We start from the raw sequence: 104014 nt of genomic DNA on the forward strand, positions 1-104014 counted from the left end.
TGTCGTACCATGTCGAATGTTCGTGAAAAATTTGGTCACGTGACATGTACACTATTTGACAACGTTGAATTTATATCAAATCGCATTGATGATATTATCATCATCATCAGAATATGTCGTGACATGTCAAATGGTTTTAAATATAAAAAGACAAAAAAAAGGAAGATAGGAGAAGACGACAGCGCATTGAGAGAAAGATGATATGTATATGAGATAACGCGCACGACGGCAGCGGCCCGAAACTCATTTTGGGGTGGACGCGGGGGCGGCAGTGGCGGGGTGTGGGGTAGCCGCGATGGCAGTGATCCCCAATGATACATGACGTCACAACATGGCGGCATGTATCATTATATCGGTAAACCGATAGCGCCGGGACTTCCCGTGCCTCCCCTCCCTCCCCCCGCGTCTACGAGTACCCCTCGCACCTTTTCCCCCGCGCCTACGAGTATCCCCCCGCGCCCTGCGCTCAGAGGACCTGAGTTAAAACCGCCACTGTTGTACTACTATATTTTTTAAATACATACGACAAAATTATAATTAAAAAAAAACGCTCTCTTCCTCATTTGGGAATTAATTTTCTTATTTTTCTAAGCGACCATTCAATATCGTACTTCAACCAATGCTTAAAACTGCAATCGTATGGGAACTGCTGCTTCGATTATTCAAGAACACTAAATATTAGTATATGTATAATTATCATATATCTCAATAGAGCTTCAACATCTTTAGGACTGCGTGAAACATCTTTTTGACAAACTTTATCTAGGCTGCGTTTGAAAACATCATTTGGATGTCCCTGTGTTTTATATTATCTTTGTTCCATAATATATTTCTTTCATAAATGAATCTGATGACGCATCTATATTCAACATTTCAGCGTTAATTCTCAATTATAAATTAACATTCAAGTGACACTTACATTCAATACAATTTTAAAAATATCACTCAAAGTTTATTAAACCATTTAAGATTTACACTCATCTATTGAGTGTCATGAGTAAACCGTGATTGAGTGATCAAATTCGGTATATACGAGGTGTGGTTATTAAATAACGAGACAGACGCTGCTACAGAAGAAGTAAGCATGCGCCAAACGCCAGCGACCGACAGCTGTTTAGCGTGAAGTCTTCTTTCGAATGCAGTACCTCTCGCTTCTGTAAACAAATCCGTATAGTCGTAGCCTTCTTTCGCATTAGAATTGTTTTTTTGTTTCGCCGGAAAAATGATAAGTGTAACAATAGAGCAACGAATTGTTGTGAAATTTCACGTGAAACTTGGAAAAACCGCTACTGAAACTTATAATTTATTGAAAGAAGTGCATGGCCATGAATGTTTATCGCGTGCACGTGTTTTTGAGTGGTTTAAACGTTTCCAAGACGGCCGAGAAGACGTTGAAGATGATTTACGCCCGGGTCGCCCTTCCATCAATTGTCAAAAACGAATGACAATATCGAACAATCGGTAATCTGGTTCGATTCGACCATCGGTTAAGTATTCGTGCGATTGGTGAAACTGTAGGAATTGACAAAGAATGTGTAAGGCAAATTTTATAATATATAACAATTTTAACATGAAAAAAGTGTGTGCCAAAATGGTACCTCCATTAAAATTCTCACGTTTGAACAACAAGAAACTCGCAAAAATCTTTGTACGGACACTTTGAATGCCATTGAAAATGACCCAAACTTATTGGAAAGGATAATAACATTAAATTAAAATAAATTAACATAAAATTAAAAGGAACAAGATTTGAGTCCGTGAAAGAGAAAGCGGCACGCGTCCTGAAGGAGCTGACAGAAGAAGACTCAGCACTGTTTCAAACAATGGAAGATTCGCATGGAGCGTTGTAGGGATAGAGGAGGGGTGTATATTGAAGGTGATAATAAGTAAATATGTATGAAATCAAAATAAAATGTTTTACAGCGTCAGTCTCGTTATTTAATAGCCACACCTCATATATCTTTTTTTGAAAATTTTTTACGAAATTGGCAAATTTTCATGGAGTGGACTACAAATTATATACAAATGCAATTTACATCATTCGAAAGAGTGAATCTTTATCTTTAATTTGCTTTTATGAAAAAAGATTCGCTCTTTCGAATGATGTAAATCGCATTTGTGTACAATTTTTAATCCACTCCGTGGAAATCCGTCAATTTCGTAAAAAATTTTGAGATCTAATATATTTTCATTTATGTTTATGTACAATAACTTCAAAAAAATCTCCTGACCGATTTTTAAAGAAGCGATCGAAAAGTAGAGATTTCAAGTTATAAAATGCTTTTTTAAGCATCTCGATACGACAATTTTTGACGAAGTTATTCTATCTTGAAATTTGCCTTTTTACAGAGTTAAAGGTTGCGTTAATTTTGTTGGCCAGTGTACATTAAAATTGTAATTATCTTTTATTTTATATTTTTTTAACGGCTATTATAATTTTTGATTTTATAGTTTTTATAGTTTTTATTATTCGATCCAAGTTTCTTCTTTAACTTTATGTAACATTTGAATGGATAAGGTAACGCAATTATAAATTATATTCTTTATTTAATTTGGTATGGAATTTAACTTCGTGCCAATTGATGATATCAAATCTTTTATACGAATGATACGTATCATTAAAGTTTATATTATTTATTTAATTTTGTATGGAATTTAACTAGACGCCAATTATTGATATTAAATCTTTTATACGAATGATACATATCATTAGATATTAAGTAACAAAAGATAATACAACTTGCATTTTACTTTTAATTTGATAGAATTTAACTTGATGAGTTAAAATTGTAGTATATGGATTTTAATTTTTCATTTGATACATTAATTTTTTTCGAGGAGTAATAATTTTTGATAAAGGATTAAATTTGTTATTACTTGGGTTCGAATAAAAAGACCTTCAATGAGAATATCTTTGAAGAAAAATTAAAATTACTATTGATTGGGTTGGACACTTAGATTTTATTTGAAAACACATTTTCTTAGCGCTTTTTTTACTTTTTTAAAAAAGATAATTTTGTAGTGATTCTACAAAATAGCAAACATTATTAATCAGTTCTACGGCCAATTAAGTAATTTGTGTTGGTGAAACCGGCCCAAATAATTTCTTTACGAAAAGCATGCATTTAGCGCATTTTTTACCTTTTTTTTAAAAAGGTAAGATTGTATAAATGACAAGAGAGAGAGAGAGAGACAGTACCGTTTGTGTTTTATTTTTTAATTTGATAGAATTAAACTTGATTAGTTAAGATTGTAGCATCTGAGTTTTAATTTTTCATTTGATGCATTAATTTTTTTCGAAGAGTAATAATTTTTGACAGAGAATATAAATTTGTACTGATATCACGCATTTTGTAGTGATAGACGTCTTTATAAACAATTTACTTTATAATTGATAACAATTTACTTCAAGAAATAGATTTTCATTGTATGAAATTTGGAGAAGATCAAAATTGATCCTCTTTTTTTGTGAAATAATTTTATAAGTTTTAAAGAAGATTTAAAGATATGATTGAGTGGGTAAAAACGTCAAGACAATGGTCATCTATATTTTCCAATTTTTATTTCTATTCGACTTTTTATTAATTTTTTATCTTTTTTTTTTGAAATGATAAATTTGTATAAATTTAAAAAGTCCCAACGTCACACCCCCATCGTTTTATAATTGTGATATAAAAATATTAAGATATATTAGATATATATCAAAAGAACGGCCATCTATTATATAACTAACTTTTTTTTAGTAGCATACGCTCTTTGTGTGCGCTTTTTTACCTTTTTTTAATTACAAATAATACATAAAATATTGCGGAATTTAACTTGGCATCAGTGTTAACCTTTCTTTAATTTTTTTTTTTAAATTAAAATGGTAAGTTTGTATATAATTTTAAAAAATCCCATATATTAAACTGACGGTCATCTACAAATACACGTATCATTTAGGTTTTATCATTTAGATTTTATGAAAGATACATATCATTAAAGTAAAATGTATAAGGTGTGTGATAATTCTGCTGGTAACGCTCGTGGACAGATATAGAGCAGACTAAACTGAATCAGAAAGTCCTGTATCATTTTGCAATTTCCGTAATAGTTAATAGAATATTTCTAAAAATCGCCAAATATTGGTTTTCAATAATTTTTTACAGATACTATCAACTTTACAGAAAAACAGCAAGTGACAAAAATTGTTTATTTTTTTCTCTTAGGCCCGATGCGCCAATGTTAATTCTTCGCTTAGTTAACGAGAGTTTAAAGTAAGAGTTACTTAAAATTAGTTGTATGGCTGACATAAAAGTTAAAGTTAGTTAATTAAAAGTTTTGATAGTAATTTTTCATGTTTAAGTATTGGCTGCGTTTATAATGCAGTCTTTGAGTCCGTATACACAAAAATGAATAGAATGATAAGTATATTTTTAATCTAATTAAATAGAAACCTGAGAGAAAATAAAAATTATTTACAGTGAATTGTATAAAAATTCGATAAATTATAACTGATTAATATTCTGGCATTACATAACCTCAAATCGCAAGTTTGAGGGCATTATTATCACGTATTAACGAATTGCTGGAAAAAATATAAAAACGTAAGTTAATTTTAATTATGCCTGTGTTTTAATATAAACTATCATTGAAAATCTATATAATTTACATAATGTATATTATAAATTTCTGATATTAGCAATGAATATCAAAACATATATATTATATATAATATAATATATTTCAATTATTTCATCTTTTTTTTTTTTTTTTTTTTGATAACGGAGGGGAAATGACTAACGCATACCCCGAGCCTCGGGGGAGAGCCCGGGGTTATGTGAGGCTTGCACCCACTAAAACCCCTCCGAGTGTCCTTACCTGGCCTTGCATGAGGGACTCCCAGGAACGCGTGCAGCATACTTCTGGGAGTCCCTCAGGCCAGTCGGCTTATTGCCGACTTCTATTCCCGCCCGGGGATTTTTATGGCGTCGTCTGAGAGACGACGTGACCCCGGGCGGTGCTTGGCACCTTCGACTTTATTCGGGCGCTGGGGGGACACCACCCCCTGCGCCCGCCGCCCCGGTTGGTGTTGGGGGGCGGGAGTTGGGGATCACGGCCCCCGCCGCGATCCCCAGCCCCCCGAGGGGCGCCAATCAGAAGTTTGGCGCAGGGCGTTCCTCGCCCCGTGGGGCGGTCCCGGCGGCGGGTACGCGCGAGGGGTGACCCGGGGCGCGAGCGATCCGGTTGGAGCCGGCGCCCGCGTTGACCCCCAACGCCATCACCCCTCGCATCTCCTTCCCCCCCGTCAGCCCCGCCACCCGGAGGCGAACCTCACCCGATCTCAGAAGGAGGAGAAGGCCCTCCAAGCACTCTCCCTGCCGACTATCTCCTTCACGACAGCCGGCAGGGAGAGATCCTCCCCTATCTCACGGACCAGGACACCGCGCTCGCCCGCCCAAGCCGGGCAGGTCTCCAGCGTATGCTGCGCGGTGTCCCGGTCCTCGTCGCAGTGGTGACAACAAGTGGTCGGCTCCTTACCTATGCGACACAGGTACTCCCCGAAACATCCGTGTCCGGTGAGCACCTGCGTCGCGTGGAACGATAGTCCGCCCCATCCCCTGCCTACCCATTCCTCGAGGCAGGGGAGGATGGCCTCCACGGTCCGAGCGCCCGTTGTCGGCGGATCGTTTTCGAGAGTGGAGCGCCACTCTTCGAAGACCCGCCGACGGGCGTTCCTTCTCAGTCGGTCAGTGGTCCTCGGGGTAACGATCCCCCCCGAAGCCGAATGGCCTTCACCCCGGCGAAGGTTTCCGCCAGGGCGTCGGCCACGTACTCGGCAGGGGGGATCCCCGCAAGGACCATGGCGGCGGCGTACGACACCGTCCTGTAGGTCCTACAGATGCGCAAGGCCAGCCGCCGTTGCACGCTGTGCAACTTCTGCTTTATTCGGCGGCTGGCCAGGGCCTTCCCACTCCATACCGGGGCCCCGTAAAGGGCCCCGGACAGGACGGCGTGCATATAAGCCCGCCTGACCGACCCGTTCGGTCAATTATTTCATCTGTATTATGTATAATTTAAAAAAGGTTTGTATATACTACATGGGCTGAAAAGTCCCAGGATTTTTAATGAAAACAAGTGTTTTTTGTGCAAAGTTATATTTATTCCTCAACATAGTTGCCTTCAAGGGCGATACACTTGGTATAGCGATTTTCCAACATTTCGATGCCCTTTCTGTAGTACGAAACGTCCAAGCCTTCGAAAAACGCCTCGGTTTCCGCGATGACTTCCTCATTCGATGTGAATCTCTTTCCCTAGAACCACCGCTTGAGATTTGGAAACAAATAATAGTTGCTGGGGGCCAAGTCTGGAGAATACGGTGGGTGAGCAACCAATTCGAATCGTAATTGGTCCAATTTGATCATCGCTTTCAAGGACGTGTGTGACGGTGCGTTATCGTGGTACAGAACTTTTTTCTTCGCCATATGGGGCCGTTTTTTTCTTTATTTCGTTCAGTTTGTCCAATAACGTTGCATAATACTCTCCCGTAATTGTTCTTCCCTTCTGCAGGTAATCGATGAAGATTATGCAATGCGCATCCCAAAAAACGGATAACCTTCCCGGCCGAGCGTTGGTCTTTTGGCCGCTTTGGTCGGTTTTCGTGGCTTTTCAGCCACTCTGCAGACTGCCTATTGGATTCAGGCGTATGGTAATGGACCCACGTTTCATCCATCGTCACAAAACGTCGAAAAAAGTCCGCTCCATTACGCTGCAACAACGCCAAATCGACCGTTAAATCATCAACGCGCTGCTGTTTTTGATCGATGGTCAGCAAACGCGGCACCCATCGTGCTGATAGGTTTTTCATCTCTAAAACATCGTGCAAAATGTATCCCGCCCGTTCTTTTGAGATGCCCACGGCCTCAGTTAACTCGCGCAACTTCACTTTACGATCACTCAAAACGATTCGATGCACTTGTTTTGCGATTTCCGCATTCGTAGTCTCTTTTGGCCTTCCAGAGCGAGGTGCGTCTTCGGTGCTTGTATGACCCATTTTAAATTCACTAAACCACCGATAAACTGTTGTTCTCGAAGGAGCAGATGTGGGATAACATTTCTGCAACCATTTCAATGATTGTTCAGAAGTTTTTCCCATCAAAAAACAATGTTTGATCAAGATGCGATATTCCTGTTTTTCCATTTTTTTTACGAAGGCGAAAGTAACTCCACTTAAACGACTGTAGCTTGTAAATGAATGAACGAAATGTCATGAAACTTCATACATAAACTAGTAACATAGACAGATGAATCTCTCGAAATGAATCATGTTCATTTTCTAGTGGTACCTATTGAAAAATCTCGGGATTTTTCAGCCCATGTAGTATATATATTATTTACTAACTGTTAGAAGAAATAATAATAATATTATATATCTATAAATACAAAGTCCTAGAATTTTTTTTATTATTGTAAAGATGGCAGAGGAAGTTGAACAAATCAAAAGAAGAGTACGTAGCGTAAATTATACATCAAAAGAGAAAGTTACTTTAATAAATATTGTTATCAAATATAAAAATATAATAGAATCGAAAAAAACAGATAAAGTAACATGGAAAGATAACACTTGGGAAACAGTCACAAATGAATTCAATGCTGTAGCACCAAATGATACTTATCGCACAACAGATTCATTAAAAAAGTTCTATGAAAATATGGAAAAAGAGACAAGAAAAATGGCAGCATAAGAAAAGATGGAACTACTTAAAACTAGTAGTGGTAGATCAGCACACAAAGTACTAGATCCAATGCGTGATTCTATCTTAACATTAATGAACAATAAAACAGTCAAAGATAAATGCTTTAAATTGATTCTTTTATAATATAATTATTTTTACATCAAATAAATGTATTCTTTCTTTATAGAGCTTAATAATACGTTTGATTCTGATTCAACAAACATATTCACGGAAATAATTTGGTTCTTTGGATACCCAAGATCAATCGTTTATGACGTTGAAGCAAAATGTACGGCTTTAGAATAGTATGTCAGCGAGGAAAAGTCATTCGAAAGAACGCACTGCGAAGACCCCCACAGTCGTTGAAAAGACTCAAGCGCTGATTTCGGATGACCCAAGGCAATCGTTGCGAAAATTAGCATCGATTGTTGGTGTAAACGAATCAACAATATGTCGAATTATCGAGAAGGACCTTCGATAAATCGTATACATTAAAGATACGACAGATGTTCTTTGAGGCTGCCAGGACAAGTCGAATTGCTCGCCTCAGCTCCCATTCTGGCCTCCCAACAGCCCAGATTTAAATCCCTTGGACTACTACGTATGGAGCGTAGTTGAAAGGATCACAAACAGTCTCGATATTCTAATGTGACATCATTAAGGACCGCTATTGAAACAGTATTCGTCGGCATGGACAGCGCTATATTACAGCGTGTTTGCGAATGCTTCAAGCCAACAATAGAGGTCATCATTCAAGCTAATGGGAGATATATCGAATAATTGTGTTCCCAAGGAATCCTTCAAGTGCCATGTGAAAGGATTTTTTGTAATATTTAATTTTTCATTAAAAACATTTTGTTTAAAGAAATTGTTCGATTTGTCCGGATTTTGATGATGCACCCTGTACATACACACACACACATATATATATATATACATATATATATATATATATATATACAGTGTGTTTGAAAATTAGTGATAAATCTTTCGCACTTGCATTTGGCGGTGGGCTGAGCGAATTTGGCTATTTTAATAAGTTAATAACCCGTTAACCATTGCGACAATTGTAAAATGGTAGGGGACTTTTCTTCTCAGTTTAATCCATTCTGTCTCTGTGCGAAATACTTATCACTAATTTCCAAACCTACTTTGTATATATATATATATATATATATATATATATATATATTAGGTGTACAACTTTGCTTTCGCCGTTTTCCTATAAATAGCTTTAGCGGTAAGTAGTGGTCGAAATAAATAGATCATAGACATCATACAATAAACTTGGGCATCTGTCAACATAATTCCATAGAAACATTAGTCGATTTGTGTCTGCATCATAAAGTTATTCTCGATTGAAAATGTCAATTTACGAGCCAAATTCTCATCATTTGCGGGAGGTATTAATTTTCTGCTTCAATATGAAGAAATCTGAGGCTAAGGCTCATCGAATGCTCTCAAATACTTATGGTGAGGCCGCTATTAGTGAAAGAACGTGTCGTGAGTGATGAGTGGTTTCAACGCTTCAAGAACGGTGATTTTGACGTCGAAAACCGGCATAGCGGTGGAAGAGAGAAGGTTTTTGAAAATGCAGAATTGGAGGCATTACTTAATCAAGACTGTTAAAATCAAAAAGAATTAGCACAATTATTGGGAGTGACTCAACAAGCCATTTCAAAACGCCTCAAAGTCATGGGAATGATTCAGAAGCAAGGAAATTGGGTGCGAGTTGAAGCCGAGAGATGTTGAACGGCATTTGTTTGCTTGTGAACAGCTGCTTGAAAGGCAAAGACGGAAGGGATTTCTGCATCGCATTGTGACTGGGGACGAAAAATGGGTTCATTACGATAACCCCAAGCGCAGAAAATCATGGAGAGTTCCCGGCCATGCTTTCACGTCGACGGCCAAACCGAATATTCACGGCTTCAAGGTCATGCTCTATATTTGGTGGGACCAGCTCGGCATAGTGTATTATGAGATATTAAAATCGACTGAATCAATCAGGCGATTAGTATCAAACGCAAATGATGCGTTTGAGCCGAGCATTGAAAGACAAACGGCCGCAATACAACGAGAGACACGATAAAGTGATTTTGCATGATCGACCGCATGTTGCGAAAGTGTTCAAGATATATAATACTTGGAAACGTTGAAATGGGAAGTCCTACCCCACCCTCTGTATTCTCCAGACGTTGCTCCCTCTGACTGTCACTTGTTTCGATCAATGGCACACGGTCTGGCTGACTAGCACTTCCGGTCTTATGAAGAAGTAAAAAATTGGATCGATTCGTGGATCGCCTCAAAAGATCAGTTTTTGCGATACGGGATTCGTATGTCCGAAAGATGGGAGAAAGTAGTGGCCAGCGATGGACAATACTTTGAATCATAAATGTATAACCAGTTTTTTACAATAAAGTCTCGAATTTCGGAAAAAAACGGCGTAAGCAAAGTTGTACACCTAATATATACACACACAATATATACAGTGATGGGAAAAAGTTCCGGAACGGTGAAGGTATTTCAGTGAATTGCATTTTTTTGGAAAATGTTAAATACAGAAGTTTTAGGATTTTTCCCTGGCTATCTAATGGTGATACTGAATTCGACCTTGACTACAACTTTGAAGGTCATTTCAAAGTCAAGTTCACTTTTTTAAATGGGAACCACTATTTTTTATTGCGGATTTGGAAAGAGCGGGAAATTTTACGTCAGAATATGACCTTGACCATAACCTTGAAATCAACGTCAAGGTCATTTCAAGGCGAAAGTTCCAAAGTACGGCAAGAATATCTCGGCGAAATTGCGGGAAAATGTTCAATACGAAAGTTTCATGATTTTTTCCCTGGCTATGTACGTTGTTTGTTTAACACACAATTTCAACATCTCTTAGCCATTTTTGAACCTAAAATAAAAAGTATTTTTCATTTTTACCACGTGGAGGTAGATGTTATATGTACAATTTATTTTTTGCTTAGTTTATCTTTTTGTATCAATTGTTGACGCTTACGTTCTACACGGAAAGAAGTTACCATATTGTAGATACAGACCGTGTCCGGCGCATGGCGAGAGATGTGCCGCTCCTTCCTTCGAAATTAAACCACTATCAAGATCAAGACCACTACCAAGCTTAATACCACTATCAAGATCAAGACCACTACCAAGACCAAGACCACTATCAAGACCACTACCAAGACCAAGACCACTACCAAGACCAAGACCAAGACTGGATGGGTGGGTGTGTGTGTGTGTCTGTCTGTCTATGTATGTATACATACATACATACATACATATGCGATATTCGCAGCGCAGTAGCATTCGTTTTCTTATTTTATACTTTTTAAAAAAGAGCAGGTCGAAATCAATTTCGCAGTACACATAGTACGGAATTTTAATGTAAAACCTAATAATAAGATATCTGTGTATGTGGAATCCGTATTAAGTACGTAACTGTCGCGTTATTTATGCAAATAAAACTTCGTTCTGATATTTTTGTGCTGATACCCTCATAAAATTAATTTCGTCCAATTATTCATAGTCGCATTGTTCCAATCGCTTGTATTGAATATGCGTCTGACTGATACGGAGCGAATTCATATTCTCATAATGCAAGGGTGTGGTGATAAAATGAGATCCTATGAAGAAGTTGCCAATCTGTTTAATAACAAATTTCCTACGCGTGATCCTATTTCGAAATCTACTGTCCATCGAACTGTCTTACGATTCGAGAGAACTGGTTTAGTTACCGATGAACAAAGATCCGGTAGACCAAAGACAACTACTAATGATGATGTGTCTATGCAGGTTCTACAAAATATTATTGAAAACCCGCACAATCCTCTTTCGAGAGTAGCTCAGGAATATGATATCGACCGAAAATCAGTTGCAAAAATTTTGAAGACACACGGTTACCACCCGTATAAAATAAGACTCGTCTAAGAACTCTCTGAAGATGACTATGACAGAAGAGTGAAGTTTTGCGAGGAAATGATGAGGAGGTATGACGAAAACAATCAATTTTTCAATTGGATTTGTTTTTCTGACGAGGCTACTTTTGAAATGAGCGGATCTGTCAATCGTCAGAATATGCAATATTGGGCTGATGTTAATCCTCATTGGATGAGAGATTCGCATACACAACACCCAAAAAAACTAAATGTTTGGGCAGGAATTTTAGGACAGAATATTATTGGGCCGTATTTTATCGAGGGAAACATAAATGCGAAGAATTACGTGCATTTATTACAAACGGAAGTCGTGCCACGTATCCAAGAAATTACTGGACTCGCTTTTGAACATGTTTGGTTTCAGCAAGATGGGACCCCAGCTCACTTTGCCGTAGCTACTCGAGATTATCTTAATGAAATATTTCATAATAAATGAATAGGTAGAAGAGGTTCGATTGAATGGCCACTTAGATCACCGGACCTAGCACCATTAGACTACTTTTATTGGGGATATTTGAAGAGTAAAGTGTTTGAGACTAAACCCGCTGATATTAATGAATTAAGAGCAAGAATAATAAATGTGTCTAATTCAATCACACCAGAAATGTTACAAAATGTTCAGGAAAGTATTTACATACGTATGGCACACTGTCAAGCATTGCACGGGCATCAGTTTGAACACTTAATACATTAAATACAACACACACACACACACACACACACACACACACACACACACACGCACACACGCACGCACGCACGCACGCACGCACATGCGTTTACGTAAAAAGTAAAAAGTACAAAAAATTAAAAAAAAAACATAAAAAATGAAAATACAAAAAAAGTAAAAAGGTTCTGGATAGACATCTACCTCCACGTGGTAAAAATGAAAAATACTTTTTATTTTAGGTTGAAAAATGGCTAAGAGATGTTGAAATTGTGTGTTAAACAAACAACGTACATAGCCAGGGAAAAAAATCATGAAACTTTCGTATTGAACATTTTCTCGCAATTTCGCCGAGATATTCTTGCCATACCAGGACTTTTGGAACTTTCACCTTGAAATGATCTTGAGGTTGATTTCAAGGTTATGGTCAAGATCATATTCTGACGTAAAATATCCCGCTCTTTCCAAATCCGCAATAAAAAATAGTGGTTCCCATTTAGAAAAGTGAACTTGACTTTGAAATGACCTTCAAAGTTGTAGTCAAGGTCGAATTCAGTATCACCATTAGATAGCCAGGGAAAAATCCTAAAACTTCTGTATTTAACATTTTCCCAAAAAAATGCAATTCGCTGAAATACTTCACCGTTCCGGAACTTTTTCCCATCATGTAGATGTTTCAGACTACTAGTACCTTCACTTTTATCACTTTTATCTTCGCAAGATAAGGTCCAATCGAAAAAGTGTTCAGACAAAGATTTTAAAGTTTCTAAAGACCTATTTACTGGCGCTACCCAGTAAACATTGTTATATTAATGTTATATAAGTGCAATAAATTAGAATGTTGTACAAGTAGTAAACATAATAGTAAACATAATTGCACCGGTAACATATCAGTTAATTGTAATTTCGCACTCATAAATATAACATGTGATATAACAAAAGTTATATTTTTGTTATATAATAAAATATTAGGTGTACAAATAAGTTTCCGCCGTTTTTAATCAAAAAATTAAGCATTTATTGTGAAAGAACGATACATAATGTTTTATTGAAAATATTGTCCATCGCTAGCTACTACTTTTTGCGTTTGGCACGAATCTTAGTTCAATAATGCTTCCAATTCCGCGTCTTCGTATACTTTCGGCCTTCCGCTACGTTCTTTGTCTTCGACGTCAAATTCACCGTTCTTAAATTTTTGAAACCATTCACGACAACTTCTCTCACTTAAGGCAGCCTTACCATATGCTTCAACAAGCAATCGATGAGCTTCAGCTGCAGATTTCTTCAAATTAAAGAAGTAAATCAAAAGTTCCCGCAAATGACGCTTATTCGGCTCAAAACTCGGCATTTTCGCATAAAAATAAATATATGATGTTGATACAAAATCACTAATATTTCAAGATTATGTTGTTGACAGATGTCCAACCTTACGATATGTTTTATATTAGACAATTTTAACCATAGCTTGCTAGTGGCGCCGTCTTTTGTCAAACGGCGGAAACTTATTTGTACACCTAATAATATTTACATTACATTATCATCAAGTAATTGCGTGTATATATATATATACATATATATATATATATATTATATATATATATATATATATATATATATATATATATGTGTATTATATATAAATGCTTCTACCATTTTTTTAACCCCTTAGAAAAATACGATTTGTCAAATAGGCCTCTATTTCGGCGATGATCTTCTCATTCGACGTGAATTTCTTTCCACCGAGTCATTTTTTCAAGTTTGAAATCAAAAAGAAGTCACAGGGGCTAAATCCGAAGAGTACGGTGGATGCAGCAGCAATTCGTAGCGCAATTCGATCATGCTTTGAAATTAATAACTGCATCCGCTTGTTGACCCATCGGGCCAACAGCTTTTTCATTCCCAAGTTATCATGCAAAATATTGAATGCCGTTCCGTACGAATATGCCACGCTTACGACCTCTGCTACTTCATGCACTTTCGTTCGGCGATCAGCGAGAATCATGTCGTGAACTTTTTCAACGATTTCCTCAGTAACCACATCTACCGGGCGGCCTGGGCGCTCCTCATCAAAAGCAGACGAATGACCAAGTTTGAATTCGTTGAATCAATATCTGACGTTGTCATAGATGATGAAGAGTTCCTATAGACGGCATCCAACTTCATTTTTATTTCTTCGCACGTTTTTCCAAAAATAAGAAACGAATCATGGATAGATATTGCTCTTTTCATTGTAAACGGAAAACATCAAACACGTTCACTATTAATTGCTGTCAAATCAAGACTATTGCATGAATCATTCTGAAATTTTGTATGGTGTCGTTTGAAAGATGGTAGTACACGATGGTAATGCCAACTTGCATCAGTAACGTCATCTGTTTTGAAACACGGGTATTTATTGATTTGTCCTCGTATGTTGTAAAATTCTCACTTCTTCTTGGCGAGACGGTAGAGTGGTAAATTACTCTCCTTATTCTATTGACAATGGTGGACAATTCCAGTGACAACGATTAACAGATAAAAATCTGTGCAGATATAAAAAATGTTACCAATTATTTTTTATAAAAAAAATTAATGCACTCACCCATATAGCCATGAAAGAAGTGAACATCAAAAATCAATCAAAGTCGAATGACAAAAGATTCGCAAATTATTCATATTTAGTGATATAAATTCACTATAACCGTTCCGAATATTGTGACGATCAATATTCAAATGAGTCAAAGATAATACACAGTCAAAAATAATACACAAACTAATAAATAAAACGGACAGTATTGCCAACGTATGTCAGATTGTTACTTAAAAATAATAAAAACAGCGCGCAGTTTAAATCAGTAAATTATTGAGAATCGAGATGTATGAGTAAAAATTTGGTATCAGATTGCAAATTAAAGCTGTTCTTTTGCAACTGAATATGTAGCATTTCCGAGATACGTCACTTGTACAAAAACTCCTGATCAACAATTTCTGTGCCTTTTCAATCAAAATTATGGTTTAGATCCAATCTGTGTTCGGTAATAACAGAATGATTGCTCGTGTTCCTTTAGATGTCATTACAATATTCGGTTTTAAAATTCTCCCTATCTGCCCATAGGAGGCATCGCAATCCTTGCAATATATTGGGTCATCTAAAAAGTATCCGCGGTTTTTTGTCACTAGATGGTGTTGATGGTCATATATCGGGCAACACTAATCCGATTGTGTCAAACGAACGCGCGTCTGAAAGATGACATTTTAGGTTACATTTTTTGTAAACAAAGTTTGGTGATTCATCAATCGTGTCAAAAGTTATATTGATTTGAAAATGAATGAAATATCTGAAGAAATACGCTATGTGATGCTTTTTTACTACAAAAAAGGCAAAAACGCAGCACAAACAAATGTAGACAAATTTGTGAAATTTACGACGCGGATGCTGTAAGTGAACGCAAGACGCAGGAGTGGTTTGTTCGATTTCATTCTGGAAATTTTGATGTCAAAGATCGATCTCGCTCTGGTCGGCCAGTCACTGAAAAAGTCGATGAAATTTTGCAACTGGTCAAGTAAGACCGACATGTGAGCTGTCAGAAGATAGCCAATGCACTAAGAATCAACCATATGACAGTTTGGAATCATTTGAAAAAGGCTGGCTACGTAAAGAAACTCGATGTTTGGGTGCCACATGAATTAACGCAAAGAAATTTGATTGATCGAATTTCCATCAGCGAAACACTACTAAAACGCAACGAAATCGATCCATTTCTGAAGCAAATCATCACAGGCGATGAAAAATGGGTGAAATACAAGAATATTGTTCGTGGAAAAGATCATGGAATAAGCGCGGCGAACCACCACAAACGACTTCAAAGCCTGGATTGATGGCAAATAAGGTGATGCTGTGTGTATGGTGGGATTGGAAGGGAGTCATCCATCATGAGGTGTTACCATATGGCCTAACGATTAATTCAGAGCTCTACTGTTCACAACTGGATAGATTATAGGAAGCGATTAAGGAAAAACGACCAGAATTGATTAACAGAAAAGGTGTTGTCTTCCATCATGACAACGCCAGACCACACACATCTTTGATGACGCGCCAAAAATTGAGGGAGCTTGTTTGGGAAGTTTTGATGCATTCACCGTATAGCCCGGACCTTGCACCGTCTGACTACCATTTGTTTCGATCTCTGCAGAACTCTCTTGATGGAAAAACATTGGCCGACAAAAAAGCTGCCGAAAATCACTTGAAAAAGTTTTTCGCCGATAAACCACAAAAGTTCTACACGGATGGAATTATGAAATTACCCGAAAAATGGCAAAAGGTTATAGATAATAATGGCCAATATATACTTGATTAAAATTGATTTTCATTAAAGAAAAATTTCATTCAAAAATTGACAAATAACCGCGGATATTTTTTAGATGACCTAATATCTTGTAAATTACGTTCTTTTTTGCTTTATTAAGTAAACGATCTTTATGTGTTTTAATAAAAGAATTGATCGTGTTCAGACTAAAAAATAGGTCAACATCAAGATCTTTAATTATGTCCTTGAATTTGTATGAGATCTCCGAAACAAATGGAATTGTAAGCCATGATTTCTTAACAATATCTTCATCGGAAGTATCATTCGTGTTTTGTTATTCAATAATGATTTCAGGCGCTTATTAATTGTGTTAAAAATAATATCAATCGGATAGTTATTATTTAAAAGTGTCTCAATGACAAAGGTCAAGTTCTTTTTACGATTTTTTTATTTTTAGGTTGAGATAGCAAAAAGATCCTATCAACCATTCCTATGATCGTACCTCTCTTTTGCGAAATAGGATGCTAAGAAAAGAAATTCAGATATCTACCGAAGAAAGGTTTGTGATATCAATCATATTCAAGAATATTGTTATTCTTGATAATAGTAATATCTAAATAATTTAATCCCCATCAATTTCAATCGTGTAATCGAAGATGAAACGAATTGAAAACTTGTAATATTTTTGTTTTTTTTTGCTGGAGCTTCCATTGCAATGTCATCTACGTAGTGAATGTAAAAGGGGAAAGTTAAAGTATTCAATGCCTTTTTCTTCAGATCTTGTAATACTAAATCCGCGATTACTGGTGATAGAGATGAGTCCATAAGCATTCCAAATTTTGTCTGTAGATAATATTATCAAAAAAACGAAGAATTAAAAACTTAATTGTAGGGAGATAAAAAATTCGTCTTTTGAAATATTGCATATTTTTGAAATTGCAGGCCATCTGTTAGAGATACTGTCAGAAGAGCCAAATCAATCGATATGTTTGTAAAAAGGGAAACGTCAAGTGAAATTAAAATAGAATCATCTAATGCTTTTTTATTCAAAATTTCAATCAAATGAAAACTATTTTTTTATAACTGAATGAATCAACATTAATTTTATAAATATTTTATATAGAAATATTTTATATTGCTAAAGAGTATAATGGACTATTGATAGCAAAGATCATAATTATTATAGGCAATCCCGGTTTATGGATCTTTGGAAGACCGTAAGCGCCAGGTATGGATCTTTAGAAGCACGTCACTGTTACAATTTATTTTAAATCTGTTGCAAAATGACCTCTTTTTTTCTTCCATCTGGTGAAAAACTCTTTCAGTTTTCTAGAGAAAATGTTAGTAGGATCTTTATCTCATATGTATTTCCATTACTTAGTAATGTAAGCATTTTTTGTCTGTAGTCTTTCTTTCTCATTGCCACTCATTGTCACATTACTCTTATCAGCTAGTAATCATAATATCATGATTGTTCCTCAAAAATGATTTTATTGCTTTTCACATATCTGCAAGTTTATTCTTCAAAGAATCAATCCGACTAAGACTCGATGAAAGATTATTAATAATTGGTATGATTCGATTCCAAACGTCTAATTGTTTGCTTACATGTAATTTATTAAGACTATTTTTGATGTTGTTTTATAAATTCTAAAATAATTTTTTTATAGAAGGAGGCATTGAAAAATTTTCTCCTTATTGTAAGAGACACCGTACGTTGTTCGGAATCAGAGTCGAAGTCAAGTGAATTGTCAACCATTGCCAATAGAATAAGGAGATTGAGTTACTACTCTACCATCTCGACATGAAGAAGTGAGAATTTTACAACATATGTTTTAGACATGCTGATAATGGCCCGGAAGCAAATTATGTGTAACTAATTATACTATAATTTTTTAACAATAAACGATTTTTATTTTCGCACTAACAACCGCGCAAAAAACTCTCATTCGCCTTTTTGTTTTTTAACATTCTTAGAGAGTTTGGTTACTTATTTTATTCGAATAATATAGAGTTAAAATATAAAAGTCTAAAATAAAAATATAAATATACGAATATACTCGTATAAAACATAACTGCATGCAAGATATAATTGCTAGGGAATATAATGTACAATATGTTGTAATATTTATAAAATGTGTGCTATATATAATTGTTATTATACACAATTCTATTGTGTATAATACTCTACAACAAATATATTTTCAAGTAATATTATTACACTGCAGTAGAATATTGTACACAGTAGTATTGTAAAGTTATAATATATAACATATTGAGAGTACAAATTAGTTCGGTCTGTTTTTTGTGTTCAAAAATGCATTTCAAAACAAAATGAATGAACAGATTAAATAAAGTATTGTCCATCGCTGGTTATTACTTTTTCCCATCTCTCAGGCAATTTTCGAATTTCATCTCGAAAAAATGACTCATCTTTGGAGGCGATTCAATTTTGGAGCCAATTTTCGATTTCTGCGAAAGAAGTGGACTTGCCAAATCGTGCTGCATCCTTCGGAACAACCAATAATCAGAAGGAGCAATGTCCGGAGAATACGGCGGGTGCGGTAAAATATTCCATTTGAGCATTTCCAAATATTTTTTTACGACTTTTGTGACATGAGGCCAAGCGTTGTCATGAAAAAAAATAACTTTATCATGTCTTTACTCATATTCCGGCCGTTTTTTTCGCAATGCACGGCTCAAACGAATCAATTATAGCCGATACCGATCGCCCGTAATGGAATCGCCAGGTTTCAGCAGCTCATAGTAAACAACACCCTTTTGGTCCCACCAGATACAGAGCATGATCTTCGAACCATGAATGTTCGGCTTTGGTGTTGATATTGAGGTCGATGGCAACGATGGATCGGGCTTAGCGTAGTATTTTTTCTTCTTGGAGTTGTCGTAGAATATCCACTTCTCATCTCCACAATCCGATGCAAAAAACCTTTTCTTTGTTGTCTTTGAATCAGCTGTTCGCAAGTGAAAAATCGCCTTTCAACGTCTCTCGGTTTCAGTTCACACTCAATTTTCTTGTTTTTGAATTATTCCCATGGCTCTCAATCGTGCAGAAACGGCTTGTTGAGTTACTCCCAATGATTCTGCAAGCTCCTCTTGCGTTTGACTCTGATCTTCTTCGAGTAATGCCTCTAATTCTTTGTCTTCGAATTTTTTTGGCTGTCCAGAGTGAGGCTTGTCTTCAACGCTGAAATCTCCATCTTTGAAACGTCGAAACTATTCCCTACATGATTTATCAGTTGTAGCAGTTTCACCATAAACTTCGACAAGCATTCGATGGGCTTCAGCTGCATTTTTCTTCCAATTAAAGCAGAAAATTAGAACCTCCCGCAAATGCTGCTTGGTTAACACAAAATTCGACATTTCAAACACAGTAAAAATCAAGGTTTTTGTATGAAACTCAAAGCGATATAAACTGAATATTATTAGCAGATGTCTAACCTCTCTGAAAACGCCAAAATCAGCTGTCACTATGAACCATTCACAACAGCCGGAGCCATCTTTTGGAAAACGGACCAAACTAATTTGTACTGTCATAATAAAAATATATAATAAACTACTTCATTTTAATTAAAAATGTATATGTTTTTATTTCTTGAGTATTATCACGTTTTGGACAAATTAGTGCTCAATATTTCATTTTCGTATGCGTGCGAGTGTGTGCGTGTGTGTGTGTGTGTGTGTGTGTGTATGTGTATCTGTGTGGAAGCATGCGTGCATACGTGCGTGTGTGTAAACTAAACATATAATTTAAGCTAAAATATAATTTAATGTAATAATTTAATAATCCAACAGATAATAATTGTTTGAAATTATTTTTAAACTATCGCAATGGAAGTTTCTTTAATAATCATGTTTTGTAACTGAATTATATAATGTGTACAGAAAAAATTTATACAACATTGATATAACAATATTAAATAGCAGTAATATTTCATACTTTAAACATTGTAATATTACATAATTATATGCATATGTATCATAAAAGTAACTTGTGTTATATTATTCGTAATTTCCACGTTATATTACTGCAACAAAGTGTTTATTGAGTATGAGTTTGACCTTGGGTAGCGTTGCCAATGTCAGGTCAAGGTTACATCGATTTTTTTTAAACGTAATACCTCATTTTTATTGCATATTCTTATAGCATACTTTGAGAGCTTTCCAAAACACTATAATTAAGTTCATTAAGTACTTTTTGAATTATAAGGCTTGAAGATTACAGTATCTCCGACATTAGCATTGCCCAAAGTACCCAAACAATGATTAAAATCTCTTTAATGTTGTTCAGGATTACAACTTGATAATATTTGTCAAGTTCAAGGTCATTGGAGATTGTTTCACTTATTTTCATTTTTACGTAGAAATGAAAAATTGGGCATTGAATTTGTCTACCTTTGTCAGATAGAATAATACTTTTATTAGCAATTCGCTTAGCTAAGCGAGAAAAAATATGGCGTGACTGAAGAGTGTGATTCTGGTATCATTTTCGCCATATTCTTCCAGTTTCTCTAAATTGATCTCCACACTCACCTAAAATCAGCATTATGTCCAAAGCTTGTGCGTTTGAATACAACAATCTGATCAATAAGGAAGGAGATTTCCATGCCTTTAAGGTGCGACTCAACCGACATAAAAAAATACATATTCCTATTTTTGTTCATAAAACAACATACTAAAAACTCATTTAAATCGAAAGGGGACCGTTGGATGTGTTCTCTTGTCAGTGTAGTCCTCTCTATCCCTAGAGCAAGAGTTGTATCGTTACTTATCAAACACTGTGTATAGAAATATCTTTATTAATAAATTTCTTCACATATTCTAAAAGATGTTATTTTATTCAAATAATATTCTTATAAATCTTTATTCCCTAAATAATTGTAAAATTAAATTATATTCTCAAGTGTCGTTATGATATAACATGATTTATGTAACAGAAAATTAAAATCTACTAACAAAATAAATAATAAGTTTAATACTTTGAAAGGTTAAAAAACATAATAGATAATAGATTTAATATTTTGAAAGATTAAAAAAAATGAAACGAAAATTTTGACCATAATCAAATGCGACTTAAATTCTTTGTATTTCTACTAATTGTATATTGAATTTGGTAAATATTGACAATAACGGAATAGCTCTGATGACCTTAACCTCGACATATATTGTCAAGATCATGACTCTGAGTAACCTCCAACAAGTTTTAGTCGCTCGTCCTTCTTTAAAAAATTATCAACAAAAAAAGTTTGAAAAATAATGATTTATTCCTGCTTTATAGAATATTAAAAACTATTCTATACCCTTCCTTGTTTACGTAAGGACTTTCTAAGCAAAGCAACTCTCATTCAATCTCTCCCCTCCCTCCTCTATTTTAACAATAACGCTTACAATTTGAAGAACTGCCTAAAACTGCGCGATCAAAACTTGTAAATACAAATGATACCCACCAAAACAAATGACAATGTAATTATGTAGAATAGTACATTAGGAATTTCCTAGACAGGGAAAGAAAATAAGGCGGAAGTCGCTCCGCGTAGAAAGTCGAAATCCACGTGAACTTGTTTGTAAAGCAGTGAATTGATTTATAAATTAATGAATTTGTGTTTTTAAAGCAGAGACTTAGTATTTCTACAAAATCACTGCTTTAAAAACAAAAAAAGAAGTTGTTTTGCGTAGAAGTCGTGCGCTCCAAAGCAGGAGGGAAGGTGGGATGGGAGTCACTTCGCATAGAAAGTCGTGCGCTTCTAAGCAGGGGAGAGGGGGAAGGGGGGTGAATTGAAACATTTCTCAGAAACATTCAGAAATATTCGGAAAGTTTAATGATATATAATATTGTTCGAGATCGGTAATTCAAAAAAAAAGGGTAAGAATTCCTTCGATCGACCGACAGTAATTGTTATTGAACGCACGCATAAGGCGAGCTCGTGATTTCATCTCGAGCCTGACTTTAAGCCTCATCAATTCAGAGATTCATTGTTCTTTAGCCTTTTCAAAACAATTCGGTACACGCAAACAGGCACCGGCAACGGAACATCGAAAGTTCTAGAACAATTCGATTCGCGCACGCGAGCGCCGCGCTCCGACGAATACGTCACGCGCTGTCACCAATCCCGCGTACGGATTTTCTGTCGCGCATGACTGTTACGTTGAACGTCGCTAGAAAAGAATCGAAAGCGCCAATCAATTGTGTACAACCAATGCCACGTGATAATTACGATTGTGGCTAAATTTAATTGGATTTCTCCCAAGAAGACGGCCCGGACCGGAAGTAATAAATGCTTCGATCTCGCCGGTCCTCTGGGCAGATTGAGCAGATTGCGCAGATTGCTAAAATAGTCTACACCGCTTATACCGTCTACACCGCTTAGAATTCTTAGACTTCTCAGAGTTCTTATTTCTAAAAGTTCTTCGAGTTCTTAGAATCCTAGTCTCGCTACTATACCGTTTCGTTAAATCGCCGCGCTAATCGCTTAGTGAAATCGCGATAAAACGACTCTTTCCGAGAAAATCGCCGAGATTTTCCATCACCGCGATTCCAAATACAATTTTGGAAAAGGTGACCGCATTTGATATTTTGTTAATCTAATTTTTAATTAATTATATTCTTTGACTCTGTAACTGATTATATTAAAGAAAATTCTTTTGTTAAATTAAAAGAAACGGAGTTCTCTTTACTGTCGTGCATCATATCAACCTTGTGCCGTTCTCTCACTCGAATCTTTCCGCGCGGTGCGCTCTCGCACAAATATAATATTATATAATATGTAATATAATAACCTAACTTTAACCTAACCACGTACAGTATTAAATACTATTTAATACTTTTATTTACATTTAATATGTAATAATATATATAATAACTTAACCCTGTATAAGAAATGAAACGTTATATTTAAAACTTTTTTGTTAATAACTTTTTAATAAAGGACGAGCAACGGCTAAAACCTGTTAGAGGTTATTCAAGGTCATGATCTTGACAACATATGTCAAGATCAAGATCATTGGACCCGGATCACTGCTTCCGGTATTGTCAATATTTACTTTGAAATTTTTTATAAAAATTAAAAATATCAATTTTATCAAAAATCAATTTTGTGAATTCAATCAATTTTTTCAAGTAGAAACAAAAAGTTTTTTTCACATTTTCTTCCTAGTAAAGAATTTCAAGACAAACAATCTGATGTGGTTATTTTTCGATAATTTAAACAGAAGTTTGTGAAAACTCACCGTTTGTGAAAAAAAAATAAATTGAAAATATTAAAAAATTTATATCTAGGAAACTAATAAAAATAAAAATCTAAAAAAATAACTGAATACGTATTTCATATGAAGAATATATTAAAAAATCGGAAAATGTCGGTGACGAAGACCGTCAATTTAACGTAGAATGGCCCATACACACACACATATGTGTGTGTGTGTGTGTGTGTGTGTGTGTGTGTGTGTACATATATAGATGTGTATAATTTATATTTTAAATAGTTATTCAAGCTTGTGCTAAATAGATACTGTTATAAGATTACAAGAAACAAAAGAACAAAACGTGGGCGCACGTACCCATACGCGCGCGCGCACACACGCATCATGCACGCACGCACGCACCCACACACACGCGCACACACACATACGCACACGCGCGCGCGCGCACACACGCCACACACACATACACACATACACACATACACACACACACACACACACACACACACACGCACATTATATGTGTACGGCGTAAAAAGTTCAAATTCAAATATTGAATATAACATTCATACTTTTAATTAGTAACATGGGATTTTTAATTTACAAATTGATTTATGATACACTCAACATACTTTTTGGAACTGTGATGCATACATTATGATGCAAAAGAGAAATTATTATCTGTACTTATAAAATTTTCGTACACATTTTCTCGTAACGTGATGTGATATGTTTTTATAAAATAATATTGAAACATAAATTTGCAAATAAATTGTCTCTATAAAATTATTATTGTCTAATAAAATTAAATTAAATAATTTTTCACACTATATACAAAGTATCTCGCAATTTTTTGCCAAGCGTTTTTATGTGGACTATTTTGCATTTTTTGCAATGGTTACGAAATATTAATTACCTATAAATACAAATTACCTATAAATTACCTATAAATAAAAATTGCTGAATGTTGGTCTTCAACAATTTTTTACTGAAATACCATCAACAGAAAAACAGCAACAGACAAAAATTGTATATTTTTTCTCTGGAGCTCTTGAAAAAGAATTTTTTATCAGATTTTTTATCAACTTTTTAGTATTGCTTTTTATTATGAGATAACTTCAGTCAATACATCGCAGAAGTCAAAGAAACAGAAGGAGTGGGGATAATTTTCCCGCAACTGTTCTGTTACATGCCTTTATGTTATATCAGTATTGTGTTATGCTTTCAGCTTTTTACTGTTAATATTAATGAAATTATTGTGAGTTCAATCGATAAGTGTCACTATAATAAGTCGCGCCATCATAAATTATAATTTACATAAAATAATTAAAAGATAGTATACAAGAAGGGCAAAGAGCCAATAACGTATACAAAAATTTTAATTTAAATAAGCAAAATTAATACAATTAAATACAAAATTAAAACAATTAAAATAAACAAACGTTTCAACTTCAATCGAGTCATTTTCAATGTAATCTTACAATAATATAAACATCGTTCTAAATTAAAAATCTGTACATGGTCTTACAATATTCTTACAATTCCTTAATATAAAATTTTTCTTTCTGTGTAATACGCTGCGAGTCATTTTTATCAAGAATTAACAAAGTCATAAGAAAATTCTTAGTAAATATGTTAAGAGTCCAATAATACACAACGAGAAAAAAATGTAGACTGTAGTTCATTTCGTGGTACAATATAATAGTCTTTTTATTTTATAAGTTATTATAAGCAAATTTGCAAAAATAACAAGCATCTGACTTGCACAATGTCAAATAATGAAAATCTCATAAAATAATTGTTGTAGGGCGTAAAAGAGACCTATTGGTTATTTCATGGTACATACGTGTAGAGGAACAATAAAGCATATTGTATAGCAAAATACAAGTACTTTGTTTAACTTGTCTTGCATATCTTAATTATTTGGGATATACGGTATTTTTAGCGGTCGTTTTATACTCAATGCATACAAAGTACGCAGATTAAATTCAATACACTAAATGCAATAAACGCATTATATAAAATATGTACTTCATGTCATAACGCTTATAATAAGGTATCTAAGCCGAAAAAGGCACAAAATATGACCCACTTTTTAAATTACTGCTTATAAATGCACTTTATGCCTAAATTATATGCTTAAAAGATGTGTCATAGGGCCGATAAGAAGAAGTCTAGAGAACTAGAATCAGCAACAACTCATTTTTTTAATATGTAAACTTTGTGATGAGGTGGATGTTCGTGACGTTTTTATAAATATCCGCTGTAATAAATTGTAAGTATTCCCAAAAGTTCATTACATATACGATATTTTATAATTTATTATAGCATATTATAATATTATGCAACTTCCTAATCAATAAAAATGAGAATTATATATATCATTTTTTAAGAATAAATACATTGTTTAGAAACGACACATTCATCAAATAAGGCCCATTAAAATAGTTCCTGGGCCTTATTAGATGAACCATAACCATAACAATGGTCATCACTCAGCTAAGCTTCAAAACAAGAGCTCGTTTAATACAAATTTTGTCGAAAAGGTACCAAATTTGATGTAACATCTGTTATACTGAATGATAATTAGCAAATACATAACAAAATCTGCTGATATAATAGGATATATTATCACACAATCTATGCAAAGCTTGTTGATAACCTGATATATTAGGTTATGTAAGACTATATCAATACGCTTTGCTCGATTTTGTCAACAATTTGCTCTCACTTCTCATTGAATGCATTCCGTTTTGCGCTTACAGTGCTTGTAGGCATCATTTTTCCTTGTCTAATATTTGAGAGACAACAAGGATAAACTGATGTTTATACAATGTTAGTTTGAATTGCATCCTTAATGTAGATACAATTAATATCAATTTATTGAATATTTTGTTGATTGTTTTGCGATTTTGCAACTGAATAAGTGACTTTAATATTCACTTTTTTTTTTGTTGAAGATAGTATTATGGCTGAAACTAAAAAGACGCAAATAAAAAAACGTGCTGAAAATTGGAACACCGAGTTCATGGAAGCTGTTCTTAAAGCAGTTGAACGGAGTAAATTCTCACAGAGAGCTATTTGCGAAAGGTATGGAATTCCTCGTAGGACTTTGCGTAATCATATAAAATCTGGTATACCTTTAAAAGTCTAGGAAAGAGTATTCTTACCATAGAGCAAGAGAAAGATTTATCACAGCGGATTTTGCGGATGGCAGATATTGGCCTATAACTTTGAAGATGTTAAAATATCAGGTATATAATCTAATTAAATAAGAGAAATTATTTTTGCTTATTTAGATTTTTTTATAAAAGATATATATATATAGAAGATTTATAAAAATTTTTTATAAAAGATTTTTATATTGTATATATATTGTTAAAGCAGTTTTTACTGCTTAAACGTTAATAAAATTAACAGAAATACTTCATTACTAAGATCTACTTTGACTGAATGTAGAATTTCTCTTATTTAATTAAATTTAATCTTATCGTTTCATACTGTATCTTTACAGATATACAAGTTTTGCATATTACATGAAATTCCTCATACGTTTAACACTATTACGTGCACAGCAGGCAAATCATAGCTTGCAGATTTCTAAAACGCAATCTTGAAATTTCGAAAAGGAAGGCACAATTTATGAACCAAGTTCGTGTTCAAAAATTGAACAAATTTATCGTAAAAAACCAGTTTGAAAAGCTTAATAATCTTTTGACAGAAGATATAAAATTTAAGCCGGAAAGGATTTTTAACATGGACGAAAAAGATTGTAGATTGACAATGCATCATCAACCATCTGTTTTAACTCAAAAAGCTGCCAAACGCGTCTACTTCATCGCAAATGAACATGCTGAAAATGTCATTGTAGTTGATTGTGTGTCAGCTGTAGATAACGTGATCCCACCTATGATTATCTTTAAAGGTAAACGCGAAAAGCCAGAGTTCACTGATAATTTACCACTAGGAAGCATAATAAGTAAGGCACCAAAAGATTTCATGACTACTGAGCTTTTTATACAATTCTTGAATCACTTTGCTTCTTTCAAATTTGCTGGAAATATTTTGCTTGTTTTTGATGCCCCTCACCTTGATTACACAATTGTGCAAACTGCTGACAAACACGATATTGTATTGTTTATCATTCAACATTACCCATGAATTACAACCATTTGATAAATCAGTTTATAGATCTTTTGAGCATCATTGAGATCAGGAATTTCTAAAATATCAAAATAAACATCCAGATAGACAATTCAACAAAACAAGCTTTAATATAGTGTTCTCAGAAGTGTAGTCAAAATGCATGACTCAATCTAATATAACAACTAGATTTAGAGTTGTAGGGTTGTATCCATTTGATCCTGAAGCCATTTCAGATTCTGCTTTTGCTCCATCAGTTCTAACAGAGCGTCCAACAATAGAAAATCAAACTCCAAACATTGCGTAAATTCATTAATAGTCAGTAATGATGAAGACATTCCATTAGCCGAATTATTAAACAAGAATAAAGAAATTCAATCGACTGTTTCAAAAACGTCGTTACATAAACTTATATCAACTCCAATACGCAAAGATTTCTCAGCTGGAAGCTCGCAAAGAAAAAAAGCATTAAATTACAAAGCACAAAAAGTAACTAAAAATCTTTTCAAAAAGCAATGTGACAAAAAGTCAAATCAACTTTCAATCTAAAGCTATCACTCACTCCTACCAAGCAGCTGCTTGGTATTGTACAGCATGTAAAGAAGATCGTATGAAGGATATAAGGCAATGTACTAAATGTAATAAATGATACCATGAGTTATGTATAGGACTTACATTACAAGATACAGATTTTCAATGCTGTTAATATTTTCAAGTTAAAATTTAACAAGTTAAAGTTGTTTAAAGTAAGAAAATGTCAAAGACGATTAACAAAAATTATTTATTATTTTAAAAAACAAAGTTTCTTTTAAAAAAAAATTTATTTTTCGTTTATGTGTGATAGGGCTTTAGTATAAATATATATGCATGTAATAAAGCCCAAAGAGACAGATTAAGAGCCACAGATTAAAAAAAAAAATTTTTTTTTGTTTATTTAAAAATCTTTTCCATAAAAGATGTATATATTTTTTAAGTCATTGGAATAAAGATTTTATTCTTACAAAGTTTATTTCAATATCCCAATAAATAATATAAAAAAAAATAGGTTAGGTGGGCTTTATTCGGCTCAGGTATTTTATATGTAGGAAGGAATATAATTATTATCTGTTATTTTATATATATATTTATCATTCTTATTCCTTAAGATATTGTGTCATTTTATATGCATTATTTGTAAATTTTTCATGAGCCGTAGAACCCCCTCCCTTCCCTCTATTAGTAGCCATATATCCCTATAAGATATACGGCAAAAAAAAATGCAAGGGTTTCAAAAAGTTCATTTTTTAATATGAGTAATAAATATTTTGATTTTTCAATAATCTTTTCATAATAGTAGACAGTACAAAGTTTTTACCGGTACAGTTTGTTTACTTTAAACATAGTAAATAATATTAAATAAATTAAGTTTTTGATAAGTGTATATACGGAGGTTACCCTATATATTGACATTTTTTTTGCCAACATGAGAAAATACGATATTAAAAAATTTCTAAAATAATTCTCAGAACTTTATAAAAAAAAAAAACAATTTTTTCTCTCGCTGTTCTTCTGTAAATTTTTTCTGTGAAGTATTTGAATAAAAAATTATTGAAAACCAATATTCAACGATTCTTAGTAATTAATATCTTATTAATTATTGCAACAATTATAAAATGATAGAGGACTTTTTGACTCAGTTTAGTCCGTTCTATCTACACAAAAGCGCTTGGCAAAAAATTGCGCTTAGCAAAAAGTATCCTACATATACGTACATATACAGATGTAATGTAAGTTTATTTTATTGCTTAGTGATTGCTTCTTTCTTTATATTTTTTTCTTCTTGAGAAGTAAAGATTCAACAAAATAAAAAATCAAATTGACAATATAAAGAAAATGATAATATATTTTATTATTGGCCGATGCCACATGGTAAATTAATAGATAAAAAGCTAATGAAACAAATTCCTTTTTATATCATTTGCCTACAACTTACATGTTCTACGCTTAATATATTCCATTTGATTGTTAATACGCTTTTAAAACTAATAAATACATTATCAAAAAAAAAACCAGAACAATACTTTTTTCAAGTAAGTATAATTACTGTTGCACAACTAGTCATTTCAGTTATTATTTTCCTTTTTTTATGAAATAATACGAATTAATACATGTATATATTTACAACTATGTACAAATAATGAATAATAAAATTCGACAGTTTTCCTAATTTTTATCACAGAAGCAATAACGAATAACATATATATATATATATATCATACCTGTACAATATAACAATTTAAACAAACTTTGAATATTGACTAACAGGCTAACTACCGATAATTCGAAAGTGTTACATTTTATAAACGAACGTAATTAATATATGAATAATTTAAAAATAATTGTGAACGTATAAAATGATATCCTTAAAATTATTGCTTAATATAAAATATACAATAATTTAGGAAACAATAAATCGACATAAAACAGATTTAGAAGTAAATAAATTAGAATAAAGAGCTCGACAAATTCTATTATACTAAATGATTTGTCATCTGCAATGATAATTCAAGGAATTATTAATAAAGTTAATGATAACTGATATCCGACAAGTACAGAAAGAGTTTGTTATGTTATCATAAAGGTGATTTAATATTGCGATATTGTCCATTATTTAACTGAAATAGCTAATGTGTGGATGTGTGTGTTTTTTACTGTCGATAGAATATCATTATCAGAGATGAGCAATAATTTTTTGTATGATTGTTATGCATATTTAATATTAAAGTGATAAAAAGAAATCTTTAAAATAATAACATGTAACAAATAATCAAACAATTAAACGTTTCCATTAGGTATACAAATTTCAAATATAAATTATAAATTTATTATAAATTACAATCAATAATTTTCACTGTTTAACAAGCGCGTTTAATAATTCAAATAAAATAGCTTTTTCTAATTGCTCATTTCTAATAACAATTAAACTTATCTAAGTTTACAATAGCCCAAGATTAATGATATAATAACATCTTTGAGCATCTCATCTTTAATGTACGTACTAAATATTTTTATTTAATTAATTACTGCAACAATAAAATTGGCAAAATTAGTATGGAATTATTTAATTATTCCACATTCGATCATAAATACGTAACTGCAAGAGTCAGTGAAAACATCGTATAATTCGTCGCAATTGCCAATCATTCAATATATGTCGCAATAATCATTTGCGTGTATTATCATACATGTTAAATAAGAAGCTAATATTAATCATTCTCATCCGATAATCAATGCGAAACACAATGCGACGTTAATCGACTAAAGATGGTATTATTTTATCCTATACTGGACTAGATTTTAGATCGGTGTTACAAATATCACGGGGACTTAAATCGATACAAATTTTATGTGATTTTCACTGAAAACAATCGCGATTAGAAAACAAAAAGTATACATAAAAATACGTTTGGACTCAAATAAAGGCTCATCATCATCATTATCATTTTATTATTCTGGAAAATGAGTCTTTTCAATTTTTTTTTTTTATTTATTCAACATTCGCATGCCATTTATACGAAACGAGAGTTGATTGAGAGAACGATTTTTTCAAAGATTTTATTGAAAGAATGCTAGGATAGAAACAGAAAGAAACTAAATTCATTTAATGAAGGTAGCGATGATTTACTAAAAAAAATTCTATTAAAAATTGTTGTAGTTAGTAAATTCTGTTAATACAATATGTTCGAATAGTAAATTTTGTAAACAAAAAAATTAATATATATTTTAATATAAGTATTATAGTAGGGAAGTAACTATTCGAAATAACTAGCAGTAACTATCATCACAACAAGAATGAAAAATAAAATAATAAAAGTAGGAACTAAAAGTCATAACGTTGCGTTCATCTTTCGATATAATGACAACGTAATTGAAACATAATGTCGATATTATTTACATAAAAATTAAATCCGCCTCAAATCACCGAGTGACGTTCATGATACATTATGATATAACTCGTTTCCGTATAATACATGAACATTATATATAATATTGTAATAATACTGTTGTGACTTGTATCAAGCCTTTTCTGTATAACAAAAGTTGCTTGAACATATTCCATTTATAACGAGTACTGAGAAAGTATTTTCAATCATGTATAGAATGTTAATTTTATGACTTCAAAGTGACGACGTCAATGAGATGGAAAATCAATGACGATCAATAGAGAAAATCAAAGGCGCAATTGGCCAAGAATACGTAACAATAACGGTTATAATTATGTTAAAATTTTCTTGATATCTATTAAATTACCAAAAAATTACATACTCTTTCGATAAATATGACTAAATATAAGATTCTTAAATAGAGAATGTATGTTATAATACCCATATATCACAATCCTGCAGTTCTACCATTGATATAATCAATTGAAATTCATAAAGGCAATTTATGAATTAAGATATTTAGAGAAAATATGTAAAATATTTGTAATTTGCAGAATTATATGTAAATCAATGCTCTAATAGAATAGTATCTTATAGTTTATAATCTAGAATCTAGGTATTCAGCATTTTAGTTATAAGAGATGTAAGTGGCTGTAATCTCAGCCAATTAGAACTTAATCGACATTAAAATCGTACATTTATTAGAACGTGACCTAAAATGTACAGATCGAGCATGAATCTTCTTTTCATTGATACTGACTAGTACCTATTGCATCGATTAATTTTTAAAACGGTGCTTCTGGATCACTCCGTATCTGTCTTTTTCATTTTTAGTAACACATAATTTTTACATACTTTATTTTATTTTAGTTATTTTAACACTATAACGAAATGTATTGTTTAATTTCCACGAATAACTTTCTTGAAACAGTAATAAATAACAAGAAATTTAATAACAAAAAACGATACTTTAATCCTCCGTGAACCAAGTGGAAAATGAATCATATGTGGGTATATCTCATACTCCGTGCTATACTTCATTATAAATATACTACAATTTAGTAGATTGCGATAACAACGCATTCTCCAGTTGCACGAAACCGGCAACATGCACGTGGTATTTTTTAAAAAGTTATAGAAATTCATCTTGCTGGGGTATATCATATTCCACCTGGTTCACGGAGGATTAATAATAAGATATATTTAGAATCATTATAAATATATTATCATTTTGAATTAAATTAATAAATAATAAATTGAATTAAATCTGGAGACACAATAGTGTCTCGGCGCTAAGACAAGCGAAGCGTCATGGCGTGAGATATTAAATAAACACGATTACTTTTATATCTATGAGTGAGTATTTGTATAGAATCGATCCCAGCATACACACACACACACACACACACACACACACACATTCTCATTTCAATTATATTATATTTGTATATGCGCATATGTATGTATATGTATACATATGTGCATACATATGTATTTGTATGTCATTTTTTTCGTCATGATACATCAATCAAATCACAAAAATTCGGTAGTAATTTGAAATAATCAAATCAGATTGTTTCTACAAAATAAAACAAAATTATTACAAGAATTATTATAATGTAGAAAAGAAAACCAATTTTATCAGTAAAATCATGAGATTCAGATCAAAAAGAGGCCATCAAAGATGGGAAAGAATTACATCTTAGAACTTTTATAAGAAAATATATTAAGAGATTTATATGGGACCAATAAGACTCCCTCGTGGCTTTTTAAAATTATATTCATTTAGGTATCTTACGAAAATATTCGCAGAAGCCATTTCGTATTAAGCAAAGTTCGTTCAGTCGGAATCTCTTATGTTCTTCCACAGGCACGATTTTATTGATTCTTACGAAACACGACACACTTTTCATTAGCTACAAAAGCTTAAAAATCTAACTTTGGCAATATGATATAATCTATGTATACATGCTTATTTCCAGCTTTATATAAGATATTCAACATATTCGTGTGTATTTATTGTCACCGTGAAAAAAAATCGATGACTCTTTTTATCCTCTTCATTTTCATCTATTTGGCAAAGTGTTGAATAATGTCTCGATATGATTGTGTTTGCGCGCGCGCATTGTGTTGTGTGTATGTTAGTTATATTTAATTGATGAACGCGTCTATTTATATATATGATGAATGTTGTATATAGATGTTATTGGTATTTTTTGCACTCGCTTTTAGAATCTTGGGAACGTAGTTTCGTCTCAAAGACTGCTGCCAAATTCACTTGATCTTCGTCGATCAATGTTCTTTATGTATGTTTCTGAGTATATGCTCTTGGTGCGATCGTCGTATCTAAAACAAAATTAAACAGAGTTATTTCGGAAAAATCGAATACAATTGTTTATATAATTTAATTGTATAACTGTAAATTATTCAAAAAAAATTTATGAAGATAATTTAATCTTTTAGTCAATCTTTTTGCTAGATAAATTAACACAATTTAAATTTGTACATAGGCCATCTTGTATACGACAAATAAAAAATATATTTGCGCATTCTACATCTTTATAAGTTTATATTAACTCTAAGTTTATATTAAAAAAGTAAAAGTCAAATAATTGTTTATTTGATACGAATAATATTGTAGATATTAATAAAATGATAAATTATACATAAGTCTTTTTACCAAGAAAAAATTAATATAAAAGAAATGGATGCGATGGTAATCCTCAAAGCACATAGCTTCTATATTTATGTATATTGTAACGTTAAATGTAAATATATAATAAAAATGAACTTTTCTTTATTTGTCTGCTTGTATATTAAACTATTAATATATCAGATTTATGCAAGTTGATCTGAATAGGTAGATTAAGTTTTCGTTGAAAAATCAAGAAATTATCATGTTTTAATATTACGTAATATTTTTCAAACAAAAACCAGCGCGTTAAAATCATTTGTTGTGTATAACGAAAAGATAAACATTCCGTTTAATATCTCTTTCTCATATAGTTGTCAGTTTAATCGTCACACCATGCGGATGCAGCTCGTGCGAGATACGCAGTATATGTAATTGAACAGAATAATAGAGTAATTGGTGCAGGGAATGAAAATGGAGATACATGACGCCATACATCCACACGTATTAAATTAGATTTAACTTATGAGTTTAATGATCATTTCTTAGAACTGCAAATATAACGCCTTAGTCATCGGAACCAAATGCCTTGCGTATTTTATTCTTTGTTCGTTGCATTATTTCTAATGCAAAACATAACTATTTATTATTAGTGGCAATAAAACATTGTCGCAATAATTATATTGACACACAAAATACAATAATGCGATAATGTCAATAAATAATATTGTTGCACCAATTTCTATGATATTTTATATAATTTTTATGTGACGAATTGATTCAAACACAATTAATTTCAATAGCATATCAAAGAAATCAATATTCATTATTTAGAGATTATTTTTAATATTAATTTCAACATACAACATATTACCTTTTCTAGTCATTCTAATTAGTTAGACGAATAATTTCTGTGTTCATTTTTAATTAATTGTTTAATATTTTTTCAAAAAATAAATTAAATATGCTTTTGTTGTATACAGGATGATTTTAATATATTTTGTCACCCATCATGAGCAGGTAGAGTGAATTGAATTGAGTCGAAAAGTCTTCTACTAGTTTGCAATTTTCGCGATAGTTAACAAAATATTAATTACTAAAAATTGCCAAATATTGATATTGAATAATTTTTCTCAAATACTATCAACTTTATAGAAAAGCTGTAAGAGACAAAAATTATTTCTTTTCTTCTCATAAAGTTCTGAGAATTTTTTTCAGAATTTTTTAATACTGTATTTTCTCATGTTGATAAAAATAAGAAAATGCAGTACTAAGCTGATAAAAAAATTCTGAAAAAATTTTTAGAGTTCTATGAAAAGAAAATAAACAATTTTTGTCTTTTGCAGTTTTTCTATAAGTTGATAGTATTTGAGTAAAAAAATTATTAAGACCAATATTTATAAGACCAATATTTGGCAATTTTTAGTAATTAATATCTCATTAACTATTGCGTAAACTGCAAAATGGTAGATGACTTTTCGACTCAGTTCGATTCACTCTACCTGCTCATGATCGATGACGAAATGTTAAAAGTCACCCTGTATATATGGCAATATATTGTAATATCATGATACTGATGATATATATGACACTTTATTTTAATGATTAAAAAATAGATAAAAATGCATACATGTGATTAAATTGTATCATTAAATTTAATAAAAACTTGATGTGACTATATGAAAATAAAAAATAAATTTATAGTTTTCGAAATTATGATATTCAAAATAGGCATATCATTACTTTGTATAAATTTAAAATTATCTTTTTATTTAATTATGCTAAAATCAAGAAGTTATAATTTTATAAATATATAATAACTGTCTCTTCCCTGGTGGAAATAAATTGCTGAAATCAACTGTAAAATCGTGGAAATGTGAAATGAAAATAATCGAAATATTATTGAATACTTTAGTACTATTTTTAATATTAAAATACTTTTTTAATATTAAAATACTATGAATTTTAGAGAAAATAAATAAAAAACAACGAAGAGAAATAAAAAATAACGAAAAATAATGCAAATATTTTAATATTTTTAGATATATTCAAAGAAATTGAACACTCAACTATGCTGAAATATTTTAATTCTAAACATAATTCTCTTAAAAATGTATGAAAAAAAGGAAAGTAATGCAAACCATACAATATTTTTATAGATTTATTAACATAAGTTGTATATTGAAATATGTTGAAATACTATAAATTCTAAGAAAAATTAATGAATATATTAAAAGATAATGAAAACGAAACACTAGAATTAAAATGTTCAAATTAAGAAAGTTTTAGCTATACAATATTAGTTAAAAGTGTTAGTCAATTAATTAACCAAGATAAGCTAATATCAGCCAATATTAGCAAAAATTCAAGCCAACATTCATTAGCCAATATTCAAAAAATTTAGATGATATTAGTTCTGAAGCCTTGAAGCCAATTACAGAAAACAAAACAACAAATAATTTGGTTTATACTTTTGAGACTTTCACGGGTGCTTTCTTAAGAGATGCCAAAAGATTATCGCTGTCGTGATCCATTGCTAATACCAACATTTTGTGAGTATTTACCATTCACTTTATCAGGGCACTGAGCGCACTGATACTGTATCAGTGCAGCACAACATTAGTATGTTTCTCATTCTAATGAAGTGAACGGAAAAATTCACGAATTTAATTTCTCTAAAGATTGATATTAATTTATCATATAACAAATTTTCTAAAAGCGATTGATTATATTAGGTGCGCAACTAAGTTCGCTGTTATTTTGATGAAAATGCATCAAAATAACAGCGAGAACTTAGTTGCGCACCTAATATAATAATGAACCCAGAACTGATAATGGAATCGACATCGAATCGACATTCATTATCATTTCTGCCTGGGGAAGTTTTTAAGTTTGCAGAAATCCTCAATTTTTTAGTCAACTATAACATTTTCAAAAGATTTGTCATACGCAATATTGATAGTGACTCGATTTTTGTATACATACAGCAACATGCGGTGGAAGTCGATGCAGTAGCCAATCATTTTTCGCTTTTATGAAAAAAGTAAATTGATTGGTTATCGCGCCAATTTCTGCCGCAGTGTAAGCGTAGGGTAAAATGTCTTTCGAATTGTATTTAAAATACTAATTGTAAATACTTTTAAAAAGTGTATTTAAAATGCAAAATAGGTCTTTCGAATCCATTTTAAATAGGTATTTTAAATAGTTTTCAAAATCGTTTTCCTAGTAAAAAAAAATTTTACAAAAATGTACAGAAAACCTATATAGATTGAGACAAGATGTTAGAAATTCTTAATTTTTCATAATGGGACATAGAGTGAGGTTTGTTTATCTCAGAAATCTACAGTTTTTCATAAATATTTGTAGCGAGACGTAGAGTAATATTGTTTGAGGTGAGAGGATTTCTTGGTTTTTCAAATAATGCTACTCTACGTCCCACTACGAATATCTACGAAAAACTAAGAATTTCTAAAATCTTATTTGAATCTATGTATCTTTTCGTAAAAACTTTCCGCCAGGGTAGTACACATTTTTTAAAAATATTTTACGTTTAAAATCTATTTTTAATGGAATTCGAAGCCCTGATTATAGTATTATAAATAAAGTATTTCTGATGAGATTATTTAAAATTTTTTAATATGATATAATTTGGAAATGCGATCGTTTACTTGAACAAATCAAATTAATACGAGAAGTGTCGGTTACAATCAAAATTAGATGTTAAGAGTAATGTACATTTTTAGAAATCTACATAATATTTTAAATAAAACTGGAACATTTATTTTTTAATTAAGATTTGATATTTATGGACTATCTGGAATTAATTTTCTTTTTACAGATTAATTTGCAGTTTGAATATTTATAAAAACCTTTGGCCAATCATGGGACTTGATTCATATACATGATTCCAAGGAAAATTTACGAAAATATAAAAAACCCATTTGGCATTTACCTATTTTATAAATGGTTGAATGATAGACATGATTTCATTTCAAATGTAAAATGAAAATGATTTTCCAAATACTATTTAAAATGGAAAATGTAAAATGCCATTTACATGTTAAATATATATTTAAAATAGAACTATTTTAAGTATTACCCAGCCTTGTGTAAGCGTTACTATATTCTATGTATAGGAGCCAATATTGAAATATAAAATAAATAAATAATTTGATTAATTGATTACTAGTTACGACTTAATAATAGTTACAAAGTAGCAGATACAAAAATACTGCGCATCTATATACATATATATTGCAGATTTAAACGTAATTCTTCTCTAATTAAATTTATTGCGTTCATTGATTTTTATTTTGAAATTTACTGAATTCTTCATAATCTTAATATTTTATATTGAATTGTTAATAAAATTTTAATATGATAATATTGGAGTGGGTCAATTGCATTCAATATGCAATTCTCAGTACATACATAAATATAATTATTTATTAAAATTTCAGTAAAAAGTTTCCATCAGAATCATTTTAATTAATTTTGAATGTGTTTCAAAGGTGACTTAAATTTATCGAGTAAATAATAATAGAGTAGTAAAACAAATAAAATTTTAATGAAATTTCAAAAAGATAAAGTGATAAAATAAAATGCATACCTTAATTTGTCAGACCAATTCGTACCTGAGGGATGGTCGACGAAAATCCAGTGCTTCGAGATCCAATGGCTCTCGTTTACAGAGCGAACAGAAAGCACATTGCAAGGTATTTTTAAACGCTTCTCGAAAGTCGCGATTAAAATATGCATAAATCAATGGATTTAATGCTGAATTCGTATACCCAATCCAAAATAGAATCGCAATCACGATGTTGGGACATGGACAAGTCTCGCCGCAAAGCGCTGTAGTGACGTACCTGACAATTAAGTTAATAATTATTTATGTGTATAAATGTTGAAAATACAAAGACAAAAAATTAAATTCAAACTTTGAAAAAAATGGAAAATATGAGAACTAATTTATTCAAATTCAATGCTTATTTTAAGTTTCTGTAAAATTATTCTGTTATTTTGTATATTTAATTTTAAAAAATAAAGTTTAAATTTCGATTTTATTTAATTTGTGATTCATAGAAAAATCAGAAAAAGTACACTTTACATAAAAAAACAAATTATTATATTCTTTATAATTTCGTTTTTAAAAAAATTAAATTTTAAAACTGTAATTAAAATTGAAATTAAAAATATACTTTTTCGGTTTAAACTTATATTTTTAATAATACTAATTACAACATAATGAATTTGATTTAATATATATATTTCTTCTCTTTCTCTCTCTCCCTCTCTCTCTCTCTCTCTCTCTCTCTCTCTCTCATTTTCTTAGTTATCCTCATTTGTCTTTTACTAGAATCTGTATGAAATAAAATTAAAATATCCATTTTAATAAAAAAATTAATTTCCCTTTTTTACAATTAACTTTCGTAGAAACTATAAATTTTTTCTATTTAATATATAAAAACTTTTTATTATATATAATTATTATATTTTTGATAGACACGTATATTTTTGATACACGTTGATATAAATGGCTATCATACTTTCGATAGACGATACACTAGATAATTTATGTTGTACATAGTTAAAGTATACATAGTTAAAAGTTATTTTGTCTCGAAAGTAACTGAAAACGTTCATGTTTTTGATTTTTGTAATTGGTTTTTTTTAAAAAGAACTTTACATGCGAAAAATGTTTTAGTACATTTTTGACTTTTTCTCTGATTGAGAATCATCACTTTTCTAATTTTATTTTATTTCATAATAGATCACTAAACAGTTTAATTTGCATAAGTTAAGCATTTTACCAATATAATCAATTATACATTAAAAAAAATAAAGTATTGATAGATTTAATTCATCTGTTGAATAGAAAGAGAGTAATCTATTATGATTAAGAATACAGCAAATTAATTAATTTTTAGCAATTTAACACATTAACATGTAATATTTCATTTATAAATTAGTTGTTAACAGCACACATACCAAAGAAAAAATGGTAACCAGCAAAGGATGAAAGTGCCCATAATGATACTTAACGTTCTCGCTGCTTTGTGTTCTCTTTTCATCTTCATCATATGTTTATCTTTTGTCGGTGTATGTAAATGCTCGGTGTTTATTTCATTTAAAGTCAGAGTTTTTGACGATCCAGCGCTATTCAGTTCACCATTTAAATTATTAAGATCTTTACTCGGTCTGTGACTGAGCAACATAGCGTTACCCATTCTGCTGTGCATCTGCTTTTCTTGCTTGTTAGCCTCTTTGAATATAGCAAAATATGTGACCGCCATGATGGTACACGGTATCCAAAAGGATATGCTTGATGACAGTATAGCATATATTCTGTTGACTTTAAATTCGCAGAGTTCTGGATGCTTATGCCTATGCACGCTGTTTTCTTCCGTAGTGTACCAGCCGTAGAAGATTGGCACGAAGGAAATGATGGCCGGCGACACCCAACAGGCTAATAGCATAAATGCCACTACTCTTTTCGTCATGTTGATGGGATATTTGAGTGGCTTCACGATCGCATAATATCGATCTACCGAGATGCACATTAGGTGGAGTATTGAGCTAGTGCTAAAGTAGACATCTAAAGAATTCCAAACGTCACACATGAAATAGCCGAAAAGCCATTTGCCGGTCACCTGCACGCTAGCGTTGAAGGTCATCGCAAACATCGCCACCAGCATATCCGCTAGTGCTAACGAGACTACGAAATAATTGGTAATAATTCGTAGCTTTCTGTGCCGTATTACGGACACCATCACTAACAAATTACCGAACAACGCTGTGGTGATGATTGAACCGAGGATGCAGATCTTCACGATTGCTGAGGGCATGTCTGACCAGTTGATCTCCATTTCGTTCACCTCGGTATTATTGGCACGAGGATTCTCTTCGATCGAAGTGACATCTAATAACGATGTCACGTCGAAAGAAGAGATCTCCGTCGGAGCGAATGTTGGTTTTGCGGTCATGCTCGCACAATGGCAATTTTCGCCACTGTGCGTTGATCGTTCTTTAGTTTTTCTTCTTGATCAAAGAGTTATATAGGGAGATGATATTAAGTGATAGAAGTTCCGACTAGTTGACGCACTTGACAGACGTTCATCTTCAATTCAAGTAACAAGAAGACTATTTTTCCATGATTTGATCTTAAGTTTGTGTGCCAGCGTAATCGGTAAGGTTTACGAGATTTATGAAGAAATTTATTCGAACGGAACGTCTCGTAATAAAGCTTCGGTGATGTCGTCATATATTAATTCTTCAGAATCTGTAAATAAAAAAGAATAAAACGTTCTTCAGAAAATTAAAGAATTGTTTTAACCTATAATTACAATATACAAGCGAGTAAATATAGGCGTTCGTAAATCTATGAAAATATTCTTTTCATTAGGAGATTAACTGCAAGGCATAGACATTTAAATAGATATAGTATAAAATTTTATGACAACAAAATATTTTGTTTTCCGAGATATTCTATTATTTGTAATGCCACAAAATTATTTGATACATTTTTCCTTGAAAATTATGTAAATATATTAACGTTATTAAGTTGTTAAGTACATTTGATTTATTTATTAGGTGTTGGAATTAATTCGTAGCGTTTTACAAGAGATGGGAAGTGATGGGAAGTACTTTCATTAATGTATTTTTTAATGCTCATGTGAAATAAATAACATTCTTTCATTAAAAAACGCTACGAATTAATTCCAACACCTAATACAGTATCTAAAATTTGTATATGCAAACGATGAAATTTAAAATATATAATAATTGAAAATTATAAAATTAAAAGAAATTGTATTCAGTTATAAATTTTATAATTGCCCGAAAAAAATGTTGTCTATATATGGACATATTTTATATATAATTGTATGTAATTGTATATAAAATATGTTAATTTTTTATATAATTATACAAGATATTTAATATTGGGAGTATGCATATTAATTTAAAAAAATTTTCAAGAGATGGCGTAACTGGTACTATCGCATCGCGCCATTTTGGTGCTACCTTTATGTTCAAAAGCACCATCATGTGGCTTTAGTTTTCAGTATGTGTCATTTTGCCGAAGTATAAACAACATTGTTTTTTTTTAGCATTAAATAAGTCGAATTTTTTGCCAACAAAACGCAATTTGCGGAAAGCTCTGCTTTTTTGCTTCCATTTAAAAAAAAGTGCTGCTGAAAGTCGACAAATGCTCGGAAGCTTATGATAATTATACTCCATTAATTTCAATACTTTCACTATAAAAAAGGTGATTTTGACACGAAAGACGAGGAACGTCCATGCCAACAAAGAAAAAATTTGGAGATGAGGAAGTGGAAGCTTTACTCGAATCAAACGCAAGAAAAACTTATAGAATCATTAAATGTTAATCGATCAACGATTTCCAGATTTGAAGGTCATTGGAATGATTCAAAAGCAAAGAAATTGGGTACTGTACGAGTCGTACCCGAAGCCGAAGGACGTCGAAAGACGCAAAATGATCTGTAAATTGTTGCTTCAAAGATATAAAAGAAAACATATTTGCATCGAAGAAAACATATCATGACGGATGAAAAATGGATACGATAATCCGAAGCGCAAAAAATCTTGATGTAGGCGAACCACCAACATCGACGACAAAGCCGAATATTCATGGCGCCAAGCTCATGCTTTGTATTTGGAGGAATCGGTTGGATGTAGTGTGTTATGAGCTGCTCCAACGAAATCATTACTGGGGAATGCTACCATCAACAATTGATGCAATTGATCCGAGCATTGAAGCAAAAACGATCAAATTACGTGAAAAGACACGACAAAGTAATTCTCCAGCACGACAACACTCGGCCACATGTTGCGAAACCGGTCAAGGAAACATTAGAAGCGCTTAACTGGGATGTCCTATCACATTTGCCGTATTCTTCAGATATTGCTCCTTCCGATTATCATTTATTTCGATCGATGACTCATAGCCTGTCTAAGCAGCATTTCCATTCTTATGAAGATACCAAAAAATTGTCGATTCGTAGATAGTCTCAAAAGATGTGTGACTCTTTCGATGTGAAATCCATCTATTATCAAAAAGATGAGAAAAAGTGATTAGCGATGGATAATATTTTGAATGATCAATTTGTAACCATTTTTTCACAATAAAGCCGTATATTTACCAAAAAATCTCTTAAAATTAATGCACTCCTAGTGAATAACGATAAAAGTCTCGCATACGATGAAGCGGACTAAACGCAATTGAAAAGTGTATCATTTTGCAATTTTCGCGATAATTAACAAGATATCAATGATTAAATGTCATGAAATATTAATTTTCAATAATTTGAAACAACCTAACTTCCATTGCGCGGAATAGCTCGTAGGACGAATTTATCGGGCCGGGAACGAAAGAGGTTCTTTACGAAGAAAGGAGGCGCTTACAAATAACGCTAGAACTGTGTAATAAAGTAAAACAAAATACTCTTTATTACATTCAACACAATACAAACAGATAGCTCTGAACATAATACATAATAAAATAAAGTGAATAATGAAAATAATAACGACAACGCGTGTCGTATCCTATTTCGAATGCACGGGATCGAGCGTTGGTATTGCGGCGCGGTAATACGGAACGGATGCTACGCGGCACGGGTTCACATCGATAAGGTAGCGCCGCGGATTCGGCGAAGCTCGGTTCGGTTCGTACATTCTCGCCAAGCGGTATCCCCACATGTATGACGGTACCGGAATCTGTCGCGAGTAGCGCTCGGCAGTGTTCGGTCGTTCTCGCGGAACGTCGGCTAGTACTTGCAAATGTTTGCGATTTTTTAAAATTATTCGGGTGCACTGCGCCCATATCGCTGCATATCATACAGCGGCATCTGGCTGATGTTCGACCGGGAATGATGCGGTTTCTCGGGGCGCATCGTTATATCACCTCCTCTCCCGGTAGTGCCTGAATTTGAGGCACACCTACTTTTGTACTTGCTTTCATACCGAGCGTACGAATCCGTTGTGGTTGAAACGGATGTTCCACTTGTGTCTGTATCGCCTTGTTTTAAATTAGCGGGACACATGGGCTGAAAAATGTGAAACCTCCGATCCATGATCCGTCCTGGTTGTATTTTCATATGAATTGATGGGAATGATAGCGGACCCATGACCCGCGGCTGCAGACCTGTTTGTCGCTCGATTATCAGTCGACGATCCATTTCTGATCGCGACGGTGGAAGGCTGATGAGCCATACCACCAGCTCCCCGTCCGATCGTTGTACTCCGTTCTTCGCTATGGGCATTTTCCGTGGTCTCGATAGCGGGTCGACACTGGCCAATGTGCTGATGTCCTGCGCCGAGATTACTATCCCCATGTCTTTTCATGCCCGGATTTTCTGGATCGAACTTCTTCAGCGCTTCGATGATGGCATTAATTGCATCGATGAGGCTTATTTCTTCGGACTCGTTCTCCATTATAACGAAAAAACAGACGAAAAAAGATCGTTTGTTGATCTCGTAGGGATATATTCCGTTCGGTTGTTCTAGATCTTTCTTTGTTTTTAACGCACGGGGTCCTGACTGCTTTCTGCCCCTCTCTCTTCCCCGATGTCATTGTCTTCTCTCTCGGAGTCCCCGTCGGTATCGATCTCCCCTTTCACGTTATCGTTCTCGTCGTTACCCGATGGCTCATTCGGGGCGGGCTTTAGATCTTGCACATGTATGTGTCTGTACCAGCGTCCGCTCTTTGCATGCACGTCGACTATTGTCGATGATACCACACGACGTATCTCGAGCGACCCTACGAATTTCCTGGATAGCTTTGCGTTGAACGTGGCGGCTTTATTTGAGAGCGGGTATTCTCGCTTGTACCCACTCTCCTATTGTTGGCTTCCATGGGCGTCGTCGCAAGTCATAATACTTCTGCTGTCTCTGCTGAAATGCGCGAGTTAAATTTAATCTAACCAGCTCCTGGCCCTCTTCGAGATACCGGCACGTGGTATCGGGCGGCGGCACGAATTCCGTTCGCGCTTCTCGGGCGTTCACGGGCGATGCGAATTCCCGCTTGAAATTCAAGTACGCCGGTGTGTATTCTGTGGCCTCGTGGCGCGCGGTATTAAACGCAAATTAGATCTCTAGCAAGCGTTCGTCCCAGTTCTTATGATTGCGATCCACAAACTACGCTAGCATCATTTTTATTTTGCGGTTCGACGGGGTTGTACTGCGGAGCGTGTATCGGTGTGTACGTATGACGAATATTGCATGTTTTTAGTAGTTTTTCGAGTTGCGTCGAGCGGAGTTGTGTGCCGTTATCGGAATGGATGATATCCGGACATCTGTGTCGGAAGATTATGGCCTCGGCGATGCTTGAGATGACCACGGTGGTGCGGAGAAAGGGGCGTAATTCTACTCACTTTGAAAATGTGCCCTGCATATTAAACAGCCACGTGTGGCCCTTCCTCGAACGCGGTCTCACTAAATTCAGCGTCACTTGCTGCTATGGCCGATTTACTGCCGTGGCATGCATCGTTTCCGCCGGTTTCGCCTGTGCCACCTTATACGTCAGGCAATTTTGGCAGCCCCGCACGTACCGCGCGATCTCCCTCATCATTTCCGGCCAATAATAAATCCGGACGATCCGAGCAATGATTTTTGCGATGCCCAGATGCCCGGCAGTCGCATTGTCATGATTATTGTACAGGACTTCTGTCCAATTTTTTTTCGGAACACAGATTTTTCACTATGATTCCGCGGTGGTCTCCTTGAAGTCGAGATCGTGAAATAGATGGCGGTATAACTTCCCGTCGAGAATTTCGTAATCGGGATATTCGTTGGGACAGTCGCGTACGAAGTACGTGCCATGAGCATCGGGGCGTGTTGACTGCGGCTACGGTTACTGACTGTCGCGATAGTGCATCGGCGATTTTGTTTAACGTCTCTTTCCGGTATCGGATCTCGAGATCGTATTGCTGGAACTCGAAGGTCTAGCGTCTCAGCCGTCCTGAAGGCGTTTTTAATTTTTGGAGTCAACTCAAGGATTGGTGATCAGTTATGACGGTAAACGGGTACCCTTTCAGGTAGTCCCGCATCCTGCGTATGCTCCAGACGGTAGTCAGGCACTCCATCTCCGTCGCGCTGTAATTTCGCTCGGCCTGATTCAACATTCGGCTCGCGTATCATCCTCTCCCCCTCGGAGAAGTTCTGAATAAGCACGGCTCCCAGACCTGTAGTACCTGCATCTGTTTGTAGGTAAAATCGCTTCGTAAAAAATTGAGGCACGCTAGTACAGGCGCAGATGTCAAAATGTCTTTTAGTTTCCGGAAGGTGGCTCCCTCCTTGGGTCCTCACTTTCATCAAGCGTTTTTTTTTTGGTCAGTGCAATTAAGGACATAGCGATGGTAGCAAAGTCCTGTATGAAACAGCGGTACCACGATGCCACGCCCAGGAATTGTTTGATTTGTTTAACGATTCGGGATTCGGGCCAGTCTGCGATTGCGCGTATCTTTTCGAGGTCCGTTTTTATGCCGTCTTGGTTTATACCATTTCATGATGTAGCTGAGATATTTGAGAAGGTCTACGCAAAATCGGCATTTGTCGGGATTCAGTCTCAATCGCGCTTCCTGTAATCGCCCAAAAACTTCTTGGAGGATTTGCAGGTGTTCCTCGAAAGATCATGATGAATATAGACCGGACGGCATTACGCGGAATTGGTATAGATTCTTCTCCGGAATCGTGAACGCGGGTCAGCACTTTGCTCTCCGGCCAGTACCCGCTCTTTAAGTCCAATATTGTCAGATATCGTGCCCCCCCCTCAGTTTGTCACGGTTATCTGCGGTAGTGGATAGACGTCGAGTTCGGTTACTTCATTCACGCGCCGGAAGTCTATACAAAATCTGTTCTTTTCGTCCTTTTTCTTGACTATTACGACTGGGGAGCTCCATGGGCTATGAGAAAGTTCTACTACCTCCTCTTCCTGCATACTCTCTACTTCGGCATTGCTTGCATCGCCGGATTTCGTGGACGATATTTTTGTTTAATAGAGCGGGTATTCGGTTTTAAGCGAATGTGATGCTGAATTAAGTGGATGGGGCTTGTGACCACTTCGAATAACGGTAGCTCGGTGTCTCGGAACTCCCGTAGCTGTTGTTCCTTCCCCACAGTACGTTTCCGTAGCCCCCCTGCCGTGGCCGTGATGTTCATATCCGGGAGCTGCGCTTCGGTGATGCCGGAATAGGTAAACCGATTAGGAATAGCTCGTCGGACGAATTTATCGGGCCAGGAACGAAAGAGGTTCATTGCGGAGAGAGGAGGCTCTTACAAATAATGCATAGAATTGTGTAGTAAAGTGAAACAAAATACTCTTTATTACATTCAACACGATACAAACAGATAGCTCTAAACACAATACAATAAAATAAAGTGAATAATATAATGAAGATAATAACGAGATGGTCGCGTGTCGCACCTGGTATTTCGAACGCACGGGGCCGAGCGTTGGTGCGTCCTAATGTCGCGGCGCGGTAACACGGCACGGATGCTAACGCGGCACGGGTACACACCGATACGGTCGCGACGCGGAAGCGCGCGTCGCGGATTTTGAATGCTTATAGCACACCTGAATGTATACGTACGTCGGCGGCCGAGAACACCCGGCAGAGGCGAAGAAAACTTTATCCCCTGTTTTGTTACCAATCGCACCGGTATAAGATTTCAGGTGGTGCCTTTCGACTATTGGGAACGCCCAACGAAGGCAGAGTACTCCCTACTCCTTTGTCACGTCTAATCGACGGATATAGCGAGAATCGGCTTCCAAAGGTGCTGAGAACCAGCAAAGGCGAAATCCGCTTCATTCCCTGAACGCGTTGTCGACAGGAATCTCGTAGCAGGAAACTGCTCGTAGCGGATTGGGATTGCTTTCGAGTCGGTAGGATCTGGTCGTTGGATAGGAATCGAAGCAAAAAGCCTCTGTAAAAATCCGCGGCCTTTTATATGACCAATTTTTGGTAGCGCCGCGAATTCGGCGAAGCTCGGTTCTCGCTGAGCGGTACCCCCATATGTATGACGGTACTGAATCTATCGAGTAGCACTCGGCAACGTTTCTCGCGGAACGTTGGCTGGTACTTGCGAAACGATATTTGCGATTTTCTAAAATTATTTGGGCATACCGCGTCCTCATCGCTGCTTATTATACAGCGGCATCCGGCTGATATTCGAGCGGTAACAATGCGATTTCTCGGGTTTTATATTTTTTATTCAATTTTTTATTCAAGTTATCAACTTTACAGAAAAATAGCAAGAGACAAAAATTGTTTATTTTTTTCTCATAGAACTCTAAGAATTTTTTCACAACTTTTTGTCAATTTTTTAATTAGTATTGCACTTTTTTATTGGCAATTATGATTACCAATATGAGAAAATGCGATAAAAGTTCTGAAAAAATTCTCAAAACTCTATGAGAAGAAGATAAACAATTTTTAAAAACTAAAAGATAGATCAAAAAATGAGCAAGAAAGATTTTAATTTAAAATAATATAATATTTTACATCACAAATTAATATTTGATGTCATAAAGATGGAACATTTCGACTAAGTCTTTATCATTCAATTGAAGTCACAAAATTTTAAATTAATACATAATATTTAAACGTTGGATAAACTTTAAATTAAATAAAATTACAAATTATATAGTCACAATAAATAGCACATAAAACGTTTAGAAGATATTAAAAACTATTTTTTCGTTGGACGGCGAGAAAGAGTAGGATCAATTATGTAAAATTATATGTGTAGTCAAAAGTTGAGTCAAATTTATCTCAATATGTATCTATATAAAAAGAAATCAATTATATGATATAAAAATCGTGAAAAACTAAGTGAAATTAAAACAATTATCAAACTTACAAAGAATATTCTTCTCCATTAATGATGAGAGTTCATGTTATATCGAGTGTTACCAGACAAATGCGAAAGATACATCGATGATATTATTTATGTTAAATCTAATAAGGACAAAAACTTTAATACGTACTTATTCTGAAACCGATTTTAATAAACAGATATAGGGATCGTTTAGCCTCTCGTTATCTTTTCGTAAGTTAATGCCTTTTTCTTGTTCTTTAATGCTAAGCATTTTTAATGCTAAGCAAGAAATAAACCTTTTAGTGTAATTCTATTCAGAGTCCATGGCTTTAACATTATTCCAATCAAAAAAATAATTAAAATTCAAAATATGCTCTAAAATTACCGAGTATTTCGACGAATTCATCTTAATAAATTATTAATATATTCTTGTTTTTAATTGGCTAACGTAGAATACATACAGTTCTTGCAATTAATTTTATATAGGATAACTCTGGCGAATACGCCGCGCCAGGATTTACGCCGTAGAAGTTAGAAAAAATAGAAGCAGTGGGGGTAATTTTTCCGAAACTACTTTTACATGCCTTTATGTAATATTATTATTGTGTTACGATTTCAATTTCTTACTGTTAATATGAATGAAATTATTGTGAATTGAGTTGATTTGTCACTGTAATAAGAAGTATTATTATCAATTATAATCTATATAAAATGATTACTGTTGGGCGCGTAAAAGACTTACAATTAGTGGTTATTTCGTGATACATAAGTATAGAGGAATAATAAAGCATGTTATATAGCAAAATACAAATGCTTTGCTCTCAAAAAACGAACAAAGAAAGATCTTAATTTAAAATAATATTGTATAATATTTCACATTACTTCACAAATTAATATTCGATGTTATAAAGATATCATGGAACATTTCGACTATACTAAGTCTTCATCAGCCAATTAAAATCACAAAATTTTTAATTAATGCATAATGTTTAAATGTTGGATAAATTTTAAATTAAATAAAATTACAAAATATATAGTTATGTCGCAATAAACATATAAAATAGAGAAGGAATTGCATTGTTCCCTTTAGGTCGAAAGTGTGTCCAAAGTCCGTGTGAGAGAGAAAGCTATAGAGTGATACTCGTCCTCTCTGTGCATATGTCAAAATCATCACTTGAATCACAGTTTCGACACATTCTACACTTAATGTCTGAACTGCTTACTGCTCCGTGAAAATCAGTGAACATAATGATATATTGAAATATCAATTGGTGATAAAATGTCTATCATACACTTAAATTCAGTGTATTGCATTTTATACGGAAATCGCAAGAAATCTGTTTTCTATTATGCGTAAGTAAATATTTATTATGTAAAGCCTAAGATGTGATAAAATATAGGTTATATTATGTGCCAGTTTAATAAAGACTAATGTTACGTCTCAGTGTTGTTATTGAGATGTTTTCTCCGTTTTTGAGTCAATGTATTTAAACAATTTACTCGGGGACCGGAGATTAAGTTGTGTAGTTAAGGATGCGATTCACTGGGAAGTATTGGATAATTTAAAGGAAGGGTAACCTTGAATCCGGTGCCAAAAAGATCGCGAAGTTTATAGGCGAATCTACGTGGATCGTGTTTTGGAATGGTTTTGTAACTAGGAAACGTTAGGTTGACCTCCAATTTATTCAGAGTATAGACAGGTTCGCGAGGTGAGTCTACCGGTTTGTCTTGGTCTAGCAATTGCGCAAGTTTTTGGAAATAGGGGAAAGGATCTTGATTCGAAATAAGGGCCGATTTAACTTGGAACCTCAATCTCTTTTCCCTTTGTCTTCGTCCGCCTTTGGTAGGCATGGAAGTAATGCAAAAAAAAAAGAATTATAATGTTCCGGAGAACTGTCGTAAACGGGGGCCACGCTATTGGCAGCGACAGTCGTAACAGCTCTCTGGATACGAGGAAATTATGAATTCTCCGAGGAAGTGCCGACAACGGGGGCCACGCTATTGGCAGCGACAGTCGCAACGACTCCTCAGATATTCATATATATGTGTATATTTGTATGAAGAATTAGAGATCAGAGATTTAGACGTTCCGTCGATAGATTCGATTTGATATTATCGTTTATTAAAAGAAAGATAAATGTGAAAACGAGGTTCTGATGAAGCGCGAGGATAGTTCTCACCTTGACTGTAACTGACTGACTGGCTGAGTGATCGAAGCAGTGCGAGTCTGAAAGTGAGTCTAAGTCTAAGTCTAAGTCTAAGAGTCTGAGTTTGAGAGTTTGAGTATAAGAGTTTGTGAATAAAAATGTATAAAAATGTACATTTCTGTCTTCGACAGCTCCCTTTATATACTGAAAATGAGTATGGGAGTGTCCTTTCAGAACCAATCGACACTTCTCAAAATTTGGTAGAACCTATACTCGCGCTTCCTTTGAGATAAGGCAGCAAGGCTCCGCGTAAGCCCTACTCCCCACTCTACAAGTTTATTCTTAATAAGTAATAGTTGAATTTTAACAATTTGTTATAAAAATTCGGTTTTCCTTAATATCCTTTATGCGAGGCGAATTCACTACATTCATTACATATATTTAAGATTAATTTAACTTTATTAGAAAAAGAAAAAGGGAAAAAAAGAAAAAGATATTCGTTCTCGCATTCAGGAAGGTTTCTATTTTACTGCTAATTACTTAATCGTTAAACGCTAATATAATATACGTTATTATTATATAATGTTAATGTATAATACGCTTTTATATTTGTTATTTTATAGGAGGGCTTCTTTGAGAAAGATCGTGTGATATTCTTAGACATTCTTTCTAGAATATTCTATAGATAATTTTTATGACGCCTAAAAGTACATAACGTGATCTATCTGTTAGAGTTTGAATGTTCAAATAAAGAAACTGGCTATAAAAGAGAAACGGAATTTCCAGTTTCGAAATAAGGAAAATAGGGAAATCTAGCGATAAGATAAAGTAAAGTATAAATTGTATACCTATGGTGAATATATTATTCTATAAAGAATAAGGGGATTTTATTGGTATGTAACACCTCCCTCTTTAAGTCATGCGTGATGCACTTAATGTGCGCCACGCATGATTATATATAAAATAACATTAAATATACATGTGTATATAGAATATGCCGATTATAGAAAGAAGTGTTTACAACTGTGGATATATTCTAGCGTTTTCTTGTTCAATAGAGATATTTTCTTCTTGATTCATGATGTTCTTGGGCAGACTCGAATTTTTTCCTGATGTAGTTAATTTTTCTGCTGCTTCCTCTTGAGGTGTTTCCCTCTTCTTGGGTTTTTGGGAGAGATGTATGATTAGATTTGTAATTGAGTCCCAAAGGGCCCCGATCAGATGTAATGACCAGCCATAAATTGTATGTATAGCCACATAGAAGTTCTTCTCCTGTCCTGGCGAGTGCAAATGTTACATCTTGCGTTGACAGTGAATATATGGTTTTCTCGTAGAAAGTGTCAAGCATTCTATTAGCATATCCTTCGTAAAGAACATCATAATGATTAAATTGACAATGGTCCATTGGTAAGGTTTTCCAGAAGGTATGTCCTCCGTCAATATCCATACAAGTGGTATCAGTATATGAACAGATTGTGCCCGATCTTAGACGAACTTGATTTGTTTCCAGGTTTATAGTAGTTTGGTAAGAAGTTAGTGTGATGGTCGTTGTTCCTTGTACAATGACGTTATCCCAAGTGCCATATGGATCAGAATATTGCGCGCCTGAACATCGTCCGTCTGAGCTCGCAGATCCCGCGAAAGTAGTTGGTCGTGTTGTAGTCTGGTTTATTTTCAAACCATATATGAAATTATTGGTATTAATGGAAAATACTCCAGTTAAATGCATCTTCCTACATCCGTCTGCAGTTATTTCTAGGATGTACTCTGCTTGTGCATTCGTTACTGTTGAAATGTGAGAGTGCATCCCACAATAATATATAAATCGATTAATAGACACCTTGCATTGAATTACATCTATGGGCTTGAATTTTGATAATTGAAGTAATTGGATATATGTTTTTTCAATTTGCGGTTGAGTTAGAGGAATATTGCAGCTTTCAACATCTAGGAGAGATAAAGTTGTGACATTTAGATGTGGTGATCCGCAATCATATCCGACGATTCCGTTAGGTTGAGAGATGTAGAGAGTCCACATGAGCATGGCAAATAACAATAGATTCGGCATCTTTTCGCTTTTTCTTATAAATACATTTTTTTTTTTAGAGAAAAAAAGGAAAAGAAACAATTATACACGAAGTTGTTTGCAAGATATAATACATAAGTACAAAATATAATACTTATTATAATATAATACTAATCGCGCGCGTATTTATATAATTTGTTTTAGATATGTATATACGTATATATATAAATATATATATATATATATATATATAAAGACTTGGATTGTTACGCGGCACAATTCAAATCTTCTCCGTCTCATTCCTTTTCTAAATGAATATGAGACGTCTTTAATTTATTAGGATGAACAATTTTTTGTTTTCCTTTTACAAAGAGTTTTATATTACCATTAGGTAATATATCCAATATCGTGTGAGGTCCGGAGTATTGATTACCGAGTTTGCCTTTCTTGGGTTCACATAATAAAAAGACTTCGTCATTGACTTGGAAATGTTGAGGATTGATCTTTTGATCATAATACCTCTTGGACTTTATTTTGGAAGTTATAATATTTTCTCGCGCTAATTTTTGTATATTATGTATATCCGTCATGAGTTGTGTTAAGTAAGTATCAGATGTTTTTAATTCCTCTATATTATTAATGATTTCGTTGGACGGAAGCCTAGCTAATTTACCAAATACTAATTCATATGGGGTGTATCCGGTAGCCTCGTGTGTGCTTGTATTGTATGAAAAGGTAGCGTATCGTACTAATTTATCCCATTCTGTGAATCTATTTACAAATTGCTTCAAAAATTCTACCAAAACTAAGTGAGACCGTTCTAAAGCTCCATTAGCTTGTGGGTAGAAAGCGGTCGTTTTAAATTGTTTAATTTTAAATTTTTTTGCAAATCTTTTCATCATGTTGCTCGTAAAATTACTGCCTCTGTCCGTTAGTATTGCTTTAGGAGCTCCGAACGTACAAATAAAAAATTCTAGGAAGGCGTCAGCAACACTCATGGCTGTAGCGGATTTTAAAGGGATGGCGAGGGAGAATTTCGTTAAATGGTCTTGGATGATTAATATATAGGAATTTTGTTGAGAGGTTGTTGGTAAGGGGCCGACTATGTCCATTGATACTTTTTCGAATGCAGAATATGGAGTGTCTGTTATCAGCATAGGTTGTTTTGTTTTAATGCGAACCAATTTTTTTATTTGGCATTGTAGACAACGATTAATATAATCTTGTATGTCGGATTTCAAATTATTCCAATAGAAGTTTTGTCTAATGCGATTGTATGTTTTAGTTATGCCCTTATGGCCACCAACTACTGAGGAATGTGATTCCTCTATAATAGAGTTTCGTCTTTCTATTTCTGGTATTTGCACTAATCCATGGCAGATGACTAGCTTAATTGGAAATCCTATTAATGACTTGCGAATATAATCAAAAATTGTGCTCCATTTAAAATCATCGATTTCTGTTGTTTTTGCTACGCTTAATACCTTTATTGGAGTATTATTTAGTGTTTCGTGAAGTGAAATTAATAATTGATCCAACGTTTCCTTTGTTACTTTATCGTTTATTTTATTTTTGCAAATCAAAATAAAATGAGTTTTATTTCCCCTTTTAATAAGTGTTACTCTCCCTATCTGACCCTTAGGCATTTGTGGAATTAATTTTGTTCTTGGAGACTTTTGGATCCATTATCGCAAGGTTTGCCGTCTGCGCTCATAAAATATAAATAATTTTCTTTGTGCATAAATATTTGATCTCGACTATTTATAATACTATGTATTTGTGATCGTGTTACGATTTGTGGATCGTTAAGATCTTTGGTTTTATCCGGATCAAATTTATTGAAATTTTTATCGATATCGACTTCATCGTCGTCGTTGTCATCGTCATTGTTATTGTCGTCGTTGTCGGTATCACTGTTACTAATATTGTCTTCATTGTCATTAATGTCATCGTTGTTATTGTTACAAATTTCACTGTTTTTAATCATCTCACGGTTGTGACTAATACTGTCCTCGTCGTCCGTATTATTAGTAAATGAATCGTGATCTTTATTATTTTCGTTACGGTCGTCCAAGTCTTTTGTCAGGTCGTCTATGATCTGTAATAAATTGGGTGGAATGGTTGACGTTGTGTCTATAATATTTGGACCGGTTCTTGGTGCAGGATTTATATTTTTTTCCTTAGGAGAAGGGGAGGGAGGGGAGGGATTTGTATCATTCAGATTTTTCACAATCTGAATCTCGTCCTTTGGTTCTTGGTGTACCTCTGCTTCTATAATATGTTGTGTGAAGGGTGGTTCTTGTAATTCTTTTCGGGTGAATGGTACACTTTCCCCTTCTGTTGAGACTGCTTTACGGGTTTGTATTGTTGGTTTACATTCAGGCTCTGGTTCCTCTATCATTGATCCTCTTCGGGGTGATGACGGGAGAGGTCGTGGATTTGTGTTTCTAGTATGGGCTTCTTCATCTTCCGAGCATTCTTCGATTTCATCGAATGCTGGTTGTATCACATATATTTGTATAGGATTTCTTGATAATGCGACAGCGTTCACGTTTGTTTTTCCGGCTTTGTAAATGATTTCGTAGTCGTACTCGGCTAATTTAATTTTCCAACGTGCTAGTCGCGAAGTAGGATCCTTTGCTTTGTGAAGCCATGTCAGCGGTTTATGGTCAGTAACTAAAATAAATTTATTACCATAAAGATAAGGTCGAAAATGTCCCACTGCATAGACTATTGCCAATAATTCCTTTTCGATTGTGGAATAGTTCTTTTCAGCGTCGTTTAATACACGAGAAGCGTAACTTATGGGTCGATCTTTTCCTATTGGTCCTTGACTTAGGATAGCGCCTATGGCTGTTCCTGACGCATCCGTTGTTACGACGAAAGGTTTAGAAAAATCGGGATATTGCAACACCGGTTCTTGGCATAATGTATTTTTCAATGTGGTGAAGGAATCTTGTTCTTTTTGATTCCATTTAAATTCCGTTCCGTTTTTTAATAAATTTGTCAGGGGTTTCGCAATGTTAGAAAAACCCTCTATGAATCTGCGATAATAACCTGCTAATCCGAGAAATTGTTTTATGTTCTTTTGATTTTTAGGTACAGGGAAATTTTTTACTGCTTCTATTTTCTTCGGGTCGGGATGTACTCCGTTTTTATTTATCACGTGTCCTAAGTAGGTGACTTCTTTTCGGAGAAATTCGCATTTTTCTGGTTGCAGTCTTAGGTTTGCTTCACGTAATTTATTTATTAATTTTTGGAATTTAATTTCGTGTTCTCTTAAGGAACTTGCATATAAAACAATGTCGTCTAAATAGACAAATATTTCCGTCCCTTGCATTCCAGTTAGTATTCTGTCCATTAGCCTTTGAAATGTGGCCGGAGCATTTTTTAGGCCAAATGGCATTCGGTCGAACTCATAATGGCCATGAGGAGTTGAAAAGGCTGTTTTATGGCTGTCGTCCGGGTGCATTTTAATCTGGTGAAAGCCAGAAGCTAGGTCAAAAACCGAAAAATATTTAGCACCTCCTAATTGGAGAATATCTGTTATGTTAGGAAGTGGATATGCGTCACCGATGGTTTTTTCGTTTAGTGAGCGGAAGTCTAATACCATCCTCCACCGTTTGTTACCGTTTGAATCGGTCTTTTTTGGGACAATCCAGACTGGAGTGTTGTATGGAGATTCTGATGGTTTTATAATATCTTGGTCTAGTAAATCTTTTACTTGACGGTCGATTTCTTCTTTATGCGTAGGAGGGAATCGATACTGTCTTGTGTGTATCGGAACGTTATCATTTGTATGAATATGATGTTGCAGAACGTTAGTGAATCCGAGAGACTCTCCTGGCAGATAAAAGCAATCTGCATTTCGTTCTATTGACCTTTCAACAGCCATACGCTCTTCATTGTTTAAGTGATCGAGTTTGATTAGTCCCATTATTTTATTATACCGAAAAATTTTGTTTGTTTCTACACAAGATTTTCCATTTGATTCTGAGCTCGAAAAAATTGTATTGAGTTTTGAGATTGATCCAGATTTTAAATTTGAATTTAAATTAGAGTTAACATTAGAATTTCGACTTGAATTTGAATTTGATATTGGATTTGAATCTGGATCTGAATTACGAATAGAGTTTGATTTTGATCCTAATTTTGATGTTGAATTTGTATTTGAATTTGAATTGCAATTTTTATTTGAATTGATTTTTGAATTAGAATCAGAATTAGAATTAGAATTAGAGTTAGAATTTGAGATTGATTTTGATTCTAATTTTGATGTTGAGTTTGTATTTGAATTAGAATTGCAATTTTTATTTGAATTGATTTTTGAATTAGAATCAGAATTTGAATTAGAATTAGAGTTAGAATTTGAGATTGATTTTGATTCTAATTTTGATGTTGAGTTTGTATTTGAATTAGAATTGCAATTTTTGTTTGAATTGATTTTTGAATTAGAGTTAGATTTTGAATTAGAATTAGAGTTAGAATTTGAGATTGATTTTGATTCTAATTTTGATGTTGAATTTGAATTAGAATTAGATTTAAGATTAGTTAATTCATTGAATTCGAATATTTGTATAGTGGGCACAAATACATCGTAATCTTCTTCGGTCGTATTTATTACCCGTAAGTGTGCCTTTCCATCTCGTACGGTCACCAGCGCATTACCTAAGTAAACGCCTTCGGCCAAATTTAGTTTAGGAACATATCCTTCTTTTAATTCTGGATTAGCAACTTGAATGTATAATTGTGAATTTGTCCTTGCAGGAATAGTTAGAATTTCCTTAGGTTCGAATGGTATCCTAATATCGTCCCATTCCAGGTGATTTGTCTTATAATTTACGTTGGCCTTGCATTGATTAAAGAAATCGGAGCCTATTATTCCGTCCTGTGGTATAGGAAATTCGTCTTCCACTAAATGAAATACGACTGGACGTCCTAAGATGTCTACCTGTCCTAGCCCTAAGGTGGACACATGGTGCGCCGTAATTCCCGTTAATTTCAGAATCTCGTTCCTATTTACTTGGACATTAGATTTTAAGGATCCCTTTTTGATGATGTTCGGCCCTGAACCGCTGTCTATTAGGAATTCTAAAGAACCGTTCAAATCTCTGCTTTCCAGTCTGACTGTTGGTACTTCTTCCGTGCGCGTTAGATTTATTGTTCGATATCCGTATCGAATGCCGTCGTTATCGCTCGAGCGGGGCGTATGTTTGTATTTCCCGGAATCGCCCCTGTCTTCGCGGGAATTTCTCCGTTTCCCTGCGCTTGGCTACTACGAACCTGATTGTTAAATGCTCGCTTGCGGCATTCTTCAATTGCATGTCCCACTTTTTTGCAGTATCTGCACATAATTTGAGACGTATTACCAGGATTTTGTAGTCCTCTCAGGGGTGGTGATGTTTGCGTATTGTCGTAGTTTCGATTATTCGATGCGAAGTTCGTTCGGCTTAGGTTTACGTTAGAAAAAAAATTTCGTCTAGATTGATTGCTGCTGATAAGCCTACAACGGTCGGCTGTATGCCCGATTTTATGGCAGTATTGGCACGTCATTGTTTCGGCATTTACCCGACGCACGGGCGCATTACCTGCGTGTTTGTTATCGCTGGACCTTTTTTCCCCAAGCACTACTTGTCTTATCGTTTTTACAGTCTCGAGTTCTCTTTCGGCGTCTATAGCGCGGCTCTCCAATTCCTCGAATGTTCCTTCTTTTGATATTACTATTTCCGGATTTAAACCACGTAGAAAACATATTCTTAAATGCTCGTCCACGGATCTTTTAAAATCATGACTAATTTCATTCGATTGCCGTTTTTGAGCGTCTATTATACGCTTTCCTATTTCGCGGACACGATTCGCATAACTTGATACCTTTTCGTCTCCCTTCTGACATATGTAAGCGAGTCGAGCTTGCGCCTCGTAAACTGTTTCTCTAGGACCATATTTACTACGTAAAAATTCGACTAAACCCTGTAAGGAATTAAATACTCTCCCGAGTATGGATCTATGAGCATCCCCCTTTAATTTGTTACGTATTGCGCGCACTAAGATAATTTCTTGTGAAGGCGCAATCATGCTGAGCGCTTCTTCACATCCTTCCACGAAATGAGTAAACGCAATATTATCTCCGTCAAAATTAGGTACAGCTTCTAACGCGTCTCTGATTGAAAAGTACATGAAATTAAGGTCGGCAGATGGTGTCGTTGGAATACCTTGTGACTGTTCTGAATGTTGCTGCTGTTCTTGTAACTGGCGAATGAGACGTTCTTGTTGCTGCAGTCTTCGTTGTAAATCGACGATATCGACTTCGTTTGCCATGGCGGTATTGTTTGTTACGGGATTTTTTCTTGGCGGAGTATGCACTACCTTGTTCATAGATAATACTTTTGCACAGTTTAATCACTTGAGATTTCTTTTCCACACAACTTAACAGAGCGTATCCCACCGCTGTCACCAAATTTTTGTTACGTCTCAGTGTTGTTATTGAGATGTTTTCTCCGTTTTTGAGTCAATGTATTTAAACAATTTACTCGGGGACCGGAAATTAAGTTGTGTAGTTAAGGATGCGATTCACTGGGAAGTATTGGATAATTTAAAGGAAGGGTAACCTTGAATCCGGTGCCAAAAAGATCGCGAAGTTTATAGGCGAATCTACGTGGATCGTGTTTTGGAATGGTTTTGTAACTAGGAAACGTTAGGTTGACCTCCAATTTATTCAGAGTATAGACAGGTTCGCGAGGTGAGTCTACCGGTTTGTCTTGGTCTAGCAATTGCGCAAGTTTTTGGAAATAGGGGAAAGGATCTTGATTCGAAATAAGGGCCGATTTAACTTGGAACCTCAATCTCTTTTCCCTTTGTCTTCGTCCGCCTTTGGTAGGCATGGAAGTAATGCAAAAAAAAAAGAATTATAATGTTCCGGAGAACTGTCGTAAACGGGGGCCACGCTATTGGCAGCGACAGTCGTAACAGCTCTCTGGATACGAGGAAATTATGAATTCTCCGAGGAAGTGCCGACAACGGGGGCCACGCTATTGGCAGCGACAGTCGCAACGACTCCTCAGATATTCATATATATGTGTATATTTGTATGAAGAATTAGAGATCAGAGATTTAGACGTTCCGTCGATAGATTCGATTTGATATTATCGTTTATTAAAAGAAAGATAAATGTGAAAACGAGGTTCTGATGAAGCGCGAGGATAGTTCTCACCTTGACTGTAACTGACTGACTGGCTGAGTGATCGAAGCAGTGCGAGTCTGAAAGTGAGTCTAAGTCTAAGTCTAAGTCTAAGAGTCTGAGTTTGAGAGTTTGAGTATAAGAGTTTGTGAATAAAAATGTATAAAAATGTACATTTCTGTCTTCGACAGCTCCCTTTATATACTGAAAATGAGTATGGGAGTGTCCTTTCAGAACCAATCGACACTTCTCAAAATTTGGTAGAACCTATACTCGCGCTTCCTTTGAGATAAGGCAGCAAGGCTCCGCGTAAGCCCTACTCCCCACTCTACAAGTTTATTCTTAATAAGTAATAGTTGAATTTTAACAATTTGTTATAAAAATTCGGTTTTCCTTAATATCCTTTATGCGAGGCGAATTCACTACATTCATTACATATATTTAAGATTAATTTAACTTTATTAGAAAAAGAAAAAGGGAAAAAAAGAAAAAGATATTCGTTCTCGCATTCAGGAAGGTTTCTATTTTACTGCTAATTACTTAATCGTTAAACGCTAATATAATATACGTTATTATTATATAATGTTAATGTATAATACGCTTTTATATTTGTTATTTTATAGGAGGGCTTCTTTGAGAAAGATCGTGTGATATTCTTAGACATTCTTTCTAGAATATTCTATAGATAATTTTTATGACGCCTAAAAGTACATAACGTGATCTATCTGTTAGAGTTTGAATGTTCAAATAAAGAAACTGGCTATAAAAGAGAAACGGAATTTCCAGTTTCGAAATAAGGAAAATAGGGAAATCTAGCGATAAGATAAAGTAAAGTATAAATTGTATACCTATGGTGAATATATTATTCTATAAAGAATAAGGGGATTTTATTGGTATGTAACACTAATAAATACAATGCAATATTTTTTCATATATATTATAAATTATACAATTAATTACGGATCGTATTACTAGATTTCCTAAGCAAAAGGAATTCGTAAGCAGTGGCTAGAATTCTGAAATCGATGAACATATTTTGAACACAGCTACTAGAATATGTTCAAATCATTTTCGTGAAGAATTGAAGAATAAAGGTAAAGGTACCTTAGTAAAGGTATAATGCTAAAACCCAATGCTGTACCGTCTGTTTATATAAAGAAGAAGAATATCTGAACAATCAAATTCTGCTCTTAATGAAGTTTATGATAACACAAAACAGAAATATAATGCTACTGACAATATAAACATCTATTGCAACGTTTCAGTTAGTAAGTAATAATGAATAATATTGATTTTATGTACATAATTGCTTAGAACGAATTAAAAATAACTAATTAATGATTGATAACTTTTTAGATACTTCAATGATAGATGCTCAATGTATTCTGCAGAGTTGTGATAGTATTCAATTGTCGAAATGCCAAACACCTCCAAAGGCTATATATATATATATATATATATATATATTAGGTGTTGGAATTAATTCGTAGCGTTTTTAAATGAAAGAATGTTATTTATTTCACATGAGCATTAAAAAATACATTAATGAAAGTACTTTTAAAACTTATAAATACTTTGTAAAACGCTACGAATTAATTCCAACACCTAATATATATATATATATACTTGTATATATATATATATATATATATATATACTTGTATAATATATATATATATATATATATATATTGTGTCAGTCAACATTAGAATACCAGACTGAGCTACGAAAGCTGAAAGATTATTACATGTTGTCAATAGTGAATCATCACCTATTTTTTTAGGCTCAAACTAGCAAACACCTACGAAGACTGTTCGTGATCCTCGTTTTATTAATGCAATCAGAACTCCATATTCCAGCTACACCTAGAAAAGCTCGAAGGGCTTTGCAGCTAGCAAAATGAACTATCAAACAACAATAATGAAAAATAAAAATTTTTCAGCAAGCTCGCAATAGATTAGTTGCTCATATCACAATAATGAAAGGTTTAGTAAAGCATTTACAACAAAAGAATTTATTAACTGAAACGGCTACTGAAAATTTACAGATAGATAAAATCAGTGTAAAATTGTGAATTGTGAATTGTGCATTATTGTTTGTAATAAGTATTTTGATAACACATTATTATTAAGTAATTATTATTATTGTGAGTTGTGAATTGTGTATTATTAATTATGAAGTAATTACTAATTATAATGATAATTATTAAAATGTATGAAAAGAAGAGCATAAAAACCACCGCACAAAATATTGTTTGTGTATTTAATTATCATTACATTAATAAAACATTAGATGTTTCGGCCACAATCATCTTCAGTAAATTCACAATATTCTTAAAACGCAGAATTACATATAGCTGACATTAAATTCAACCGTCGTGTGATATAACTATATATAAACGTGTTCTTTCATTATGTGAAGATGCCTCGTACAACAACGCCAATTGTCATATTACGAAATATATAGAACAAGAATTTTCAGATTCTAATTTAACAAACCTATCATTAATATCTTCTAGTCGAAATGTATGAGAATAGAATCGTTACCTGTTTTACAGCAAAAAAATGATGAATCTCAAGTACATCCTTTACACAGATGGAAATTTGTCGTGACATTGTGTGTTATTATAATATTTGTCATATCATATATGTTACCACTATTTATATATATGTGTCAAAAGTTTAGATTATTCTAGAATTATTTATTAAGTGTGAGAGAGATCTTTCTTAAGAAAAGGCAGATAAACATCGAGCAAACCTTCAGTATCACTTTGCTTATTGATACCACTTATTTGGCCTTTAATGTATATCATTTCAAAGATTCTTCTTTTCATTAATGATTATTCTGTGTCTAAAATTCTGATATTATCCCAATCCAATTCATGCATCTCATTCAACTGGTGACGCGAAATCACTGACATCTCAGAGGTGGATCTTCTTATGTGATCAGCCTTATGTTCTTTTATTCGAGTTTTTAATTTCCTTTTTGTTTGGCCAACATAAGAAGACTCACAATTTAAACAATTTATTTTATAAACCACTCCACGATGGTCCTCTTTACGCAAAGGATCTTTTCCAGTTTTTATAAATCTATTCATTTTATTAAGTTTGTAAGCGATATTAAAGCCCTGAACATGTGAAAGTTTTTTAAATTTTTCTGATACTTTACTTAAATATGGTATTATGAAAAACTTTTTCTTTGAATTAGAATTAGAGTCGCTTTCGTTATTGTTGTACTCATCATTTTTATCTAAATTAGTTCTACTTTCTAAAGTTTTAATTCTATTTTTTATTGTTGAAAAGATGAATTTAAGAGGACAACTATTCATTAACAGAGTGTGAATTAAATCAGTGATGTTTTTTTCTTGAAATGTTGGATGAGATAAAAACAAAATTCTATCTAATTGCCCGATAATTACACCCATTTTATAACTAACGGATGATTCGAAAAATAATTTAAATATCTCCCCGAATTAGTAGGTTTTTTTATAAATATCGAAGATGATACTTCCTTCTTGTCTCATTAGTTTTACGTCTAAAAAATTAATGCCGTTTTCATCACCAAAGTCAACTGTAAATCTAAGCCTTTCATGATATGAATTAAACAATTCCAGAACATTCTCCACTTTGTCTTTATGCACCACTAACATAATGTCATCAACATAACGGAAATAAAAAGATGAGATAATATTATTAGTAGTAATAATTTCTTGTTCTAAGCCTTGTAGAACAATATTCGCTAATATAGGGGACAATAAAGAGCCCATTGGCATGCCAAAAATCTGTCTAAATATTTTTTTGTCGAATTTAAAAAATGTAGAGTTAATTATAATCATAATTGCTTTAATAAACTCATGTAAAGGAATCAAAGTCTTGTTTTCAATCAAGTTCCACCTACGTTCAATGCTTTTTAATACTAAATCGGTCGGAATTCGTGTACATCGACTGATTTTTACATAATTGAAATTCTTTTTATTATTATTGTCTATAATATCTTTTAGGAAGGTCGCCAGTGGATAAAAAGCACTGTTTATGCAGTTAACTATCAATCTTAGTGGATAATTATTAAGATAAATAGGATAAAATGATAAACTGAACTAGACATTTCTTTCACATACTTAAGTGAGAAATCATATTTCGTTATAGGTTCTTTGTACTTTCATGAAACACTGTTTCTAGTTTATCATTTTGTTCTATTTATTAATCTTAATAAACACGCAAATAAAATCATTGGGACATATTTAATCAGGAAAACATTTATCTTACTGTGTTAATAGATTTATTGAATTCCGCTTTATATCTCTATTTGAAGTGTAAATATTTAAGATTTATCTTGAATTGTATATAAGTTACTTCTTGTTAAATTCTTTAAACGGAAGTGAGAGAGCCAGCATATTAGAAAAGTCTCTGGAACTACGTCTTATAATACGGGATCATACTGCATTCATTAACGTTCGATGGATGTGCTGTTAATTTTGTATGTGTACGAATTTTGCATGTGTACGAATTTGGACACACTTTCACCATTCCTCCTCCATGTCTATATACTCAAAGGTATATCCCATTCCTATAGAATACACGGGAAAAATGTAAGAGATTCTAAAAGCTCTTTTTTTAATATGAAAAATAAGATTTCGAATTTCTAATTTTTTTTTTATAGTAGTAGACAGTACAAAGTTTTTGCTGATGTAGTTCATTTAGCTTACAAATAATACTTAATAAATTAAGTTGTTGTTGGGTGCGGCGTATATACCGGAATTACTATATTGTATTTCTGTTCCTTATCAGTGCTATCTTTTTGGATTTTGATAAAGTTATTAAGACGATTTAAATCCTATCATGACCAACTTTTTATTTAAACATGATGTAACAGTGTTAGACAATTTATTTATAAATAGAATTAGAAAAAAAATTTTTTTTTTGTTCAATGTCAGTAGTTTCCTCTGTATCGTTGACATTGCTCAAATTTTGAATTAGGTACATATTTCTTATTATAAAGTTTTTTAACCTTATTATTAGTTATATATAACCTTATTATTAGTTTCTTTAAATAATTTCCAATGGATATCCATCTTCAAGAAGTAATTTTATACATAATTCTAAGTTCTCTTTATGAAACGTAGGATGAGATAATAAAATCGCTCTGTCCACAAGATTGTAAATCTTATAATATATTGGATATTTGGAAAAAAAAGACAGACTGCCTGAAAAAGTTTTCTTTTGAAATTAATTTATAAATATTATGTCATTCTTTATAATTAATAAAATATCTAAAAAAACTTAAAGTATGATTACATTCCTTTTCAAAAATAAAAAAAAATTGTAATCGATTATGAAAACCAATGAACATATTAATAATATTTTGAATCTGATCTAAAGATGCAGCTAAAACAATATTATCCACATACCGGTAGTAAGATAATTCTAAATTAAGACTACTCAAAACTTTTCCCTCTAAATCTTGCAATATCATGTCTGCTATTATAGGTGAAAGTGGGAACCCCATTGGGATACCAAAGATCTGTTTGTATATCTTGTTATTAAATGCAAAATAAGTATCCACACAACACATGGACATTTTTGGACGTCCTTTGTATGTCCTCCAATGTACTGGTTATGTCCTAATGTCCTGAACGTCCATAGAATGCTAGTCTACTTTTAGCGTAACTGCAGTAGGACGTCTATATGACAAAAGACATATTCGGAACAGAATCACAAAATTCAATATTATATATATTTAATATATTTATGATATACTTTATGAACATACATTTGAAATTTGAGGTTCGATATGTTTTTTAAATAAGACATTTTGAAGATGTCTTAGGGATATCTATTAAATGTCTATAGGACGTTTGTTATATGTTCCGGGAATGTCTCCTATATATGTCTATATAAACGTTGAATATTATTATCATAATATATAATCATTAATATCATTGTTATTATTATTATTATTATTATTATTATTATTATTATTATTATTATTATTATTATTATTATTATTATTTTTGACATTATTGAGTCGTCAATATAGTGATATAGTGGACATACAATCATAATTATAGTATAAAATATGTATATAAGATCAATTCAAGTAATTAATTAATTTTATTTTTATAATAATTACATAATTATGGTTATATTATATATTAAGTAAAAATATATAATATTATAATAATAAACGAAATTAATTTAAATTAAATTAATAATTACATAACAATAGAGAACATCTTTTAAATGTATGTTAGCCTTCTTCAAAAATAATATGCAAGATACAAATATGTATTATATTTTACTAATTATATTTTAATATATTTGTTACGTCCAAACCTTTAGAAATTCGGTGAAGGAAACAATGAAGGAGAATGGAGAGGTATGGAAAGACGGCAAGACTCAATCTCACAGGTATACGCACAGAGGCGAATACCTGTAAGTTGCATGCACCTCTTCGGTCCCGGAATATGGGTCAACGTCCCGAAGGGACGCTATGACACCTGTTCCGAGAGACAGTGCGAACATCAGTCCTACTTTTTGGGTCAAGAAACTTAATCCTTTTGATCAGGGACTGGACCTCGTGTGATCTCAGGCGTTTAAAGGGAAAAACAATGCAAGAGATGATTCAAATAAATGGCAGCTAAGAAAATATAACTGGCTTACATTTATTAACAAAAAAATAGAAAATTAGGTTTATATAAGATATTTATACATATTTTTTACATAAAATAAGAAAACTTATCATTATGTGTGTGTGTGTGTGTGTGTGTGTGTGTGTGTGTGTGTGTGTGTGAAAAGGAAGTAAAGTTATTGAGTATTGGAGGCGAGGAAAGTGGTGCAGGAGCACATTGGGATGAGGTGTTTGTACAAGACGGTGTAAGGCTTGTCTGGGATGTAAACTGTAATTATTCTATCCCCTTCATTGGAGGGGGACGAATACAGTCTAAATAGCCGATCCCAGTCGATCGGCACGGAATCCGATTGAGAAGGAGAAATTGGGAGTTAGTTTAAAAGAGGAGGGAGATATCCTTCTTTGAGAGAAGGAGGAAGAAGGAATCGTCTCTTGAGAGAAAGAGGGGGAGGGAATCGTTCCTTGAGAGGAGGAGGGGAATAATTCAAGATTTCTTGGATAGCGGGATCGATGACAGGGGGAGAAGTTGTGTCTGATCTGAGACTGGAGAGTATGAAACCTCGAGAGCGGTCGTCAGTCGGTTGTGGCGGGACGGTTGTGGCTATGCGGACGATTCCGCCTATTCCTCCTGACGTAAGGGGTTCGTCCCCGTTTTTTAATTGACGTACTAGCGCGCACTATAACCGAAGGGTAATATATATATGTTTCGTTAGAAACGCGTATAAATGTGTGTGTGTATATATATATATATATATATATATATATATATATATTTATTTTCATGCGAGGAGACGTTTGGATGAACCGGAAGAAATAACAGGGGCGACTTACTGGTTAGCTGGTGAGTCCACGAGATCTCGGGTAGCTATCGGTTGAAATAAACGAGGAAGTCCGCTGTTCACGGAGAGCGCCAGAAGGGCAGAATGCCTGATCGCAATGATGGTTGCTGCCCACAATTTATCCTTTTTCTATTTGTACTTGCGTAAAAAACTGGCGTGACTATCGCGGGTTCTGGTAGGCTGATTTCCGCACTGACCGCAGTTGATCCCGACAATAGTTTGCATCTACGAACTTACGTGGTTCTTCACTGACGTGAACTGTACTAACGTGAACCGGGTGAGTTTGACTTTTGATACTCTGCGCTTCCGCCGGATCTCTATTTATACCCCGAAAGAAGTTGTGCCCTTTGTCTAGAATGCAATAATTAATTGCAATGTCACGCGAGATTTACGATTTTTATAGCGTCCTATCGTTGTTAATCTAAAGTGCATTGTTAGAGAAGTTTCGAGAAAAAAAGAAGTGATTTACGTTTTTCTTTAAAGGAGCAATTGCTCCAGACGTATGATGAATTCTGTTATCCTCACGGAAAATATGGCTAGGTAAATAGATGATCACCTTATCCAACTAGTGCAACCAACTAGTTTTGCGTGCAGGGCAACCCTTGTCAGTCGCGAGTCTGATCTTAGATAACGCTACCGTGGGAAGTTATCCCATGCGTTTTATAATTTTTTAAGCGCGACGTGGCGCCTGTTTTTCTAAGATGAAATTGTTGATCAGTCTGGAACGATAAAGCTTGGATTTTTATTATTGCGTGACTTCGATGCATTTATAATGTCTTTTGCAGTCATGTCACTTTTCGGGCCTAAGGCATTAAGGTTGTTATTTTTTCCGAGTTGATTGGAATTTACGAGTTTTCGTGGAGCTTGTCCGGTCCCTCTTTTCAGTTCTGTCAGACCGTTATCAGAAGATTCCGCTCGCAGACGCCAATCATAGTCGCGACGTGGAGCCGAAGAAAAGAATCGTGGCGTCTGTAGGACGTGACATATTACATTGAGTTTATATATCAAGTTTATAAATCTTCAATTTTTCAAACAATTTTCCGATAATTCAGTTAACATAATTCCAATTTTTAAAACCATTTTCTCATTTTCAATATAATTTTACAATCAATGGAATCGACATTGATTAGATGTCGTCTGGATGTCCGAATAAGATGTCCTACGAACGTCCAAAGGACATCCATTGTTGTGTGGATAGATGTTGATATGAATTCAATAGTGGAGATGAAATTATCATAAGAAATTTTAGTATTACTTTCAATTCATCTCCACCTCTTTTCTATGCTAGTATTGCAAAATCAAGGGAGATGTTCGTGAACATCGACACTACATCTAAAGAGATCAAGTCATCAGTACTATTGATTTTTTTTCCAGACAGAGATTTATGTACTTCAAAACTCTTCTTAACATGTTCATTATTAAAAGTTACACTATTTGCAATGATATGATGTATAAATTTAGCAAGAGAACACAAAAAAAACTGTGTTAATTGATAATACAATTATTCTACATGACAATTCTAATTTGTGTATTTTAGGTAAACTATATGTTTTTGGTAGAATCGAGTCACTAGAATATAAAGAAAAATGTTTTTTTTTTAGAAATAAAGTTATTTTGAAGGATAAAAATAAAGAAATGCAATATAGTAAAAATAAATGCAATAAAATTAATTGCAAGGACTGTGATGTATCCTACGTTGGCCAAACAAAAAGACAATTAAAAACAAGAATCAATGAATACATTAATAATATTATAATAAGATCTCATCAATAATATTAATCTCAGAGCATATTTTGAATTTTAATTATTTTTTTAATTGAAATAAATGTTATTGGGAGTACAAATTAGTTCGGTCCGTTTTCCAAAAGATGACTCCGGCTGTTGTGAATGGTTCATAGTGACAGCTGATTTTGACGTTTTCAGAGAGGTTAGACATCTGCTAATAATATTCAGTTTATATCGCTTTGAGTTTCATACAAAAATCTTGATTTTTACTGTGTTTGAAATGTCGAATTTTGTGTTAACCAAGCAACATTTGCGGGAGGTTCTAATTTTCTGCTTTAATTGGAAGAAAAGTGCAGCTGAAGCCCATCGAATGTTTGTCGAAGTTTATGGTGACACTGCTCCAACTGATGTAGGGAATGGTTTCGACGTTTCAAGGATGGAGATTTCAGCGTTGAAGACAAATCTCTGGACAGCCAAAAAAATTCGAAGACAAAGAATTAGAGGCATTACTCGAAGAAGATCAGAGTCAAACGCAAGAGGAGCTTGCAGAATCATTGGGAGTAACTCAACAAGCTGTTTCTGCACGATTGAGAGCCATGGGAATAATTCAAAAACAATTGAGTGCCTTATGAACTGAAATCGAGAGACGTTGAAAGGCGATTTTTCACTTGCGAACAGCTGATTCAAAGACAACAAAGAAAAAGTTTTTTTCATCGGATTGTGACTGGAGAAGTGGATATTCTACGACAACCCCAAGAAGAAAAAATATGCTAAGCCCGGTCAATCGTTGCCATCAACCTCAACATCAACACCAAAGCCGAACATTCATAGTTCGAAGATCATGCTCTGTATCTGGTGAGATCAAAAGGGTGTTGTTTACTATGAGCTGCTGAAACCTGGCAATTCTATTACGGGCGATCGGTATCACCCAATTGCTACAATTGATTCGTTTAAGCCGTGTATTGCGAGAAAAATGATCGGAATACGAGTAAAGACAGATAAAGTTATTTTTTTTTCATGACAACGCTCGGCCTCATGTCGCAAAAGTCGTAAAAAAATATTTGGAAACGCTCAAATGGGATGTTTTACCGCACCCGCCGTATTCTCCGAACATTGCTTCTTCTGATTACTGGTTGTTCCGAAGGATGCAGCACGTCACCGGTTGACTTTTTTCGCAGAAATCGAAAATTGGCTCCAAAATTGGATTGCCTTCAAAGACGAGTCATTTTTTCGAGATGGAATTCGAAAATTGCCTGAGAGATGGGAAAAAGTAGTAATCAGCGAACAATATTTTAATTAATCTGTTCATTCATTTTGTTTTGAAATAAATGCATTTTTGAACACAAAAAAACGGACCAAATTAATTTGTACTCCCCTAAAATCATCAACTCTGAACAGAATTAAAAGGTTTATTTCTGAAATGCTTAGCATTAAAGACAAGAAAAAAGCATTGACTTACGAAAAGATAACGAAAGATAATTCCTATGTTTATTAAAATCGGTTTCAAAATAAGTACGTATTAAAGTTTTTGACCTTATTAGATTTTAATAATATCATCGATGTATCTTTCGCATCTGTCTGATAGCGCTCGATATAGCATGAACTTTTATTATTATCGGAGAAGAATATTCTTTGTAAGTTTTATAATTGTTTTAATTTCACTTAGTTTTTCACAATTCTTATATCATGATTGATTTTATCTTTTTATACATATTGAGATATATCTAAGTCAACCTTTGACTACACACATAATTTTATATAATTGACTCTGCTCTTTGTCGCCGTCCAACGAAGAAATAGTCTTTGATAACTTTTAGATGTTTTATATGTTATTTATTGCGACATGACTATATATGTTGTAATTTTATTTAATTTGAAGTTTATTTAACATTATGTATTAATTTAAAAATTATGTATTAATTTAAAAATTTTGTGATTTCAATTGGCTGAAGACTTAGTACAGTCGAAATGTTCCATCCTTATGACATCCAATACTAATTTGTAAAGTAATATAAAATGTTATACTATTTTAAATTAAGATCTTTCTTTATCCGTTTTTTTACCTAACTTTTTAGTTTTTGTGTTTCAATATCGAATGGATTGCACTTTTGTCTTTTAATATTTTATGTCTTTTAATATTTTATTAACAATTTTTATCATTTGCTGTTTTTCTGTAAAGTTGACAATAAATTAGTAAAAAGTTATTGAAAACTATTAGGTGTTGGAATTAATTCGTAACGTTTTACAAGTGATGGGAAGTACTTTCATTAATGTATTTTTTAATGCTCATGTGAAATAAATAACATTCTTTCATTAAAAACGCTACGAATTAATTCCAACACCTAATAATATTCGGCGCACTGAAAAAAAAATTGATACGGACAAAATTTTTATGGTTGATTTATTTAATAGTTGATTTAATCATTATTTAGTTGCGCTTGCGGATATATGTAATTTGTTTATGTCAACCATCTAAGTTGAAATAACTAAAATAACTTAATTAAATTATTTTGACAAAAATATTAATAGAATTTATTTAATTTTGCGTGGCATTTAGTTACTTTCGTAATATATTTATTTAAATTCCGAGTATTGAATAACTGAACAGTGCCGTGATAAATATTATGTATATTCAAATGGTAAAGTTAGATATAACAAAATTTTTATTAAAATAAACAACAGATTTCATCAATTTTAATATTTAAAAATAACAAGAAGTTTTGTTTATCTCCAAAAACTTTTTATTGGATAAACCAAATACGATCAAAAATTAACTAAATTAATTATTTATTAAAATTTTTAAGTTAAATAAAAACTCGGTTGATTCATACATAATTTAGTTAAAATTAAATATTATTTTTCTCTAAAAAAATGCTTAAATATCACATCATTATATAATATTTCCTTCAACTAAATAAAACTGATAAATTCCAATTTTTAAAAATAACAACAAATTTTGTATTATCTTCAAAAACGTTTTGATGAATGAATCAAGCGTGACTAAAAATCAAGTAAATGAATTGTTCGTAAAAATTTCTTGGTTAAATAAGTCAGTTAATTTATACATGATTTAGTAATATTATTTTTTTCTATAAGAAAACATTAAATATTACATTATTATATAACATAATTGCTTGATGTGTTCCTTTCAACTAAATGAAATTACAACTTAATCATTTAAATTTGATTCAATTTTGGCCACTATATACGTAAGTATATAAATTCGAATTATAAGGGTCACATACAAAATGACATAAGCATAAGCATAGCATAAGATTGCTGGACCAATGATCATCCGACAAAAATACGCCATATTAATTTACATAAGATGTTTATTGGTCCAACAGTCTTATCCAAGCAGAACAACAAGTCATGATAATGTTAAAACAATATTAAAATAAATCAGAAATGATTGAAAAATGAATTTTAATGATTGTTTTGGAATCATTTTGACATCATTTTGATATCATAATGACTTGTTGTGATATGCTATACTTATGCAGCTTATGTCATTTAATGTGACCCTATCTATCCAAATTTGCATAGGTGCAACGTATGCATAAAGGAAATTATCCAATTTTAAGTGCATCTTTATAACAGAAATGCAATTGGATAATTTCTTTTTATGCAAACATTTATATAGATATACAAGTTTGGATATACTCTAAGGATCTGTGTGTACAACGTATATGAAAAAACAGTTTGGTAACAGCTACAAAATTTTTGTTAAAATAAGTTCAAGTGTTTAGTTAATATAATCAAACATAATTTTATTCTTACAAAAATGTATTACTAAACAGGTTCACTGTTTGATGATACTAAATTTTTGTAAATTTTTGATAAAATTATAATGATTTTATTATATTAACGAAACATTTGATTGAATCTACCCAAGTGGCACACAATACTTACAAAGCATGAACAAATAATTACTTCTTTTAGCACTTTGCAAGCGCTACTATGTTACTTGAGTAGCATAAATTTCGTAGCTGTTTGATTAGAAACAAAGTTTTTTTTTGTTGTTCAATGTGATTAAAAAGGCATACCCCATGAGCGCAAAATGTTAGTAGCGAAATATTTATATTTTAGTAGATTACCTAATTATAGAATAAAAACAATACAATAAAATAGACGTTTCGGCCTTATATCAGGCTATCTTCAGTATTATAAAATTAATATGTGTGTTAATATTATAACTTTCATACATGTTGAGAACACCTAATTTCGAATAAATTTTATTCACGTTATAATAATGAGATAAAATATTTTACACGCTCGATTACAATTATATTTTCGAAGCGCTTGACGCTTAGGTTGTTGTTATAAATTTTTTTTTTTTTTAGTTCATAAAATCATATCAAATACTCCAGATGCCAATTGTCGTTTTTTTGTCACAACAGTTAGTCGAACTTATTGAAACACATAATTTCCAGATTCAATGTGTTAACAATAAGTTGAGTTGTGGAATCCAAGACTTGGAAAATTGTATTGAACTGCTCAAGAGTCGAAAATAAAATATCAAATGTTTTGTTAATTTATATTTTGTTATTTTGGGCATTAATTTCAAAACAGTCTAAATAGCGTGCGATTATAGCTCAGCGTCAGCGTGTAAGGTTACCATCTCAGAGGTCTTAGGTTCGAATCCCGTTGATACTGTGTATGCGTTTTCAAAAATTATAAAATATACAATGTAATTATATAATTAATAAATTGTATAAAAAAACATTAATTCCATAAATCTATACAAAAATAATAAAAATATACAAAAAATGCATTTAAAATATTTGCATTAAAAAATTTTTTTTTCAATCATGGAATTGCTACCATCAACAAATTATTTAGTTCCCATTATTTTGTAGAATAATAAAATGTAAAACTATTCTATTAATGAACGTGCTGATCGTATATTTCAATTGTTTAATAAGATAATTATTTATAATTTTATCAGGTATTTAGTTACTTTTATTTTATACTTTTGTGAATGTTTCATGTGTTTTCTCAAACAAAAATTGAGTTGTTTTAACTCAATGTAGAATTTTTTTAACAAAATATTTCTGTTAATAAAATAAATATCGGTTTGCTCTATGAAAATTTTCTGTCAAAATGATAAGCTGTGCGAATGCATCAATCATTTAAATTATTCGTTAAATATATAGTAAATACATGAAATACTGTATATTGAAGTCATTCAACAAAGTTTTTATTTGAATATATTGTATATATTGAAGCTTATATATCGAATATATATTTTGTTATTTCGACTTCATCTTTCGATATATTCGACTTCATATATTTAGACTTTATATATTTAGTTCCAGAGACAAAATTTTGGTTGCTTTATGTTTTTGTGAATATAAATTTTAACTTTATTTTAATTTAAAAAAAATTGAATTTGCATTTATCAAACTATATACATTGCTGTTTCAAGTAAGTTTTCCTTTGAATGCAAAGTGATTTTATTGCTTGAAATCAACATTTATTTGAGACAAAGAGATTTATTTATATTTAAGAGAAACAAATTCTCATATCAAAAAAATATTGCGTTACAGAATCTATGTTTTCACTCTTAATTTTAACAAAATTTGAATAAATATTATAAAGGACATATAAGAGTCAAATAATTATTTAAAAGTGTAGATGTCACATTAATAAGAATAAAATTTAATTGAAAGACAAGATAAATATACGTATAGATGTTACATGTTTCGACTTTTTATTAAGCCATTTTCAGATGATCCTTAACATCCTGCAATTCTCTTAATTTTGTTGATTTAAATAGTGATTTGTTTTTAATAGTAATAAATTATTTTGTTATATTTATATTACACACATATTTATTTGTACGTATTGAACTAAATAATTTAGTTACATAAAACAAATGTCGCGTTATTCAAATTTTTTTTCAGTGCGATTTTTAATAATTAATATCTTGTTGTAATTATTGCGAAAATTGTAAAATGAGTCATTATTAACTCATTATCCGTTTAGTCCGCTCTACCCCGAGAATTTTATCATGACTTATCAAACACCCTGTGTGTGTATATGTGTGTGTGTGTGTGTGTGTGTGTGTGTGTGTGTGTGTGTGTGTATAATTTTATACAATTTTATATAATTATATATGATTATATATGAAATATTTTTTCTCTTCGGGTATTTTATATTTAAAGTAGCTAATATTACTAATATCGTAGATATATTAAATAAAACGAGGATTGAGGGAATAGTAATCTGGATTGATTTTTATTAGACAAGATTCTATAATTATATCTATGAGTATGTGATACTTCTATATAATATGAAATAAAATGCTTATTTATTCAAGAAAAAATTCAATAATTAATATTGTATGATAAAGAAAGTAGATAAAGAAAAATACCATTATATAAAAAAGCCATTATATATTTTTTGATATTTACAAAGTTTATTTTTTAGTAATTTATCGTTCAAGAAATACTATAATTTGAACAAATTTTTCAATAACAATCAGATATAATATAAATTAAAGAATTTTCCTAAGAAAATTAAGCTATTTAAATTGAAGCTACATTTAAACTTACCTGAATTTATGTTAAATATCTATATAAGTATTTAAAGTAAAGCAATATAAATAAATAGAAGCGTTACGAATCAGATTGAAAATAAATTCAGAACATTTAATATTCAGAAAATAAATATAAAGAAGTACAATAACAAATATTTTGAACGTTTAAACGCAATAGTTATTAAATCCAATAGAAGCAATAATGCGATACTACAGTAGAGAACAAGTATCTTAGATAATATCAGATAGTATTATTGATATTAATATAATATCGCTGTCTGATATTGTCTAAGATACTTGTTTTGAACTTAACTGCGTTTTTTTTATCATTTGACTCACAACAGTTTGACTGAATAAAATTAATTACACAAAGAAGAAAACGAAATTATCATTAGTGGAGAATCACAGAATACTAAGCGATTTTAACTTCTAACATCACAAGTTTCAATGGACCACACGCATCTAAGGACGAAGGAATACAGGAACATCCGATATGTGTCAGCAATAATTTAAATTTTAATACTTGACAATTTATGTAATATTTCAATTTTTTAAATTTATTTTAACATTGAGAATGACTCGATTGGCGTCGAAACGTTTGTTATTGTACTTCTTTATATTTATTTTCTGAATATTAAATGTTTTTAATTTATTTTCTGGCTCGCAATCCTTTTATTTATTTATATTGATTTATTCTGATTGAGCCATATTATTATTTTATATTTAAAGTAAATTCTTAAAATATTGAGAATGAATTTTATATAGGATGTTCCGTCGTGACACCAACAAGTTTTGCAATTTTTCTTGGGAACAAAAATATACAAGAATTGTTTTGCTTAGAATGGTCATCGATTTCATTTCGTATAAGAACATTTCGTATAAGAATTTACGCGCCCGCCCCCACACACACACACATATACATACATATGTGTAAAATATAAATATATTTAAATAAATATTATATATATGAAGTAAGAATAAAATTTGAAATGCATTTAAAAATATACAGTATTTAAAGATTTATATTATAAATTCGTTAAAGGTACATTCTCGTGTAAAATTTTCAAAAAATCGATCTTTTCAATGCATATTTTGATTGTATATAACATTTCAAGTATACCAACAATACACTGGCAAAATTTCAAAAAAAAAATTTAAAAAATTAACGATTCTACAAAAATTTATTTATTTTTAGAAATTTTAGAAAGAAATTCGAAGAATTAACGATTCTAAAGCCAAAAGTTCTTTTTTTCAGCCAAATGTTTGAGGAAGACTTACTTTATGGATCAGGAATCGCTGATTAACGGCAAATAGTTTAATTATTATTTTATTTTTTAAAATCTGTAAAAAAAACTTTAAACGCGTTTTGTTAGAAACGTTGTTTGTTTTTTTGGGCGGTTAATACGCTTTCGGAAAAACTAACCGACTGATTTTAAAAATTCTTGCAGCGTTGTATTCGTATTGAGTAGCTATTACGTAAATTAGAATAAACCGGTTTCACTAAAAATTTAATTTTTATCCAATTTTTTTGAGTAAAAAAAAGCATTTGTTCGCATCCCTTTCTAAAAGCACGTGTTATAAACTCACAAATTTTCAATAATTTTCAATAATTCTAGTTTACGCAATAGTCACGCAAATAAACTTTAAAAGAAAAGAAAAAGTTCTATAATTTCTGATTATTGGTTCTTAAGATATGCCAACTGTTTGATCATTTCATTTTTTCAATTTTGCGCCTCTCAATTTCTTGAAATGAATTTTTTGAAATGAAAATACTGCTGTAAAAATTTTTTTCATATATTGACATGTGTCAATAAATATATAAAAAATTAGAATCGTATGTCTAATAGTTCTCTTTAAGAAAAATTTCGAAAAAGATTTATTTTAGACTTATTTTTAATGTGGTTATACGAGAATGTTCCCTTAATTTAAAATGAGATTTATATATATCTTAAAATTTTTTATACACATCTCTGTCATTTCTCTAGAAGATTTGCTCAATTTACTCATAATTGTGTAAATAGATACAATTCATAATTAAACTTGAATGCAATAGACGATTCATAAGCAAACCTTCAGCATTATATAGACTCTTCAATTGCTATATTCCTTCGAGATTCGCATATCAGCTGGTACGGCAGGTTTCCATTCGCTTCCACTTAAAATGAGGACACGTCGGAAGAGAGCTGGCAACTTTCAATAGAACATCCTTTCCTCTTTTCCTGTTTCTTTTTTCCTCCTCTACCTTTCTCTGTCATTGTACTTCTTCCTCTTTGCTCTTTATATCTCTTTCTATCTCTTTCTCTAGCATAGTAGTTGCGTGACGACATTGCTGTGTCAAGTGCACTCTCGTCGAGCCTATGTAATTTATGATCCGCTATTTTTGCAGTATATTTAGGTCAATTATTCCAGCAGTAGCGGCGGTCAACTATGAAGAAGACTGGGAGAAAAGCTACGTTCAAAGATGCCATTTTTATTTTTCAATGAACCGATAATGTTAATATTGTCGAAATCAAGAAAGGAGAAGAAGCGAGAAGTATATTGATTAAAGAAAAATAAATTATTGCATTATATATGAAGAGACAATACACTACTTATCAATTTGTATAGATAAATAAAATTTTAATTGAAATGGATGCAAATGTATCATTAATGTAATAATTTTATTTTAACTTTTTATTTACAATTTAACTTTCACGATAATATTTTTCTCACTATTGTTTAATTATTGTAGAACAATTTTTGGCGATGAAAAATCTCTGCGTGATCTAATTCCAATAATTTACTTTTCATATATTGTATATATATATATATACACACACATATATATATATACATATATATATATATATATATATATATATATATATCAATACTGTACTTTTCAGTGTAATATCCCGCTTTTAGCGCAAAATATGTAGAATAAAAAAGAATTATATTATAACTACATTAATACCGATTTTATGTAAAAAAAAATGTTAAAAAAAAAGAGAACGAGAGAAGAGAGAGAGAGAGAGAGAGAGAGAGAGAGAGAATGGTAAGTACAGTTTTTTTATACAATACAATTCAATATATAACATACGTATATATCCTTTAAGTTACAAATTAGAAAAATGCTTTATTTCCGTAAAATTTGCAGTTTACCTTTTGAATAAATTGTCATCACAGTAACATGATTTAAACAAGAATTTATACAATTATGCAATGATTTAATTGTAAATATTGAAAAGGTAAACACATTACATATACGTAAATAAACGATACTGTATAATCGATGTCATTAAATACAAATTTAGATTTACACATAATATACTACTACGATTACTTATGGAATGTATTAATAAAAATCAACAGGTGGTTCGCAAAAGTAATAAAGAGAAACAATTTTTATTAAAATAGTAGATAATATGTTATTTTATTATATGTTATTTTATTATGTTATTTTACATGTATATCATCGATTGTCTTAAATACGCCTCATGTGTATATTTTGTTGGATATAATAAGAGATAGAAAAATGTAAGATTGATGTGATAAAAAAAACTGCATTTTCTTCCTCTTTGTTATTCTTTCTCTCTCTAATTAAATAACGTAGACATATATTACAATAATGTGCTACAAAGTTGTCTTATTAGAGGATTGTATAGGGAAACTATTGATGAATTTTGTTGCACCTGTTGTCTGAGCAGAAACGTTATAACCATTTGTTTTACTATAGATACAAGTGCAGTAAAATTGTTATTTTCCAATAGTTTTGAAAAATTTCTATTTAAATAAAAAATTTTACATATATGAATATGTACCTACGAGAAAGAATACGTATCTCGTTTATGTGGTAAATTATCGCATCACGTAACGATGTCAAGCATGTAAATCGCATACAGGCGTCTATTGAATATAAGTAGAATTCTCGACGCTAAGGTTGGCCAAGGGCAAATCTCACAGAATTCGAAAGATCAATGATGAGTTGGCCTTGTATTCTACCATTCTCAATATAATGAAAATTTCTCGCATTTTCGAGCGTTTGTATCGGTATTAATGCAATTTCGTAGACGCGCATAAAATCTCATAAAATCTCATCAACTTCTCATAAATTCAATCAACTTCTCATTAATAAATTGAAATGTTGTCGTCAGAACCTCACATCAATTAAAAATGTTTTTTATAGATAATAATTTACAATGTTATTTTGTACGTATACGTTATTTTATACGTATTTTATACATTTCCATGTACAGGGGAGTCAAATAGTTTGCATGGGCATTCTGTTTAAACAATTTAATAAGCCTAAAACGCAAAAATAAAAAATGCTTAAGTCATAAAGAGACTGTTGCATTAAATATTTTGTATTATTTTTATCAAATATTCTATTTTTTGTTTATAAATTATTTATGTTGCAATTTAATTTACAGCATATTAGTAACTTAATAAAAATATTGAGATGTAAAGAGTATTGTTAAACTTACTCCTTTTTCTTATAAATAAATATATATATATATATATTCTGTGTGCTTATATTTATTTCCAAATGAGGTACACACAGGTACGATAAATTATTTATTAATTTTATCATGTTTCACTTTAGTACTTCGAATTTGAGAGTTTCTTTGGAATATGATTTTTTTTTAGAGAGTTACTAAATAAATTCTTTGAATAATTTATGAGAATGTAGTGAGAATCGCTTCCGTCATATATCACCTCGCGTCTGTAAAATGTTCTACATCATTAAAAAAAGTTTAAGACGTTCTGTCGTCCTATAAAAAATTTATATACTGTTAAAATTCTGCTTATGTCACGAAACGTTACTTAAAAATTTCGTTGCTGATATTCTTGTATATTTTTTTAAGCAAGTGTACAAGTAATACCATAATTTTCGTAATTTGTCAAAGGGATTACTTTAACAAATTACGAGAATTACGTAAGTTCAATACACGTAATTTACATCGTGTATGCTAAAGCCTCTTAAAACGTAACTATCCAAGTAGAACAAAAACTATTGAAAAAACATTTTTCCGTAACGTTGAATAACAGTTACAGATAAATGTTTTTAATAAATTATAAGTGTCCGTGTAGGAAACGTTATATATAACGATTAATTAAATGTTTATGAAACCAGTATAAAAACTATTATAAGACTCTTTCTTTTTACTGTAAAAGAACCATTTTAAAACGTTTACAAATTTAGCTAACGTTTTTACAATATCTATATAATCTATTTTTATAATCCCGCACAGCATTTTAGATTTCAAATACATAGCAAATATATGAAATTTGAAATGTTGCTATATAGCAGATACATATGCAATACATATGAATTATAGATAACCAAATCCATATTTATTACTAATGAATATCCGCTTATAGATACATAATTTACTTACACATCAGATACATGAAATTTGCAATGTTAGAGCTATATAGCAGATTCATAGCAATACGTATAAATCATGTATCAGATACGTATTTAATATCGATGAATTTTCATGGCTTAGATACATAATTTACATACTAAATACATATACATATAGCAATATGTATTCTTTCTATATTAAATACGTAAATTATATATTTGATACGTATTCCTAATATTACAAATACGCGTTTAAAATGTATTATGTACATATATAATATTATATAAGCCACTTACAGGCCAAAGTAATTCTATTTTTTGAATTTAAAAAAATTGTAATGCCAACTTGATTAAAATACTCTGGCTTTAAAATTTTAAGATTTAAAAAATGAAATTAATCATTTTGACCTGTAAACGATTCATATATCCATATATATATATATATATATATATATATATATATTACGTATATGCATTGTAAAAATGTTTTTGTACTAATATTTTCAAAATATTAAGTTTTACCATTTAGAGATAATATTTTAGTGACATAGGACATTTTTCTTATTAATAAAGCTATAAATTTTATATTTTTGAAACTAAATTAAATAAAAAAATTTGAAATGTAGACATATATATATATATATATATATATATATATATATATATAATAAATATTTTTAACATTATTTATAAGAATTTTAAAACTTTATATTTAGACATTTCATATAAAATTTATTATACAAAATGTCACGCAAATTTAGAATATACAATAGTACTTTTTAAACAGTATAGATATACTTGTTAATTTTCAAGAAAATATAACATATTTATTAAAACTATTACTCTTTTAATGAGTATTATAATTATAAAAGGTTTGAATGTTCAATTCATAATAATCAATTTATATTAAGGATTGCATAAACTGTGAAGGAAATGCTGGAGCCCTCTATATTGTTAATAAAAATAGCGTTTTTGACGAATTTATTCCTGTTCAATTTCTTTGTAGTATTTTACAGAATAAAAATTCCTTTTCTGCAATTAAAATATACATGCTAACGTATATTTTAATCGTAGAAAAGATATAAAAATTATTCATTAAAACATAACCTATAACAAAATCAGACATGCACTTATTATACAGCAATTACATTTACCCAATCAGCAGACAATGTTTTTTAAATGTTTTTTAAACATTCATTTTTCATTAATTTTACATTTTTTACGATTCGTTTTCAAAATTCATTAATTTAACGTTTAAAAAAGCCATTATTTTAAATAAAAAATAAATTCAAAATAAATTTATTTTTTATTTAAAATAATGGTTTGAAAAAAATATTTTTAAACATTTTTAGTAAATGTTCATTTCACATTAATTATTTGTTTGAAATAATGGTTTAAAGAAACATTTATTTAATGTTTATTAAATCTTTTTAAACGTTCATATAACGTTTAATAAATGTGTTTTTTGTTATTTATTTACTTAAAATATACGATTTAAAAAAACATTTATTTGACATTTATCTGATGTTTATTATAAATATATAAAAAATATTATTCTCTGAACCTCAAATTAATAAAAAACGGGTTGGAATAATAAAATAATTATGAAAGAGAAGTTAACGCAATATAATTGTGTTAAGTGTACATATATGGACAATAAGAACTGTGTGGTAGTCATAAGTGGCGTGACGGATCAGGTACGAGACTCATAACCCTGAGCTCTCAAGTTTAAAATCCAGTCGCGGTAAATGAAAAAAATTAAAATATAATTTTTAAGATTAAATGAACTTATCAATAACGTTTTCGGCCCGATCGAGTTTGTATTGACCTAAGTTGAAGTAATGATATTTCGTGCTCTCCTATTGGTAGAGCGTGTAATGTCAACCAATAGCGAAGCATTTTCTAACTCAAGTTGGTATAAACCCGGTCGGACCGAAAACTCTATAAGTTCGATCTTAATTATGCCTTGTCTCGTCCGGATGGACGAATATGTAGTCATGTCCTCATGCTCTCATTACCAACGATGTTCTAAAGCTCAAAAGCCGAAAATAGCACTCGCCGCCTCAGCGCTGGCGCCCCCGGCGACGGTCCGTCTATTACTCATTATTTTAAAGACGAAACGAAGCAAATCTTATAGTAAAAGGAGGGGGGAAGGGAGAAGCGCCTGTGCGTTCAGAGTGAGAAAGGTCGAGACAAGGAATAATTAAGATCACTTCACTTAATAAAGTCGTTTAATCTTAAAATTATGCCAAAATCTCGTCCGGATGAATTATGTATCTGTTTAAAGCATGATTTGCGAGTAGATGTGTGTAAGGCCTAATACAAAATCATATAAAATATATGTCGCTAGTGTCAAATAGTCTCTAAAATTTAGAGGTAACGATAAAAAGAAAAGAAGTATTCGCGTATCAAATATAGTCGTTTGATCGGTTAAACCTAACGCAAAATCGTTCTATAACTGCAACCCTGCTTTAGGGAAGCAGAACCGAATTACAAAAACTCTCCGGTGCAATAATCAGGCAGTTATAAAAGTTTGCAAAAACCCGAGACTAACCCGCCGCTCGCTTGATAAGGTCGAGAGAAATCTCTTTCTTGGCGACAGAGAAGTAGAGGCATGTCATAGCTCATGCTATGAGTCAACTAAAAATTCCCGTGCATTCCGCATTCCTCTAGGCCTTTGCGGATCCATTGGCTCATCAATTGGACTCCAACCGCTCTGTGAGATTTTACGCACGAAATGAGTAAAGAATTGCACTCAGGGGGACGCTGTAAATAATGATCTAAAATGGTAACTATGCAAAGATCTGGGCGCTTGGAAAAACGAGGAAAAGTGAGTAGGGCTTGACCTAGAGTAAATATTTTTATTCGATCCGATATCTTAATTATAAATCTATCTTTTTCTCGAAAAATATGTGAGATCTTTATCGCTGCTAGGGTTTGCACTTGCTATACTAAATCCAGAACTAGAAGAAAGATTAATTTTCTTGAAATGACTTCCAGAGACCTAGATTCGTAAGGAAAGATTTCTGCTAATCTTGCGACCATCGGAGCTGGGTCTCAGATGAAATCGTAACGCGCGTTTTGTGACCTAATGACGCTAACCCCTTTATCAAAATGCTTAATTAATGAGTAGCTACCGATTTATCGGAAATGAGAGAGATTGCTGACCGCGTGGTATTAAAAGATAAATAAGAACTCACATTTTTTAATTCTTGTGGTAAAAAAATCAAAGATGGTCCATTCTAGGGGAGAAAGGTGAAATCTGATGCAAAAGTTCCACCAGCCCTTACAAGTCGGGTATACTGGCTAATTGTAGCTGAAAATAGAGAGGTGATCATAACTTCTAGAGCCGCTGGGGAGCAGACTGCAATATTAGTGCTTGCTTGATAGTCTTCCTGCAGTCAGGGAAAAGCTTTTCCACTCCAGATGCTGAGATCTGGAAAGAGACGATAAAAGAGATTTAGATGGGGCCAAAAACAAAAGTTCCGAAGTTAGCAAACGACAAAAGAAGAGGAACCACAGTTGAGACTGCCACTGTGGAATAATCAAAACCCCTGTGGTCTCGTCGTCCCTCGTTATCAATCCTCAGTAAGACATCGAGGAGATTGCTGGCAAAGCATCTTAATGCATGAAAGACCGTCTTTAACTCTAATGCGTTGATGTGAAGATCCTCCGTTGACCACCAGTCGTGAATGTGTCGATCATCACAGGTAGCTCCCCAACCATTTAAAAAAGCGTCGAGAATATTTCACGAGCAAAGAGCTCTGAGCAAATAAGGTTATTTATAATGTTATATTAGGTCGCTTAGGATTTGAGAATACATTGAGCACCACTCAAAATCCTTCTATAAGTAAGAAGCGATAGCCATTTGCTTGGAGTAATCTCCCGAAGTCGATTTCAGAGCTAAATATTTTTCTGTTTCAAATCTTCTGATGTAGAGAGGACTACACTGAACGACTGAAAAAACAGATACCAGCAAGCCAATTAAACTCGCAAAATCCTGGTGCATTGTAATTTTCGCGAAAACCTTCCTGTCAAGGAATAGAGTCTCGCTCTCTTGTCTAATGAAATAGCAATTGATTGCTGGATGGTATTGAACATAAATCCTAAAAATCTACGTCTAGATGACAGCGTGAGTTGAGATTTGTCAAAATTAATAAGAAAACCTGGAGGTAACAGTAAGTCGACCGACGCCTTGATATTTCTTTGGCATTCCTCGGTGGAGGCACCTAAAAATAAAAAATCGTCGAGATATATCACCGAGGGAAAGCCTCTTTCGCGAAGTGATTTCACCGCAAAATCTTTGTAAATATAAAGGGCGGCGAAAGGTTAAGGTGGTAAGATGTAAATTCGTAGACCTTGCTCCTTCACATAAATCAAAGGAATTTCCTGTGTGAATGGTGGAATAGGAATTTCCTGCGTAAGTGGTGGAATAGACACCAACAAGTAGGCATTCTCAAGATCTACTTGTCATCTTGAAATCAGAGAGCATAAAACGGATTATCGTACACCAGTTCTCTAATTTGAAATGTGGAAGGGTAATATACGAATTTAAATCTTTCGGATTCAAGATAATCTCATTCCGACCAATGATTTCTTAATCAGAAAAAAAAAGAAGAGAAATTGATTCGCAGATGGGACGACTTCTTTTACGCCCTTCTGTAGCAAACGCTTGATTTCCCTATTGCAAGTGGTTGCTATGCGTCGTAAAGCATGACTCCCTGAGCGAGAGACGGGAGGAAGGCCAAAAGGAAAAAGAGATAACATAACCTTCCATCCCTTAACACAATTGGGTCTGAGATAATAATCTCCAATGCTCTATAAAAAAAACCAAACGACGATCAGCGACGATCCGACCTCTAATTAATACTGTCTTTGATAACTGGGAGTGGCTATGATTCTTTCCCAAGGCTCGTAGAGGAACGATTGATGCGCAATACACAGCCTCCCATCTCCAAGTCACACACAATTACCTCCGAGTTGGTGCTCCTGGAAACTCTCAGGACGGCAAAACACTACGGTGGCGTAAATGGAATTGATGGTATTAAGGCATCCTGAGGCTGCTGATCCTTTCGATATCCTGATCCCTCCGTTGAAGATTCTTTGATGCCGGGATTGGGGGTGGTGAAGCCTAGGGAAGCCATGGAATTGACAGTATTAAGGCATCCTGGAACTGCTGACCCTTTTGGCACCTTGATCCCTCTGTGGGAGTTCTTTGGTGCTGGAGTCGGGGTCGGCCCATTTTAAGGAAGCCTCATTGACACAGCATAGCCACAAATCGGTGTCGGAAAAGCAAAATGGCTTTTCCGTGGCGAACACGGAATTTGACGGTATTTGACGGGCATCCTGGGGCGGCTGATCCTCTTGGCATCTTGATCCTCCCCTGCTGGAGGTTCTTTGGTGCTCGGGGTTGACTCCTCCTGAGGAGGCAAAGGTGTGGTAAACTAGGTGGGAAACCTCGACGAAGCGTCGAGTGACAACGTTCACCTTCTTCAATAGCATACAAGAAAGACTTTAGGCCGAGTGGGCACAACTACTGGTTCACACAGACTCTAATTGGGCATGGTAACTTCTATGCGAAATTCTCATAATTAGGACTTACTGAAAAGCTAGTTTATGCAAATGCGGAGCTAAAGAGGACACAGTCTGGCACCTTATCTTAAAGTGTTTAGAATTTGAGATGCAAAGAATTGTCTTACGAGACGTAGTTCCTTATAAGTGGAAACTGCCTAAGGCAATACAATTCCTAGTGTCAAACGCCGAAGCATTTCAAACACTCGTCGACTTCTATAAAGAAACTCTATGGATAAAGCAACCTCAAAGAGAGGACTAGATTCTGGGACTCACCAGGACAGGGCCAATGCCCTCAAAGCGGTGTGTGAAGCTTAGTTAAGGGAGATCTGCCCCTCATCACAGGAATACCTTTGACAAAGTAATCCGTACCTCATCACGGTAAATACACGCACCACAGAGCAGTTTAGGGAAACATATAATAACATTCTTATTACAGAATCAGGGCGTGCGAGATGCAAATAAGTGGGCCTCGCCGTGGTTCCCCATGGGCACGAAACGTCTAGAGAACTCAAGACTCGAGGCGCATCGCGGCGAAACTGCTTATTCCTGCAGAAAAACCCTGCAAGCGCTATTGGGTTTTTTCATTGCCCTTCTCGGGGCGGCTTCGTTGAATGGTGGATGGTAGTTATCGCATATACCTTTGTGGGTGAGGTGGCATGTTCATTCCGACTTCGGGTCGGAGCCGACTAACAATAACTGTCTTTGATGGCTGTCGCGCGTGAGCACCGTAGAGCTGAGATTAAGACCTTATTGATCTTAGGTGGGGCAAGAAATGAAAGCTCCTCGTTGAGCTCGTATTTGGCGAGGAGAGATTTTTTGAGATCCACCTTCAGGCCAGCACGCATATCCGCCTTGGTCGTATTAAGGACGATAACCAAGAGGCCACCTCCGCTGTCTGAATTTGATTTCCGAATAATTCATTGACAAGTCGTCCAAAGGAACTGTCTCCTTGTCAACGTCGGGGCCTATTAAGGTCTCCGTGCCCTCTTGGTTGATAAAAGTGACCTTATTTCTTATCTCGGTGTCGAGTAAGATATTTGAAAAGATAGGGACTTTGCAAATGAGAACAGTTAGTTATGTCCCTTCTTTGCCGTATAGGATAACGGGTTGACGAGAGGAGGTCTACTATGCCGCTTCGATCCTTACCTTGAATCGTTTGGTCGTCTGCAAAATTGTCTGGACAAGATCTAGCCTCAAAGAGCATCTCCGTCGAAGATAAGGGGCCTTCGGATGGAAAGCGACCTGTCGACGCTTGCGGAGATTCAGGATTAATCCCCGATTCAAGCTCACATCTCCTTATGCAATTAAGCTGTGATAAAACTTGGCACAGTTTCTCGCGAGAGGACAAACGATGTCTTAAGGATGTTTCGCTCGGTGGACTTGAGGAAAAGTTATATCTAGAACGTAACCTACTGTAACGAGGACCGCTGTCATGCCTGCATTTTTTTTATTTTCTTTCACGTGACAAGCTTCTAGACAATGCCTCTTATGTTTTGGCATATTAGAAAAGAAAGATATTTGTGCAAAATTTGTCACCCAAATATAACAACAACAAAGTAAACATTGCCGGTTCTGTAAGAATAGAAAATATAATGAGTAATAGATGAGTCGCCGCCGGGGGCGCCGGCGCTTAGGCGACGAGCGCCATTTTCGGCGTTTGAGTTTTATGAACACTTGGTAATGTGATCATGAATGTGACATGACTACATAGTCGTCCATCCAGACGAGACTTTGGCATAATTAAAAATTAGAATTAATAAATAAAATTAATTGTCCAATGTTTAGGCACTGTCGATATAAAAATAAATTTAAAAAGTTCTACATTGTTATTTTTTCTAACTGTTAAAATAATTATGACATTAAAAAATCTTTTTTTAATGTTAAAGAAATGTTTCTTCAAGCGTTAAAATAAATATTTCTTTTAATAAAGAAAGGGACTTAACTCATTATTTTTAAAAATGTTTTAAAAAATGATTCGTAAATATTTTTAAAAACATTTTTAAAAACATTGCTGCTGATTAGATAACTGTAAACGATATTCAAATATATAATATATATATATATATAAAATATATAATACATAATAAGAACCTTGGCGGAAAAATTTGACGAAAAACATAAATTGAGACAAAATCTTAGAAATTCTTAATTTTTCATAGGAGATATTTGTACTGGAACGTAAAATGGCGTTGTTTGAAAAACCAAGAAATCTTTTGCTTTAAAACAGTAACATTGCGTGCGTGCGTGCATGTGTATGGAGAGATTTTTTTCTTAGAATTTATCCTGAAAATATGATAGTCGTGAGCTAACGTTTAAAGTAAATTTTTCTCATTCATTAATAAAATTGCAATTAAATATAAAATAAGTTTGATTAATTTTGAGCCTGGTAAAAATCTTTAAAATATTGTACCACAACTATCATATTTTCAGAGTAAATTAAAAAAATTCTTACGTATATGTGTGTGCGTGTGCGTATGTGTGTACGCGCGCGCGCGCGTGTATGTGTAAGTATATGTGTATGGAAAAATTTTGAATAATATTAAAAACGTTTGGTATATCCATTAATGTTGCAAATAAACATGTTTAGAACAGTGTTGTGCAGTATCTAGATATTGCAAAACACTGCTGTACTGTAACCACGTACAAATTTACGTACCTAGGAACTGTATTGAGATACTTTTTTTGTGATACCTATACCCAGGTATCATTTGTTGTGCACCACGTACTTATATTTAGATGCATTTTAGATTGCATTTAGATTGCATTTACCTGCACTATCAATAAGGCAATTTTGCAATGGTCACTAGTTTGTATTACTACATCATACTTATTTTGACATTTCATACGTATTTTGACTTACAACAGTGTTACGTCCTATAGACGCCACGATTTTTTTCTTTCAAAAGAATCGGCTTCACGTCAAGACTATGATTGGCGTCTATGAGACTCGAGTGGAGTCCTCTGATAATGGTCTGACATGACTGAAAAGAGGGACCGGACAAGCCCCGCGAAAACTCGTAAACGCCAATCAACCCGGAAGGAATAACAACTTCAATGCAGGCCCGAAAAGTGATAAGATTGCAAAAGACATTATAAATGCACCGAAGTCACGCAATAATAAAAATCTAAACTTTGTCTCAGACTGATCAACAATTTAATCTTAGGAAAACAGGCGTCACGTCGCGCTTAAAAAAATCATAAAACGCATGGGATAACTTCCGGTAGCGTTATTTAAGATCGGACTCGCGACTGACAATGGTAGCCCTGCACGCAAAACTAGTTGTGCACAGTAACCGTCTATTTACCTAGTCATATTTTCCGCAAGAATAACAGATCGTCATCCGTCTGGAGCAATCTTGTCTTTTTAAAGAAAAACATAAATCATTTATTTTCTTCTCCAAACCTCTCTAAAGATGCACTTTAGATTAACAACGATAGGACGTTATAAAAATCGTAAATCTTGCGTGATACATTGCAACTATTGCATCGTAGACAAAGAGTACTACATCCTTTTCTCGGGATATAAATGAGATCCCGCGGAAGCGCAGAGCATCAGTACGGAAATCAAGCTATCTCGGTTCACGTCAGTGAAAAACGCGCGTTCACGCCAGTTCACGTATTTTTACGCAAGTGCATAAAAAAATTGTGGGCAACAATTATTATTGGGAGTCACTGGCCACTGCGACTGCCCTCCTGGCGCTCTCCCAAGCAGCTAAACAATAAATCGGCTTGCCATTCTATCCGGTTATACACACATTGTATAAAGAACTCCGTATAAGAATACACACACACACACACACACACACACACACACACACACATATAACGGAAGGATAAAAATATATGCATGCTGTTATTCGCCTATATATATATATATATGTATATATATATATACAAGTATTTATACATGTGTATATACTCATATGCGAGTAACAGATATACATATATTTTTACTCTTTCGTTCGGTTATAATGTAACTCGTATATCAATTAAAAAACGGAGACGAACCTCTTACATCGGAACCGTCCACATAGTTAACAACCGTGCCGCCACAACCGACCGACGACAGCTACCTCGAGATTTCATACTCGCCAGTCTTAGATCAAACACAATCGTTAGACCTCCTTTCTCCCCCTGTCATCAATCCCGCTATCCAAGAAATCCTAAACTATTCCCCTCCTCCTCGAAGAACGATTACCTCTCCCTCCTCTATTAAACCAGCTCCCATCTCCTCCATATCAACCAGATCCCATGCCGATCGATTGGGATCAGCTTTTTAGACTGTATTCTTCCCCTTCCAATGAATGGGATAGTAGATAGAATATATATAGTAGATAGAATAGTTACAGTCTACATTCCTGGAAACTCCATCCCTTACATCGTCCTATATAAGCACCTCATTTCAATGTGCTCCTGCACCTCCTTTCTCGCCTCCAATATTTAATAACTCTATTTTCTCTTTTCACACACACACACACGCACACACACACACACGCGCGCGCGCGCGCGTACACACGCACACCTCCGTGACTAAATTTTAACTCTTTTACCATAAATCGATTGTAATTACATGTATAATGATAAGCTTTTTTTTCTTTTCTTTATATAATATATTTATATAAATATATATATATATGTATTTGATATAACCTAAATTTTTCTTAAATAAATGTAAGTTATTTATATTATAAATGAAGATTGCCAGCTTCGATTTATTTTTACCACCACTTGCATTCCTTTCCCCCTAAGCACCTGAGATCGCACGAGGTCCCGAGTCAAAAGGATTAAGTTTCTTGACCCAAAAAGTAGGACCGAAGTTTGCACTGTCCCTTCGGGACGTTGACCCATATTCCGAGATCGGAAAGGTGCGTACGACTCACAGGTGTTCGCCTCTGCGCGTATACTTGTGTGATTGAATCTAACCGTCCTTCCATACCCTCTCCATTCTCCCTTATTGTCTCCTTGACCAAATTTTCAATGGTTTGGACATAACAAGAACAATCTTGGATTACTACCGATATCTTTAAGTCAATTTATTACATCAAGTCATACAGAGCTATACATTATACATATGTAAATGATAACAAAAAATTTAGGTCGAAATATTTATAATTGCTTTATGTTATCATTATGATACATTCAAGTTATATAAGTTACATAAAAAAATAACAAAGTTACTAATTCCGTTACTTTTATTAACGAATGAGTAACGTAGTTACTTTTTTTTTACTAGTGAGTAACAGTAACGATAACTAAGTCACAATTTTCAGTAACAAGAAGTTTTAAATTATTTTTTCGTTATTCCGTTAATATAGAGTTAATAAGATTAACTATAATAATACTAAAAGAGCGCACGCTATTTAAATTTAGATGATACTGATGTCAGCATGTTAAATGAGCATTCTCTTTCAAAAAATTTTTCATTAAATATAATATCATTCTATCGAGTAGTGCATTGTTAGAAAGACTTTTTAATGCTAATAGACTTATTTTGATGAATTTTTCGACATCGCCTAATAGACGGATAGCCTAATAGACGGTTTTGAAAAAAAAAATTATTATTAAACAAAAATTCAAAATTCAGCGATATAAATTAATTATAGTTAAAGAGTATGTGCTGATGCAAATTAAGATATGTATCAAAACTAAATAAAGCACTAATAAAATATAAAATAAAACAAAAGAATTAATTGAAAACAATTTATTCTTATGTAATTATAATTTACATAAATGTAATCATTTTTGGAAAAGTAACGAAAAAGTAACAATTTTTTTGTTACTAGCAATCCTTTTATTGTTAAATGACATATGTATGCTACTCAAGTAAAACAACATGTTTATAAAATGTTTAGGAATGGTTATTTTTGTGTTAAAACCATTTAAGGTTATTTTAAAAACGTTTTTTATATATAAAACAATGATTAAATAACTATTGTACAAACGCTTTAAAATCGTTGTTCTTTAAAATAAAATATAAATGAAAAGTATAAGTGAGTGGTGAAAAATCGCATTGGAATTATATATCGTATTAATGAAATGAAGACATGAATTTGTTAAGTTACAATGCCTGTGGAGTAGATTATTGCACAAACTTATTTCGCATATGTGAACTAAAATAAGAACAGTTCGGAATCGAGTTCATATCTTTCTATTATTTTGAATCAGCAGTCTAGTTATAAAAGTCTGTGAAATGATGCAATTTTACAAAAAAAAAAGACAAATAGAAGATCTATAAATGTAGAAACGTATGCCACAGTAAAGGAAGTTAAAAATGACCACTTGTTTGTGAGAAAAACAGCAAATGCGTGTAATATTAATTTTATGATTTTCCAACGTTAATTTTAATAATTAATAAAAGAAAAAATTTTTGTAATAATATATTAGGTGTTGGAATTAATTCGTAGCGTTTTACAAGAGATGGCACAAACAGTACACTATTTCGTTGTTACCTATAGTTCTGTATACATTGTAAACATCTATCATAGGACGTCATTTGCCGTACATAACCTTTCTTGAAATCATAAATAACAATACTGTATAATTCATTGAATATGTCAAAATTTGTGCCAGATAAAGTGTTTTTGCGAGGAGTTTTGCTTCATTACTTTAATATGAACAAAAGTGCAGCTGAAGCTCATCGTATTTTAGTGGATGTGTATAGTGAACATGCTCTGGCTGAGCAAACGTGTAGGAAGTGGTTTGCACGTTTTAAAGCTGGTGATTTCGACTTGGATGACAAGGAGCGACCTGGTCAGCCGAAAAAATTTAAAGATAACGATTTGCAGGCACTGCTCAATGAAAACTCATGTCAAACACTTAAAGAATTATCTACGTCATTGGAAGTTGACTTCTCAACAATAGGAAAACGTCTTAAAAGTTTGGGCATGATCCAGAAGGAAGGACATTGGGTCCCATATGAATTGAAACCAAGGGATATTGAGAGACGTTTTCTCACGTGCGAACTGCTGCTTCAACGGCAGAAAAGAAAAGGTTTTTTGCATCGGATTGTTACCGGTGACGAAAAGTGGATCCATTATGACAATCCAAAGCGCAGAAAGTCATGGGTTAAGCCCGGCGAACCATCAACATCAGTGGCAAAGCCCAATATCCATGGCTCAAAGCTCCTGCTCTGTATTTGGTGGGATCAGAAGGGTGTCATATACTACGAACTGCTAAAACCGCATGAAACCGTTACTGGAGATCTCTACCGACGGCAACTGATGCGCTTGAGCCGTGCATTGAAGCAAAAACGGTCGGAATACTTCGAAAGACACGATAAAGTCATCTTGCTGCACGACAATGCTCGCCCACACGTTGCAAAACCGGTAAAAACATACCTGGAAACACTTAAATGGGAAGTGCTACCGCACCCGCCGTATTCTCCTGATATTGCACCTAGCGACTACCACTTGTTTCGATCATTAGCTCATAGCTTGTGCGAGCAGAAGTTCACATCTTACGAAGATTGTACAAAATGGTTCGATTCCTGGATTTCATCTAAAGATGAACAGTTCTTCCGACGCGGTATTCATTCACTGCCCGAAAGATGGTCAAAAGTAGTAGAAAGTGATGGGAAGTACTTTCATTAATGTATTTTTTAATCCTCATGTGAAATAAATAACATTCTTTCATTAAAAAAACGCTACGAATTAATTCCAACACCTAATATTTTATTAATTTTATATTATAAAGTAAATATTTTTTGTGAAGTATTTCGTGATTTGATTTCATTGTAATCTTAAATTTGCTCATATATATATACACACACACACACACATATTCAAGTGATATTGTAAATGTAACTTGCCCCTCAGTGGGATAAGTTGTTATAATTTATCTACTGATAAAAAAGTTTAATTTTCAGTATTTAAAGACAGATACAAATTAGAAAAAGGTAATTATGTACTTTAGGAGAACCCTCCTAATGACTTTGACCTTAATATATATTGTCAAGGTCATCGCCCTGAATGACCTTGAGGAAGTTTTAGCCGGACGCTACTCGTTAAAAAGTTATAAACAAAAGAAGTTTAAGAAATGACTTCTTCTTTTTACTATATGAAACTAGATTTTCTACTTTAAAGTATAATGCGATTCTTTGCAGGGGGAGAGGGGAAGGTGAGAATCGAAGGTGAGAGTCGTGCGCCTCTGCAGTAGGAGGAGGGAATCGGGGATGAGAGTTGTGCGCCCCTGAAGCAGGGGGGGAGAAGGGGGGGATCGTAGGTGAGAGTTTTGCGTCCCTGAAGCAGAGAAAAAGAGAGGTGAGAGTCAAATGTGAGAGTCGTGCACCCCTATGCAGGAGGAGGGAGGGGAAAGCTTTGTGTGGAAAATCATAAAAGTTGTGAGAAATTGTGGAATATACTAGCAGGAAATCTCGTTTCACATTATAAAAAGAAGAAATTATTCCTTAAACATCTGACAGCTAAAACTTCCTCAAGGTGACTCGGGGCGATGACTTCGACATTATATGTTAAGGTCAAGGTTATTGGGCGAGGGGAGGGGCTCCCCTAAAGTACATAATTATCCAGAAAAAAATTGACTATCTAATTAAAAATGTATTTGAAGCAATGTATAAGTATTAATTAATTTAAATATTAGGTGTACAAATAAGTTTCCGCTGTTTTTAATAAAAAATTAGGCATTTATTGTGAAAGAATGATACATAATGTTTTATTGAAAGTATTGTCCATCGCTAGTCACTACTTTTTCTCATCTTTCTAGTAGCATACGAATACCGCATTGGAAGAACGCTTCATCTTTTGAGGCTATCCAATTATTAATCCAATTTTTGATAACTTCATATGATGTGAAATGCTGCTCAGATAGGCCATGCGCCATCGATCGAAATAGATGGTAATCGGAAGGGGCAATGTCTGGTGAATACGGCGGGTGGGGTAGAACTTCCCAATTGAGTGCTTCCATGTAGGTTTTGACCGGCGCCGCAACATGTGATTGAGCATTATTATGCAGGAGAATAATTTTGTCATGCCTAGGGTAGTAATGGGCGCGTTTTTCCTTGAGTGCTCGACTCAATCTCATCAATTGTGTTCGGTAGAGAGCCCCAGTAACGGTTTCGTTCGGTTTGAGCAACTCATAATACACGACACCAAGCTGATCCCACCAAATACACAACATGAGTTTTTTTTCATGAATATTCGGCTTGGCTGTCGATGTTGAAGCATAGCCAGGTGATCCCTATGATTTCCTCTTCTTTGGTTTATCGTAGTGGATCCATTTTTCATTACCAGTGACTATACGATGTAAAAAACCTTTTTGTTTATGCCTGATAAGCAGCATTTAACATATGGAAAATCGGCGTTCAACGTTTCTCGGCTTCAGTTCATATGGAATCCAATTCCCTTGCTTTTGAATCATTCCCAATGATTTCAAACGATGTGAAATTGCTTGTTGAATCATTCCTAATGTAAGTGTAAGTTCTTTTTGCGTTTGGCACGAATCTTCATTCAATAATGCTTCCAATTTCGTGTCTTCGTACACTTTCGGCCTTCAGTTACGTTCTTTGTCTTCGACGTCAAATTCACTGTTCTTAAATTTTTGAAACCATTCACGACAACTTCTCTCACTTAAGGTAGCCTCACCATATGCTTCTACAAGCAATCGATGATGCAGATTTCTTCAAATTAAAGAAGTAAATCAAAAGTTCCCGCAAATAACGCTTATTCGGCTCAAAATTCGGCATTTTCGCACAAAAAAAAAATATATGATGCTGATACAAAATCGCTAGTATTTCAAGATTATGTTGTTGACAGATGTCCAACCTTACGATATAATGTTTTACATCAGACAATTTTAACCATAGTTTGCTAGTGGCGCCGTCTTTTGTCAAGCGGCGGAAACTTATTTGTACACCTAATATATACATTAGTACGGAAAAATTGTAAATCAAAAATTGTAACAACTTGTCCCGGTTTTCCCTACTTCATGCATTTTGATTACCTTTTTGTGATTATTCTGGGATAAAAAATAATCCCTGTAAAGCAGTAAATTCTGCGTATTTTTTGAGAAAATCGTGATTTTAACTCAGGAAAAATTGTTATATATATGAACATATTTTAAAAACATAATTATATACAATATGTAACAATTATATATAAAATATATATGCCATTTTTTTATATAATTATATAAAATTATATATAATTATATATGAAACTTTTTTCCCGGGAAAGAGCATAACGACGGATCGTTCTCAAACCTTTTTATTCTTTGTTTAAACGTAAATGAAATATTTGAAATTATTTAAAATTAGAAAAACAGATCGATGGACACGAATGTATAAGCATATAATCCGAGTATAGAATCCATATAACGCCAACTGTCCAACTCTGATGCTAACTTTTAAAAATCAAATTAGAAATTAATAGTTACCGATAAAATATAACTAAGTAAAGTTAAAAAGTTAAGAGTCTAAACCTAACTACTCTCTTAAATTAACTTTTTAACTTAACTTTATCTTTTTAACTTAGTATTACCTAACCTTGCAAAAAATATACAGGGTGTTTTAGAAATAGTCAATTGCCAAACTTTAAGAGCATATTCTATTCACTGTAAGGTTTAAAAAAAGTCAAATAAACATGGATTCGGAACCGCTACCTTTCTTTTATTTTTATAAATATTACTTATTACATTGTATATATTTATATAATAATTATATCAATAGATGGATTGGTAGAAAAGGACCCATTGCTTGGCCCGCACGTTCTCCCGATTTGAATCCCTTGGATTTTTATTCATGAGGACATCTTAAAACTCTCGTGTATGATATTTCCGTTGCTACTGTGGAAATACTCCGAAATCGTATTATCTTTGTGAAAAAAATACGAAATACTTCGAACATTTTTGACAATCCATGCGATGTCAATACAATGATCATGAAGCATGCATCGATGCATTTATTTCCAGCAATTTCTGTAATGAAAATATAGATAAAAATAAATAAAAATGTTTATAACTTGGAAAGGAAAAATTTCCGAACCCGTATTTATATGATTTTTTTTTTCATTCTTACAATGAGTGGAATATGCTTTTAAAGTTTGGCCAACTATATCTCAAGCACTCTGTATATTTTATTTTTCATTTAGAAATTGCATCTATTCATTTTATATATTACACATATTATATTCATTCTAATGTAATACTCATAGTGAAATCAAAATTCTACTAAAATAATGTAAAGCTCTAGATAATTTTGGTCGATGTTCATAATCAGTTCTTATTTCAAAAACCATCTTAAGTAGAGAACTCATCGATAGCGATATACCGCTTTATTTTTAGACAATATTTCTTAGACAAAAGGTAAAAATAAAACTTTAAAAGCATAAATACAATCTAAAAAGTGTTTTCCATTAGATAGTATAAGCAGTTTTTATATTACTGTTTACAATTTTGCAATAATTAATTTTTTCGTAAGATAAACAAAAATGAATAAACGACAAAATGGACTCCAAAACTGACACAGTAGACAGTAATGCAACGTCTTCCCATTCTTTTTCTTTTACAGGAATTATCTGTATAAAGTACCTACAAGTGAATGCATATAAGATATTCCAGAATCTTTTCACTTTGTTATAAAATATTTTTATTGAATTATATGCATATTTACTTTATGGTGTTTTGCAAGATGCAAATATGTAACAAGATAGTTTTTCAAAAGTTTTTCCATATATTCCACGATTGTCTTCAGCTCCAACAGAGCTATTTGACACTATAAACATTATAAAGATTAAATTAGCTCATGATCTGTTTTACAGACAGATGTGGCGGTTTACGCTGCATCCCAATTTTTAATTTAAAATCATATTATGAAAAAACTAAGAAAAAAAATAATATAAATAAAACTGATTTAGAAAATTACAAGCATTTAAAATGATGATATTATGAATAATATAGTCACTATTATTTAAACTACGCAATTTACAAAAAAAAAAATTGTAAGAATTTTATTTTTGCATTTGTTACGTCCAGCGGACTCCCGGATCTTTCCTTCCATGGAGATTTGAAATTAGTTAAAATAAAAAGACAGCTGCGAATAAGTTGAGTGTTATAGCCCAGAAAAGACTAAAAATTTTCTTTTCTCACATTACAAACTAAAATGAAGAATCCAGTATCTCCTTGTAAGTCATTTCAAGATAAATTAAAAATCGATGCACGTGCATGAGCGACGGGATCAAAAGGTCGAGTTTGACCCCTGGGACACTGCGGCTAAAACAATAAACAAATGTCATTGAAAGCGTAAGACCGGTGTCAAGATACTTTTTAACAGTCAAGTCGCGGACGATTCTCACGAGTCTGTGATCATCAAATCTAAGAAGCCACACGTTTAGGGGTAGATTCTTGATGGTCTCGTGCCGAGGCTGCGCTTTCTTGACGCACTGCACGTGTATTTTCCCCTAAATATTAAGATCATAAAATTTAGGAGAACACTTTTCCACACTACAGACTCCGTTCAACATCCTTTCCTCCTCCAAAGTCTTGACCAATCCGAAAGCAAAGAAAAATTCTAGTAGTTAATGAAATCTATTCCATCAATCCAAATCGGAGTAATCGGGCACGATTTATAAAAACCGCGGTTCCGCGGCCCTCAGGGTGATTTTTTCTCTGAGTTTTGGGAAGCTATAGTTATCGGAACCTTTGAAAAAGACTTCATCCGATTCTCGAAGCCTTTTTCTCCAGTAGAGTCAGTGCAAAACTATACTATCATCTTAAGATCACGACACCAGGGAAATTAACGAAGCGGACCTGGCGCCCAGTATCCCACAGTTGACGGCACTCTGACGATTTCTCGGGTACTCGATACATCGCCAAGTAGTAAGTCTTGGATTTCGCTGCAGTATACTGGGTGGTCCTTCTTCTTCTTATGTGCTCCCTCTTTAAAGACGACCAAATTTTTAGTGTGTTCACGCAGTTCTTTCGCCCCTCATCATCGTCATCTAGCGGAGATAATAACGCGCGCCGACTTATCGCACGTGTCCGCTCTAACACCGCGGAAAATGCTAGAAAACAATCTTCACTAATTCAAGCAACAGCCTAAGAACAGACTCCGGTCGTTCAGCCTCCAGCCTCGATTCTATCACCGCTATTAGAAATTTCTTACTTCCCTGTTTCCGATCTGTCCCCAGACTTCTTTGATGACATCTTCCCGTCCAGTCCTCCCCCTGTTTCACCATCCCTGATTGAGGAATTTCCCGTCTCGCATATCATCCCCTCAATTCCTCCTATTCAATCTGATGCTTACTTCCTCTCTTCTTTCATAACGCCCATCAGTTGTTGGAATACATGTCCTACTTTATTCCTTCCACTAACGACCAAGTGATAGCATCGCAGGATCCATTTGTTTATTTTCAGTCCCTATACCATTCCTCATTCCCATCGATCCTCTTTCTCTTCAACCATATCAGCTTACACAACTTTAATTTTCCCCTCCTCCTTCCACTCCTCCTTCCACACTCAAAATGAGGTTCGCATTGCACACAATTCTCTTTCAACCCACACACTTATACATACATAAATGCGTACGACCATATATTTCAGAATAGAGAATCGAAGGATTATATTTTTATACTTAAGAAAAATGTATTACTAAATATTGCTTCTATTATAGTACCCTCGTTTATTAATTTGAAAAACCTTTCTTTGTATTTATTGTAAGCTCTTCCGCGGTTATACTTTGCCCTCTCCCCGGTCACTTGGATTAAATACCATGACCAAAAGCCAAGGCATACGGACGTACAGGCACATCTGGCGTTAAAGTGTCCTCCCGGCACACTAACCCAGTTTGGGCCCTTTAAATTAAAAGTACGTCCGATTCGTGTATCCGTTTAATGGAGCACGAGCTGAGGTTTCTACTTCGTCCTCCATTCGACCCCTGGCTCGTTAGGAGCCTCAGGACGAAGCGGAGTATCTCCCGATTTGCGTCGGTCCTTCCCCACGGCTCCCTTGCAGTCCGGAGTCTGGAAACGATCAAATCGATCTAATAATTTGGTTCCTGCGTTCATCCTCTCAGCTCCATGCATGCGGAGCTTGGACGTAACACATTCGTAGAATTCGTTTTTAACTGATTTGATATAAAAACAAGCCATACACAAATTATGAGTTTATACTTCTTTACATAGCTAAATACATCATGATTTTATTATTATTAGTATTAATAACTAAGTATTATAATTAAGTATTATTAGTATTAATAAAGTATTAGTTTCTGAGAAATAAGGGGGTGTCACTTTAGAAGACCTATGTCAATATCAATGACTTTCCTCTAATATCTTAAGACTTAATGCGGCCTTTTGATTCGTGACATCTTAACCATAGTATATTACATTATATAATAGCTTAAAAGCTTGGCACAAAAACTTAAGACGTAAGACTTAAGCAGCAAGGGAGCCCGCACATACCTTCCGTAACAGTAAGCATAAGACGTAAGAATCAGCTAATCACAGTCCAGAATTTTTTTGAACTTTTCTGAATTCTGATTGGCTGATTCTTACGTCTTATGGTTACTATTACGGAAGGTGTGTGCGAACTCACTAAGGAAATCAAAATGTTGGACTCACTACTGCTTACGTTATGATCTTACATATGGTCTTTGTGATTGATCGATTCGCTTACTGCTTAAAAATCTTACGGAAGTACGATCGAAAAATCAAAATACTTTGATCTATCTAAAAATTACACAGAATATTTAAAACGAAACTATGTTAAAATTTCAAACCGAATGACCATATAATTTTTAAAAAAGAAAGAGCTAAAGTTAGACTTTTATGTATGGTCTTATGGCAAATGCATTGAATGACTGATGTATTACATAATTACTTACTTTTAAAATACTTCGATCTACATAAAAAACATATAAATGGTTAGAACAAACCTTTTTTTACATCTTTGTAAGAATTTTAACTCTATTCACCGTGTAATTTATTTGTATACAAGCAAAAAGCTGATGAAAACATGTCTATTTGAGCATCTAAAGAAATATACGCGAAAAATTTGGCAACGCTATTCCGACATTAGGTTAGATTGCGGTTATAGTTTCATCCTATGACACATGTGTGATTGATATGTTTCTTGCTTATAACTTATTGTTATGTTTTTAACTTAAGAAAGTTAGCAACTATTACTACAAAAAATGCAGTAAAATATATTTTTATTAAATATATACTAAAATATATTTAAAAAAAACGATACTAATATATAAATGTATATCTATTAATATATAAATAACATCATCCACTAAATTTATTCAATATATAACTAGAAAAATAATCCTCTTTGTAAATTAATAAATTGATTTATAAAAAGATATTTTTTTTTAAATTCAGTATAGTATTTTTTTTATTGAATACAACACTAATCTTATATTCAATATTAAAATTTTTATTTAACATTATAATAAAAAAATACGCAGATGGTTTTTTTTTTAATATTGATATAAATATAAATATGTAATAATATAAATATGTATTAATAATGTAATTTAATATGTTCATAACGTTTCAAATATTAAAACGTAACTTTTATCATATAATTCTTATTATTATATAATTTTTGTCATATAATTCATGATATTAAAATTAAAGCATTTTAGTATAAAATAATTATCAATTAGTTATGAATTAGTTATGAATTTGTTATGTATTAGTTATGAATTAATTATGAATTTTATAACAAAGTATCTTTGTATAACTGTAAAACACGTATTATATATGAAAATAATATTTTAACCTCAATTAATTGTCAATTACTAGTGCGCAAGAAATTTCGAATAGAAATGCCAACCTCATTTTCAGAATGCAACGTTGTCCAGTTAAAGACAATCATCGAACATAAAACATTAAATTATCTGCATTTTCTAATAATAGAATATTAATATTATGAATTATATTAGGTGTACAAATAAGTTTCCGTCGTTTTTTATCAAAAATTAAGCATTTTGTGAAAGAACGATACATAATGTTTTATTGATATAAATCAAAATGTAAGTGCAAGTTCTTTTTGCGTTTGGCACGAATCTTCATTCAATAATGCTTCCGCGTCTTCGTACACTTTCGGCCTTCCGCTTCTTTGTCTTCGACGTCAAATTCACCGTTCTTAAATTTTTGAAACCATTCACGACAACTTCTCTCACTTAAGGCAGCCTCACCATATGCTTCTACAAGCAATCGATGAGCCTCAGCTGCAGATTTCTTCAAATTAAAGAAGTAAATCAAAAGTTCCCGCAAATGACGCTTATTCGGCTCAAAACTCGGCATTTTCGCACAAAAAAAAATATATGATGCTGATACAAAATCGCTAGTATTTCAAGGTTATGTTGTTGACAAATGTCCAACCTTACGATATAATGTTTTACATCAGACAATTTTAACCATAGCTCGCTAGTGGCGCCGTCTTTTGTCAAACGGCGGAAACTTATTTGTACACCTAATAATTAAAAATTAGCAATTAATATTAGCTTTTTAATTTTTAATTTTAATAAATCATAAATTAGCCTTTCATATTATTAAAAGATTTCCATATTTTGGTATTACCAATGATGAACAATAGCGTATTCTCCTCGCCATCTACCCCGCAAGTGATCGATTGTACATTCTTAAGTTTTTTTATGGTCTTTAGACAGAACTAAATCTAAGTCCAA

General features: G+C 33.1%; 4 protein-coding genes across 5 annotated transcripts; 1 reads left to right on the forward strand and 3 right to left on the reverse strand.

Annotated features, from left to right (window-relative positions):
* Positions 1-17297: 17297 nt before the first annotated feature.
* On the reverse strand, positions 17298-101110 carry LOC105153054 (octopamine receptor beta-2R). 2 transcript variants are annotated; one of them, XM_087414503.1, is made up of 4 exons: positions 101014-101110; positions 40520-41810; positions 39166-39396; positions 17298-34245 (listed from the first exon to the last, which is right to left on the reverse strand). In XM_087414503.1, the coding sequence occupies exons 2-4, from the start codon at positions 41512-41514 to the stop codon at positions 34155-34157; spliced, it is 1317 nt and encodes a 438-aa protein (XP_087270629.1). In that variant the 5' UTR covers positions 41515-41810; positions 101014-101110; the 3' UTR covers positions 17298-34154. The 2 variants fall into 2 exon arrangements, with proteins under 2 accessions (XP_087270629.1, XP_087270628.1); XM_087414502.1 differs by lacking the exon at positions 101014-101110 and adding an exon at positions 84996-85231.
* LOC147907151 (uncharacterized) lies at positions 51467-53739 on the reverse strand. Its single transcript, XM_087414504.1, has one exon. It carries the CDS (start codon positions 53579-53581, stop codon positions 52565-52567), a length of 1017 nt encoding a protein of 338 aa, XP_087270630.1. The 5' UTR covers positions 53582-53739; the 3' UTR covers positions 51467-52564.
* LOC147907152 (uncharacterized) lies at positions 54068-60420 on the reverse strand. Its single transcript, XM_087414767.1, has 3 exons — positions 60148-60420; positions 59108-59905; positions 54068-58811 (listed from the first exon to the last, which is right to left on the reverse strand). Exons 1-3 carry the CDS (start codon positions 60418-60420, stop codon positions 55194-55196), a joined length of 4689 nt encoding a protein of 1562 aa, XP_087270893.1. The 3' UTR covers positions 54068-55193.
* LOC147907153 (uncharacterized) lies at positions 60419-62854 on the forward strand. Its single transcript, XM_087414768.1, is given in 3 exon segments — positions 60419-60424; positions 61729-61830; positions 62500-62854. Coding segments are annotated over 3 exon segments (399 nt in total). The 3' UTR covers positions 62791-62854.
* Positions 101111-104014: the final 2904 nt, after the last annotated feature.

This window comes from Acromyrmex echinatior, chromosome 16 (genome assembly GCF_024713525.1).
Source record: "Acromyrmex echinatior isolate Ae372 chromosome 16, ASM2471352v2, whole genome shotgun sequence".
Taxonomy (NCBI): Eukaryota; Metazoa; Arthropoda; class Insecta; order Hymenoptera; family Formicidae; genus Acromyrmex; species Acromyrmex echinatior.

Bases quoted from the DNA above. Each gene is read 5' to 3' on its own strand.
- LOC147907152 (XM_087414767.1), bottom strand. From the start codon at position 60,420: ATGCCTACCAAAGGCGGACGAAGACAAAGGGAAAAGAGATTGAGGTTC. The intron at 59,906-60,147 runs GTTACCCTTCCT...TCTATGAACAAG, and splicing joins TTTTTGGCACCGGATTCAAG to GTAGTGCATACTCCGCCAAG. The intron at 58,812-59,107 runs GTAAATGCCGAA...GGTTCGTAGTAG, and splicing joins GTAATGCGCCCGTGCGTCGG to CCAAGCGCAGGGAAACGGAG.
- LOC105153054 (XM_087414503.1), bottom strand. From the start codon at position 41,514: ATGACCGCAAAACCAACATTCGCTCCGACGGAGATCTCTTCTTTCGAC. The intron at 39,397-40,519 runs GTATGTGTGCTG...CTTAATTGTCAG, and splicing joins TGGTTACCATTTTTTCTTTG to GTACGTCACTACAGCGCTTT. The intron at 34,246-39,165 runs GTACGAATTGGT...ATTTTGTTTTAG, and splicing joins TTTCGTCGACCATCCCTCAG to ATACGACGATCGCACCAAGA.
- LOC147907151 (XM_087414504.1), bottom strand. From the start codon at position 53,581: ATGCCGAATCTATTGTTATTTGCCATGCTCATGTGGACTCTCTACATC.